This window comes from Coregonus clupeaformis, chromosome 34 (assembly GCF_020615455.1).
Source record: "Coregonus clupeaformis isolate EN_2021a chromosome 34, ASM2061545v1, whole genome shotgun sequence".
NCBI lineage: Eukaryota > Metazoa > Chordata > Actinopteri > Salmoniformes > Salmonidae > Coregonus > Coregonus clupeaformis.
The window spans coordinates 31,045,943-31,171,667 of record NC_059225.1 but is presented as its reverse complement, the minus strand read 5'-3'; the positions used below and the strand labels follow the sequence as shown (position 1 = coordinate 31,171,667).

Sequence of the window (125,725 nt, the reverse complement as noted above, 5' to 3'; positions counted from 1 at the left end):
AGGTGTGGCATGTCAAGAAGCTGATTAAACAGCATGATCATTACACAGGTGCACCTTGTTTTGTCACACAACACAAAGCCACAGATGTCTCAAGTTTTGAGGGAGCGTGCAATTGGCATGCTGACTGCAGGAATGTCCACAAGAGCTGTTGCCAGAGAATTGAATGTTAATTTCTCTACTATAAGCCACCTCCAACGTCATTTTAGAGAATTTGGCAGCATGTCCAGACTCTGTGTAACCACGCCATCCCAGGACCTCCACATCCAGCTTTTTCACCTGCAGGATTGTCTGAGACCAGTCAACCAGACAGCTGATGAAACTGAGGAGTATTTCTGTCTGTAATAAAGCCCTTTTGTGGGGAAAAACTCATTCTGATTGGCTGGGCCTGGCTCCCCAGTGGGTGGGACTATGCCCTCCCAGGCCAACCCATGGCTGCGTCCCTGCCCAGTCATGAAATATATAGAAATAGTTACATGTTGCGTTCATATTTTTATACACAAACAACATACCTAACACGGAACATGATCCCACAACCCACTAGTGCCAATAGGCTGCCTAAGTATGATCCCCAATCAGAGACAACGAGCGACAGCTGCCTCTGATTGGGAACCACACCGGCCAACATAGATCTAGACATACTAGATCTAAACATAGAAATACAACATAGAACATCACAACAAGGAATATACACACCCTGACTCAACATATAAGCGTCCCCTGAGTCAGGGCGTGACAGTACCCCCCCCCAAAGGTGCGAACTCCGACCGCACAACATACACATAACAGGGGCCGGGTGGGCATTCCGGCTCAGGGCGGGACGACCTCTCACTCTTCGCCTCCCTGTTGCGCCCCTGGTCTGGTCTAGACCTCGGCGCGTTGCTTCCCCTCTCCTTCCTCCCACTATACTCCAAGCCCTGTCTGGACCCTGGTGTGGGAGACCCCGAACCTGGAGAGGGGCTGACGTCTGGGTCTGGACTGGAGCCGCTGACCGGAGCTGGACCGGGCACCGGTGGAGCGGACTGCTCTGGCTCCGGAGTGGAGCCGCTGACCGGATCTGGACTGGACCCCGGTGGAGCGGACTGCTATGGCTCCGGAGTGGAGCAGCTGACCGGAACTGGATCAGGCACCGGTGGAGCGGACTGCTCTGGCTCCGGAGTGGAGCCGCTGACCGGAGCTGGACTGGCGACGCGCACCACTGGCTTGGTGCGACGCGCACCACTGGCTTGGTGCGAGGGGCAGGAACAGGTCGGGCCGGGCTGGCGACGCGCACCACTGGCTTGGTGCGAGGGGCAGGAACAGGCCGGACCGGGCTGGCGACGCGCACCACTGGCTTGGTGCGAGGGTCAGGAACAGGCCGGGCCGGGCTGGCGACGCGCACCACTAGCTTGGTGCGAGGGGCAGGAACAGGCCGGACCGGGCTGGCGACGCGCACCACTGGCTTGGTGCGAGGGCCGCGGGCAGGAACAGGCCGGGCCGGGCTGGCGACGCGCACCACTGGCTTTGGTGCGAGGGGCAGGAACAGGCCGGGCCGGGCTGGCGACGCGCACCACTGGCTTGGTGCGAGGGGCAGGAACAGGCCGGGCCGGGCTGGCGACGCGCACCACTGGCTTGGTGCGAGGGTCAGGAACAGGCCGGACCGGGTTGGCGACGCGCACCACTGGCTTGGTGCGAGTGGCAGGAACAGGCCGGGCCGGGCTGGCGACGCGCACCACTGGCTTGGTGCGAGAAGCAGGAACAGGCCGGGCCGGGCTGGCGACGCGCACCACTGGCTTGGCGCGAGGGGCAGGAACAGGCCGGGCCGGGCTGGCGACGCGCACCACTGGCTTGGCGCGAGGGGCAGGAACAGGCCGGGCCGGGCTGGCGACGCGCACTACTGGCTTGGCGCGAGGGTCAGGAACAGGCCGGGCCGGGCTGGCGACGCGCACCGCTGGCTTGGCGCGAGGGACAGGATCTAACTTGTGTATATGTGTTTACCTAAACTCTAGCGCTCGAAAACCCTTCTCTCTGTAGGGTTTTCGGTAGTTAGCTTCGCCCATGGCTGGCCGTGTGAACTACAATTCCGATGCTGTGTTTTAACGTCAGTAATCATCACTTTTTAAAGTTATTTTTTTTAACATATGGCCCTTATCTTTCATATCAGCGAGAAATAATCTTTCAAATAAAAGAGATATGCTTAATATAGCAGATTTGCACAGATCCATACACCGTGTGTGCCTCCAGTTGAGGAACTACACTTCCTCCCCAGTTACGCTTACACACAGATGTTCTAGATAGCTAATTAGCACAGGTGGTGCTGTCTATCTTCCGGTAAACAAGCGCTGTAAAATGGAGATATGGCAGTGTGGGAACACTAACCCTATAAAGGTGTATAGTAATTTAACCTTTCAATTTAAAAAAAATGATTTCTCTCTGATATGAAAGATATGTTCCTTGTGTTTCCAAAACCGTACCGCAAGCGATGTGTGTTAACTTTTAGAACAAGTGTTGGACCTCTTAACAAAAGTTCCCCGTGAAGAAGATACCTTCATCAACTCTTGTTCCTGGGTGTGAATATGATTGACTAGACATATCTTTTAAAACTTTCCTTCAAGCCTTGAACACAGAAATCGAGATCTGCATGCTTGTCCTGTGGTAAGTAAGAAACTCTGTGTCCAAAATGGCAACCTATTGGTATTTAGTATTTTATTAGGATCCCCATTAGCTGTTGCAAAAGCAGCAGCTACTCTTCCTGGGGTCCACACAAAACATGAAACATGACATAATACAGAACATTAATAGATAAGAACAGCTCAAGGACAGAACAACATAAAAAATTGTTTTAAAGGCACACGTAGCCTACATATCAATACATACACACAAACTATCTAAGTCAAATAGGGGAGAGACGTTGTGCCGTGAGGTGTTGCTTTATCTGTTTTTTGAAAACAGGTTTGCTGTTTATTTGAGCAATATGAGATGGAACGGAGTTCCATGCAATAATGGCTCTATATAATACTGTACGCTTTCTTGAATTTGTTCTGGATTTGGGGACTGTGAAAAGACCCCTGGTGGGATGTCTGGTGGGGTAAGTGTGTGCGTCAGAGCTGTGTGTAAGTTGACTATGCAAACAATTTGGGATTTTCAACACATGAATGTTTCTTATAAAAATAAGAAGTGATGCAGTCAGTCTCTCCTCAACTCTTAGCCAAGAGAGACTGGCATGCATAGTATTTATATCAGCCCAATGATTATAATGAAGAGCCAGCCCGGCCCGGCCTGTAAGCTGCAGCTTAACTAAGTCTTTCCTTGCAGCACTGGACCACACGACTAGACAATAATCAAGATTAGACAAAACTAGAGCCTGCAGAACTTGCTTTTTGGAGTGTGGTGTCAAAAAAGCAGAGCATCTATTTATTATGGACAGACCTCTCCCCATCTTTACAACCATTGAATCTATATGTTTTGACCATGATAGTTTACAATCTAAGGTAATACCAAGTAATTGAGTCTCCTCAACTTGTTCAACAGCCACACCATTCATTACCGGATTCAGCTGAGGTCTAGAATTTAGGGAATGATTTGTACCAAATACAATGCTCTTAGTTTTAGAGATTGTTTATTATTTTATTTTGAGCAGACACTCTTATCCAGAGCAACTTACAGTTAGTGAGTGCATACATTTTCATACTGGCCCCCATGGGAATCGAACCCACAACCCTGGCATTGCAAGTGCCATGCTCTACCAACTGAGCTACAGGGGACTATAAAACAAAGTTAAATTACATAAAAGAATGATAGTAAATAGCTTTGGAGCACCTTAAATGACATTTTGGGAAAAAAGGCAAACTCATCTTCACAAAATCGACTGATATTGCCAACTACTTTAATAATTTTTTCATTGGGCAAGATTAGCAAACACTGACACTACACATCCAAGTATATCTGACCAAATTATGAAAGACAAGCTTTGTAATTTTGAATTCCGTAAAGTGAGTGTGGAAGAGGTGAAACAATTATTGTTGTCTATCAACAATGACAAGCCACCGGGGTCTGACAACTTGGATGGAAAATTACTGAGGATAATAGCGGACGATATTGCCACTCCTATTTGCCATATCTTCAATTTAAGCCTACTAGAAAGTGTGTGCCCTCAGGCCTGGAGGGAAGAAAAAGTCGTTCCGCTACCTAAGAATAGTAAAGAAAAATACACCTTATGAAACAGCAGGGACTGTGAAGAAACACAAACATAGGCACAGACACATGCATACACACACACGATAACATGCGCACTATACACACACGTACACATGGATTTTGTATTGTAGATATGTGGTAGTGGTGGAGTAGGGGCCTGAGGGCAGACAGTGTGTTGTGAAATCTGTGAATGTATTGTAATGTTTTTAAAATTGTATAACTACCTTCATTTTGCTGGACCTCAGGAAGAGTAGCTGCTGCCTTGGAAGCAGCTAATGGGGATCCACAATAAATACAAATACAAAACCTATTCTACTGTTATCATCACACAAATATGAATCAACATTCAAATCAACATTTATTAAAAAGTGTAGTTTCACTTTGTCTCAATACATTTTACAACAAAAGGAGTCCTGACTCGCACACAGCACTGATTGTCTAGATCTACTAGTCATTGGAATACTATGAACATGTTTTTTTAAGAATGTATGCTAATAAAGCGTTGATTTACCACAGTTTGACGTGCTCTTCATTTACTTAGACAATAAAATGTGGATTGTTTTGTGAAGTACAGGGCTGGCAGTCTAGTCATGATCTGGGAAAGGGGTTCCAAATGTCACTTTTCTAGCACCGTTTTCTCCTACTATTCACGAATGCCTCATTCATTTGGAATTCACTATTTACAAATGCCTCAGGCAATTGGGAATTTAGTACTGATAGTGATTAAAGCTACCAACATGCATTTAAATTAATGTGAGCAGGCAAGGGATGGGGATCTTAGTGAGAACCACTCTGTAACACAGTAGTGAACTCATGTATGTCCATTGCCCTGATGCACAGTGGTGTTCTGTGCTACTTAATGAAAAACAAGCTGATTCCAATAGACCCAGGTGGGACTTGAACCCACAATCCCCAGCTCCGGAGGCTGATGCCTTATCCATTAGGCCACTGGGCCACTGATGCACTAGAGAAAAATATCCATAGATATTGTTGTTTTCAAAGGGAAGGGGCACCCACTGCTACTCTGTTCTCTGCCTCGGCCCTGCAACGAATATCAAGTGGTACATCAATGCATAATCCTTGTAAAAGCAGGTACACTCTCAGTACCTGTTCAGACTGATCTCATTTCCAACATTATTTTCATCCATCAAGCAAGCTAATTACACTACCCACTTTTTTGTCATTTAAAAAAACAATCTTTTATTTATCTTTTTTTTAGTAGTTCTAGACTAGTTGACCCCTACAGTTATTACATTGTGCCCATGAAACATAAGGTTCCTGGTCAAACTCAGACGGAAAATAATACCAACGCCAGCTCTAGGAGGGTGCAGGGTTGCTCACCCCACAATATAATGTTGCCCCAACAATTGATTATGTCTGAGTCATGTTAAACGATTAAAATTGCAGTAAGCAAGCTTTGAAACAATGAAAAATACATATCATCCTAGAACAGGCCCTGATTATTAAAGCTAGTCTCAAACGTAGTGTTCGCACATCCAATAACTTGCAGGTACTGGGTACAAATAATAAACTCACGAAATAAAGATTGATACCTGCACACTGATGCTGCAGTTTATCTATGCAGGTATTTATATTTATTTCTAAAGGATATTAATAATACTACATGGTGCTATGGTGTTCGAGCCATCTTTATATTTGTAATAGTTTTAATATGTCAATAAACTGTATGTTTGCCATTTTCCTGATTTAACCTACAGATATGACACACAAATGTGCACAACTGTAATCTCTCAGCTATTTTTGTGTATTTAGTCCGGGATTCAATTCGATCGCGCATTGTCGAAAACACACAATTTAAAGGTAAGTTCTGATTGAGCCAACATATGCAGCCATATCCTTAATTCACACCCTGCATGCACTATCCCAGCCACCATCCCAGGAGGACTTAGGCCCGGATTCGATCCAATCGGCCCTTTTAGGTTATTAACATTTTAAATGCGATTTTCTTGCATTTTGTAGACCATATTCACGGTAAATGGTGCAAATGTCAGCTCAAACCGAAATTACCTTTAAATGTCAAGTGTGCTATTACGCAGATCTACGGCTGATCGGATTGAATCCCGGCCTTAGCAGCATGACTTTCAAGCAAGGAGCAGTTTCTTTATGTTTTCAATCACACCAGACCATACACTCTAGTGCTGTTTCCATACCTTTTAATATCCTGTTCAATCTCACCCACCAGCACCCCCACTTAACAAACAACACCTACTTCAGTTAGCAGCAGATCATTGGTAATTGAACTGACTGCAGGAAAGCTGCCATTCTAGACTGGGGAAACCAGAGAAGATCAATGGTGGACCTCTGCCCACTCTCTGTGTAGGCCGCGATTTATGACCAGTCTCATTAACAAAAACACCAACGGTCAACACTGTTAATCATCCTGCAAGCAAGGTTTCCTCAGTCAATGAAGAAATTCCTGAATTGTACGGTGTCCATATTAGGACAGCCTGTCTCACACCGTAATAGTGGAATTCAACAACAGCTTTAGATTCCTTAGATGATTTCTTGGCGTGGACAAGATGAGTGTTAACCTGGATTTGTATGTCTCTCCTTCTCTGTCTCACTGCACATACAGACATGTAGATGGAGGGAGCCAATAGCATGTTCATGTTCACCTCATACTTGTTGAGATCACACTAATGGGCAAAGAGTCCCCCATGGGCTCTGGTCAAAAGTAGTGCACTATAAAGGGAATAGCGTATCATTTTCACTCTCCTTCCACAGCTGTAGCCTCTCTTATAGCGTTGTCAGACACACAGCATAGGTTAACGAGACTGCTATGTGACGTTCTGACTTCATTCATGTGCAATGAGTGTGTGGTAGAACTCGCCGACGCAAGATTTTGAGGATTTCACCAAACGTTGAGAAAGGCCTATGACGTCTTTAGCCCAGATTGGAAGAGGAGGAGGCCAGTGGCGTTGGATGATCAGGGATCAACCTCAACATCCATCTGATCTAATGTTTTAATGCCAAGCACACACATTTTAAGGGACACAACATAATCTATGGGGCACAACATGTGTTATCATATTATGTGCATATGTTCTTTTGAGTTGTTTGTGTGGTTGTTGTTTTTGGACATAGAAAAAAATATTCCGCTGCTCTTATTATCTGACATTTGTTTGTAAAATTGATGGCCTCATATTTTGGGAGCAAAAAAATATGAATTATTAGTAGCAGTTCAAATACATTTTGGACATGACTGCACAGTTGCTCGAACCTTGGGCAAAATCTGATAGTGGTTGAGCATCTGCTGGAAGCGTCTCATATTTGTCCTGTTGCAAATGAGAGCTCCTCGTCAGAAATCAATAACATGCAATATGCATCTTCAAGCATTAAGCCTCTATCTTGTCTCCGGCGCCAAATCCGAGCCACGATTACACATCCTCGGGTAGCAAATTGGTCATTATCACAGCCATCCTCTCTTGTTGGGTGAGCTCTTACTTACATCATAGCATCTGATCCCCTTCAACAGGGCAATAATGGCTGTCCTAATCTATGGAGGAGAACCAAACTGCTTTCCCCCCAAGTGAACAGTGCATCACCCATACTAAACAGGCCAATGAAGTACTACAATATCTAACAAGAGCTTTGAATTAAGAGCTTAGAATTATAGATAATGCCACTGTCTCAATTATGTGCTTATGAATTCTGACAGTTTTTTTTACAGTTTTTTTGGGGGACTGATTTATTCTTACAAACTGCACCAATAATATTTAATCAAGGAGTGACCAGGTGTGTCTCTTTTTTTTAAATATAATCTGTATTTAGACATATCCTCTCACTGGACCTAGTCATGGGCCTGAGGCCAAAACTACCATCACCTTTTTGACATTTCAGTTTTACTGTGAACATCTCCTCAACCGGACTGCCACCCGTGACTCATCTCTCTCACCTAGCTGTGCCTTTGTCACCACATTGTGTCATCATGTCACACTATGTTTGGACCTTTGCAAACTCATTGACACCACACTCAAGAGAATCTCACTTTATTGACCACTCACGTTTTGCATTCATCAATTTGTTAATGTGCAGTATGTGAATCATGCACATCACCAAAGAATGTAGGCCTATGATAGGCTATAACCATTTACCATGTTGCATTGAAGTAACTGTCCAGTGCTCCAGATTTCAGTTACCTATAATTAATTACAATATGAGGGAATATTATTAGACATACACAAGTTCATTCACTGAAAATGATACTCATTGATCAGTTTTCCACTATCTGGTTGGTGCTATGACAACAGTAGGACTTGTCAATACTAATCAAGATGATTGAGGCATACCCACCTCCACAGCTCTGGGCCACTGTCTTGTACTTGAAGTGAAGGTCTCCAACGCGGGCAGTCTACTAAGTTAATGTTGTCCACATGTCATTGACTACCTGATGGAGTGCACCGCGGCGTGCCATGGGTGAAGAAAATTCCAACCCAAAAGCCCCATTAAATTAAATGTGTATTCTTAAAGGAAAGAAGAGACAAGAAGGAGTGGATGGGGTGGAAGTGGTGGGCTGACTTTATCCACCGGAGTATCCTATGTGACGTTCTTGATTCATCATCTAACATGGGCAGTCCGGAATATATAAACTCGCGCTCACACCCTTCCCGCCAATGAAGAACCTGGCAGAAGGAAACCTTCCACCGACCCACCTCTACAAGCTACAAAAGTTTACGGTAAGTTGAAGCTAGTTGTGTGCCGTTCACAAACCGCTAGACTTTTATATATAAAAGGTGACCATATATTTAGGATTAGAACTTATTTATTTAGTTATTAGGTAACCTTGTTTCAGAGTAGATCATTCATTGGTAGGCCTATCTGTCTTTTCTAAGATTACGCAATCGTGCGCAATTACGCGCAAAATACGCTAATTGAAAGATAGGACCAGACTACATTGATACAAGTCTAAAGTCGGGTTCAACCATTTATCTTTACCTTTATGTCATTTTAAAACAAAACGGTCTACGTGCAGTGCCTTGCTGTCCATCTACAATGATTCCTGAGACTAGAGTGGTGTGCCCGGTGACCGTGAGAGAGTGCGTCCTGGGGAAGCGCTGGCTGACGGCTGCGCTCACGGTGCTGCTGCTGCTGTCCACGACGGTCACCTGCGTACACAGTACCACAGTGGAGCACGACTTTCACATCGTCCACAATGTCGACAACAGAAGTAAGTTGACACTTGTTTTATTATCGAATAAAGTGAATGATTTGTCTCCTATAGGCTTTTGATCTTGAAATGTGACTTTGGTGACAGCATGGATATTACACATGGATTGCACATTTTCTTTCATACAAAAATATAATTTTATGTTCATTAATATAAATAATATTTCAGATTTCAAACCTATTACAAATGGTTTATAAAGGGTTTGGTAAAATGTGTTAATAAACTAATACAATCATAATAAACAAATCATTTTGAATGGGTAACACACTACTGATAATGTGATTTGATTTACAATGATTCTAAAAAAATACATGTAATATCATAATATTATCTATAAGGTTTTTAACAGACTTATGGATTTAATTATTGATATGGTATTTATAAATGAAATAACCACAATGTAACTGTTTTATAAACCTTAAAGCCTTCATAGAATAATTTAATGTAAAGTGTTGCCTAAAAACTGCTCAGAAAAATCCAGTAAATGGACATCCACTTTCAGATTATTGTTCATAACCTAAATGGTATTGTTCATAGCAGGTTATTGTTCATACCAATAGCCTAACAAGAAAATGGTATTGTTCATAGCAGGTTATTGTTCATACCAATAGCCTAACAAGAAAATGGTATTGTTCATACCAGGTTATTGTTCATACCAATAGCCTAACAAGAAAATGGTATTGTTCATACCAGGTTATTGTTCAAACCAGGTTATTACCCTACCAAGAAATGGTATTGTCCGTACCTGGTTATTGATCATACCACCTTATTGTTTATACATGTTATTGTTCACACCATGTTATAGTTGGTCCTCTGTAGCTGAATTGGTAGAGCATGGCGCTTGTAATGCCAGGGTAGTGGGTTTGATCCCCGGGACCACCCATACGTAAAAATGTATGCACACATGACTGTAAGTCGCTTTGGATAAAAGTGTCTGCTAAATGGCATATCATATTATATAATTAATACCACGTTATTGTTCATACCAAAACATTGTGTCCTTTAGAACATTATTACTAGTTCTGGAACAGCAATATGAGGGGTTATTAGGTGTGACTATCAAATGTTACATACTGTTTATGCATAACGGTACAACTGTGTAGGCTACTTTGTGGACAGGCATTTGTGTGTGCTTGTAAGAGCATTTGAGTGTGTGTGTCTGTGTGTCTGTCTGTGATTGCGAGCACATGCTTATATGTGTGTATATATATATATATATATATATATATATATTCAAACCTTAACTTGATGCTTCCACTCATCCCGCGTCTTTGTCAGGTCCAGAGATAGATCCATTGTGGTACGTGGGGCGTGGGGTGAGGCCCATCGGGCGCTTTGGGAAGAGGCAGAGCAGAGGAGGGGGCAGCGGTGGGCTCAGACACCCTGGGTCTGTGGCAAACACTCTGGAGCTTCTCCTCAACACCATCAGGAACCAGGAGAGCCTCGGGAAGACGCTGGGAGGGGAGGACGCCGACTGGTTACCGTGACAACATGCCCACCTGGCCGCTCGCCACCCACCGTCTGTGTCTGTGAACGTGTCTTTTTTTATTTAGTCAAGGATTGTCCCTTTCTCTGTCTCTGTCTCCTTTTCTTTCTTCCTTCCTTCCTGTGTCTTTCTTCTTCTCAAGGTTTGCTCTCAAGCCTGTCTTACTCGAAGGGACCTCTAAACTGGCTGACCAAAAAAATCTGTTGTATTCTGTACATACAGAGAAATGCAATCTATATTGATGAATAAATGAAGATGTCTCTAACTATGTTTTTGGTAGATTGGTGATGTTACCAGTTATTGTTTAATGAAAAGCAGGAAGTATATCAAGAGAAATATAAAGATGCTCAAATTCCGATATGAATCTTTCTGTGAATTAGCGGGGGTTTCTTTTTTTTTACCATGAGGTATTTATATTGCTGATAAAGGGATTTTCTTTGTAACATAAGATAATACGTTATTAAGTTAGGAATGACAGGAAACTCCAGAGGTTATTCAGGTATGCAAACTTTTATTCATTTAGTATTACACTTTTTCTCATTCAGAGCAATTTGGCACAGAGAATCTATTTTTTGCTTCTTAATATTTTTCCCCAACACACGATATGGATTGCAACAAACGATTGCACATATGAGTGAATAGTCCATCAGAGCTGTGCGTAGTGAACTCCACTACAGTCATTCAGTCGTGATGGCAGCTAGGTTGCACAGTCTCTCACAGACAACACAGAAGGATCAAGTTTATGATTGGGCAATTATATCTTATAAGTCATATCCATTTTTTACATATATACATAAACAAATTCTGAGGTGAGATCAAATATTTTTTTTTACAATAGAAAAATACAGGACATTGATAATAATGAACCCCGTGGCTGTGCTTCTCATGAGAATTTTGTACATCTATTTAACATGCGTTTAGACACACACAACAACACACTTCCAGGAACAACGACAACATACAGGAACGATCTGCAAAACCTGCAAAATGTGATCATGGGATGAATAGATGGACTCACCAGTGGACAGTGTTCAAATAGAATCTAATTGAATCCAACAGAATCTAATTGAATCTAATTGAATCAAATAGAATCTAATTGAATCCAATAGAATCTAATTGAATCCAATAGAATCTAATTGAATCCAATACAAGTGCCAGCAGTCCATATGTATGGGAATAACCCATGTTATCAAAGAACAACTAGATGACACTTTATACTAGTTCTGGTCCAGGGCGTTATGTGCGGCTTGAAAAAGGCTCAGGCCGTACATAACACCACGGACCAGAGCAAACGTCATGCTATTTTACCTGTAATTACCGAGCAGTAGATAGGAACAGAATCCTACTAAGCCTTGTATTTCATATCCTCTATATTAATACTATCTGACTTACTCATTATAAAGAGCAGGGCCTGTATTTATAAGCACCTCAGAATAGAAGTGCTGATCTCTGATCAGTTTTTCGTTGTAGATCACAATGAATACAGTTACATGGACAGGGAAGACCTGATCCTTCAATGAGATGCTTGATAAAAACAGGCCTAGCCCTCAAGACTCTCACCCTGGTCTTTGGAGTAATGCCACACACTGCATCAACTGCTATTTAAAGCATCTCCCATTTTATCATGAATATGAATACCATTATCACCTTTAAAATCACACATTTCTAGACAATTAATGCAGCCATACATGTAAAGCACTTTGAAGGAGGAAACATGACACGCTTTCAGACATAACTGATGAGAACATCTTTCAGAGGGGGAGAATACAACCTACACCATTTTCCGCCCACTTTGTTCTAGGGAAAATAATAACAACCTTGAAAAGTCAAAAATTGAATTGCTTGTAATAACATCATGGTCTTCATGGCATTTTGTCATACAGCCCAGTAGACTTCATTATGCATAAATCTTTACAAGATATTTAACACAAATGTACAACTCATTACTGGAGCCATACAGCACAGGAGAGAAATCAGGATCTATGCCAAATAAAGGCCACAAAGCTGAAACAAATGAAACATAAAAATAACAACAACTAATGACTTAGAATGGTGACAATTTCATAGACAGGTGCTTTTGTTTGGTAAGAAACACGTGTTCATTTCGTCAATTCATGGATTCTTTGGGTTCATAAATGTTTTACAGATAGGTAGCCTATTTGTGTGATAAATGCTTCATTATTTGTAAATGCAATTCAATGTAAATGTTGCATTACATTACTAGCAATATAGCAAAACTTTCTCAAAATATGGTAACTTAGCACAAGAGTAATTAGGTAATCACAAAATCACCTCCTTCAAAAGGTTGAGGTGTGTTCACTTGTTATCTTAATGTCAATTCTTAAGGAACAGGAGAGGACACCAGATGTTTTTTCAAGTAACCCTCTTCTCTAAAATCTGAAAAACATCAGACCATATCTTAGTGAATGAGGATTGTTATTTTCTAGTTTCAAGGAAATTATTACTTCTGAGTCTTTACACAGAAATAATAATAAAATGACAACATTGAACAGGTTCTGCAGGTGCTCTGCAATTCATGACATTTCATCGATGAGCAAAATGAAAACAGTAGTAGTTGAGCCTCTTTAGGGACATGTACCACATAAGTTTTCACATCTTCATTGTACGTTAGTTCAAACACCTACAATACTCTTGCAAACAGTTAGAAAAAAGACTGACAGTGGTTTTTTCTTTTCTGTACTACAACGACTTTGAAGTTACGTTTTCTTTTGACAGTAGGACAGTGAGTTGTCTCGGTGAGGAGTGTTCGTATGCTGATTTTAAGGCAGAGACAGGCCGTCTATCAACCCACCAGGATGTGGCGTCGTGGTTACAATGAGTGAGGCCCAGGGGGGCGGATGGAGTAGGATGGGACAGGAGTTGGGTCAATCCTGGGCTGGGGAGGCAGGGTAAGGGGTCGTTTTTAGGGGGGTGACAGGATGGGGCCGTGCCTGGCTGAGGAGAGTGCTGGGTGGGGTGCACAGGGCAGGTGTTAGCCCCTGCGTAGCCCGAGGCGGACGCTGGATCAAGGCACTGGAGTTGAGAGGCCCCACGTGGGTCCACGGGTCCTGCGGGGCCCTTGAGGGACTTTTTGTGCTGTCTGTCTGTCACTACGGCTGAAGTGCTCTCACCTGCTGCTCAGACTCCTTATCTGGAAGAAGACCAGGATATACATATAAACATATAATTAAGCTATTGGGGTAGCTAAGGAGAGTTGTCAAAATGAGAAATGAAGCTATTACACAGTATAACGGTAACTGTAGTTTACATTGCATATACACTGAATGACAAAACAATAAGAACACCTTTCCGATATTGCGTTGCACTCCCCCCCCTTTTGCCCTCAGAACAGCCTCAATCCGTCGGCACCTGGACTCTACAAGGTGTCGAAAGCGATCCACAGGGATGCTGGCCCATGTTGACTCCAATGCTTCCCACAGTTGTGTCAAGTTGGCTGGATGTCCTTTGGGTGGTGGAACATTCTTGATAAACACAGGAAACTGTTGAGTGTGAAAAACACAGCAGCGTTGCAGTTCTTGACACAAACCAGTGCGCCTGGCACCTACTACCATACCCCATTCAAAGGCATTTAAATATTTTTTCTTGCCCATTCACCCTCTGAATGTCACACATACACAATCCATGTCTCAATTGACTCAAGGCTTGAAAATCCTTGAAAACCTGTCTCCTCCCCTTCATCTACACTGATTGAAGTGGATTTAACAAGTGACATCAATAAGGGATCATAGCTTTCACCTGGATTCACCTGGTCAGTCTATGTCATGGAAAGAGCAGGTGTCCTTAATGTTTTGTACACTCAGTGTATTTGGTCATATTTAATCAGAATTGGCCATACAATTCAGAAGTTCCCCAGACAGAGCAAGTAACAGTAAAACATGATTCCTTTACTGAAATAATAATTACAAAATGCTAATCTAATGACGATCCCTTTCTGAAATCAATGCTGTATGACAATATGAGAGTTCTTCTTTGATTTTGCCTCTGATGTGTTGTGCTTTTCTTTGAGACTAAAACTAAAAACAGAGTGAATCACTGATACGGTGATGGTGCCAAACATAAAGAAAACCCCCATTAATAATTAATTAACATGAAAAGGAGTGTGTCCCCATCGGTTGATGACGCAGCCGTCCGATTCGTCTCTTATTCTCTGTGCTCCTTCTCTCTTTCCTAATGGAACCTTTCTCTTTCTTCCTTTCTATGTCTTCCCTCTCTAGCTGGTGCCTTTAGTCTCCCATCCATTAAATCTCTTCCTTTAGATCCAAATGTGTGATGTTAGCCTTCTAAGTGTGAATACATGTTTTTTTTTCTTCTCCAATCCAACGTCCACACATGAAAAAGGGTGTGTTATTATGTGGAGCAGACAACATTGTGTTGCCACAGCGATGTGAGCCACGATCGATGTAAAACGCACATCAGCGCATTAAGAGGGTGTGTGTGTGTTTTACGACTGCTGAAAGGCAAAACTTGCTCCTTGAGACAGTGTGACATTTCACAGTCTGAAAGATTTGAGATTTTATGAAGTGACAACGTTTGGATCATTTTTCGCCCTGGTACTTTTTCAATCAACAAGGGGAGTCAACCCTATAAACTTAATTAAACAAAAGTAGAAAAGGGAAATGGAGGTGTCAATAGATTAAATAGAACAACAACAAAAAAAGTTTTCAAACCAGGTTTTCTTTCTGATCATTTCAACAAGTCCGTTACCTTTGACTGGAGGGGCAGGTAGCTTTCTCCTCTGTTGGCGTGATGTGTCGAGGGTTTGAGGCTACAGAGAAACAGCAGATGAGTGCGGTGAATACAGTGGCCATTAGGCTGTGTTTGTGTGTAATTATAGTACGGTGAAGAATACTACCTTAGGTTTTGGCGTGGGGAATTTGGAGAAACGATTGCAGGCGGTGACGTTCAGTCCAGCTGTTTTTAAAGATAATATCCTCACCTCGATGTCTGATATCTGGAGGGGGATGATGAAAAACGATTCAGAAAAAGGATATCAGACCTGAAGTAAAACTATATTTGCTGTACATGTAGAGCAAAGCTCAGGTTAACAGATCATTTTAATTAACTTTGCTCCTGAAGGACAATTTAGAAAACACCAGTGGAATACAATTACATATCCTACACATTCTCTCCAGTCTCCCCATTTAAGCCTGCATTCTAACAGGACCATCAGACATTGGTCGCGTTCCAGGCCGACCACATTGCAGTTGGGCATCAAATTGCTATATCATAACATGTGGTTGGTAGCCTAGGGTGGTCTAGCGGTCTAAGGCGCAGCCTCCGGGACACATGCCAACCTACTTCCCTTTGACACAAACGATCTTTCCCCACAGTCATCCTCTCTCTTTGCTCAATAAAGTCCGAAAATACCTTAAACATATATATAACAAAAGAAGATGTGGTTGGCTCATATGTCAAACACCTATACAGGCGTTGTGAAATCTGACATGCATCTGAAATGTAATCAGCATGGAACACAGCCATTGAAACAACTGGGCGTTTGGATATGAATGGACCCCCTACCTGGAGCTCAGACTGCTGCACCTGGGTCGCGGCAGTGGCCAGCTGGTCCTCCAGGAAGGCCAGCTCTCTGTCTGAGGTGCCACTGCTGATGCCCCGGGCCACCTCCTCCAGGTCCCCCAGTGCCCCCTCTAGGCCGTACACCACCCCCGCAGCCAGGTACACCTGCAGGGATAAGTCACATGTTACAGGAGAGCTCAATGTGCCCATCACATTAAATGAAATAATACAGGTGTTAGTCACTATATGGTCATGCTAGGATGGACAAAAGTGGCTCAGATAGTGACTTCAGATGCGCAAGTACACATTGGTTATTTATTCTCTTGATCTAGGGTTATGGTTGAGGTTATGGTAAGGATTCAGTTTAGGGTTTAGAAAGCGCTGCACTTTGGTCCTTTCTAGCATGACCAGATAGTGACAACCGCCAACATTCAGATGTATGTAGGCTGTGGGTCTCACGTTTTCCTCCATCTTGGTGAGTTTCTGCTCCAGCTTCCTGGTCTCTAAGCAGCTGGAGAAGGATTCAGACGCGCTCATGCACTCTGAGGGGGTGACGCTATCGCCCCCCGCCTCACCAATCAGCTCCTCGGTGGCGTTGAGCACCTTCAGGACCTCTGTGGTGATACTGCACAGAGATGCAGCCGAGTACTTCTGTTCAACACACACACACACGTCAAGACACACACACACACACACAGAGAGAGAGACACCACATACAAACACACACAGAGATACAAGTCAGGCACACATAGGCACAAAGATGATTAGTGAGTAAAAACATGGAACAGTGAAGAGAAGAGTCGTAGAAGGGTCCGAGTGAGGTGTTTACAGCATGGTCCTCAATGACAGACGGAGTCAGTCAATGACACACAGCGCTTATACACCTCCAATCAACACACACACATCATCACGACTCACGCTCGACCTGCAAGGAGCGATCAGGTGGAGGAAAACAGTGTGAGGCTTCAGGTAGAAGAGGAGGAGAGCTGTTGACCTTTTCTATTAGTAGATTCCATTATTGAATAGGTTTAAGTTATAGAGGTCATGTAAGGGTGACAGTGGACCTAACATACAGTGCATTCGGAAGGTATTCAGAGCCCTTGACTTATTCTAAAATGGATTAAACAACAAATGTTCCTCAATCTACACACAGTACCCCATAATGACAAAGCGAAAACAGGTTTTTAGACATTTTTGCAAATGTATTCAAAATAAAAAACAGAAATACCTTATTTACATAAGTATTCAGACCCTTTGCTATGAGACTTGAAATTAAGCTCAGGTGCATCCTGTTCCCATTGATCATCCTTGAGATGTTTCTACAACTTGATTGGAGTCCACCTGTGGTAAATTCAAGAACCCGATGGTCACTCTGACAGAGCTCCAGAGTTCCTCTGTAGAGATGGGAGAACCTTCCAGAAAGACAACCATCTCTGCACCACCAATCAGGCCTTTATGGTAGGTGTGTCCAGACAGAAGCCACTCCTCAGTAAAAGGCACATGACAGCCCACTTGGAGTTTGCCAAAAGGCATCTAAAGACTGAGACCATGAGAAACAAGATTCTCTGGTCTGATGAAACCAAGATTGAACTCTTTGGCCTGAATGCCAAGCGTCACGTCTGGAGGAAACCTGGCACCATCCCTACGGTGAAGTGTGGTGGTGGTAGCATCATGCTGTGGGGATGTTTTTCAGCGGCAGGGACTGGGAGACTAGTCAGGATTGAGGGAAAGATGAATGGAGAAAAGTACAGAGAGATGAAAACCTGCTCCAGAGCGCTCAGGACCTCAGACTGGGGCGAAAGTTCACCTTCCAACAGGACAACGAACCTAAGCACACAGCCAAGACAACGCAGGAGTGGCTTCGTCCTTGAGTGGCCCAGCCAGAGCCCAGACTTGAACCCGATTGAACATCTCTGGAGAGACCTGAAAATAGCTGTGCAGCGACGCCCCACATCCAACCTGACAGAGCTTGAGAGGATCTGCAGAGAAGAATGGGAGAAACTCCCCAAATACAGGTGTGCCAAGCTTGTAGCGTCATACCCAAGAAGACTTGAGGCTGTAATCGCTGCCAAAGGTGCTTCAACAGAGTACTGAGTAAAGGGTCTGAATACTTATGTAAATGTGTATTTTCCATTTTTTATTTTAATTTTAATTTCTAAAAACCTGTTTTTTCTTTGTCATTATGGGATATTGTGTGTAGATTGATGAAGGAAAAAAAGTATTTAATCAATTTTAGAATAAGGCTGTAACATAACAAAATGTGTAAAAAAGTCAAGGGGTTTAAATACTTTCCGAATGCACTGTATGGTAAATGAAAGTGCAGTCCCGGCTGGAACCTATACGACATAACAAACCACACTCCAACTGTAAAGTACAAACAAGAACAGTACATCTGAACAGATGAGAAGGAGAGAGGGGAGAGGGAGAAGGAGAGAGATAGATGTAATTCAATATTGAGTTAATCATTGGCTTGAAGCTTTGATCTGTGGGACTAATGAGTGCATTGATCCACCCGCTTTTGCTCTCTCTCTCTCTCTCTCTCTCTCTCTCTCTCTCTAAGACATGTTAGTTAGCTAGTGACCTGCGTGGGCTCTGAAAGGAAGTGTACAGTGTGGGTGTTAGGGGGTGTTAGTGGGTGGCACTCGAGTCTGAGATGAGACGAGATGAGAGACGGCTCCTTTTCAACACTCAGCGGTGACATAGAGAGCAAAGAGTTCCGGTACTGACTAAGTAGGTCGATGGAGAATGGGAGCCGGATTGAGAGTTTTGGCCATCACCTCCTTTACAAAGAGACATCATTATCACTCCCAACACATGCCTAATTTCCTACTGTGACATTTGTGTTTAGAAAGCGCATCCACACTAGTATTCCTGAGATACCATGCAGTGTGTGCTTGTGTAAAGGACATCAACGCTGCTTGCTTTGCGAGTACCACTTCCTTCCGATTCGGCCCATACCTGGCTCGAACTCGGGATCTCTGCCTCACAAACACAAGTGACCGCCCTCCCTCAAGCGTCTTAGCCGATTGAGCCACCTCAAAAGCTAGATAATGAGGCGACGCAAGCGGGACACTTACGGCTGAGGAGTACGTTTCACATATCACCATGTGCTACACTTGGGTGATATGAACATGCTGCAGATCTTTTCTTTTGATACTTAGTCATATCTCAAACAAGTGGAGAGCTATGCAAATTTACTTTACAGTGTCTTTAATATTCCAAAAGAGGGACGGCGACAGCATCTTCCACAAATGGCCGCAACAGCAACGTTTTCAATTCATGGTGCTCTTATTTATAAAAAAATTAATACATCACCTTTTAAAAAATAGAAACAAGAGCACCATGAATTGAAAACGTTGTTGTTGTGGTCATTATTTTGTGGGAGAAGATGTTGTCACTTTTCCTCTTTTGGAATAAAAAGGGACTTTACCCAGATTAGCACCCCATTCCAGAGAAGCCTTTTAGTAGTGTGTGGGTGTGTGGGATATCATGGTATATCAATCCATCCATATTTATACTTGAGTAAAAGTAACAAATGAAAGTAAATGTTATACATCAAATTCCTTATATTAAGCAAACCAGACGGCACGATTTTCTTGTTTTTGTACCTTTACGGACAGACAGGGGCACACTCCAAGACTTTACAAGACATTACAAACGCAGTATTTGTGTTTAGTGAGTCCGCCAGATCAGAGACAGTAGGGATGACAACGCGTGATATTGGTAGGTGCATGAATTGGACCATATTGCTGTCCTGCCTGAGCATTCGAAATGTAACGAGTACTTTTGGGTGTCAGGTAAAGTATTTTCTTTAGAAATGTAGTGGAGTAAAAGTAAAACTTGTCAAAAATATAAATAGTAAAGTACAGATACCAAAATAACTACTTATTAGTCCTTTCAAGTATTTCTACTAGTTTCACACCTTTTATGTAAGTCTGCCATTCATACCCCAGCCTCTGCCCTTTCCAAATGTCTAAAATGTATTGAAAAAGAATAAAAGAGAAAAGCACTATAAATGAAACAAGTATATTAGCTAATGCAATCGGCTTCATATGTCTGAATTGAATTCAGCACCATCAGCTTTTCACTCCCTCTTTCACTCCCTATCTATTCCTAAAATAGGACACATCTCGATAAGAACAAATCGGCATCACAAATGGTATCCTACACACTACATGCACTGGTCAAAAGTAGTGTACTATAGAAGGAATAGGGCGCTATTTGGGACACAAACAACTGAAGTAGAGCAGAGAGAGAGAGAGAGTGACTAATACCATTATGGTCCTTGACAAAACAAGCATGTCTCACTTGATCATGCCTTACTTGTGACAGAGTGTCTGAGAAAGCATTGTAAAAGGAGGAATCATCAGATAGATGCATGTGTGCCTGAGTGTGTGTTAGTGTGTGCGGTCTACAGTCATGGTCAAAAGTTTTGAGAATGACACAAGTATTGGTCTTCACAAAGTTTGCTGCTTCAGTGTTTTTAGATATTTTTGTCAGATGTTACTATGGTATACTGAAGTATAATTACAAGCATTCCATAAGTGTCAAAGGCTTTTATTGACAATTACATTAAGTTTATGCAAAGAGTCAATATTTGCAGTGTTGACCCTTCTTTTTCAAGACCTCTGCAATCCGCCCTGGCATGCTGTCAATTAACTTCTGGGCCACATCCTGACTGATGGCAGCCCATTCTTGGATAATCAATGCTTGGAGTTTGTCAGAATTTGTGGGGTTTTGTTTGTCCACCCGCCTCTTGAGGATTGACCACAAGTTCTCAATGGGATTAAGGTCTGGGGAGTTTCCTGGCCTTTGACCCAAAATGTCGATGTTTTGTTCCCCGAGCCACAAAGTTATCATTTTGCCTTATGGCAAGGTGCTCCATCATGCTGGAAAAGGCCTTGTTCGTCACCAAACTGTTCTTGGATGGTTGGGAGAAGTTGCTCTTGAAGGATGTGTTGGTACCATTCTTTATTCATGGCTGTGTTCTTAGGCAAAATTGTGAGTGAGCCCACTCCCTTGGCTGAGAAGCAACCCCACACATGAATGTTCTCAGGATACTTTACTGTTGGCATGACACAGGACTAATGGTAGCGCTCACCTTCTCTTCTCCGGACAAGCTTTTTTCCGGATGCCCCAAACAATCGGAAAGGGGATTCATCAGAGAAAATTACTTTACCCCAGTCCTCAGCAGACAATCCCTGTACCTTTTGCAGAATATCAGTCTGTCCCTGATGTTTTTCCTGGAGAGAAGTGGCTTCCTCGCTGCCCTTCTTGACACCAGGCCATCCTCCAAAAGTCTTCGCCTCACTGTGCGTGCAGATGCAATCACACCTGCCTGCTGCCATTCCTCTGCACTGGTGGTGCCCTGATTCCGCAGCTGAATCAACTTTAGGAGACGGTCCTGGTGCTTGCTGGACTTTCTTGGGCGCCTTGAAGCCTTCTTCACAACAATTGAACCTCTCTCCTTGAAGTTCTTGATGATCCGATAAATGGTTGATTTAGGTGCAATCTTACTAGCAGCAATATCCTTGCCCGTGAAGCCCTTTTTGTGCAAAGCAATGATGACGGCACGTGTTTCCTTGCAGGTAACCATGGTTAACAGAGGAAGAACAATGATTTCAAGCACCACCCTCCTTTTAAAGCTTCCAGTCTGTTATTCTAACTCAATCAGCATGACAGAGTGATCTCCAGCCTTGTGCTTGTCAACACTCTCACCTATGTTAACGAGATAATCACTGACATGATGTCAGCTGGTCCTTTTGTGGCAGGGCTGAGATGCAGTGGAAATGTTTTTTGGGGATTAAGTTCATTTTCATGGCAAAGAGGGACTTTGCAATTAATTGCAATTGATCTGATCACTCTTCATAACATTCTGGAGTATATGCAAATTGGCATCATAAAAACTGAGGCAGCAGACTTTGTGAAAATTAGTATTTGTCTCATTCTCAAAACTTTTGACCATGACTGTACGTCAATCACAGTAATTTCATAGTTTTGGTGTATCAAGTGAATGTTAAGGTTGGGACTTAGTCATGACTCATGTTGCATAGAAGGTCTATGTGTGTGTGTGTGTGTGTGTGTGTGTGTGTGTGTGTGTGTGTGTGTGTGTGTGTGTGTGTGTGGCCCATACGTGTGCCCGTGTGTGTGATGTCCTGACCGGGGCTGTTATAGAGACAGTAGATTTCACCTGCTGTAAGAGAGAGGAGAGCAACTATAGCCTCCGCTGTAGTTCCAACCCATTCTGTCCCTCCTGACAGACAAGACAGACACGCATGGACGGACAGACGGACGGACAGAGAGACAGACAGGAGAAAGGGAGAAAAGGAGAGAGGTGGGACATGGATGGCACAGCAAAATATGGATGAGAGAAGAGGTAAGAAGAGGTAAGCGAGCAGGGAGAAAGACGTTAGGGATGAGTAGAAGGTACAGGCAGAAGAGATGGGAGGGGAAATAAAGGAGTGAAATGAGGAGTACGATACAGAGACAGTTTAACAACAGATTGAAAGATAACTAAGGGTAGCCCCCTGCCGTGTTTAGGTGAGGACAAACAGGACATTGATGGTAGGCTAAAGCCATAGAGCCATAGATGTACTCGAGAGCTCGTCTCCTATCTTTACCCATGCTAAAACAGGCTCTGGGCCAAGTAACCCTATCCTGGTATCCATATCCCTAGATTTGGCCCTCTAGCCAACTCTATGGCTAAAGCGAAATATGAAACAATGAGTTCCTGTTCCGCCTCTCTTTGCTCACCTGTCCGTCACACAGCACCCCCTCCTGGACAGATGGGGAAATAGAAGGTGAGGTGGGCGTGGATCTGATCTTTTCTTTTTGGTCTTCCACTTGTTCCCCCTTTTTCTCGGTCTTTCTGTCCACCTCTTTTCTCTGTGGTCTCTTACTTTGCCTGTTCTTCTCCACTGTCTTCTCTTCTCTGTCATCTACTTTCTCTTCCAAACTATTTCCTCCTCTCTCCAACCTCCTCTCCTTCACTCTCTCCTCCTCTCTTAACGTCGGCCTTTCCGTTAGTCGCTCTCTCTTTTTCAGTTCCAGCCCTTTCACTGACTCGATTGTCTCTCTCTTCGTCCTATCCTGACTTTTACTGCTCGGTCTGTCTCTCGGTCTCTCACTCTGTCTCTGCCGATCTCGTTCTCTCTCATTCTGCCTCAACTTCTCTTTCAGTCTGTCACTTTCTCTGTCTCTCCCTCCAGGACTTTGGATTGGCTCGTCCTCGGACGAGCTCACTACTTCTTTGCTGTCGGCTCGTCCAACCAGCTGGCTCAGTTTGGAGCGGAGCTCCTGCTCCAGTGTGTCTCCAGAGCCGGGCCCAGTGCTGCTGGGGGACAGTGGGCCAGGGGCCATGGGGTTAAGGGGGTTGGGGGCCGCAGAGTTAGGGGCCATAGTGTCCTGGTCCTTGGGCTCGGGGGTCATGACCTCAGAGGAGGCTTTAGGGATGGGCACCACATCAGGGGCGGCCATCTCCTCACTCATGCCCCTCTTCAACAGGGCATTCAGCAGGAAACTGTTCTCCTAAGGATGGAGAGAGAAAGAGAGAGCGAGAGAGAAAGAGAGAGCGAGAGAGAGCGAGAGAAGAGAGAGAGGAGAGAGAGAGAGGAAAGAGAGAGAGAGAGAGAGAGAGAGAGAGAGAGAGAGAGAGAGTGAGAGAGAGAGGAGAGAGAGAAAAGAGAAAGAGCGAGAGAAAGAAAGAGAGAGCAATAGGGAGAGAGACCCTAATGTATTAATTAATTAATTAATTTCTTTCTTTATGAAAAATATTGGTCCTTTTCTGCCACATAGTGGTGAGGTAATGTTTCTCAGTCTTATGAGGGTTGACCAATGACTTTAAACCTTTTTCAGACATTTGTAACAACAAAAATGAGGTGGAGTAAAAATTATTATAAATCCAAAATCTCTGTATAGCTCAATTTACTACTGTAAATGAGAAATGAGAACGAGATTGGTGTAGCTGCTACACGCTCCTTATCTTTACATTTTAGTAATTTAGCACAGGGTTTCCCCCCCTGGGTGCACGTTTTGGTTTTTGCCCTAGCACTACACAGCTGATTCAAATAACCAACTCATCATCAAGCTTTGATTATTTGAATCAGCTGTGTAGTGCTAGCGCAAAAAAAATAAATGTGAACCCATGGGGGGATTTAGCAGAGACTGTCAGCCAGAGTGACTTACTGTCAAAGCGTTCAACTAAGGTAGGCAAGACAACCGCATATCACAGTCATGGCAAGTTAAACTTCCTGTCGTCCTCCCACCTGTACAGATTGTGCGTAGAGGGGCTGTGTGTGGGCCTGGTTCCCCGCCGGTTCCCTCTTGCTCTTCCTGCGTCTCCGCGACCTCCTGACCTGGTCGCTCTGCCTGCTGTCCTCCGCCTCGCTACTATCCCCCGTCAACTTGGGGTTAAAGTTCACATCCAGCGCCTCCGGGTGGAGCGGGTACGAAGGGAGGTTCTGGTGTTGATGATGGTGGTACTGAGCTTGCTGGGGATGAAGATGCGGGTCCGAGTTAGGGCCTTTTTTTCCCATCAAGTTCTGGAGGGGTTTGCGGGGGCGGGCGGAAGGTACCGAGGTGGACTCTGAGTCCGAGTTGAGGGTCTCAGTGTTGGTGTACTGGCCCGAGGAGGGCGAGGTGACCGAGAGCTGGACCGGGGTGTACGTCCACTCCGGGTCGTGTTGGGAGTCCGTGTAGTACGTCTCGTCTGAGAGTTTCCGTCGAAACTGGCGGAGCGCGGTCCCCCAGCCCCCCTCGTCATTCTCCTGATCGGATTCAGAGCCCATCTCGTCATAGGCTGAGACCACGCCAGACTCTTTCTCCAGGACGCTGAACACCAGCGACTTTCTCTTGGTCAGTAGGCTGGGACGGGAGTGCTGAGAGCTCTGCAGAGCGATCCAGTTACCGTCAGGGCTCTGCAAAACCGAGGACGCGCCTGTACATACATACATACATACATACAAGCACAGACAAACATATACAAAGCTTTACATAAGTGACAAAAACAGCATTCTTCCTGTGAGCGTAATGGTATGGAATTGTCCTGTTGCATGTAACATACTGTTTTTGACTGTACAAATAAGAGACGTGAAATTACTGACATCTTTGCATGTCATGTGTGACAGAATGGACATGTCTCTGGGTTGAGTGTAGAGTGTTATGCATCTGACTAAAAGGATGACTGCTATGGACGTGTCTCTGTCTCTAATGTGTGTGTGACTGTATGAGGGATCCATGTTTCAGTGTGTGTCGTACTGGAGTTGTCCAGGCGGTCCACACTCTTCCAGCTGGGCAGTGAGGAGGCCCTGGCAGTGTCCTTCTTCAGAGAGGTGTAGTCCTGTACCCCGCCCCCTTCCCCTGCCCCCGCCACCACTAGTGCCTCAGTGACCTTCGCTGGAGAGTCATCACTGGTCAGGGAGAATGCCGACTGCGACCTCTGTACACACACGCACCAACAACAAATACAAAAACATGTTAATGATAGGCTACACACTTTAAAAACTACAAGTGCTGAAAAGGTAACACAGAATTATACAGAATGCAGAATGTTGGGTCTACCAGCCAAGGCCAGCTTCAAATGCTAACTCTCACAGTGGCAGAATTTTGTTCAGGGCAGCAATTTTCCCATGCTTCAGTTCCAGCCAAACAAAACTTGAGGATTAGGTAGAAAAGATTAGCTTGTTTGGGTGGCTATGTGGATAACAGTGACTACGTGCTGTTATTCACCGATCCAACTGAACGTGAACTGGTTGTTTGGTTAAAATGTCAGAAGGTATTGAAACGAAATGGCAACTCAAGTTTGTGTTCTTCCGGTATCCTGGTACATTGTATGACTGACTTTCAGGATGCGTCCTAAATGGTACCCTATTTTACATAGTGCACTACTTTTGACCAGAGCCCTTTGGGGTTCCATTTGGGACGAACAGCCAGTCACATGGATGTGATTCATATAAAGAGTCAGCAGGGGGCATCAGAGAACTACAAATACGGACAAGAACAGCGGAGGAGGAACTAATATGAATAAAAAATCTCTGTTTACAGACACACACTCACTTTGAGCTCATTCATAGCGTATGTGTGTGTGTGTGTGTGTGTGCGCGTGACCGTATGTGTATATGTGTGCGCACCTGTGTGTGTGTCTGCGCACACTTTTGTGTGTGTGTGTGTGCAGAGCGTTGATAAAGGGAGCCCATCCCTCTGTGGCCCAGGGAGTGTGTGTAGAGGTTTCCCTGGTAAATTACTATACAGCTCACAGGTACAAACAGCAATCATGCGAAAACCAGCCAAAATAATGGAAACACTTGAGTAAATGAGGGATGCAAAGTATATTAAAAGCATGCGCTTCCACACAGGTGTGGTTCCTGAGTTAATTAAGCAATTAACATCCCATCATTCTTAGGGTCATGTCTAAAAATTATTTTGGCTACCATGGCTATGCCCCCATAGGATGACAATGCCCCCATCCACAGGGCACGAGTGGTCACTGAATGGTTTGATGAGCATGAAAATGACGTAAACCATATGCCATGGCCGTCTCAGTCACCAGATCTCAACCAGATCGCAACACAATTGAACTTATGGGAGATTCTGGAGCGGCGCCTGAGACAGCGTTTTCCAACACAATCAATAAAACACCAAATGATGGAATTTCTCATGGAAGAATGGTATCACATCTCTCCAATAGAGTTCCAGACACTTGTAGAATCTATGCCAAGGCGCATTGAAGCTGTTCTGGCTCGTGGTGGCCCAACACCACTTTATATTGGCGGTTCCCTTATTTTGGCAGCCAGACCTCAACCCTGTCTGTCCTCATATCTCATCACTAGGGACAGCAGTTTTTCCTGACCAGGCTCTAGCTAGAGACTATATTTAGGGCCCAGTATTTCCTGGGTCAGGTCAAATGGTCAGGAAAAAGTGTAGTGTATTGTAGTGTAGTATAGTGGAGCTTACTTTAGTGTAGTATAGTATATTATAGTGGAGCTTATTGTGGAGTAGTATAGCATAGTGTAGTGTAGTGCAGTGTAGTGTAGGGTAGTGTAGGGTAGTGTAGTGCAGGGTAGCGTTCCATAGTGTAGTGTAGTGTAGTGCAGTGTAGGGTAGGGTAGTGTAGTTCAGGGTAGCGTTTGGTAGTGTAGTGTAATGTAGCGCAGTGTAGTGTAGGGTAGTGCATTGCGGTGCAGTGTAGTGTAGGGTAGTGTAACGTAGTGTAGTGTAGGGTAGTGTAGTGCAGGGTAGTGTAGTGCAGGGTAGTCTAGTGCAGGGTAGCGTTCCGTAGTGTAGTGTAGTGTAGTGTAGGGTAGTGTAGGGTAGGATAGTGTAGTGCAGGGTAGCATTCGGTAGTGTAGTGTAACATAGTGTAGTGTAACGTAGTGTAGTGCAGGGTAGCGTTCCATAGTGTAGTGTAGTGTAGTGTAGTTCAGGGTAGCGTTTGGTAGTGTAGTGTAATGTAGCGCAGTGTAGTGTAGGGTAGTGCATTGTGGTGCAGTGTAGTGTAGGGTAGTGTAACATAGTGTAGGGTAGCGTTCCATGGTGTAGTGTAGTGTAGTGTAGTGTAGTGTAGTGTAGTGTAGTGTAGTGTAGTGTAGTGCAGGGTAGCGTTCCATAGTGTAGTGTAGTGTAGTGTAGTGTAGTGCAGGGTAGCGTAGTGTAGTGTAGTGTAGTGTAGGGTAGTGTAGGGTAGTGCAGGGTAGCGTTCCGTAGTGTAGTGTAGTGTAGTGTAGGGTAGTGTAGTGTAGTGTAGGGTAGGGTAGCGTTCCATAGTGTAGTGTAGTGTAGTGTAGGGTAGGGTAGGGTAGTGTAGTGTAGGGTAGTGTAGGGTAGCGTTCCATAGTGTAGTGTAGTGTAGTGTAGGGTAGCGTTCCATGGTGTAGTGTAGTGTAGTGCAGGGTAGCGTTCCATAGTGTAGTGTAGTGTAGGGTAGTGTAGTGCGAGGTAGCGTTCCATAGTGTAGTGTAGTGTAGTGCAGTGTAGGGTAGGGTAGTGTAGTTCAGGGTAGCGTTTGGTAGTGTAGTGTAATGTAGCGCAGTGTAGTGTAGGGTAGTGCATTGCGGTGCAGTGTAGTGTAGTGTAGGGTAGTGTAACGTAGTGTAGTGTAGGGTAGTGTAGTGCAGGGTAGTCTAGTGCAGGGTAGTCTAGTGCAGGGTAGCGTTCCATAGTGTAGTGTAGGGTAGTGTAGTGTAGTGTAGGGTAGTGTAGGGTAGTGTAGTGCAGGGTAGCATTCGGTAGTGTAGTGTAACATAGTGTAGTGTAACGTAGTGTAGTGCAGGGTAGCGTTCCATAGTGTAGTGTAGTGTAGTGTAGGGTAGTGTAGGGTAGGGTAGGATAGTGTAGTGCAGGGTAGCATTTGGTAGTGTAGTGTAACATAGTGTAGTGTAACGTAGTGTAGTGCAGGGTAGCGTTCCATAGTGTAGTGTAGTGTAATGTAGCGCAGTGTAGTGTAGGGTAGTGCATTGCGGTGCAGTGTAGTGTAGGGTAGTGTAACGTAGTGTAGGGTAGCGTTCCATGGTGTAGTGTAGTGTAGTGTAGTGTAGTGTAGTGTAGTGTAGTGCAGGGTAGCGTTCCATAGTGTAGTGTAGTGTAGTGTAGTGCAGGGTAGCGTTCCGTAGTGTAGTGTAGTGTAGTGTAGGGTAGTGTAGGGTAGTGCAGGGTAGCGTTCCGTAGTGTAGTGTAGTGTAGTGTAGTGTAGGGTAGTGTAGTGCAGGGTAGCGTTCCATAGTGTAGTGTAGTGTAGTGTAGTGTAGGGTAGTGTAGTGTAGTGTAGGGTAGTGTTCCATAGTGTAGTGTAGTGTAGTGTAGGGTAGCGTTCCATAGTGTAGTGTAGTGTAGGGTAGTGTAGTGTAGTGTAGGGTAGTGTAGGGTAGTGTAGTGCAGGGTAGCGTTCCATAGTGTAGTGTAGTGTAGTGTAGGGTAGTGTAGTGTAGGGTAGGGTAGCGTTCCATAGTGTAGTGTAGTGTAGTGTAGTGTAGTGTAGGGTAGGGTAGTGTAGGGTAGTGTAGGGTAGCGTTCCATAGTGTAGTGTAGTGTAGTGTAGGGTAGCGTTCCATAGTGTAGTGTAGTGTAGTGTAGTGTAGGGTAGCGTTCCGTAGTGTAGTGTAGTGTAGGGTAGCGTTCCATAGTGTAGTGTAGGGTAGTGTTCCGTAGTGTAGTGTAGGGTAGTGTAGTGCAGTGTAGGGTAGTGTAGTGCAGGGTAGCGTTCGGTAGTGTAGTGTAACATAGAGTAGTGTAACGTAGTGTAGTGCAGGGTAGCGTTCCATAGTGTAGTGTAGTGTAGTGTAGTCCAGGGTAGCGTTTGGTAGTGTAGTGTAATGTAGCGCAGTGTAGTGTAGGGTAGTGCATTGTGGTGCAGTGTAGTGTAGGGTAGTGTAACGTAGTGTAGTGCAGGGTAGCGTTCCATAGTGTAGTGTAGTGCAGCGTTCCGTAGTGTAGTGTAGTGTAGGGTAGTGTAGGGTAGTGTAGTGCAGGTTAGCGTTCGGTAGTGTAGTTTAGCGTAGGGTAGTGTAGTGCAGGGTAGCGTTCCATAGTGTAGTGTAGTGCAGGGTAGCGTTCCATAGTGTAGTGTAGTGCAGCGTTCCGTAGTGTAGTGTAGGGTAGGGTAGCATTCCGTAGTGTAGTGTAGGGTAGGGTAGCATTCCGTAGTGTAGGGTAGTGTAGTGCAGGGTAGCGTTCGGTAGTGTAGTGTAACGTACCGCAGTGTAGTGTAGTGTAGTGTAGTGTAGTGTAGTGCAGGGTAGCGTTCCATAGTGTAGTGTAGTGTAGGGTAGGGTAGTGTAGTGTAGGGTTGCGTTGTGTAGGGTAGTGTAGTGTAGTGTAGTGTAGTGCAGGGTAGCGTTCCGTAGTGTAGTTTAGTGTAGGGTAGTGTAGTGTAGGGTAGTGTTCCATAGTGTAGTGTAGTGCAGGGTAGTGCAGGGTAGCGTTCCGTAGTGTAGTGTAGTGTAGTGTAGGGTAGTGTAGGGTAGTGTAGTGCAGGGTAGCGTTCGGTAGTGTAGTGTAACGTACCGCAGTGTAGTGTGGTGTAGTGTAGTGCAGGGTAGCGTTCCATAGTGTAGTGTAGGGTAGTGTAGTGTAGGGTAGTGTAGTGTAGTGTAGGGTAGCGTTGTGTAGTGTAGGGTAGTGTAGTGTAGGGTTGCGTTGTGTAGTGTAGGGTAGTGTAGCTTATGTAGTGCAGCGTAGTATAGTGTACTGTAGAATACAGTAGTGTAGTGTAGTGCGGTTCAGTGTAGTACAGTGTAACATAGCTTAGTGTACTGTATTGTAGTGTAGTGCAGTGGTGCAGTGGCGCAGTGGTCTAAGGCACTGCATCGCAGTGCTAACTGTGCCACTAGAGATCCTGGTTCGAATCCAGGCTCTGTCGCAGCCGGCCGCGACCGGGAGACTCATGGGCGGCGCACAATTGGCCCAGGGTAGGGGAGGGAATGGCCGGCAGGGATGTAGCTCAGTTGATAGAGTATGGCATTTGCAATGCCAGGGTTGTGGGTTCGATTCCCACGGGGGGCCAGTATAAAAAATAAAATAAAATATGTATACACTAACTGTAAGTCGCTCTGGATAAGAGCGTCTGCTAAATGACTAAAATGTAAAATGTAAATGTAGTGTAATGTAGTGCTGGGTAGCGTAGTGTAGTGTAACGTAACGTTGTGAAGTGTAATGTAACGTAGAAAAGTGTGTAATGTAGTGTAGTGTGGTGCACGGTAGCGTAGTGTAGTGTAGTGTAGCGTTACGGAATGTAACGTAGCATAGCCTAGTGTAGTGTAGCGTTACGGAATGTAGCGTAGCATAGCGCAGCATAGCCTAGTGTAGTGAGGGCTTCCACCCAGACTGACCCAGAGGGAGTAGGAGCTCTTGAGGTGGGTCCGGTTGGCCTGGGCCAGGGTGCTGTGAGGGGGCAGGCTGGGGGAGGACAGCTCACTGCCCTGGGGCTGGCCCTGGCTCTGTGGCCACACAAAGTCATACTCCGTCTGCATCTCGGAATGCTTCCTCCTCTGGATGATCTGGGACAGAGAAGGAGAGGGGGGAGAGAAAGAGAAAGAGCGAGAGAGGGCAATGTTAATGTGATGTCACCAAAAACGTCACACCAAACTCCAAACATAAAACATACTTTTTGTACGATGGTTGTGGCGAGTTCCTCTATAAGCTCTTCTTTGTGGTCCCGTAGGTAGCGAGCCTCATTCTGCTTCTCCTGCAACACAGATACATCAAAGCCTGCTCAGAACTACTGTAAAACAAGCTTTTCTACAAGCACCAAAACCTCATCCCTAAACCAAACCCTCATCCCAATAGCTCCAAACCAAAAGAGAGAGAGAGAGAGAGAGAGAGAGAGAGAGAGAGAGAGAGAGAGAGAGAGAGAGAGAGAGAGAGAGAGAGAGAGAGAGAGAGAGAGAGAGACAGAGACAGAGACAGAGACAGAGACAGAGAGAGACAGACAGAGACAGAGACAGAGACAGAGAGAGAGAGAGACAGAGACAGAGACAGAGACAGAGACAGAGACAGAGACAGAGACAGAGACAGAGACAGAGACAGAGACAGAGACAGAGACAGAGACAGACAGAGACAGACAGACAGACAGACAGGGAGAGAGGGAGAGAGAGGAGAAAGAGAGAGAGAGATCGAGATAAAGAGAGAAGGAAGGAGTGTTGTCTCACCAAGCTGTCACTAAACTCCTCTGCCTTGGCGATGGCTTCCTCTATGGCCTCCTCAGCAACGCGCAGGGCAACAGTGAGGGTCTCTGCCATGCTGTGTCCTGCAAACACACACACATATACACACACACACACACGTTTACTTACAGCCCTCTCAGGAGCTGTCATTACATAAATGGCAGATTTAATTAGAGATACAGTATACTAGACAAAACATTACCATTGCAGAGCAAATGCAATTAGTGCTGTCTGACTGTGTGTGTGTGTGTGTGTGCGTACATGCGTGTGTATATATGTGAGAGCGTGTGTGTTTGGGGGTCTGTTTTAGATGGGCAGATAAATACACAGTGGTCTTGTCTATTTGCTGTGATGACTCAGGTCAGGGCTGTGGTGGAGTGCTGCTGTGATGACTCATGTCAGGGCTGTGGTGGAGTGCTGCTGTGATGACTCAGGTCAGGGCTGTGGTGGAGTGCTGCTGTGATGACTCAGGTCAGGGCTGTGGTGGAGTGCTGCTGTGATGACTCAGGCCAGGGCTGTGGTGGAGTGCTGCTGTGATGACTCAGGTCAGGGCTGTGGTGGAGTGCTACTGTGATTACTGTGATTCCCAAACACAAGAGGCCGACTGGGAGGATCACAGACCTCTGGAACAAGAGGACCACGCAGCAGTGTGTATGTGTGTACTGCTATAATGCTGTGTCATGCTGTGGCTATACGCAATAAGTTAGTCTGATGAAACAGATATAGCTAGTATGACCATTATTCATTGGTTGGGTTCTACATGAGGTTGTGTACCTTCACTCTGCCTGTAGAAGGTGGAGTCACTGCCACAGACGCTGCCATCGTTGTCATTGCTTCCGTCGTGAACACTGCTTTCTACAGGGGAGACAGAGACACAGAGTGAGAGAGATAGACAGAGACACAGAGTGAGAGAGATAGACAGAGACACAGAGTGAGAGAGATAGACAGAGACACAGAGTGAGAGAGATAGACAGAGACACAGAGTGAGAGAGATAGACAGAGACACAGAGTGAGAGAGAGACAGAGACACAGAGTGAGAGAGGTAGACAGAGACACAGAGTGAGAGAGGTAGACAGAGACACAGAGTGAGAGAGGTAGACAGAGACACAGAGTGAGAGAGATAGACAGACACAGAGTGAGAGAGATAGACAGAGACACAGAGTGAGAGAGATAGACAGAGACACAGAGTGAGAGAGATAGACAGAGACACAGAGTGAGAGAGATAGACAGAGACACAGAGTGAGAGAGATAGACAGAGACACAGAGTGAGAGAGATAGACAGACACAGAGTGAGAGAGATAGACAGAGACAGAGTGAGAGAGATAGACAGAGACACAGAGAAAAGAAGAAAAGAGAGAGAGAGAGAGAACAGCAACTCACTGCTTTCTCCGGGGGAGACAGACACATAGAGACACAGAGGAGAGTTTAAAGGTCAGAGGTCAGCTACGGTTGTGCTGGGAGGAACCTTGGTTCACACTGAGAAAACCTCACCTCAGCCTCATCAGCAGAGGAGAGCAATGTGGCACCTATGGCACTGCTCCAATTCATTTGAACACATCCCTGAACCCATTTTCTTTCAGCCGTGTGTATGTGTGTGTTTATGAACTGTGGGTGTGTTTGCCTGTGTAGCGTTGTCTCTTCATTAACCACACCCCATTGCAGAGGGCCATTTGTTGGCAGATATGTAACCCATAGGGCCATCTGTTTTCTCCAGGAGGTCTTTCATCGACTCTTTAGTTCCTCTCAAGGGAACAATCGACTTCCTTCAATTAGCAGCTAAGATCCACAGCTCTGGGACTAACATCGGTGTTACAGCTGAAATTATCTCCCTGCCACAGCCTGTGCCCCTGAAGTACTGGTCTGAACTGTGTGTGTGTGTGTGTGTGTGTGTGTGTGTGTGTGTGTGTGTGTGTGTGTGTGTGTGTGTGTGTGTGTGTGTGTGTAGATGCTGGAGCTGTGACGGCTTTAGCGGTGACACGAAGCATTCGAACCTAGCAGTGGGAATCGCGGCAGGCCACTAGGAATCCTCTGAGTGTCTGTATGCTGTGAGGCTGAAACTGCAGTGACATTTGGGGCTAGGCGAGCAGACAGACTTGCTTGTGTTGGCCTGTCTGTCTGTAGTGGGACTCTGCTTGGTCAGGCATAGGACAGGTTGTCTTGTGTTTTAACAGTTTTGGTCCCATCCCGGCTTAGAGGGAGTGGTCAGTCTTTCAGTTCTTCTTTGATCTGACAAGAACTCCCACCAATGTCATCTTCATTCAAATCACTGTCCTGTGTCCTCCCTACCTTCCTCTTCCTCTCCTGTTCCTCCTCCCTTTTCTGTCATCTTTCTACCATCCCACCATCTCTGGAGTTTGTTTTTCCATTTGATGGCTTGTTTTTCCCCCTCTGATAATAAGTGAGAATCGTGGCCCCACAACTCCACCACAGCGTATGGTTTAAGTCAGCTTCCAGACCACGTCTCGAATGCTTCAGGTCAGCTTCATTAAATGCCACTCCAAGGCCTCTCTCTCTCCTGTGCTCTGTTTTAGATGCAGGGTGTGTGTGTGTGTGTGTGTGTGCCTGCCCATTTTGACTTAAAGGAGAGAGAGAGCCAACAACAACATACAGTATATTACCCAGCACAAATAAAGCCTGAAATCATGTATGCAGTAGGACGGTGAGAGACACTGGCACTGCCGACGATAACCGAGTCCTAAAAAGGGAAATGAAGCAACAACAATGCCCTGTAAACGAACATGATCACAAGATGGAGGCCGTGTGGTATTTTGTTTACTGACACAGTAACGCTTTTCTGTTTCTTTCTTTTGTTTTCTCACTTTGTCTCCATGCTCACTTTCCCTCACCTTCCCTCTCTTTTTCCTCTCTCTATTTCCATGTCTCATTCTCTCTACATGCATTGTCATGACCCTCTCCTGAATCATTTCGACGCTCCCCCCCCACACCTCCACTGGGCGTGTCCTCCTCAAACCAGGAAGCTTATGTCATCTCAAGTCAGTTTATTATAGAGATAACTATATCCTCTGTGTTCCTCACTGTTCCTGTTTAATTTCTTCTCATTGACCACGGTCTCACCTTTTCCCCACTCACGGCTCGGGAGAGGAATCACTCGATATCACCATGACTACCCTGCCGACGGCAGCACCGGGCTGTGTGTGTGTCTCTGTGTGTGTGTGAGACACTCCTGTCAGTAAAGCTCCGCTTAAAGGTGAAGTTTCTCAAGCAGTAGGAGGAAGGGCAGTCCAGACAGCTAGCTTTCAATGTTATTAGAGCATCTGCCACCGTACCCACACAACGACTGGACCTTTATTTACACTACCACAGCTCACACACCAACAGTAAGAGAATGAGAGAGAAAGACAGACGAAGAGAGAGAGTTTCTGAATGAGAAATTCACAGACTGGGAGTACACCTGATTGCTCCATCTGCTGCATGTTGTAGTGAAATATACTGGCCACCAGGGGCACTGCAGATCATGATACAGTACAGCAGCAGCCATTAGGGGTTGAGATGAGAGGGGCATGGTGGACTTCTGTTCTGTTCTCCACCTATTAAATCTCTTCTGACACTGACAACGCCTCTGCAATAAGTTGTGTGGGTGGCACTGTGTGTGTGTGTGCAGGTGTGTGTGTAGGTGTGTGTGTGAGAGAGAGAGAGAGAGAGAGAGAGAGAGAGAGAGAGAGAGAGAGAGAGAGAGAGAGAGAGAGAGAGAGAGAGAGAGAGAGAGAGAGAGAGAGAGAGAGAGAGAGAGAGAGAGAGAGAGAGAGAGAAAAAGAGAGAGTGTGTGCGTGTGCGTTGGTTTGTGTGTGTCTTTAAACCACTTAAAACATCTGACGGATAGTTAGTGACAGATCAATATGTCTTTGACATCACAGAGTCAGGGCCACTTAAGGTCACATCATGACATCACCTCCGGCTTCTGTGGGACCGTACTCTATGCCATCCCGTAAACAAACACACACACACACACACAGACAAATACACACAAACACGCACGTACATATGCACAACGTACAGACACACAGAGACAAAGACGCATGGGCCACACACACACAAACATGCAGAGACAATCCATTCAAACATGCACACACAATCCATTCACAAAAACACACAGACAACTACTTGAGTCCTGAGAGTTGCCATAAACAGACATATCGCGATACACTCCTGGCTCCGCATGTCACCGATGTGACAGCGTTTGGCATTGCGTGGTTCGCCACAGACAGACAGACACACACGGATTTCAGGACAGGGCTGTGTGTGAGTCACTAATGTTCCAGCTGGAAGCAGGAAGCAGGAAAGAGACAACAAAGGTCACCAGTCACTGACTCAATGGGTTGGCTAGGGCTATACATACAGTAATGGTTGTGTGCCACGCTGTTGACTGCGCAGTCGGGCATCAGATTGCTACGTCATATTGTCGGGTTAGCTCATATGTTAAATGCCTATCCAGGTGTAGTGAGATCTGGCAGGCATCCGCAATGTAGTCAGCATGGAATGCGGCCATTCTGTTTGTTTGACCTCACATCCCACCGGACCACAATTAGTTGAGTCAACATTGTTTCTAGATCATTTCACCGTACCTTATCGAAACGATCATGTTCCATCAGTGTGGGAATCAGTCCTGGATGTTGGAGTCCCTAAGATGGCGCTGACGGAGAAGGGTGACATCTTACGATTTCCAACCCAACTTTGCTATTTAGTTACTTTAATCGTGTTTATCTTTACTTTTTTTGTACAGAAAGTTCATACTATTATCACATATGACCGCCAAGCACTTCTGAACATCAGATCGACAGTTACTAACCTCGATTTCGACTTTAAATACGACTTCAACTCCGACTCAGCTGTTCCACTGTTCATACCCTATTCCTTTGATCCAAGGGCCAAAACACTGCAGGTATAGACGCGGGAGACGAGGTGGAGTCCTGGTGAAATTGAGGTGGAGAGAACACCGAATGGCGCTCCCCTCCGTTCTATTGGCAAAGGTCCAGTCACTCGAGAATAAGATGGATGAGCTTCGTTCGAGTCTCCTATCAGAGAGACTTGAAAAGCTACAATACTGTGTCTTACTGAAACGTCGCTGGATGATGACACTATACACTTAGTACTCAGTGGATTCTCCATGCAGCGACAGGATCGGATGGCGGCTTCGGGGAAGTCGAATGGAGGTGGAATGTGTTTTTTCATAAATAACAACTGGTGTGCTGCTTCAGGTGTGAAGGAAATCTCGAGCTTTTGCCCAACTGATATAGAACACCTCATGGTAAGCTGCAGACCCTTTTATCTACCAAGAGAGTTCTCATCCGTTAATTATCACGGCTGTCTACATCCCTCCATAAGCCAACACCACTCTGGGACTCAAGGAACTGTATGGGGCCATAAACAAACAAGAAACCGCTCACCCAGAGGCAGTGTTTCTGGTGGGCGGAGACATTAACGAGGGGAGAATTAAAACCCTCCTACCTCACTTCTACCAACACGTCTCCTGCGCCACTAGGGGCGCAAAAATTCTAGAGCACATTTATTCTACCACCAGAAACGCATACAAGGCCCTCCCTCGTCCTCCCTTCAGAAAATCTGACCATGACTCCATTCTCCTGCTTCCTGTCTACAGACTAAAGCTCAAACAGGAAGTACCAGTGGCAGGACTTGCAGGCAATAACGGATTACAAAGGGAAACCCAGCCGTGAGTTTCCCAGCAATGCAGAAATCCCAAATGAGCTAAATGCTCGCTTCGAGGAATATAACACTGTGCCTTGCATGAACGCCCCTGTTTTTCCGGATGACTGTGTGATCTCGCTCTCCGTGGCCGATGTGAGCCAAACTTTTAAACAGGTTAACAATCACAAGGCCGCCGACGGAATACCAGGGCACATTCTCAAAGCATGCAGAGATCAGCTGGCAAGCGTATCACAGACATTTTCAATCTCTCCTTGTCCCAGTCTGTAATCCCAACACGTTTGAAGCTGACCACCACTGTCCCTGTTCCCAAGAGCTTCAAGGTAACCTGCCTAAATTACTATCTGTAATTATGAAGTGCTTTGAAAGCCTGGTCATGACACACATCAACACCATCCCAGACACCCTAGACCCACTCCAATTCGCATACCGCCCCAACAGATCCACCGATGACGCAATCGCAATTGCACTTCACACTGCCCTCTCCCACCTGGACAAGAGGGGAAACAACAATGTGAAAATGATGTTCATAGACTACAGCTCAGCGATCAACACCATAGTCCCCTCCAAGCTCATCACCAAGCTGGGGACCCTGGGACTGAACCCCTCACTCTGCAACTGGATCCTGGACTTCCTGAGGGGCCAGCCCCAGGTGGTAAGGGTAGGCAACAACACCTCTGCCACGCTGACCCTCAAGACGGGGTCCCCTTAGGATTGTGTGCTTAGTCCCCTCCTGTACTCCCTGTTCACCCACGACTGCGTGGCCACGCACGACTCCAACGCCATCATCAAGTTTGCCACGACGGTGGTAGGCCTGATCACCGATGGCGATGAGTCAGCTTACAGGGAGGAGGTCCGAGAGAAAAACCCCATCCACATCAATGATGGGGCGGTAGTGGAGCGGGTCGAGAGCTTTAAGTTCCTTGGCGTCCACATCACTAAGGAATTAACATGGTCCACACACACCCGCACAGTCGTGAAGAGGGCACGGCAGCGCCTCTTCTCCCTCAGGAGGCTGAAAAGATTTGGCATGGGCCCTCGGATCTTCAAAAAAGTTATACAGCTGCACCATTGAGAGCATATTAACTGGCTGCATCACCACTTGTTATGGAAAATGCACCGCCCTTGACTGCAAAGCCCTACAGAAGGTGGTTCGGACAGCCCAGTACATCACTGGGGCCGATCTCCCTGCCATCCAGGACCGCTATATTAGGCTGTGTCAGAGGAAGGCCCGAAAAATTGCCAAAGACTCCAGCCACCCAAACCATAGACTCCAGCCACACCAGTTGCCGCACCAGTTGTATTCGGCGCATGTGACAAATAAAATGTGATTTGAGTTGTAATGATTGGGGAACGTTATCTTGTGGTTCTGTGAATATTATCACGTTGTTCTACATAAACATTTACTGTGCGCCACTACCCCAGGAATGCTATCTTGCTTGTGCTGTAAAACGCTATCATGCATGCGGCACTGTTATCTTGCTGTTGTTGGAACCTTATAGTAGTTTGCGAGTGTGGGTGAATTAAAGCTAGATAGCATTAAGTAGAGTTTGTTATTTTCAATGTGTGGTGCTGGCTCTGTTTGACAATTCTCAGGCCACACTGAGGCTAGAGAGCAAAGACCTCTAGGACACACGTTTTCTCTCATTCTCTAAATCAGAAAGTGGGATTTTTAGAGGTGACAAGAGCTGGCTGTTTCTTAGGCTGTGTTTAGACAGGCAGTCCAATTCTGATCATTTTTTCACTAATTGGTCTTTTGACTAATCAGATAAGCTTTGAAGAAGATCGGATGCGAAAAGATACACAGCCAAAGTCAGAGCTGGGATGCATCCCAAATGTCACCATATTTCCTATATACTGTAGTGCACTATAGAACAAAGCCCCATACGGAATAGCCATTTGGGACTCGAGCAGGATAACATGATGTGCTCTCTTTGACAGTGTGTTGATTGCTTAGTGAACGTATTGCTTGAGTCAAATGTGTTCAATTTCCGAGAAAGCAATTCCGTAGCTGTCACATAGTATGTACAAACACGGCTCAAACGTTTTCACATCTTTTGATAAATAATGAAAAAATATACCTTGGTGAGAATTGGTAAACATAGATATTTTCAAATATAGCCTATTCTCCATAGATGGGCAGGTCTAAGATGAGTGTGTAAGTCTAGGGTGACAGGTCTAGGGTTGAGTGTGTAGAATAGTAGGGTATGTGGTTGGAGGGAGTCCCTGACATATTGCATGTGACTCCCTTCACCTCCTCTCCAATGCTTTGGGTTATACATGGCCCATTGTGTGGCTACTCCTCCAATCCTTTATCGATGTTTAAAACAAGCACACACGTATGCACGAACGGACGCACACACTCACACAGGCAAGCAGAAACAGAAGCGCGCACACACACACACATGTGCACGCACGCATGCACACACACACAAACACACACAGGTCATTGAGGCCACATCCATCAAAGAAGTCCAGCAGTAGTCTGCTTGTAGGTCACACAGGTACAGATCTCACCTTCACTGCATACGACAGACTTGAAAGGTACAAATACCTCACATTTAAGTTCCAGACATGTTGGAGTGAAGGTCACACATCATTCTCAAGGGGAAGTGATGCAGTTAAAGTGATAGTTCACCAAAATTACAAAACAACATATTGGTTTCGTTTCCTGTAAGCAGTTTATGGATAAGGTAAGACGGCAATCGATGCTTAGGTTTAGTTTACCTGGCCACTGTTTCCAAATGCTCACTTTTTCGCATTTTTATCCAAAAACCAGTAATCGAAGTCTTGTTCTGCTTACAGGGTACGGACACCAATATGTCATTTTGTAATTTGGGTGAACTATCCCTTTAAAATGGCAATGGAGTTAAAACCTAACCTTCATTCACCTGTGATTTTCAATTGGACGGAAAGTGATCTATTACTTTCAAATCCTATCTGCTCTTTTTCGAAGCGTTTGACTTTTCCTTTGTCAAAGGCTCCTCAACTCAAATATTTTTTTTTTCTGATGATTCGAGGTATAGTTCGTTATGTCAATAACATGTGCCTTCACAATGTGGCTTCACACAATGTGGGCTCAGATGAATACAAAATGTCATCATCCAGTATTTCTACAGCGCCATGGCCTTGACCCATTATGGGTACATCTTTACAATCTCTACCCTTTCAATCTAATATACGAGGAAGAGGAGGAGGAGGTGGAGGAGGGGGAGGGGAGCGCACTCAGAATGGTGAGGAGGACATTCTCAGGGACAACACACATGGCTGCACAAACACGCACGCACACACGTGTCAGCACGCACGCGTCAGTACGGTGGGATGCAGACTCTCAGGCAGTATAATCTGTTCAGCTCATCTGAAATGGGAGCCCAGCGGCAGCTAGCAGCTAATCCTATTTTCTGCCTGTGTGATGTAAGAGTGGCAGTGAGTGGAGAGGAGGACAGTAGAGGAGACGGGGAGAGTAGAGGAGAGGGGGAGAGGTGGAAGGGGAGGGGAGGGGATGGGATCAGAGGGGGACAGCTGGAAAGCAGATTGGCAGACAGTGGAGCTGATTGGACCAACAGCCACCAGTCAGGTAGACAAACAGTCACCAGTACTGGAGCTTTGACACTCCTAATGCTTCAAATAGTGATATAACTGCTATGACTAGCAGCTGTTTCAGTAGGCTGGCTAAGGAAATACAGTGGCCCTATAACTGCTATAAGTAGACCTTATGGCCATGTTGGACACTTTTGACAATACCAGCCTGTTCCACATCAGCATTGGAAGTCAGGGGGGTGTACCCTTCTGTTCAATCAACACATCCCTTTAAAGGGGCAATCTGGGATTTTTTTTACTTTTAAATTGATGATATAGAGAGCTATTAATTATCGAAGAATATCACTTTTAAAAGCCCCATCCCACCGCTGTTGATGTTTGAATTCCAGATTACCCCTTTAACCCACGGTAATATTCCCTAACTCTATACAATCCAAGCGGTCAGGCTGATGGAGGGAGAGGGAGACAACGGTCTCTGGATGCTGAGAGGATGAGGGCAGATAAAACGTGTCTCCACTGTTCCCACAGCAGGAACTAATCATTCAGAGACCAAAGTGGCCCGGGCCACTGAGGGGATTACGACCCAGCCAGCAGAGCAGCTGCCGCCCCATCACCACCACCCCACCCAGGCCTAGCAGCATGGCCACTCTGCTCTCTCCCATTAGGCTTACTGAGCAGCAGCCTTAACGCTAGCTGTCTGCTAATATTACACAAGGATTACCCCTCTCAAACCTCAGGGATTAGGACCGTCTACTGTATCCAGGAGGCTGCCCAGTGTTGGATGATGAGTGTGTTTGTGTATGAAAGAGAGATGACGTGTGTGGGGGAAGGGGGGTGGGGGAGTGAGTGTGTGTGTGTGGGGGGTTGGGGGGTACGAAAAATAGATAATGTGTGTGTGCGTACGAACGAGAGATAATGTGTGTGTATGTGTGTGTGACAGTGTGTGTTAGAGCAAAAGCGTGGGTGTGTATATCTAATGGCCATTGTTTCTGTTTTTCACCATGTGACTGAGTGTGGTTATCTCTACTGTATGTATGAGAGTGGAAATGTGACCTGAGACCTTTTGCCCCCTGTAGCTGACTTACTGACTGAGAGCCATTAATACGCATTAACCAACATAGCACACAAAATGGGCCAGGCAGTAGGTTAGAGAGGGGCCATATAGAAGTCCAGAGAGATAAATAAAAAAAGTATATATATTTTTTGATACATGGCAAAAAGAAGGACCAGGAAGCACTGCAAAATGTAGAATGAAGGTGCGCTTTGGTTACTTGGTCATTAAATTAAGCTGGACCAAGGTACTCTTCATATAATTAAAATGCTTTTTTTATGGTGGAATGTTCCATAGATATTTTAAACTCCAGAGATATGACACTGTTCTGTACAAGAAGACAGAGAGAGGGAGAGAGTTTGCTTTGGACTGATGCAGTCATGAAAGGCCACGAGGAGACTTTTACATGTACCTGGTAGATCAGAGATGCCTCCTCTCTCCACTATGTGATTCCTGTAGAGCGTCTTCAGAACCTTGGCACTGCCGAACCTCTTGAAGCGGCTCTTCACGTTGTTATAGTACCATTCTAGAGACTGGGTCCTCAATATCCTGGAGAAGAAAAAGAGAGAGAGAGAGAGAGAGAGAGAGAGAGAGAGAGAGAAGAGAGAGAGAGAGCGAAGAGAGAGAGAGAGAGAGAGCGAAGGGAGAGAGCGAGAGAGCGAAGGGAGCGAGAGAGCGAAGGGAGAGAGCGAGAGAGCGAAGGAGAGAGCGAGAGAGAGAGAGAGAAGAGAGCGAAGGGAGAGAGAGAGAGCGAAGGGAGAGAGAGAGAGAGTGAAGGGAGAGAGAGAGAGAGAGAGAGAGCGAAGGGAGAGAGAGAGAGCGAAGGGAGAGAGAGAGAGAGCGAAGGGAGAGAGAGAGCGAAGGGAGAGAGGGAGAGAGAGAGCGAAGGGAGAGAGAGAGAGAGAGAGCGAAGGGAGAGAGGGAGAGAGAGAGCGAAGGGAGAGAGGGAGAGAGAGAGCGAAGGGAGAGAGAGAGAGAGAGAGCGAAGGGAGAGAGAGAGAGAGAGAGAGAGAGAGAGAGTCAGAGGTGAAATTAAACATGGCACAGAGTAAAGAGGATGGAGAAAAAAACAAAGGAACCGAGGAAAACTTCTAATCACGGCAGAGTCTAACTTTGGCACAGCGTCAAGAAATCCATGTAAAAACTCTGTTTAATTTTATGTCTCTGTATTACTGTGGCAGAGCGAGAACTACCGCTTATCTCTTTCAGACAACGCTCTGGGAAACAAACTCTTTCCCTTGTGAACAGAGGTCAGTGAGAGAGAGCTGGCTTCTGTCCTGTTCCCCATCTATGGGCTGCATCACAAATGGCACCCTTTTTTCCAACTTAGTGCAATAAGGAAACCCATCAGAGTGGGCTGGTGGGAGGAGCTATAGGAGGACGTGCTCATTGTAATGGCTGGAATTACAGTAAATAAATGGAACGGTATCAATCACATCAAACATATGGAAACCGCATGTTTGACTTCGTTCCATTTATTCCATTCCAGCCATTACAATGAGCCCCTCCTCCTATAGCTCCTCCCACCAGCCTCCTCTGAAACCCATAGGGCTCTGGTCAAAAGTAGCGCATTATATAGGGTATAGGATGCCATTTGAGATGCAGCCCATGGTGTTATGCCACCACGACTGGCATTGTAATCACTGAGCCGTGTAAGTAGTCAAGCAGTCAACAGTCCCATTCACAGCCCCTCTCCAGCACTTTTATGCGAATACTTGCCTTGTTAATCCGATGATCCAATGCCATTGGAGAGTATTGTGTGTGTGTGTACAGTTAATTCAGAAAGTATTCAGACCCCTTGACTTTTTCCACATTTTGTTACGTTACAGCTTTATTCTAAAATGGATTAAATAGTTTTTTCAAAAATTCGAAAAACCTGTTTTTGTTTTGTCATTATGGGGTATTGTGTGTAGATTGATGAGGGGGGGAAAAACTATTTAATCCATTTTAGAATAAGGCTGTAACGTAACAAAATGTGGAAAAAGTAAAGGGGTCTGAATACTTTCCGAATGCACTATATGTGTTCTGTATTGACTGTGCGTGAATGTGTATTGTGTGTGTGTGTATTGTGTGTGTGTGTATTGTGTGTGTGTGTATTGTGTGTTTGTATGTTTGATTGGATGGCCCATCCTTTTCCCTATGGCTTGGTGTGGATCTGAAGGGTGCTAGCTGCTCATACCAGACCAGACTGCTGTGGTCTGTGTGTTATGTAACCAGTCATTTACGCTGGAGTGTGTTCTGGTTTACGAAACATGAGAAAAGCGCTCGCCTTGCGCCAATGTTGCATCGGATTGCGTGAATCTCTGCCAACTTCCGTGTTTAATCTCTCCCAAACCGCCGCCCGCCCTATTTCTTTCACACCACAGAAAAACCCTTGTCACATACTGTTCACGTAATGATGGACAAAACGTACTCACACGTGTGCGCACACACACACACTACATACACTGAGTGCCTAATCTGTTTTTTCATTCTATATCAGGTTTTTTTCTGCATAGAAAAGTATTGGGTGGGCTACCTATGTGTTTTTTCGTGTCGCCCATGGCCATGCCCTAGCCACACCCACCACCTAAGCACCATTTTGATCCAGAAAAAAAACTGTATATAGGTTATATATATACAGTGGGGAAAAAAAGTATTTAGTCAGCCACCAATTGTGCAAGTTCTCCCACTTAAAAAAGATGAGAGAGGCCTGTAATTTTCATCATAGGTACACGTCAACTATGACAGACAAAATGAGAAAAAATAATCCAGAAAATCACATTGTAGGATTTTTAATGAATTTATTTGCAAATTATGGTGGAAAATAAGTATTTGGTCAATAACAAAAGTTTCTCAATACTTTGTTATATACCCTTTGTTGGCAATGACACAGGTCAAACGTTTTCTGTAAGTCTTCACAAGGTTTTCACATACTGTTGCTGGTATTTTGGCCCATTCCTCCATGCAGATATCCTCTAGAGCAGTGATGTTTTGGGGCTGTCGCTGGGCAACACAGACTTTCAACTCCCTCCAAAGATTTTCTATGGGGTTGAGATCTGGAGACTGGCTAGGCCACTCCAGGACCTTGAAATGCTTCTTACGAAGCCACTCCTTCGTTGCCCAGGCGGTGTGTTTGGGATCATTGTCATACTGAAAGACCCAGCCACGTTTCATCTTCAATGCCCTTGCTGATGGAAGGAGGTTTTCACTTAAAATCTCACGATACATGGCCCCATTCATTCTTTCCTTTACACGGATCAGTCGTCCTGGTCCCTTTGCAGAAAAACAGCCCCAAAGCATGATGTTTCCACCCCCATGCTTCACAGTAGGTATGGTGTTCTTTGAATGCAACTCAGCATTCTTTGTCCTCCAAACACGACGAGTTGAGTTTTTACCAAAAAGTTATATTTTTGTTTCATCTGACCATATGACATTCTCCCAATCCTCTTCTGGATCATCCAAATGCACTCTAGCAAACTTCAGACGGGCCTGGACATGTACTGGCTTAAGCAGGGGGACACGTCTGGCACTGCAGCATTTGAGTCCCTGGCGGCGTAGTGTGTTACTGATGGTAGGCTTTGTTACTTTGGTCCCAGCTCTCTGCAGGTCATTCACTAGGTCCCCCGTGTGGTTCTGGGATTTTTGCTCACCGTTCTTGTGATCATTTTGACCCCACGGGGTGAGATCTTGCGTGGAGCCCCAGATCGTGGGAGATTATCAGTGGTCTTGTATGTCTTCCATTTCCTAATAATTGCTCCCACAGTTGATTTCTTCAAACCAAGCTGCTTACCTATTGCAGATTCAGTCTTCCCAGCCTGGTGCAGGTCTACAATTTTGTTTCTGGTGTCCTTTGACAGCTCTTTGGTCTTGGCCATAGTGGAGTTTGGAGTGTGACTGTTTGAGGTTGTGGACAGGTGTCTTTTATACTGATAACAAGTTCAAACAGGTGCCATTAATACAGGTAACGAGTGGAGGACAGAGGAGCCTCTTAAAGAAGAAGTTACAGGTCTGTGAGAGCCAGAAATCTTGCTTGTTTGTAGGTGACCAAATACTTATTTTCCACCATAATTTGCAAATAAATTCATAAAAAATCCTACAATGTGATTTTCTGGAGAAAAAAAATCTCAATTTGTCTGTAATAGTTGACGTGTACCTATGATGAAAATTACAGGCCTCTCTCATCTTTTTAAGTGGGAGAACTTGCACAATTGGTGGCTGACTAAATACTTTTTTTTCCCCACTGTATATATATATATATATATATATATATATATATATATATATATATATATATATATATATATATATATATATCCCTCACTGCCCTGATGGAAGTCAGAGTGTGTGTGTGTGTGTGTGACAGGTAGCAGTATGTGTGTCTCTCTATGCCAGCATGAGACAAACCAGATACATACAGTATATAGACACTGCTAATAGAGGATCCTGAGTGCCTCTGAAGGTCCTTTGTTTTGTAGACTTTCATCCCTCCCTCCATCCCTCTGTTCTCTGTGGTTTTATTACCCTCCTCTCCCTTTATCTGCTGGCCTGCCTAACGCGCGGGCCTCCTTAATTCACGCCTGGGGTCATCCAGGTTACAATAATGGCTGCCGGGAAAGAGCAGAGCGCCCAACTGAAAAGGCCCGGCTGGTTTTTATCTCTGGCTACTTGCTTCTCACTGCCGCCGCACAGCCAAACAGGAAATAAATGAACTCAGAATAGCAACTGAAGAGAAACAGGGGAGAAATACAAATGGTTTCTGTGTGATAAGGCTTAACGTGACACAGAGGGTGAACTGGGACCCAGAGGTATACACTGAGTGTACGAAACACTTGAGTACACAACACATGAAGGACATCTGCTTTTTCCATGACATAGACTGACCATGTGAAAGCTAAGATCCCTTATTGAGGTCACCTGTTAAATCCACTTCAATTAGTGTAGATGAAGGGGAGGAGACGGGTTGAAGAAGGATTTTTAAGCCTTGAGACAATTGAGACATACACTACATGACCAAAAGTATGTGGACATCTGATTGTCGAACATCTCATTCCAAAATCATGGGCATTAATATGGAGTTGGTCCCCATTTGCTGCTATAACAGCCTCCACTCTTCTGGGAAGGCTTTCCACTAGATGTTGGAACATTGCTGCAGGCACTTGCTTCCATTCAGCCACAAGAGCATTAATGAGGTTGGGCACTGATGTTGGGTACTGATGTTGGGAGATTAGGCCTGGCTAGCAGTTGGCGTTCCAATTCATCCCAAAGGTGTTCGATGGGGTTGAGGTCAGGGCATCTTTGCAGGCCAGTCAAGTTCTTCCACACCGATCTTGACAAACAATTTCTGTATGGACCTCACTTTGTGCATGGGGGCATTGTCTGGGCTCCCGAGTGGCGCAGCGGTCTAAGGCACTGCATCTCAGTGCTTGAGGCGTCACTACAGACCCCCTGGTTCGATTCCAGGCTGTATCACAACCGGCCGTGATTGGGAGTCCCATAGGGCAGCGCACAATTGGCCCAGCGTCATCCGGGTTTGGCCGGTGTAGGCCGTCATTGTAAATAAGAATTTGTTCTTAACTGACTTGCCTTGTTAAATAAAGGTAAAAAAAAATAAAAATAAAAAAAACAAACAAGCACAGAATCGTCTAGAATGTCATTGTATGCAGTAGCGTTAAGATTTCCCTTCACTGGAACTAAGAAGCCTAGCCCGAACCTTGAAAAACAGCCCCAGACCATTATTCCCCCTCCACCAAACTTTACAGTTGGCACTATGTATTGGGGCAGGTAGTGTTCTCCTGGCATCCGCCAAACCCAGATTCATCCGTCATAATGCCAGATGGTGAAGCGTGATTCATCACTCCAGAGAACGGGTTTCCACTGCTCCAGAGTCTAATGGCGGCGAGCTTTACACCACTCCAGCCGACGCTTGGCATTGCGCATGGTGATATAAGGCTTGTGTGCAGCTGCTCGTCCATGGAAATCCATTTCATGAAGCACCCGACAAGCGTTGCTTCCAGAGGCAGTTTGGAACTCGGTGAGTGTTGCAACCGAGGACAGACGATTTTTAAGTGCTACGTGCTTCAGCACTTGGCGGCCCCGTTCTGTGAGCTTGTGTGGCCCACCACTTCGCGGCTGAGCCGTGACGTTTCCACTTCACAATAACAGCACTTACAGTTGACCGGGGCAGCTCTAGCAGGGCAAACATTTGACAAACAGACTTGTTGGAAAGGGGGCATCCTATGACGGTGCCACGTTGAAAGTCACTGAGCTCTTCAGTAAGGCCATTCTACTGCCAATGTTTGTCTATGGAGATTGCATGGCTGTGTGCTCGATTTTATACACCTGTCAGCAACGGGTGTGGCTGAAATACCCAAATCCACTAATTTGAAGGGATGTCCACATAGTTTTGTATCCAATTATTTGGAAAGTATTCAGACCCCTTGACTTTTTCCACGTCTTGCTATGTTAAAGCCTTATTCTAAAATGGATTAAATCAAATGTTTTCCTCATCAATCGACACACAATACCCCATAATGACAAAGCGAAAACATGAATTTTAGAAATGTTTGCAAATGTATTACAAATAAAAAAACAGAAATACCTTATTTACATACTGTAAGTATTCAGACCCTTTGCTATGAGACTCGAAATTGAGCTCAGGTGCATCCTGTTTCCATTGCTCATCCCTGAGATGTTTCTACAACTTGATTGGAGTCCACCTGTGGTAAATTGATTGGACATGATTTGGAAAGGCACACACTTGTCTATATAAGGTTCAACAGTTGACAGTGCATGTCAGAGCAAAAACCAAGCCGAGGTCAAAGGAATTGTCCGTAGAGCTCCGAGACAGGATTGTGTCGAGGCACAGATCTGGGGAAGGGTACCAAAACATGTCTGCAGCATTAAAGGTCCCCAGGAACACAGTGGCCTCCATCATTCTTAAATGGAAGATGTTTGGAACCACCAAGGTTTTTCCTAGAGCTGGCCGCCTGACCAAACTGAGCAATCGGGGGAGAAGGGCCTTAGTCAGGGAGGTGAGGTGACCAAAAACCCGATGGTCACTCTGACAGAGCTCCAGAGTTCCTCTGTGGAGAATGGGAGAACCTTCCAGAAGGACAACCATGTCTGCAGCACTCCACCAATCAGGCCTTTATGGTAGAGTGGCCTGACGGAAGCCACTCCTCAGTAAAAGGCACATGACAGCCCGCTTGGAGTTTTCCAAAAGGCACCTAAAGGACTCTCAGACCATGAGAAACAAGATTCTCTGGTTTGATGAAACCAAGATTGAACTCTTTGGCCTGAATGCCAAGTGTCACATCTGGAGGAAACCTGGCACCATATCTACAGTGAAGCATGGTGGTGGCAGCATCATGCTGTGGTGATGTTTTTCAGCTGCAGGGACTGGGAGACTAGTCAGGATCAAGGGAAAGATGAACGGAGCAAAGTACAGAGAGATCCTTGATGAAAACCTGCTCCAGAGCACTCAGGACCTCAGACTGGGGCGAAAGTTCACCTTCCAACAGGACAACGACCCTAAGCACACAGCCAAGACAATGCAGGAGTTGCTTCGGGACAAGTCTCTGAATGTCCTTGAGTGGCCCAGCCAGAGCCCGGACTTGAACACAATCGAACATCTCTGGAGAGACCTGAAAATAGCTGTGCAGCGACACTCCCCATCCAAACTGCTAGAGCTTGAGAGGATATGCAGAGAAGAATGGGAGAAACTCCCCAAATACAGGTGTGCCAAGCTTGTAGCTTCATACCCAAGAAGACTAGAGGCTGTAATCGCTGCCAAAGGTGCTTCAACAAAGTACTGAGTAAAGGGTCTGAATACTTATGTAAATGTGATATTTCAGTTCTTTATTTTTAATACATTTGCAAAAATTTATAAAAACCTGTTTTCACTTTGTCATTATGGGATATTGCATGTAGATTGATGATGGGAAAAAACGATTGAATCCATTTTAGAATAAGGCTGTAATGTAACGAAATGTGGAAAAATTCAAGGGGTCTGAATACTTTCCGAATGCACTGTAAATAGTGTAGATTTTGTATGTGTGCCATTCAGAGAGTGAATGGGCAAGACAAAATATTTAATTGCCTTTGAATGGGGTATGGTAGTAGGTGCCAGGTGCACCGGTTTGTGTCAAGAAATGCAATGCTGCTGGGTTTTTCACGCTCAACAGTTTCCAGTGTGTATCAAGAATGGTCCACCACCCAAAGGAAATCCAGCCAACTTGACACAACTGTGTGAAGCATTGGAGTCAACATGGGCCAGCATCCATGTGGAACGCTTTCGACACCTTTTAGAGTCCATGCCCCGACGAATAGAGGCTGTTCTAACAGCAAAATGGGGTGCGGAGTGCAACTGAATATCAGGAAGGTGTTCCTAATGTTTGGTATACTCAGTGTAGAGTTTGCCAAGCCAAATCCCAAATCTCCAGGCGGCTACAACGTAAGGACATTTCACCTCGTTAGTGAAATATATGTGAATCAGTAATTGTTGCTTAAACAGGAGTTTGAGACCTCATTTGTCACGTCACTGTATGTGGTGACACTGGACTAGACGGCCAATGCTATCAGATCCAGGTGCATGCATATTTCAGTTCTGCATCAGTGGGCTCAACTAGCAGCAGAGCAGCCCTCCTCTCCCTGCGCCTTTAGACGAGTAGTGAAACAGATGGGGAGAGTGTACAGTTCAGGTTCTCCTCCTCCCCTACAGGCTATTCAAATGTTAAGACTATACACTAAACTAACCCTCTCAAATTAAGTTATATCATGTCAGTACACTAACCTCTTCAAATGAAGTCAGTACACAAACCTTGCCAAATGAAGCCAGTACACTAAACCTTCCCAAATGAAGTCAGTACACTAAACCTTCCCAAATGAAGTCAGTACACTAAACCTTCCCAAATGAAGTCAGTACACTAACCTCTTCAAATGAAGTCAGTACACTAAACCTCCCACATGAAGTCGGCTCTACTGTTTTCATGTATTTTAGGAGAGTGATTTATGAAACATGACATCCTGTCTCGTGGGTTTATCCGATATGAGGAAGAGTCATAAGTTAGAATTTCAGAGAGTGGAGTGGATAAGGGAAGGAGGTTTCGGTCGGCAGCCCCACTGCTGCAGCACAGTTACTCTGTGCGCATCCATATTCCGTAATGAGGTTAGGAGAATCCCGACGTTCCAGGCTCACATGAATAAGGGAGCGGGATTCCTCAGGAGTGTCTCTTCGTGCAACCCCCAGCCTTGGAGCTAGGGAGGGAACAAGCTTTCCTCCCCCTTCCTCGCTCTCTCCCCTCCGATCAATTTGCACATCTAAATGCGATCTATATAAAATATGGATGTGAAAGAAAAAAGTGTAGAAAAAAAGCCTCCGTGTTGCTCTGCCAAGCGTCCCCTGGCAAAGGGAACTATTACCATAATTGACTTTCTGAGACTTGTAATGAATTGGCGTGGTTTCTGTCGAGGGTGTGGAGCAGGGAGAGGGGAGGCGAGGGGCGTGGGTGGGTAAAAGCTGCGCTTCTTTAACATCAAAGATCAAATCTCTGCTCTAACAGAAGATCTCTCTATTTAATGAAACAAAATAAGATGTGGTGGTGAAATGAAGCAGTTCTGTGTTTTATGATTAGTGTAGGGGTTTTAAAGTTTGAGGAGGAGATCATCTCATGTTTTTTACATCTTAATGAGTCTGCTGTGAAATGTTTGAAGTGTTCGTGGGATCTGACCATTTCATTCCATGGAGACTTCACTGTAAGAATGTGTAAAGCGTCACGGAAGGTTCAAGTTATGTGTCAAATAATTTTTTTTTCCCTGTCTGCGGAAAAGCAAGAAAAAAAAAAGTTTAAAAAAGAGGAATTTCTGAAGTTCTCTCTATTTTTACAGAAAACGTCACAAGAAATGTTACACAGACAGCCAAACGTTTGGGTGGAAATGGAATTCAATAAAACCAATTCGATTTACAACCACAAGAACATACAATTGAACAGACATATTTTTACTATATTTTAATCATAACCAGACAGTTATAAGCACGGCACAACAGAAAAGGTCAAACGGTCACCATCAGACTATTTATAGTGTTTGTGTGTGTGTGTGTGTGTGTGTGTGTGTGTGTGTGTGTGTGTGTGTGTATGCGTGCGTCCGTACATCTGTATTAAGAGACACAGACAAGGGGTGAGTCCATCACTAACCACTGGTTATGAAGCAGTATGAGCCACTCCGTGTCTGAATGGAAACCACATAGACGCTGACAGACGATCGGTAGCTCAACCTCATCCCTAAGAAAGGAATGCATGCGAAGCCATCACAAGCAGTGGCATGGCCTATTTTAAGGGCCATCACATTTAGGGCAACCTTAGATCCAATCTAACTCAAATAAAGCATGGTGAAGAGGTGGATGAGAGCAGTCAGACTGGAACAGCACTGAGCCCCTCTAGCATGTGACCTATGTGTGTGTGTATGTATGTGTGTGAGTGTATGTGTGTCTGTATACATGGGCACGCATGCGCGCGAACACAACCCCCCCCCCCCCCGGCCAGTTTAGAGGGTACAGGGTGTTCTGTCTTCCTCATTTAACTCACTCGTGTCTTAAAAAGTCTAAATATAGGAGCAGCACATTCTCACTTCTGCTCAGGCACCGCTAGGCAATTCTCTCACCAAAACTCTCATCTTCTCTCCCTCCTTCCTTCCCTCTCTCCTCCCCCTCTCCCTCTCCCTAGACCCCCTAGCACTGCAAATGGCCATGGCAGCCACTGAGAGAGCCCAGGGGTGGCATCCCAAATGGCACCCTGTTCCCTATATAGTGCACTACTTTTCACCTGGGTCCACAGGGCTCTGGTCAAAAGGAGTGCAGTATGTAGGGAATAGGGTGCTATTTGGAATGCATCCCGGGACAGACTGTTCATATTGGGCCCAGTCTGAACTTTAGATGGAGGCAGGTAAAATGAAATGAGAGAGAGACGAGAAGAGGGAAATAGGAATGGGATGACGGAAGACAAAGTATCAATCACAGTTGGTCTGGGAGAGGCTGGACACTGTATGAGATTGTGAGAGCGGTGTCTGTATTTAGGGTGTGTGTATACACTTACATGCCTGTGTGTGTGCGTGCGTAGCTAGCATCCGACGAAGCAAGCGGCGCAGACCAGAGACAAAATTGTGAAAAGAAGATATATGGCAGTAATATTTTCAGTTGCCTCTTCTCATTCCTTCAGTATGTGGCCAACCGTAGTGTGTGGCTAATGCTAGCCGCGAGCTATGCTAGCCTTGTTTAGAGCTATGCCATCTAATGAGACGAGCACAGCAGAAGCTGAAGAGACAGGGGGGTGAGGGTGTAAACAAATGAATGGCCACTCCTAACACCTTATAGAAGTACTAGCAACGACCACGCTAATAATACAACAGCCTTGTCCTATTCCAATCATGTGGGGAGGTCCCTGGGTCGCTGGTTTGACTTGGTCCTGGTCCCTGGGCAAGAAAAGGTTGAAGACCCCTACATAACTGTCTCCAACCTTGCATTGTACCTGTAGTGCAATGTCACTCAGAGGAAGAAATATATTCTGCCCTACCAAGCAACAGAGCAGTACCTGCACATTTGGTCAAAAATGAGTTGACATTCTTTATACATTAAATACATGCTTTATCATGTGGACAAATGTCCTGCCTCCATTGTGTTGTGTTATGGAGAAAATGGAGGGGTCATGTTTGCAGTAACTGCAAAAAGCTACAGTGAAACCAAGGAAAAAGGCAGTAACTGGCATCACTCACGTCGGTTACTGCCTTTTACCTTGGTTTCACTGAGCTTTGGGCTGCAGTGTCTACTGTTTACCTTGGTATTATTTATTGTTCTTCGCTGATACAAGTATTAGACTATATAACACCGACAGCCATATATTAACACAAGTTTGTGTAAAAAAACGAATCGTCATGGAAACGTATTCCAGTGGGTGTCCCAAGCAAGAAGGCAGTAATTGTCGTCTAGGGTCAAAGGTCATCTCATAGTAAGACAACAGATAACCACATCTCCAATGATCTGCCTACAATTCATTTGGCTGGACAATAAAAAAAACGTTTCAGTTATTTTTCTCAGTTTCACTCTATGAGCAGTCTCTGCTCTTTTGCTTGGTAGGGCAGTGTTGTTGTGTTATAAAATGGCTATCCTCTTACTGAAACTAAAACACCTTAGCCGGAAAATGTAATACTGGCTGGAAATAAACGGATCTGAGATTACATCAACTGCCAGGCTGAAAAGGCAAGATTCAGGATCCTCAGGAGAGAGAACCGTGCCATGTGGAAATGATATATGTTAAATTATTTATGTTATATACGGTCTCTGGGAAATCTCATAAGGACAACCCAACCACAAGCCCAATGCTTTGATGCACCTTCTGTAGGACATACAGTGGGGGATAGTATATACTGGTACCTACCGTGTAGACACGTAATGTCACCTTCAGAAAGGGTAAAACAATCTACACATAGAAACTGTAGATACTGAAGGTGACATTTTAGCTCCAATTGTAATAGCCTGGTGAACACACGGAGCTAACATGACAGCCATGCCCTAAACATACTGGCACCATCGTCACTAGCTTAGAGAGAGAGGAGAGAGAGAGAGAGAGAGAGAGAGAGAGAGAGAGAGAGAGATAGAGAGAGAGAGAGAGAGAGAGAAGAATGGCCTCCATTCCAGAGATTGTCTATCTATTCTACAGAGAGAGGTCATGGGGACAATATCACACACCCCAGATGCATGGGGCATTTGTTCCTCTGTTTCTCCTTGGTCTCATATTCATAGAAGCCTCTTTTCACCACTGCCATAATTCCCAGTGTGTGTAATCCATGCGGACCGATGTGCAAATCGAGAGACAGAGACAGATAAAAGAGTTTTAGCTATCTTTCATCTCCGGGCTACAGTTCCTTCAAGTGATCTTCCTCTGCCCTCGCTCACTCTGCGGGTAACAAACCATTTCTATTCTCCCTTTGAAGGCAAGCCTTTGCCTGACAAGCCAGCCAGCCGGACGGCCGGCCTGTCGTGCCAAAAGTGGTTTCTTACCAGAAAGGGAACATCTAGGGGATTATGCGCATCCTGGATGTGAGGCAGCCTCAGAAATGAATCAAGTGAATCAGCCACCATCAGAGCATCCAAGGCTAAACTCTTTCAAACTCTGAGATATGGCTGGATCAATTGGCAGCACCACATCACCGTTTAGATTACCTTAAAGAGAGAGCAGGGGTGGTCAAATCAAACAGAGATTTAGGAAGTGGAGCGCTGCCTCCTGAAGCCCAAGGGTATGATGGGTAGCTGTCAGCGAACTTCCTGTGTGGCTTCCTGTGTTGCAGAGTGGAAATGTCCTTCTAAACAGCTGTGGGGTGTCAGGGATGCTATCTGTCCCAGTTAGAGTACACACCACTGATTTTAGATTCCTATACTGTTTTTGTAAAGGACAGTGGAATTCCACCATCCTAACGTATTTTCTCAAGATTTAGATAGACAATGTAGAAACAGATGGATAAGACAGGCCAGGAGGAGAGAAAGTCAGAAAAGATACTGCTGGTAGTGTAATGTATCAAATGGAAAATACTTTATTTCCAGATGTTTCATATGTTCCATGCACAGTGTATCTATGTACAGTGGGGGAAAAAAGTATTTAGTCAGCCACCAATTGTGCAAGTTCTCCCACTTAAAAAGATGAGAGAGGCCTGTAATTTTCATCATAGGTACACGTCAACTATGAAAGACAAATTGAGGGAAAAAAATCCAGATAATCACATTGTAGGATTTTTAATGAATTTATTTGCAAATTATGGTGGAAAATAAGTATTTGGTCACCTACAAACAAGCAAGATTTCTGGCTCTCACAGACCTGTAACTTCTTCTTTCAGAGGCTCCTCTGTCCTCCACTCGTTACCTGTATTAATGGCACCTGTTTGAACTTGTTATCAGTATAAAATACACCTGTCCACAACCTCAAACAGTCACACTCCAAACTTCACAATGGCCAAGACCAAAGAGCTGTCAAAGGACACCAAAAACAAAATTGTAGACCTGCACCAGGCTGGGAAGACTGAATCTGCAATAGGTAAGCAGCTTGGTTTGAAGAAATCAACTGTGGGAGCAATTATTAGGAAATGGAAGACATACAAGACCACTGATAATCTCCCTCAATCTGGGGCTCCACGCAAGATCTCACCCCGTGGGAATAAAAATGATCACAAGAACGGTGAGCAAAAATCCCAGAACCACACGGGGGGACCTAGTGAATGACCTGCAGAGAGCTGGGACCAAAGTAACAAAGCCAACCATCAGTAACACACTACGCCGCCAGGGACTCAAATCCTGCAGTGCGAGACGTGTCCCCCTGCTTAAGCCAGTACATGTCCAGGCCCGTCTGAAGTGCATTTGGATGATCCAGAAGAGGATTGGGAGAATGTCATATGGTCAGATGAAACCAAAATATAACTTTTTGGTAAAAACTCAACTCGTCATGTTTGGAGGACAAAGAATGCTGAGTTGCATCCAAAGAACACCATACCTACTGTGAAGCATGGGGTTGGAAACATCATGCTTTGGGGCTGTTTTTTCTGCAAAGGGACCAGGACTGACTGATCCGTGTAAAGGAAAGAATGAATGGGGCCATGTATCGTGAGATTTTGAGTGAAACCCTCCTTCCATCAGCAAGGGCATTGAAGATGAAACGTGGCTGGGTCTTTCAGCATGACAATGATCCCAAACACACCGCCCGGGCAACGAAGGAGTGGCTTCGTAAGAAGCATTTCAAGGTCCTGGAGTGGCCTAGCCAGTCTCCAGATCTCAACCCCATAGAAAATCTTTGGAGGGAGTTGAAAGTCTGTGTTGCCCAGTGACAGCCCCAAACATCACTGCTCTAGAGGAGATATGCATGGAGGAATGGGCCAAAATACCAGCAACAGTGTGTGAAAACCTTGTGAAGACTTACAGAAAACGTTTGACCTGTGTCATTGCCAACAAAGGGTATATAACAAAGTATTGAGAAACTTTTGTTATTGACCAAATACTTATTTTCCACCATAATTTGCAAATAAATTCATTAAAAATCCTACAATGTGATTTTCTGGATTTTTTTTTCTCATTCTGTCTGTCATAGTTGACGTGTACCTATGATGAAAATTACAGGCCTCTCTCATCTTTTTAAGTGGGAGAACTTGCGCAATTGGTGGCAGACTAAATACTTTTTTTCCCCACTGTAATCTCTCAACAAAAAGGATTATCATTGTGTTCATGTTACATGGTCAGTGTAGGATATATAACAGTGTAAATCTAAGATATTGTAATGTGGTTCATGTCCACACACACACACACACACACACACACACACACACACACACACACACACACACACACACACAGAAAAGCACTCAGCTGTGCTTTAAACAATCCTTCTTAACAAAGCAGCATTTTCCAGCTTCAGTCGTATTGAGCTGCTCCACCAACACACATTGAACGGCCTTGCCCTGCAGAGACGAGTGTCCAGGCTTAGAAAACTTTAATACTCCCTCAATGGACTAGCTCACAGGCACCAGTGTGTGTGTGTGTGAGCGTGGATTACTCATAAAAGCATTTCTATAATAGGAATGAATAGAGATGTAATGGATGTGTTTGTCTTTTCCCATCAGAATAATTCCTCGACGCTTGTCACCCTAAGCCAACATTCTCCAATCATTTGAGTGCATTTTACATGAGGCAGCATTGCCAAAAACAGGTCCATAAACACAGGCATTTCACTGCAGCCCGGCCAATTAAGAAACCAACGAATGGCCACTTCTCCCAAACAAGCCCCTAGCCTCCCGAGCCCCTAGGGTTCAGTTTCCTTCAAGTTATACACACAACGCAAGCCAAAAACACTACGGGGACAATTTCTCCCTCTCTGTGGTTCCTTGCCTCTCTTTCCACTCACTCTCTCTCTGTAACTCTCTCTCTCTCTCTGTAACTCTCTCTCTCTCTGTAACTCTCTCTCTCTCTGTAACTCTCTCTCTCTCTCTCTCTGTAACTCTCTCTCTCTCTCTCTGTAACTCTCTCTCTCTCTCTCTCTCTGTAACTCTCTCTCTCTCTCTCTCTCGTAACTCTCTCTCTCTCTCTGTAACTCTCTCTCTCTCTCTCTGTAACTCTCTCTCTCTCTCTCTCTGTAACTCTCTCTCTCTGTAACTCTCTCTCTCTGTAACTCTCTCTGTAACTCTCTCTCTCTCTCTAACTCTCTCTCTCTCTCTCTCTCTCTCTGTAACTCTCTCTCTCTCTCTCTCTCTCTCTCTCTCTCTCTCTCTCTCTCTCTCTCTCTCTCTCTGTAACTCTCTCTCTCTCTCTCTGTAACTCTCTCTCTCTGTAACTCTCTCACTCTCTCTCTGTAACTCTCTCTCTCTCTCTCTGTAACTCTCTCTCTGTAACTCTCTCTCTCTCTCTGTAACTCTGTCCTCCTCCCTCTGCATGATTCCAAACTATCTCCCTTGGCAGTGGAATAACAGGTCCATAAACACAGGCATTTCACTGCAGCCCGGCCAATTAAGAAACCAACGAATGGCCACTTCTCCCAAACAAGCCCCTAGCCTCCCGAGCCCCTAGGGTTCAGTTTCCTTCAAGTTATACACACAACGCAAGCCAAAAACACTACGGGGACAATTTCTCCCTCTCTGTGGTTCCTTGCCTCTCTTTCCACTCACTCTCTCTCTGTAACTCTCTCTCTCTCTCTCTCTGTAACTCTCTCTCTCTCTGTAACTCTCTCTCTCTCTGTAACTCTCTCTCTCTCTGTAACTCTCTCTCTCTCTCTCTGTAACTCTCTCTCTCTCTCTCTGTAACTCTCTCTCTCTCTCTGTCTCTCTCTCTCTCTCTGTAACTCTCTCTCTCTCTCTCTCTCTCTCTCTCTCTCTGTACTCTCTCTCTCTGTAACTCTCTCTCTCTCTCTCTCTGTAACTCTCTCTCTCTGTAACTCTCTCTCTCTCTCTCGTAACTCTCTCTCTCTCTCTCTCTCTCTCTCTCTCTGTAACTCACTCTCTCTCTCTCTCTCTCTCTCTCTCTCTCTCTCTCTCTCTCTCGTAACTCTCTCTCTCTCTCTCTGTAACTCTCTCTCTCTGTAACTCTCTCACTCTCTCTCTGTAACTCTCTCTCTCTCTCTCTGTAACTCTCTCTCTCTCTCTCTCTCTCTCTCTCTCTGTAACTCTCTCTCTCTCTCTCTCTCTCTCTGTAACTCTGTCCTCCTCCCTCTGCATGATTCCAAACTATCTCCCTTGGCAGTGGAACAAATCTGGGTGATTATTAACTCCATATTCTTTGGAAAATAGAATAGCAATAAAAAGGCACTGGCAACTGACCACAAAATTGAGGTCTCCGGAGTTCTGTATAATATAGCTGCAGTATATGAATAGGGAATTATCTGCAGTATATGAATGAGGAAAGTATATTAATTTATACAACATGGACAGTGAATTCCGGCTCCGATGTTCTCTATGGGTATGTCCCAAATGGCACCTTATTCGCTACGGGCCCTGGTCAAAAGTAGTGCACTAAATAGGGAATAGGGTGTCATTTGGGACGCAGTCTGTGTCAGATAGAAATACAGTGGACTCTATTTCCTGTCTGCATCTAACGCGTCAATAAGACAGCAGTCAGTCACAGAGACCTAACTCATCAGTCTGTCTGCTTGGCCCATGTCCTGAGCTGTCCTGACAAGCTAGACATGCAGCAAATGGCAAGCACGCCGCAAGTGTGTGTGTGTGTGTGTGTGTGTGTGTGTGCGCGCGCATGTGTGTGTGATTGCCCATCTATGCCCGCAGGGGTTGAGTCTGTTCTGGCATGGCCTGTATGCTCAGAGACACATCTCCGTGTTTGCATCCCAAATAGCACCCTATTCCCTATATAGTCCACTACATTTGACCAGAACCCATAGTGTACTATGTAGGGGGTGCAAGCCTATCTGCCAGTCCATAGCCAAGCCTGGTTCATTCACTCCTCACTCAGCTCAGTCAATAAACAGACTGGGAGAGAGACGAGGAGGGATCAATGACTGCACGAGACAAGCTGTAGATATCCACTCTCTCTCGCAGTGTTCCATACATGGTTGAATCACCAGTAGTACAATAGGAAGTCCCGGTTGACATTACACATGCATCCTCCACTTCCTCTCTCTGCAAACACACAGGCCTTCTGAGAGAGAATTCATGTCTCAATAGACATCCCATGCATGTACGTGTATGTAGATGTTTCGTACACTCCCTCTCGTCACTGACGACAAAGGATGAGCTCTCTCTCTCTCTCTCCCAGTCTCTCTCTATCGCTCCCTCTCTCTCCCGCTTTCTCCCTCACTTGAGTCCATGTGGCTGGCTGTGCATTCTGTCCCATCTCATAGAGGGCCACAGGAGAGACAGCATCCATGCACACAAACAGAGAATTCGCCCACTCAAATGATCTCTATAATAGGATAGGAAGATTGGCTGGTGTCACGGATTCTGCCGAGGCTGCCCCTCCTCCTTGCTCGGGCAGGCTTCGGCGTTCGTCGTCACCGGAATACTAGCTGCTGCCGATCTATCTTCTATGTTTCTATGTTGCACCCGTTGTCTATTGTTACACACCTGTTGCCCATTATGTGATCACTCCTTCCCTATTTAACCCAGTGGCTCCCAATGTGTTTTGTGCATGGTTGTTTTTCGTTTCGTGTGTCGTTTGGTGAGCGGGTTAGTTCCTCCCTGTGTGGAAGTATTCTGTATTGTTATCTTTACTTATTTCAGTAAAGTACGTTTCTGAGAGCTCTGTGTCCTGCGCCTGACTTCGATCCACCGCATTACACTGACACTCGTGACAGAACCACGCACCATTTATGCAGTCAGCAGGTACAGCCAGTCAGTCCGAATCGATGGAGGAACGATTTCAACGACAGGAGAGTATCATCCAGGCTCTCGGCACCGCCATGGAGAGGGTGATGAATACTATGGACCGTTGGGAGAGAGGTGGCCTTCCTACACCTCCTCCAACCACTCTACCACCCATACCACAGTCCACCCCTTCGCCACCTGGGCCCAGTGGGATTCGGCTCTCGCTCCCGAGGGCATATGACGGTACACCAGCCGGGTGTCAGGGTTTCCTTCTCCAGGTAGAGCTCTACCTGGCAACCATTCACCCGGCACCCTCGGGATACGAGAGCGTGTCCGCCCTCATCTCCTGTCTGTCGGGGAAGGCGCTCGAGTGGGCCAACGCTGAGTGGGGAGGAATTGACGCTACATCGGTCCGCTACGAGGATTTCACCCGCCGCTTCCGGGCGGTATTCGATCATCCACCGGAGGGGAGAGCGGCGGGCGAGCGTCTGTTCCACCTAAGACAGGAGAGGAGGAGCACCCAGGATTTTGCGCTGGAGTTCAGGACTTTGGCAGCCAGTGCAGGATGGAATGAGAGGGCACTGATCGACCACTATCGTTGCAGCCTAAGGGAGGACGTTCGGAGGGAACTGGCCTGCAGGGATACCAATCTCAACCTGGACCAACTGGTGGAGATGTCCATCAGGCTGGATAACCTGTTGGAGACCCGCAGACGTTCTGATCAGGGCCCATTCATTCCATCCCCCAGCACCTCCGACTCTACCCCCATGGAGCTCGGAGGTGCTGCGCTTAGGGAGACCAGGAGAGGGGATGTCCCCTGCACAAACTGTGGCCGCAGAGGACACACTGCGGGTCGGTGCTGGGGAGGGTACCCAGGGAGTCGAGGCAGTAAGCAGAGCACTGGTCGACCATCTCAGGTGAGTAAGCACCCGACTCACCCAGAGCTCCCTGTTGGTCAGTTGTGTATAGAGGTTGTTTTTCCTGAGTTTTCTCCTCATTCCCAGCATAAGGCGCTAGTAGATTCAGGCGCAGCTGGGAATTTTATTGATCGTCAATATTCACATAGTTTAGGGATTCCTACTGTCCGTGTTGATGTGCCCTTCTCTGTCCACGCATTAGATAGTCGGCCGCTAGGGTCAGGCCTAATCAGGGAGGTTACCGCACCACTCTTTATGAGGACGCAGGGGGGTCATGAGGAGAGGATTAGTCTCTATCTGATTGATTATCCTGCGTATCCTGTGGTGTTGGGACTTCCCTGGTTAGCCACTCATGACCCCACTATTTCCTGGCAACAGAGGGCTCACCGTCGCTGGACCAGACAGGACTGGCAAAAAGTGCTCTTCACTGACGAGTCGCGGTTTTGTCTCACCAGGGGTGATGGTCGGATTTGCGTTTATCGTGGAAGGAATGAGCGTTACACCGAGGCCTGTACTCTGGAGCGGGATCGATTTTTGTTGTTATTCTGTCTCTCACTGTTCAAATAAACCTACCATTAAAATTATAGACTGATCATTTCTTTGTCAGTGGGCAAACGTACAAAATCAGCAGGGGATCAAATACTTTTTTCCCCTCACTGTATCACCAAAGTTACAATCCAAAAGGGCAGATGAATAGAAACTTCTGGATTATTCATGTAAATGTGGTAATATTGAGTAATAGTGGCCATAGGGGGAAGAGCTGTAAGATTATGTTCTGGTCGCTATTGGTGACCTTCTGAGCATGTGCAGTAGGCACCCATGGTGATTCCCTCCATCTCCAGGAATGTTAATGTGCTGTACCAAATGGCACCCTATTCCCTATGTAGTGCACTACTTTTGACAATAGCCCCTCTATGGGCCCTGGTCAAAAGTAGTGCACTATATAGGGAATAGGGTGCAATTTGAGATACATCCGAAATGTGATTAGATGGGACTGGAGAGCGCATAAACAACACAATGAATAGTAACTGCACTGCAGGTGGAAATTACATGCTAGAACGCACTTGTAGGCGTCAAGCCTTCTGTTAGACATTTACATTTACATTTTAGTCATTTAGCAGACGCTCTTATCCAGAGCGACTTACAGTTAGTGAGTGCATACATTTTCATACTGGCCCCCCGTGGGAAACGAACCCACAACCCTGGCGTTGCAAGTGCCATGCTCTACCAACTGAGCTAGCAATCCAATTGAATATTGTCCGATTTTATAGCGATTTGACATTACTAGTTGCGATTTATTTTATTTTTATAATTTCTTTATTCAGATCATAGTAGTAGATTGCAATGAGACAAACATTACTTGTGCATGGGTTTGGGTTGGGATACATTCCCTCCATTGAAAGATTAGAAACCTCATATACAGTAGCCTAATGTGAAAACCCACTCTAGCGGATTGCTTGCGGTCAAAGATCAACAGTAGTAATGCCTATCTGTGGGGCAGAGGGGATTGAAATAGAGCGAGGTGGGTGCTTTAATAGGGATGCAAGGGGAAGCCTCAAGTCGCTAACCACTAACTGACCCTGTGGATTACGATGAATAAACATGTGCAGCTGGGTGTGAAAAATGATTAAATCAATTTCACTTGCAAAAGAGGACGCCCGGAAAACTTCTGCTGCCTGCATACCATTAGAAAACAACACCGCAAACAACAGCGGGACAAAACTGGAGGGGAGCATGTGTGTGCTGAGTGTTAGCTCGCGCTAAACTAGCGTTAGCCTGGGAGGGTCTTTACACAGGGCTGAGGTGGAAACAACAACACTGCTGTGTTTTTGAGTCCCTTTGCAGTCAGGCAGTCTCCGGGGACAACTCTGTTTACCAACAGAGCTTCAACACTGACTGGGTGCCAGCACTGAGAACTAGGATACAGCTAGCAGCAGAGAACTGAACATTGTACAGTAGTAGTTGTTGTGAAACTGCAGCCAAGATGGCCAGTAAGTAGCCTAAGAACAGGTGAATGTGTGGTCATATCTCCCCAGACTAATATACAGGTGCAGCCATGCTATTTGACAGATATATTGCTCACTTCCATTTCCGTTTTGTGCCAGTGCCATTTCTCTGTGACCAAAAAGAACGAAATATAGTGCTTTCGGATAAGTTGACGTTTTAGGTAGTTGGAGTAAACAAAATTGGAAATTCCCTTGATGATTTTATGCTGTGAATTAAAACACCCCAAACTTGGGTTGAGTACCACAAATCCATAGCCTGTGAGGACAAGAGGAAAAATAACCTTAATTCAAAATGCATGGTTCCACAGCAAGGGACTCACTCCAGCTGCCACAGGGCTCCTACAGCTCACCTCTAAAGGCTAACACACACACACAGCTTTGAACATTCTCCATCAGCTTTGAACACTATCCATCAGATACAGCCACAGGGACTGCAGCCTCATTTGCAACAGCAGCCATAGGTTAGACACACATGCCCACATAATAACACACACACACACACACACACACACACACACACACACACACACACACACACACACACACACACACCAAGTAGAACAAGGTCTGGCCATTGCTTAGGGAGGAGCTGGTTGATCTATGCATTGCTTTCTGAAGCATTCAGTCAGGTGGTGATGGTGGGGTGGAGGGTGGGCGGTCAGGGCTGTGGACAGGAATCTTGGTTGGGTCTTGCTACACTGCTGATGAGAGCACCACATCAAACACCTCCTACCAGTCATCATTCCACAGCTTTCAGTTTCCTCCTAACAAAGCATCAGCTTTCAGGATGCCCGAGAGCAAACACACAGATTCCACTACACAGTACAATACCAAAACACCGATCATACACTGATCACCTCCAGCAAAGTGCCTCTGATTTCATCATCTAACTGGTGTAATGACATCAGATAACCTTAAACATATGATCTCTCACACATACACACACCTCCCGCTGAGGTGCTATATCATAATCAAACAAGGTGAGAAGAGAAGAGAAGAGAAGAGAAGAGAAGAGAAGAGAAGAGAAGAGAAGAGAAGAGAAGAGAAGAGAAGAGAAGAGAAGAGAAGAGAAGAGAAGAGAAGAGAAGAGAAGAGAAGAGAAGAGAAGAGAAGAGAAGAGAAGAGAAGAGAAGAGAAGAGAAGAGAAGAGAAGAGAAGAGAAGAGAAGAGAAGAGAAGAGAAGAGAAGAGAAGAGAAGAGAAGAGAAGAGAAGAGAAGAGAAGAGAAGAGAAGAGAAGAGAAGAGAAGAGAAGAGAAGAGAAGAGAAGAGAAGAGAAGAGAAGAGAAGAGGGCTTTAGAGCACTGCGCTGTCTCAGAGCCTCCGCTCTAGTTTAAAGCGGTGAGAAATGAGTCAAGATGAGACGCAGACCTGGAGCGGTGCAGAATCATTGATATGCATCAGGGTGAGAGAGAGAAGAGGAGAGATGAGAGTGAAAGAGAGGGGAGATAAAAAGAGATGGAGAGAATAAATAAACATAAATTAAAGTGTCTCAGAACTCACACACACACACAACAGGGACACAGGGATATTAACATATAGAGCTAATTGTTATGCATGCTTTACAGGAAGAAGAAGAAAAAAATCCATGAGTGTGTGCTGCATTTCTCTGACTCTCTCTCTCTGTGTGTCTGTGTGTCTGTCCTAATATGCATGCATACTGTATTTGTGTGAGATAGAGGTGTATCTCGAGTGTGGAAACCCACTGTTTGCCACAGAACTAGAATTTCTAGGTGTTTAGCCCAATTCAGTCAACTGAAAAAGGTCAAATTGCAAGATGACAAAAACGGGCACAAGATCTCTCTGTACGCTATAGGTCATTTTCAATAAAACGTCACAATATGTTCAATTTGGCTCCTGGGGGGCAAGGAGACCGCCAGCTCCGCTAAAACCTTTGACAGCTATGTCCCGTTTTCAAGGGATTGTTAAACAAATGTTATAATGACTTGGTTTTAATATCATGCCCTATTGAGCATAGTCAGAACTACACATGTCAAATTATTCCATGCAAAACAATTGCGCACATTTCACTCTATCATCAGAGTTATACAGCAAGTAACTGCATGCTTTTCATGATCAGTAAACATAAATTGATCATGTATTTTCAGATACGTGAAGGCACCTTATATCCATTTGGGATGTAGCTAGCTAGCTAAGCAAACAACATCATTTAGCTTGCTTCATCAGAGATGTTGCTTTTGGAAAGAGCTTGACATTGCCAAGTCCTCGTCCTGGTAAAGCTGTCAGTCGGACTACTGTCATCACCACTATAGATGGCAAGCAAATCAAACAATTTTTGGATATGGGCATCTAATTTATTCCCTGAAAAAGTTAGATTGTTAACTAGCTACATTGACGTGATCTGTTATTAGCTAACGTTAGCTAGCCAATTTGATGTGGTCCATCAATCAATGTAGCCTATCATGTCTGTCAGCAGCAACCATGATTAAACACTTAAAACGATGTTGAAAAGGGGACAATGTTAGCTAACTTCGCTAGGTAGGCCTACGTTAGTTGGAGAAAAATGTACATTAGGTCTACTTACCACTATGTTTAACCAACTGTACAAAGTTTCTACTGGTAGCTTGCAAAGTAAACATTATCAGCTAACAGTACCACGGCAAATGCACCCTTCTGCTGCTTGACAGGCAGAGCCCACAAAGGATGGGAAATTAACCTAAACCACCCTGTCACGATCGTTTATAGACGGGACGGACCAAGGCGCAGCGTGATATGCATACATGTTTATTAACGAATAAACACAACGGCAAAACAATAAACAAACGATACGTGAAGTCCAAGGCAGCGCAACACCTTAACACGGAACAAGATCCCACAACCCACTAGTGCCAATAGGCTGCCTAAGTATGGTCCCCAATCAGAGACAACGAGCGACAGCTGCATCTGACTGGGAACCACACCGGCCAACATAGAAATAGACATACTAGAATATCACCATAGAAATATACAACATAGAATATACACACCCTGACTCAACATATACACGTCCCCTGAGTCAGGGCGTGACAGTACCCCACCCCAAAGGTGCGGACTCCGACCGCGCCACATAAACATAACAGGGTAGGGGCCGGGTGGGCATTCCACCTCGGAGGCGGATCCGGCTCCGGGCGTGACCACCACTTACTCTCCACCTCCCTGTTGCGCCCCTGGTCTGGTCTGGACCTCGGCACGCTGCTTCCCCTCTCCTTCCTCCCACGAAGTACCAAGCCCTGTCTGGACCCTGGTGTGGGAGACCCCGAACCTGGAGAGGGGCTGACATCTGGCTCCGGAGTGGATCCGCTGACCGGAGCTGGACTGGACCCCGGTGGAGCGGATTGCTCTGGCTCCGGAGTGGAGCAGCTAACCGGAGCTGGACTGGACCCCGGTGGAGCGGATTGCTCTGGCTCCGGAGTGGAGCAGCTAACCGGAGCTGGATCAGGCACAGGTGGAGCGGACTGCTCTGGCTCCGGAGTGGAGCAGCTGACCGGTGCCGGACCAGGCACCGGTGGGACAGGCACGGGCCATGCCGGACTGGACACACGCACCACTGGCTTGGTGCGAGGAGCAGGAACAGGCCGGACCGGGCTGGCGACGCGCACCACTGACTTGGTGCGAGGGGCAGGAACAGGCCGGGCCGGGCTGGCGACGCACACCACTGGCTTGGTGCGAGGGACAGGAACAGGCCGGACCGGGCTGGCGACGCGCACCACTGTCTTGGTGCGAGGAGCAGGAACAGGACAGGACGGGCCGGACTGGCGACGCGCACCACTGGCTTGGTGCGAGGGGCAGGAACGGGTCGGCCCGTACTGGGAACACGCACCACTGGCTTCTGCTGCCTAACCAGCTCCTCTCGTCGTTCCTCTACACTTTCCTTCTCCCTTATAGCCTCCTGTAGCGCCTCCCTCTGACCGAATAACTCCTGTTACCTCTGAACCAATAGCCCCCGTAACATGGTGGCCTCCTCTCCTAACCTGCAGATCCGCCCTGTCGCGGCCTCCTGCTGCCTCGTCGTCCACACCGTGTGCCCCCCCCCCCTCTCTCCTCTCGGGTCTCCGTCGTCTGCACTGTTGGCGCCGTTTCTCCTCTCCTACCTGGGCATCCTCCTTCATCGCCTTCCGGTAACGGACGGCCTCCTCCTCCATGATTCTCCCCCAACCGAGGAGGACATCTACTAATGTAACCTCCTGTTGAATTCCCGGCGTTTGCTCCTGAACACGTTGCTTGGTCCTCGTTTGGTGGGATCTTCTGTCACGATCGTTTATAGACGGGACGGACCAAGGCGCAGCGTGATATGCATACATGTTTATTAACGAATAAACACAACGACAAAACAATAAACAAACGATACGTGAAGTCCAAGGCAGTGCAATACAACATACCTTAACACGGAACCTAAGATCCCACAACCCACTAGTGCCAATAGGCTGCCTAAGTATGGTCCCCAATCAGAGACAACGAGCGACAGCTGCCTCTGATTGGGAACCACACCGGCCAACATAGAAATAGACATACTAGAACATATCACCATAGAAATATACAACATAGAATATACACACCCTGACTCAACAAATACATGTCCCCTGAGTCAGGACGTGACACACCCATACTTGTCAGGTATAGTTCACTTTTATTTTATATCACTCAAATATCCAATTAATGGTGGCTAATATTGAGAGACATCGTGAGGCTGCCCTACGTATCTGAAATTACATGATCAATTGATGTTTAGTCTACTGATCATGAAAAGCATGCAGCTACTTGCTGTGATGATGGAGCTAAATGTGCACAATTGTTTTGCATGGAATAATCGGTAATGTGTAGTTCTGACTAAGCTCTTCAAGAGGTGATGATATTACAACCAAATAGCTATAACATTTATTTAACAATCCCTTGAAAACACAACGCAGTTGTCAATGGTTTTAGCGGAACTGGGGTTCTCCTTGCCCCCCAGCAGGCAAATCTAACGCACTGCACCTTATTGTGACGTTTTATTGAAATTGACCTATCAGCATGCACAAGTGCAGCAGGGAGTGTGAATACTAATTCTCCTATTCTAATATAACTGCTGCATTGTGGTGACGAGGGAAGGGATTTGTGCAATTATGGAAATGTTTGCATTGGAAGGAGATCAAATCCTGCCTTACCCTCCTCTGTCTCCCTCACTCCCTCTCCTTCTCTCCAACCCTCTCTCGCTTTCCTTCTTATCGTTACATCTCTCTCCCTACCCCCTCTCTCCCTCCAGCTCTCGCTTTCTCTCCCTAGCTCTCTCCTTCTTCAAAGGGGTCTCTCGGGGCGGGAGGAAGGGAGAGAGGGAGGGAGGGAGGGAATGTGTGGTGAATATGAACGCTGAGGTGTCAATATCTCATTTTGGGTTGGGCGCTGGAGAGCACACCGTGGCACAGGATCAGATGGAACCGCCTTGCCCTCAGGAAGAGTGGTGCACGAGCCAGGGCGGGAGAGAGGAAAAATACAAGGGAGTGCGAAAAAACGAGTGAGAGAGAGAGTGAGAGAGAGAGATATTTCTAACCCAGCAGCACCTCAGGATTCCCTCCCTGCTTGTTTTTTCTGAGAGGTATAAGAGAGAAAGAGAGAGAGTAGAGAGAACACAAATTAAAGAGAGAGAGAGAGAGAGAGAGAGAGAGCAATGAGATTACATGAGAGAGAGGAGTAATTGCACTTGAGTCTTTTATCAAATATCTCCCAGTGTAAAAACAAGAACAGCAGGAGATGGAGATCGGAGCCATTGGTCTGCCAATCACAGCCCGGATGCATCACCTGGAGACACACTTCAGCCGGCCGCTCAGCAGGCCAGCAGGATATGAGATACGGCACTCTGGGGTTGGAGAGAGACCGAAAGACTCTGATGCCAATATTACTACAGATCACATATAAAGCTAACTGCATAGCCAATACTATACGTGGGCTGGGAGCACATTTATGCAGTTTTTCCAAAAGGACTGGGTCCCATTCCAGTCTTTTTGAGGGGTGTAAGCACTAGTGTTATTCTGGTAAAATTGTGTTTCAACTAAGGACTTGTGACGAGCAGAATCAACAACCTCGGAATACTCTACACAGTTGCTTTGGAATGTAGAAATTGTAGGTCTAACTTGTTTTACTGTGAGGCAAAACAAGTTCAAATCCTTTCCCATTAACCCATAAAACAGCAAGGGCTTAGCACTAGACCTGGCATCCCATAAACTGATTTAAGAATCATGAGATTCCCAATCGCCTGTGTGTGAACAGGGAGGCCCAGCCGCAGCACAGACTGAATCATCTGAAAGAGCCCTTTCACGTGGAGAGCTCCAGTATGGCAGCCAGTTTCCTGAATCAAAATGCTGAATTGGTGAAACCGGAGGCACAACAGGAGCCACAATGGAGTTGGGGCCACAGCTGTGAGTGGCAGAGGCTTGACACTCTGGGTCTCACTTTGTCACACACACAGACACCAGGGGAGGCCTGCAGATTGACAGAGAAACCATGGCACCACTATATTAACCCACAACAATGAATCAGGCATCTCTGCAGGGTGACACAACCACACACAGCACAGACAGACACACACACTGGCATGGCACCTGCCAGAGCGGATGGATGCCTGTTTGGCTGGCAGCAGCAGTGGATTATCACCAGCTCCAGATGCACACCTGAGCCCCTACAGAGAGACTCTGATAGAACACATAGGGCCAACAGAGCAGCAGTCAAGAGAACTACAGGGAGAACAGAGAGCATGCACACGTACGTGCCTGACTCACACAGACACACACGCATGCACGCGCGCACACACACACACACATGGGAAGATTGCCTCTAGGCTAGAGCGTTCAACTGTAATTAGTTTCGTGGAAGCTCCTGCACGAATTCCATTGGTAAAAATTAACCAGGTCTGTGAATTAGTCTGTTTAAATTTCTGAATGCCGGGTTGTTAAATGTATCTTAATCAAGCACAAACAATTCCACTGTCTTCTCTGGTCCACAGGGAACCTAAACAAACTCCTAAATCACCACCTCTACAGAATACTACAGACCAGCCTGTGTGTGTGTGTATGTGAGTGTGAGTGTGTGAGTGTGTATGATTATCTGGCTGTTTGTAACCAACTCAACACCCAGGAGTTACGAGCAGCCGATGGCTACCATGTCAGATGGGAGGGACACAGGGAGAGTCTGTAAAGGACAGGAGCGGGGGAGAGACAGTGATAAAGAGAGAGGACGATATCAAGAGAAAGAGATGAGGAAAGTGAGAGATAGCGAGAGAGAGAGAGAGCAAGAGAAAGCTGAGGAAAAAGCTGAGGAAATAGAGAGCTAGAGCAAGCTGAGGAAATAGAGAGAGAGAGAGCGAGAGAAAGCTGAGGAAATAGAGAGAGAGAGAGAGAGAGCGAGAGAGAGAGAGAGAGAGAGAGAGAGAGAGAGAAAGAAGGAGATCATTACTGCTCTAAGTCAAGTGGACTGGGGCTGCAGGTATAGTGTTCAGCTCCACTCTGCATTTGGCCCAAACCGTTTCAATTGACTAAAAGCTTCCTGGGAAGAACATAGAGTGAGTCTCTGAACCTACCCCCAGCTCACAGCACAATGCCACATCTCCCTAAGCCTCTCTCCCTTCGATCTCAAGAGATAGAAATACTGCAACTGCTCAGGCCAGTGCAACACACACACTTGAATACACCCACACAAACATGCACGCATACACACACAGGTTATTAACAGTCTGTGAACTACTCCCCCCCCAACACAGCATTTAACACAGCTAAACTGCTACTCCGTGGCCTTTAAGATGGGTAATGGGGATGATACTGGGGATACTGGGGCTGCGGAGAAGAACATGATTACATTTGAGCGGAGAGAGTCTGCTCTCACCTAGCTAGACTGTCTGGTTGCGTCCCAAACTGCACCCTATTCTCTATTTAGTGCACTACTTTTGACAAGTAGTGCACTATTTATGGAATAGGGTGCAATTTAGGAAGTAGTCGGTCTGTCAACTTCCATTAGTCTCAGAGGATGTTCTTTTCCATTAGATTAAATCAATCACATTGGCTGCTATTTTGTTAATGTGTGTGCATATATTTGCATGCTATGGTAGTTCATATAGTGCATAATCTCTTCCATGCAGATACATTTACATGAAGACTTTAGGATGAGATTACACAATCCATATCTTAATGACAATACTCAGAAACGTCAGCCCCACACACTCCATTCAGTGCAGTCTAATCTATAGAGTGACGCAGAGTGGGTCCATCTAGTCAGATTGAGAGTGGGGAATGCAGTTGAAATGTATATTTGGATAGAATGGTGACTTCATCTCACAGATGGATGTGGGGAGAGCAGCACGCGGCAACTTCAGAGAAAAATAAAAAGAGGATTTCATATTAATTCGCTAGAGTGTCTGCTCTGCTGGAGAACAGGGAGGCAGTTTATGGCTTTGCATCACTCTCTGTCATTACATCTCTCTCTCTCTCTCTCTCTCTCTCTCTCTCTCTCTCTCTCTCTCTCTCTCTCTCTCTCTCTCTCTCTCTCTCTCTCTCTAGCTCTCTCTCTCTCTCTCTATTTCCTCAGCTCTCTCTCTCCTCAGCTTTCTCTCTCTCCTCAGCTTTCTCTCTCTATCAAAAAAAGCTTTCTCGCTCTCTCTATTTCCTCAGCTTTCTCTATTTCCTCAGCTCTCGCTCTCCCTCTCTCCCTCCCTAAGAGAGGTAGTAAATGTCTGTGACTCTAAGGAGGAAAAGGCTTTCCAGACAGTGAGGACATGTGTCTGTATTTCTCATTAGAAAGACAGAAACTTATCTGGCCAGTCAACCATCGTGTCTGTGTCTGTGTGTTCGTGTGTGCGTATGAACCGAGGGATGGACCGCACGGTTAATATGACCAGACTAGACACGGTCACGCTTGAGACGCTCAATGCACCTGCTCATTCAGGACTGGTAGGGGGTGAGTGTGTGTATACGTGTGCCTGCGTACATGTGTGTGAATACTAGTGTGTGTGAGTTCAGGGACTTACAGGCAGATAGTGTGACGGGCCTGTCACTACAGTGAAGACCCACAGGAGAAGAAGCTAGCATCAATCTGATTACCTTTCCACCCTCTTAGCAGACATACCTGCCTGACACAATCTATGTCTCAGTTACAGTACATCTCTACCTGGGTCGTATTTATTCGGCACCAAATGGAAGAAAACAGACTGAAACAGGGAGGAACTATCTGAACTTGTCCAATAAGAAACACTTGTTTCCGTTTTCCGTTGAAAAACGTTTTGCTACGGTGTGCACTAAGGAATACAACCCTGGTGAAGACAATTGCAGCCAAAATGAAGTCTGTGTATCATTCTGGTGCACATAGGAAGAGCATAAAAAGCAAAATCATAGTTTGGTGTAAATCAACCAGTACGTTTTTATAACCCAAACCATAGGCCTATTATGAATTGATGTAATCAGGTGAGAAATAGCTACGGTATAAATACTGCAATGTGGGTTTTCAAATTAAAAAGCCATAACATTTTGATAGACATAGATGTGGTCCTCTGTAGCTCAATTGGTAGAGCATGGTGCTTGTAACGCCAGGGTAGTGGGTTCGATCCCCGGGACCACCCATACCTAAAAAAAAAAATTTATGCACGCTTGACTGTAAGTCGCTTTGGATAAAAGCATCTGCTAAATGGCATATTATTATTATTATTATATTATTATTATTTTGAAGCCCTAAAACAGTTTGCGGAGCTCCATTTCATACACCCTTCTTCTTTCTGTGAGGCTGTGGTAGAGGCTGACGTCCAGAAGAAAGCCAGCCACACGGACAGGCTGTTTCACACATACAGTCTGTCCATCAACACCTACAGCAGTATACTACAGTACCGCGCCAGGAGAAATATGCGGCAGTCACATGCCAACCGCCACACCCAGATCTGATGGCCTGATATCAGGCAAGGTGATGAAATGGTAGTGGATTTTTATGGTAGTAGTTTGTTACAGTTGACTGTAGTATTTCAGTGGGATAATTCATGAGACAGTGGGGAAACGATGGACGCTCTGTCCTTGTTGAAATTAGGTGATATACCGAATGATAGCTACATCTACTGCTGGTGTGTGAGAAATATACAGGCTAATAGTAAGTACTATGACTGAAGAAAGAAAGCACATTGCGGCTTTGATCTTTTAAATTGCATGGCGGCAAAATCATTTAAGCTACACAAAGCAATTGGATTGAATGTAATCGGATCGATGTTGTGATTCTCGTGAGTGTTTAGTTTAAGAACACACATATGGGCCATGGTCAAAAGTAGTGCACTATATAGGGAATAGGGTGCCATTTGGGATGGAGACCGTCTTATGCGGTAATGAAAAGTGCTGTCTTGATATACAGTTAAAACTAGTTTTTCAACCACTCCACAAATGTCTTGTTAATAAACTATAGTTTTGGCAAGTCGGTTAGACCATCTATTTTGTGAATGACACAAGTAATTTTTCCAACAATTGTTTACAGACAGATTATTTCACTTAGAATTCACTGTATCACAATTCTAGTGGATCAGAAGTTTATATACACGTTGACTGTGCCTTTAAACAGCTTGGAAAATTCCAGAAAATGATGTCATAGACTAATTGACATCATTTGAGTCAATTGGAGGTGTACCCGTGGATGTATTTCAAGGCCTACCTTCAAACTCAGTGCCTCTTTGCTTGACATCATGGGAAAATCAAAAGAAATCAGCAAAGACCTCAGAAAAAATATTGTAGACCTCCACAAGTCTGGTTCATCCTTGAGAGCAATTTCCAAACGCCTGAAGGTACCACGTCATCTGTACAAACAATAGTACGCAAGTATAAACACCATGGGACCACACAGCCGTCATACCGCTCAAGAAGGAGACACGTTCTGTCTCCTAGATATGAACGTACTTTGGTGCGAAAAGTGCAAATCAATCCCAGAACAACAGCAAAGGACCTTGTGAAGATGCTGGAGGAAACAGGTACAAAAGTATCTATATCCACAGTAAAACGAGTCCTATATCGACATAACCTGAAAGGCCGCTCCAAAACCGCCATAAAAAAGCCAGACTACGGTTTGCAACTGCACATGGGGACAAAGATCGTACTTTTTGGAGAAATGTCCTCTGGTCTGATGAAACAAAACTGTTTGGTCATAATGACCATCGTTATGTTTGGAGGAAAAAGGGTGTGGCTTGCAAGTCGAAGAACAACATCCCAACCTTGAAGCACGAGGGTGGCAGCATCATGCTGTGGGTGTGCTTTGCTGCAGGAGGGACTGGTGCACTTCACAAAATAGATGGCATCATGAAAATTAAGTGGATATATTGACACAACATCTCAACACATCAGTCAGGAAGTTAAAGCTTGTTTGCAAATGGGTCTTCCAAATGGACAATGACCCCAAGCATACTTCCAAAGTTGTGGCAAAATGGCTTAAGGACAACAAAGTCGAGGTATTGGAGTGGCCATCACAAAGCCCTGACCTCAATCTTATAGAAAGTTTGTGGGCAGAACTGAAAAAGCATGTGCGAGCAAGGAGGCCAACAAACCTGACTCAGTTACAACAGCTCTGTCAGGAGGAATGGGCCAAAATGTACCCAACTTATTGTGGGAAGCTTGTGGAAGGCTACCCAAGTTAAACAATTTAAAGGCAATGCTACCAAATACTAATTGAGTGTATGTAAACTTCTGACCCACTGGGAATGTGATGAAAGAAATAAAAAGCTGAAAGAAATAATTATCTCTACTATTATTCTGACATTTCACATTCTTAAAATAAAAGTGGTGATCCTAACTGACCTAAGACAGGGAATTTTTACTAGGATTAAATGTCAGGAATTGTGAAAAACTGAGTTTAAATGTATTTGGCTAAGGTGTATGTAAACTTCCGACTTCATCTGTACATCCCATCATGATGGTTGTTGATATTATGATAGCATTTAGTATAATTTACATCAGTGACTCAGGCTGAACGGTAATGAGCGTGCGTATTAAAGAGCTGGGGGCATCAAAGCCTCTACTCATCTCACTAACATTAAGTTGGAGAGAGTTACAGCCCTTTGCCTTAGGGTAGTATCAGGGAGAGGAAAGATGAGGGAGAGAGAGAAGGGGGGTGGAGAGAGGGGGGGGTGAGGGAGGGAAAGAAAACAGGGGGTTGAATAGAGGAAGAGAGAGCGAGAGAGAGAGAGAGAAAGAGAGAACAACCAACTTCCATTCTGATCGATAAAACCCTTTCATCTCGTAAACCCAGTTTGGGGCTGCGTGTCTAATTCGATACAATGCAGCAAAAATAAGTCACACAAACACAGCGGAAGATAGAGAGAGAGAGAGAAAACACATCACGTTTTCCCCCTCGCATTGGCATGTTCAGCAATCACTCACCATCATCATACACACAAACACACACAGTGTCATATCACTGTCATAGATGGTACGATGTGGAGCACATTCGTTTTCCATGTCAGAGACTCAGGTGGTAGAGATAAAACTGACTGCACCCTCCTTCAGACATTTCTATACATCTAAAACCACTCAGAAGGCTGACACACTCAACACACAGTGTGATGCTGGGGCGGCAGTTAGCCTAGTGGTTAGCGCGCTGGGCCAGTAACCGAAAAGTTGCTCGTTCGAATCCCCGAGCCGGCAAGGTGGAAAAATCTGCCGTTCTGCCCTTGAGCAAGGCAGTTAACCCCCAACAACAACTGCTCCCCTGGCGCCGATGACGTGGACGTCGATTAAGGCAGCCCCCCGCACCTTCTGATTCAGAAGGGTTGGGTTAAATGCGGGAGAGAAATTTCAATTGAATGCTTTTAGTTGTGCAACTGACTAGATATCCCCTTTCACACACACACATGACATAACACATCCCGTCATATGAAGTCTACCCACCCTTAGGGGAAAACACACACAAACAGCTTTCCACACACCCATGAAAAGCAGTGTTCAGGTTTTCATCAAGCCCATAGCATAGAGTATAGCCCATATAACGCAACAGAGCACTCAGCTCAATTCATCATCCTCCCATGTAACGCAGCTCAATACGGTGAAGCCTTGTTAGTCTAGCTTCATGCAGGTGTCACGCAAGCATAGACACAGGAAGTCACTCCTCCGGACGTATACAACATGGAATACACTGACAACACCTGCAGCATCCAAAAAACACCTTTCTTCTTCTTTCTTCTCTCTCTCAACTCTCCTTTCCTCACAACCTACACCCTCCCTCTCCTCCCCTCTGTCCTTCCCCTCATTCCTGAGAGCCCTCTCCGACACCGGCATGACATGCTGTTCACTCCCCCGTCTTCCCTTTCTCCCTCCCTCCCTCTCCCTCCATCCTAACTAACTCTGGTCAGCGTTGACAGACAGTAGTAACAGCAACGGTAGTATAGTATCCTCCTCATTCACTCTTCCCTCCCTGCTCTCTCTCTCTCCCTCCATCCCTCTCTCCCCAGTCTCCAACCCATCTATCCGCCTCTCTCTCCCCCTCTACCTCCCTCTGCTCTCCCTCTCTCACGCCTCCGGTCTTTGCCCCTCTCTCTCTCTCCATCCATTCATTCATCCAGTGAGATAGACAGATTCCGACCGTAGTAAACTGACCTGGTCTTCTGGCAGGCGGTGCAGAGCCAGGCTTTCTCCCGCTTGCTGTAGGTGCGGCAGGTCTTGCAGACGTTGTACTGGCAGTCCAGACACGGGCGCTTGGGGTTGATCAGGAAGGTGAAGGGAGAGCAGCAGCGGATACAGCAGTGCTCGTTGAAGCGGTGCTGCTTGGAGAGGATGGAGCATCTGCTGCCTTCCTCCGCCAGCTCCTGCTTCATCTCACTGCCCGACGGAGAGAGACAGGGATGAGGGAGAGTGGGAGGGGGGAGAGAGAGGGAGGGAGGGAGTTAGCGAACTGAGAGGTGGAATGTGAGGCGGCGGAGAGAAGAAGCAGATGCGGAATAATTGGACGCTGTAACAAATGAACAATTAAATGGAGGATAATGAAGGAGGTGGGAGAGAGTGTTAACATGGCGCCTGACATTTCAATCGGAGAGCATGTCACTCCTTGTTTTTGGTTTTTTTAGGGGGTAGATCAGCTTTAATATTGCAGATAGATTGTAACTTCCATCAATGTAATTGTCTGCATCACTTCCAATCCCCCATATGTTTTTCTCTCTCGCATATATATATATATATATATATATATATATATATATATATATATATATATATATATATATATATTACTGCTCAAAAAATTTAAGGGAACACTAAAATAACACATCCTAGATCTGAATGAATGAAATAATCTTATTAAATACTTTTTGCTTTACATAGTTGAATGTGCTGACAACAAAATCACACAAAAATTATCAATGGAAATCAAATGTATCAACCCATGGAGGTCTGGATTTGGAGTCACCCTCAAAATTAAAGTGGAAAACCACACTACAGGCTGATCCAACTTTGATGTAATGTCCTTAAAACAAGTCAAAATGAGGCTCAGTAGTGTGTGTGGCCTCCACGTGCCTGTATGACCTCCCTACAACGCCTGGGCATGCTCCTGATGAGGTGGCGGATGGTCTCCTGAGGGATCTCCTCCCAGACCTGGACTAAAGCATCCGCCAACTCCTGGACAGTCTGTGGTGCAACGTGGCGTTGGTGGATGGAGCGAGACATGATGTCCCAGTTGTGCTCAATTGGATTCAGGTCTGGGGAAGGGGCGGGCCAGTCCATAGCATCAATGCCTTCCTCTTGCAGGAACTGCTGACATACTCCAGCCACATGAGGTCTAGCATTGTCTTGCATTAGAAGCAACCCAGGGCCAACCGCACCAGCATATGGTCTCACAAGGGGTCTGAGGATCTCATCTCGGTACCTAATGGCAGTCAGGCTACCTCTGGCGAGCACATGGAGGGCTGTGTGACCCCCCAAAGAAATGCCACCCCACACCATGACTGACCCACCGCCAAACCGGTCATGCTGGAGGATGTTGCAGGCAGCAGAACGTTCTCCATGGCGTCTCCAGACTCTGTCACGTCTGTCACATGTGCTCAGTGTGAACCTGCTTTCATCTGTGAAGAGCACAGGGCGCCAGTGGCGAATTTGCAAATCTTGGTGTTCTCTGGCAAATGCCAAACGTCCTGCACGGTGTTGGGCTGTAAGCACAACCCCCACCTGTGGACGTCGGGCCCTCATACCACCCTCATGGAGTCTGTTTCTGACCGTTTGAGCAGACACATGCACATTTGTGGCCTGCTGGAGGTCATTTTGCAGGGCTCTGGCAGTGCTCCTCCTGCTCCTCCTTGCACAAAGGCGGAGGTAGCAGTCCTGCTGCTGAGTTGTTGCCCTCCTACGGCCTCCTCCACGTCTCCTGATGTACTGGCCTGTCTCCTGGTAGCGCCTCCATGCTCTGGACACTACGCTGACAGACACAGCAAACCTTCTTGCCACAGCTCGCATTGATGTGCCATCCTGGATGAGCTGCACTACCTGAGCCACTTGTGTGGGTTGTAGACTCCGTCAGCATTCAAAAGTGACCAAAACATCAGCCAGGAAGCATAGGAACTGAGAAGTGGTCTGTGGTCACCACCTGCAAAACCAGTCCTTTATTGGGGGTGTCTTGCTAATTGCCTATAATTTCCACCTGTTGTCTATTCCATTTGCACAACAGCATGTGAAATGTATTGTCAATCAGTGTTGCTTCCTAAGTGGACAGTTTGATTTCACAGAAGTGTGATTGACTTGGAGTTGCATTGTGTTGTTTAAGTGTTCCCTTTATTTTTTTGAGCAGTGTATATATATACACACATACATACAGTGAGGGAAAAAAGTATTTGATCCCCTGCTGATTTTGTACGTTTGCCCACTGACAAAGAAATGATCAGTCTATAATGTGAATGGTAGGTTTATTTGAACAGTGAGAGACAGAATAACAACAACAAAATCCAGAAAAACGCATGTCAAAAATGTTATAAATTGATTTGCATTTTAATGAGGGAAATAAGTATTTGAACCCCTCTCAATCAGAAAGATTTCTGGCTCCCAGGTGTCTTTTATACAGGTAACGAGCTGAGATTAGGAGCACACTCTTAAAGGGAGTGCTCCTAATCTCAGCTTGTTACCTGTATAAAAGACACCTGTCCACAGAAGCAATCAATCAATCAGATTCTAAACTCTCCACCATGGCCAAGACCAAAGAGCTCTCCAAGGATGTCAGGGACAAGATTGTAGACCTACACAAGGCTGGAATGGGCTACAAGACCATCGCCAAGCAGCTTGGTGAGAAGGTGACAACAGTTGGTGCGATTATTCGCAAATGGAAGAAACACAAAATAACTGTGAATCTCCCTCGGCCTGGGGCTCCATGCAAGATCTCACCTCGTGGAGTTGCAATGATCATGAGAACAGTGAGGAATCAGCCCAGAACTACACGGGAGGATCTTGTCAATGATCTCAAGGCAGCTGGGACCATAGTCACCAAGAAAACAATTGGTAACACACTACGCCGTGAAGGACTGAAATCCTGCAGCGCCCCGCAAGGTCCCCCCTGCTCAAGAAAGCACATATACAGGCCCGTCTGAAGTTTGCCAATGAACATCTGAATGATTCAGAGGAGAACTGGGTGAAAGTGTTGTGGTCAGATGAGACCAAAATGGAGCTCTTTGGCATCAACTCAACTCGCCGTGTTTGGAGGAGGAGGAATGCTGCCTATGACCCCAAGAACACCATCCCCACCGTCAAACATGGAGGTGGAAACATTATGCTTTTGGGGTGTTTTTCTGCTAAGGGGACAGGACAACTTCACCGCATCAAATGGACGATGGACGGGCCATGTACCGCCAATTCTTGGGTGAGAACCTCCTTCCCTCAGCCAGGGCATTGAAAATGGGTAGTGGATGGGTATTCCAGCATGACAATGACCCAAAACACACGGCCAAGGCAACAAAGGAGTGGCTCAAGAAGAAGCACATTAAGGTCCTGGAGTGGCCTAGCCAGTCTCCAGACCTTAATCCCATAGAAAATCTGTGGAGGGAGCTGAAGGTTCGAGTTGCCAAACGTCAGCCTCGAAACCTTAATGACTTGGAGAAGATCTGCAAAGAGGAGTGGGACAAAATCCCTCCTGAGATGTGCGCAAACCTGGTGGCCAACTACAAGAAACGTCTGACCTCTGTGATTGCCAACAAGGGTTTTGCCACCAAGTACTAAGTCATGTTTTGCAAAGGGGTCAAATACTTATTTCCCTCATTAAAATGCAAATCAATTTATAACATTTTTTACATGTGTTTTTCAGGATTTTATTGTTGTTATTCTGTCTCTCACTGTTCAAATAAACCTACCATTCACATTATAGACTGATCATTTCTTTGTCTGTGGGCAAACGTACAAAATCAGCAGGGGATCAAATACTTTTTTCCCTCACTGTACATACATACATACATACACATACATACATACACACACATACATATCATTTTTTTAAAATATATTTCCCTTTATTACTTTCCAACCCCACCACCCCTTCCCTAATTGGAGTAAACTAGTGAACACTCCTTGTTTCAAAGCTGATGGGATACTGAGAATGCGGCATGCTACACACGTGTGTTTGGTGTGTGTGCATGAGTGTGTGTGTGTGTGTGCATGCCTCCTGTGTCTGAAAGTTTTAACTCTTAATCGAACAGGACATGTGTACAAAAATCTACAAGCTTAGCAGCTGCTTTCCTCCCTGTAGCATATTGTTCCTTACCAGAGGTATTCTCAAACTTGTTGCAATGCAGCTACCAACCAAACCCTCTAAATACCAGAATTTGCACTCAGCACTAGATATTATTTGTCTTTATGCCAGCATTGTTGAATGTATTATAATGTAGTAACAAAATAAAATGAATAACAAGGACGTATAAAAGGTAGATTTTCAGCTTGTCATGATTGAAGAGACCCTCTACCTCTAACTCCTGGGTCGTATTCACAAGAAACCAAACAGAAGAAAACGGACCAAAACGAGAGGGACTACCTAAACTTGTCCAACAAGAAACTCGGTTTGCTACGGTGTGCACTAATGAATACAACCCTGTTCTGTTCCCCCGACTATATTCCCTCTACTGGTGTCCCATCAGATGAACTCCTTTCCCTGTTAACTAGCGGTAATAGGAGACTCATTAGTGTTACCTCTCTTCTCCCTCTGCAACCCCTAATGACACAGAATATTAAGCTATAGGACTACCCCCATTGTAATAATGACGATGATTAAACAGTGCAATGTTAAACAGTTATAAAGCTGAAGGTCACTGGGGCGCTTTTAGCAAAACACACACGTACAGTCTTGGTCAAATGTTTTGGGAATGACAAGTATTGGTCTTCACAAAGTTTGCTGCTTCAGTGTTATGAGATATTTTTGTCAGATGTTACTATGGTATAGTGTATAAGTATAATTACAAGCATTCCATACGTGTCAAAGGCTTTTATTGACAATTACATTAAGTTTATGCAAAGAGTCAATATTTGCAGTGTTGATCCTTCTTTTTCAAGACCTCTGCAATCCGCCCTGGCATGCTGTCAATTAACTTCTGGGCCACATCCTGACTGATGGCAGCCCATTCTTGCATAATCAATACTTGGAGTTTGTCAGAATTCGTGGGTTTTTGGTTGTCCACCCGCCACTTGAGGATCGACCACAAGTTCTTAATGGGATTAAGGTCTGGGGAGTTTCCTGGCCATGGACCCAAAATGTCGATGTTTTGTTCCCCGAGCCACTTAGTTATCACTTTTGCCTTATGGCAAGGTGCTCCATCATGCTGGAAAAGGTATTGGCCAAACTGTTCTTGGATGGTTGGGAGAAGTTGCTCTCGGAGGATATGTTAGTACCATTCTTTATTCATGGCTGTGTTCTTAGGCAAAATATTGAGTGAGGCCACTCCCTTGGCTGAGAAGCAACCCCACACATGAATGGTCTCAGGATGCTTTACTGTTGGCATGACACAGGACTGATGGTAGCGCTCACCTTGTCTTCTCCGGACAAGGTGTTTTCCGGATGACCCAAACAATCGGAAAGGGGATATATCAGAGAAAATGACTTTACCCCAGTCCTCAGCAGTCCAATCCCTGTACCTTTTGCAGAATATCAGTCTGTCCCTGATGTTTTTCCTGGAGAGAAGTAACTTCTTTGCTGCCCTTCTTGACACCAGGCCATCCTCCAAAAGTCTTTGCCTCACTGTGCATGCAGATGCACTCACACCTGCCTGCTGCCATTCCTGAGCAAGCTCTGCACCGGTGGTGCCCCGATCCCGCAGCTGAATCAACTTTAGGAGACGGTCATGGTGCTTGCTGTACTTTCTTGGGCGCCCTGACGCCGCTTTCACAACGATTGAACCTCTCTCCTTTAAGTTCTTGATGATCCAATAAATGGTTGATTTAGGTGCAATCTTACTAGCAGCAATATCCTTGCCTGTGAAGCCCTTTCTGTGCAAAGCAATGATGACGGCACGTGTTTCCTTGCAGGTAACCATGGTTAACAGAGGAAGAACAATGATTTCAAGCACCACCCTCCTTTTAAAGCTTCCAGTCTGTTATTCTAACTCAATCAGCATGACAGAGTGATCTCCAACCGTGTCCTCGTTAACACTCTCACCTGTGTTAACGAGAGAATCACTGACATGATGGCAGCTGGTCCTATTGTGGCAGGGCTGAAATGCAGTGGAAACGTTTTTGGGGGATTAAGTTCATTTTCATGGCAAAGAGGGAATTTGCAATTAATTGCAATTCATCTGATCACTCTTCATGACATTCTGGAGTATATGCAAATTGCCATCATCAAAACTGAGGCAGCAGACTTTGTGAAAATTAATATTTGTGTCATTCTCAAAACGTTTTACCACGACTTTACACACTTATTGCCCCGCTCAGGCATTGGGTAAATAATGTTAATGATGAGTCTGTGGGCCAAACACACTGCAACTATAGCGGCTAGGGCTTTGGTCCAATAATAATGGTCCTGCTGTACACTAATGAGGCTGACGCACACAGGTTATTCCAGGTATACTTAGTTAATTACACAATTACCTTTCTGTAGGCAGGATGTGCATTGATTACTGTAGCTTTCTGTGTATCTGTGGTGGTAGCTTTCTGTGTATCTGCGGTGGTTGCAGTGTTGCAGTTTCATGACTTGGACTTGACCAACGGTGACTCGGACTCGGAATCGCCTTCTCCACCATTGGTGACTTGGACTCGCCTTCTCATGACTATGATAAGCAGAATATTAGCAGCACTGGGTGCGCAAAGCAGCGAGGGTTCTGTTCTTTAACAGTGGGTAGGACCAGCCACACCCGGCACACACAGCCTACATCAGCTGGTGAGCTGCAGGGGAGCAAGCGATGAGTGTGGGCAGACAGGCAGCCAGGCTCCACTCTGGCTCCGACTCCGCCTCCGATCATAGGCTACACATCGTGCAAGCGACTCTCTAGCTTCTCCGTAACGACCAGTAACCAGCCTACTACTTAGCGTTGCCTGGTTAAGACACACAAACTGCTTTACAACATTGAAAATAATACTAGTATTGAGTTTAATACTAAAACAACAGTCTAGTTATTTGTCTCTCTCTCCCCTTGTGTATAGAAAAGTAGGCTGTGTCTTTGAATTTGTAGTCTCGCTCCTCCCTCCCACTTTCCCCCCTGCATCTCATAGCCAGGTTCTGACAAGTCTCCCTTTAGTTTTCACTATGCAATATAAAACCTACAAAAATGTCAGTGGGTGATTTGATTAATTTATGTAATAAATAAGTACGGAAAAACAGGTATTGAGTAGAACTTGTGAGGTAGTGATGATTAGTAAATGAGTTGGAGATATACTGCCATCTGGCGGGGACTAGAAACAATTGAATAATAAGACAAACTATAAATTGACTCGTGACTAGACCATTGGTGACTCAGACTTGGACTCAGACTTCAGCAATAGAGACTCGTGACTCGACTCAGACTCGAGCACAGCGGACTTGGGACTCGACTCGTACTCTAGGCTTAATGACTAAACTACAACACTGGGTGGTTGGACTAGCAGCAAGCTCTCGCAGTCTCACTTCAGAATATCCGACGTTTGTCCATAAGGTTTGGGATAGGGTTAAAACAAAAACTACTTGGCGGTTAAGTTTAGGCATTAATTCCGAATGGTTAAGGTAAAGGTTAGGGTTTGGGATAGGGATAAAACAATGTTTGAACATGCAACCCTCGGAGCCAGCGCTTGCTGGTTACGCCCATCCGCCATCCCCAGCGCCCTAGCAACAAACCGCAAGCCCACTTGATGGTAATAGCGCTCACTGTTGCCCCTAGTGGCAGGTTTTGAAGTAATCTCCCAACGTCCTGGGTACCTAGCCAGATTCTTATGGGGCTAGTAGAAAGGTGAGAGACAGGGTGAGTTTAACTCATGGTTGGAGAGTAAATTATTCACACACCTCTCCTCTCCTCCAGAATTTATTGTGCTCAGGATAACTCTTAAACAGCTTCTATTGATCCTACATCTATGCACGCACACACACACACACACACAGACACACACACACACACACACAGACACAGACACAAAACTAACCCTCCCTCATCTTTTGATATCCATCCAGTTACTTTTATCTATCCACAGAGATCTATAATTGAATTAATTTGATTATTTCTCCCCAATGAAAAGCCACATAGTGCAACATGATCTTCTAAATCCAGATAGTATAGAGCACATAGTACTGCAGTGATGGTGAATGCAACCTGCGATGGGGGGGTCCAACCATGTGTGTGTGAGAGAGAGAGAGAGTGTGTGCGTGCGTGCATGCATGAGTGTGTGTGTGTGTTTGTGTGCCTGCGTTTGACCCAGGTAGCGGCTTTGACCCATTTTAGTGAGCCTCCCTATCGCTTAATGCCTAGCGCTGAGGGGCCAGATGGATGATCCTGTAGCTCTGGACCATAGCTCTGGACCATAGCTCTGGACCATAGCTCGGTAACAGTGCAGATAGGCCATTAGGCTAAATGAGCACGGTAATACACACATATACAACAAGGACAGAGAGCCCTGTAACTCCTGGTGTCCCATCAGATTAAAGGGATACTTTATCTGCTTCCCCGGAGTCAGATGAACTTGTGGAATATCAGTTTTATGTCTATGTGCCCAGTATGAAGGAAGTTAGAGGTAGTTTCGCGAGTGCACAGCTGGAAATGCAAACTAGTAGTCTATTCTAGGTTTAAAAAGGCTTCTAAAGTTTGTAATTTCCACTTAAACATTTCAGACTTGATTTGCCTTAACAAAAATGTATCAACTCCTACAAAAAAATGCCATTCATTATAATCCACATAATAATTCCCATTTCCTGTTGCTGCAGGATTGTTTTCCTAATGTAGTAAACTGGCTCAAATTAAGATCCTACATCTGAGATTTTTTAGCCGGACCTAGCCTTAGCCTCGAAAAGTGAGGTTAAAGACATGCTCTGAAACGAAGTATTTTTTTTAACTCCCGGTTTGGGCTGGATGTCAATGTGTAGTTCATACATGCATAATCTATGAGCAGAATTACTGTCTTACATCGATTAGCCACGAAATCCCTAGTTTGAAAGCAACTTTATCTGGAAGCTGTGCTGCGCCATTTTCCCTATATTTTCCTCCACCTGGGCCAGCCCCCTAGCAAGTCGAGTTTTAGCCAATGAGCTTCAGTCCCTCTCCATTTGAGTGACCGCAAAAAAATCCAAACACAGCAGAGTGAGAGAGGGAGAGAGAGCAATGACGTGGTGCACATATATGACATAGTACGCAATCTTCGGGGACCACTTTTTGCTCGTGAGTACTACTTTCAGAACTACTGGCTAAAAATATATAAAAGTACCAGAGAATCTCTTTAATGTTAAGCCTAGTGGAATGACCATTCTTCATCAGACCTTTTCACACACAACAGAAACCAGGTGTAAAAGAAGGAAGGGTGCATTTTCAATGTATTGGAACAGGGCTGCAGAGTGTACAGTGTGCGTGAGGGACACACTCTAAGTGTAACCCATCCCAGGGCTAACAGTTAGCGTCTGGGAACCATTAATCCTGGTGGAATAACAGCAGGGAGCGACCAGCCGGCAGATATTTCATCATGGAGCACAGCCTGGGGATTTACAACCTCTCTCTCCAAATGGTTTATTCTACAGAGTATGGCTCAGCACCTTAAATAGACCAGCCCAGACACATGCACACACAGAGATCCTATAAATTCTATATGTAATTCTATGTTCACACATGCTTGGCCCACACATACACAAACACCCATATGCACACACGCACACTGATCGACCAAGTGAGCTGGGTCCCTTCCCACAGCTGCTTCTTTCCTCAGCACTAGAGATGGCTGGCTGATGGGCTTTCCACTGCAGAGAGATGAAAAGCCTGGGCTGCGTCCCAAATAGCACCCTATTCCCTTTATAGTGCACTATGTAGGGAAGGGGAGCCATATGGGACGCAGCCGTAATCAGTCTTCCTGTGATGTGACCGTGCCGCCCTCCCTACACTAACCCCAGGTTAACGTTATTAGAAGGCCATTCTGTGTACTTTCGCCCAACCTCCACCCACACATGCGCACGCACACAAACACACGCATGTCTGGGGTCACACTTCACCACAGGGGAATGTCCCCAACCTTTCATGAATAAAATACCAGCAAAAAAGGAGAGTTAAACATGTGTGTGTGTGCATGTGTGTACAGTGCATTCGGAAAGTATTCAGACCCCTTGACTTTTTCCATATTTTGTTACGTTACAGCCTTAATCTAAAATGTATACAATTATTTTTTCCCTCATCAATCTACACACAATGACAAAGTGAAAACAGGTTTTTAGATTTTTTTGCAAATGTATTACAAATAAATAAGTATTCAGACCCTTTTTTATTTAACCTTTATTTAACTAGGCAAGTCAGTTAAGAACAAATTCTTATTTACAATGACGGCCTACACCGGCCAAACCCGGACGACGCTGGGCCAATTGTGCGCCGCCCTATGGGACTCCCAATCACGGCCGGTTGCGATACAGCCTGGAATCGAACCAGGGGGTCTGTAGAGACACCTCAAGCACTGAGATGCAGTGCCTTAGACCGCTGCGCCACTCGGGAGCCCTTTGCTATGAGACTCAAAATTGAGCTCAGGTGCATCCTGTTTCCATTGATCATCCTTGAGATGTTCCTACAACTTGATTTGAGTCGACCTGCGGTCAATTCAATTGATTAGACATGATTTGGAAAGGCACACGCCTGTCTATATAAGGTCCTTGACAGTGCATATCAGAGCAAAACCCAAGCCATGAGGTTGAAGGAATTGTCCGTAGAACTCCGAGACCGGATTGTGTCGAGGCACAGATCTGGGGAAGGGTACCAAAAAATGTCTGCAGCATTGAAGGTCCCCAAGAACACAGTGGCCTCCATCATTCTTAAATGGAAGAAGTTTGGAGCCACCAAGATCCTTCCTAGAGCTGGCCGCCCAGCCAAACTGAGCAATCTGGGGAGAAGGGCCTTGGTCAGGGAGCTGACCAAGAACCTGATGGTCACTCTGACAGAGCTCCAGAGGTCCTCTGTGGAGATGGGAGAACCTCCAGAAGGACAACCATCTCAGCAGCACACCACCAATCAGCCTTTATGGTAGAGTGACCAGACAGAAGCCACTCCTCAGTAAAAGGCACGACAGCCCGCTTGGAGTTTGTCAAAATTCTCTGGTCTGATGAAACCAAGATTTAACTCTTTGGCCTGAATGCCAAGCGTCACGTCTGGAGGAAACCTGGCACCATCCCTACGTTGAAGCATGGTGGTGGCAGCATCATCATGCTGTGGGGATATTTTTCAGCGGCAGGGACTGGGATACTAGTCAGGTCAAGGGAAAGATGAACGGAGCGAAGTACAGAGAGATCCTTGATGAAAACGTGCTCCAGAGCGCTCAGGACCTCAGACTGGGGCAAAGGTTCACCTTCCAACAGGACAACGGCCCTAAGCACACAGCCAAGACAACGCAGGAGTGGCCCAGCCAGAGTGGCCCAGCCAGAGCCCGGACATGAACCTGATCGAACATCTCTGGAGAGACCTGAAAATATCTGTGCAGTGACACTCCCCAACCAACCTGACAGAGCTTGAGAGGGTCTGCAGAGAAGAATGGGAAAAACTCCCCAAATACAGGTGTGCCAAGCTTGTAACGTCATACATAAGAAGACTCAAGGCTGTAATTGATGCCAAAGTAAAGGGTCTGAATATTTATGTAAATGTAATATTGCAGTTTTATATTTTTTATAAATTTGCAAAATTTTGCAAAAATGTCAAAAAACCTGTTTTTGCTTTGTCATTATGGAGTATTGTGTGTAGATTGATGAGGAACATTTGTTGTTTAATCCATTTTAGAATAAGTCTGTAACGTAGCAAAATGTGGAAAAAGTCAAGGGGTATGAATACTTTCTGAAGGCACTGTGCATATACAGCACCTTAATGTGCCTGTGTGTGTACATGTATAAGACCTTATGAATAAACTATAGTGGGAGCCTTAACAAGCCCCTGTGTGATGTTTAAATGGGGACAGCTTTTTTCATTAGCTTGCCTTTACTATTTAGTAGGGCCGAGATGATATCGTGGCAAGGACACAAAACATGAAGTGGATTTAACCTCTTTAGGAAAGCAGCTCTAATGTTGGAATCAAACGGCATTATGCTGTCATCCAGCGTCACATGTATTTATTTAGAAACTATAGCACACAATATTTTACATACAGCAGGTTTTTAAAGGACCAAATAGTTTGATCTGCTTCCTATTTTCATTTTTGACATTGAAAAAATATTGCGATACTGGTATCGTCACAACCCTACTATTTAGTCAATAATTCATTCTCCCTGGAACTGTTTACTGCTGCCCTCTGTAGACTGACTGAGAATGGGGATGCGTTGCAAATGGCACCCTAATCCCTATATAGTGAAACAATGTATACGATAATGCTCCAGTCTGGCTTTAGACCACACCATAGTACTGAGACTGCACTTGTGAAGGTGGTAAATTACCTTTTAATGGCATCAGACCAAGGCTCTGCATCTGTTCTCGTGCTCCTAGACCTTAGTGCCACTTTTGACAACATTCATCACCACATTCTTTTGGAGAAATTGGAAACCCTAATTGCTCTACAGGGACAGGTTCTTGCCTGGTTTAGATCTTATCTGTCTGAAAAATATCAGTTTGTCTCTGTGGATGGTTTGTTTTGGTGTTCCTCAAAGTTCAATTTTAGGACCACTATTGTTTTCACTATATATTCTACCTCTTGGTGATGTCACCTTCACTGCTATGCGGGCGACACACAGCTATACATTTCGATAAAACATGGTGATTGTCCTACCCTGGAACCATGTGTTTCAGACATAAGGAAGTGGATGGTGGCAAATGTTTTACTTTTAATCTCGGACAAAACAGAGATGCTAGTTCTAGGTCCCAAGAAACAAAGATATCTGCTGTTTGATCTGACAATTAATCTTGATGGTTGTACAGTCGTCTCAAATAAAACTATGAAGGACCTCTGTGTTACTCTGGACCCTGATCTCTCTTTTGACGAACATATCAAGAATATTTCATGGGCAGCATTTTTCCATCTTCGTAACATTGCAAAAAACAAACTTTTTGTCCAAAAATGATGCAGAATAGCTAATCCATGCTTTTGTCACTTCTAGATTAGACTACGGCAACGTTCTACTCTCCGGCTACCGGATAAAGCACTAAATAAACTTCAGTTAGTGCTAAATGCGGCTGCTAGAATCTTGACTAGAACCAAAGAATTCGATCATATTACTCCAGTGCTAGCCTCTCTACACTGGTTTCCTGTTAAGGCTAGGGCTGATTTCAATGTTTTACTGATAACCTACAAATCATTACATTGACTTGCTCCTACCCATCTCTCCAATTTGGTCCTGCCGTACATTTTTATTTTTTATTTTTTATTTCACCTTTATTTAACCAGGTAAGCCAGTTGAGAACAGGTTCTCATTTACAACTGCGACCTGGCCAAGATAAAGCAAAGTAGTGCAATAAAAACAACACAGAGTTACATATGGGGTAAAAAAAAAAACATAAAGTCAGAAATACAACAGAAAATATATATACAGTGTGTGCAAATGTAGCAAGTTATGGAGGTAAGGCAATAAATAGGCTATAGTGCAGAATAATTACAATAGTATTAACACTGGAATGCTAGATGTGCAAGAGATTATGTGCAAATAGAGATACTGGGGTGCAAAAGAGCAAAATAAATAACAATATAGGGATGAGGTAGTTGGGTGGGCTAATTTCAGATGGGCTGTGTACAGGTGCAGTGATCGGTAAGGTGCTCTGACAACTGATGCTTAAAGTTATTGAGGGAGATAAGAGTCTCCAGCTTCAGAGATTTTTGCAATTCGTTCCAGTCATTGGCAGCAGAGAACTGGAAGGAATGGCGGCCAAAGGAGGTGTTGGCTTTGGGAATGACCAGTGAGATATACCTGCTGGAGCGCAGACTACGGGTGGGTGCTGCTATGGTGACCAATGAGCTAAGATAAGGCGGGGATTTGCCTAGCAGTGATTTATAGATGGCCTGGAGCCAGTGGGTTTGACGACGGACATGTAGTGAGGACCAGCCAACAAGAGCGTACAGGTCACAGTGGTGGGTAGTGTATGGGGCTTTGGAGACAAAACGGATGGCACTGTGATAGACTACATCCAATTTGCTGAGTAGAGTGTTGGAGGCTATTTTGTAAATGACATCGCCGAAGTCAAGGATCGGTAGGATAGTCAGTTTTACGAGGGCATGTTTGGCAGCATGAGTGAAGGAGGCAGCATGAGTGAAGGAGGCTTTGTTGCGAAATAGGAAGCCGATTCTAGATTTAACTTTGGATTGGAGATTCTTTATGTGAGTCTGGAAGTTGAGTTTACAGTCTAACCAGACACCTAGATATTTGTAGTTGTCCACATACTCTAGGTCAGACCCGTCGAGAGTGGTGATTCTAGTCGGGTGGGCGGGTGCTAGCAGCGTTCGATTGAAAAGCATGCATTTAGTTTTACTAGTGTTTAAGAGCAGTTGAAGGCTACTGAAGGATTGTTGTATGGCATTGAAGCTCGTTTGGAGGTTTGTTAACACAGTGTCCAATGAAGGGCCAGATGTATACAAAATGGTGTCGTCTGCGTAGAGGTGGATCTGAGAGTCACCAGCAGCAAGAGCGACATCATTGATATACACGGAGAAAAGTGTCGGCCCAAGAATTGAACCCTGTGGCACCCCCATAGAGACTGCCATAGGTCCAGACAACAGGCCCTCCGATTTGACACACTGAACTCTATCTGAGAAGTAGTTGGTGAACCAGGCGAGGCAGTCATTTGAGAAACCAAGGCTATTTAGTCTGCCAATAAGAATGCGGTGGTTGACAGAGTCGAAAGCCTTGGCCAGGTCGATGAAGACGGCTGCACAGTACTGTCTATTATCAATCGCGGTTATAATATCGTTTAGGACCTTGAGCGTGGCTGAAGTGCACCCGTGACCAGCTCAGAAACCGGATTGCATAGCGGAGAAGGTACGGTGGTATTCGAAATGGTCGATGATCTGTTTGTTAACTTGGCTTTCGAATACTTTCGAAAGGCAGGGGCAGGATGGATATAGGTCTGTAGCAGTTTGGATCTAGAGTGTCACCCCCTTTGAAGAGGGGGATGACCGCGGCAGCTTTCCAATCTCTGGGGATCTCAGACGTTATGAAAGAGAGGTTGAACAGACTAGTAATAGGGGTTGCGACAATTTGGGCTAGTTTTAGAAAGAAAGGGTCCAGATTGTCTAGCCCAGCTGATTTGTAGGGGTCCAGATTTTGCAGCGCTTTCAAAACATCAGCTGTCTGAATTTGTGTGAAGGAGAAGCGGGGGGGCATGGGCAAGTTGCAGCAGAGGGTGCAGAGTTGGTGGCCGGGTTAGTGGTAGCCAGATGGAAAGCATGGCCAGCTGTAGCAAAATGCTTGTTGAAATTCTCGATTATTGTAGATTTATCGGTGGCGATAGTGTTTCCTAGCCTCAGTGCAGTGGGCAGCTGGGAGGAAGTGCTCTTATTCTCCATGGACTTTACAGTGTCCCAAAACTTTTTGGAGTTAGTGCTACAGGATGCAAATTTCTGTTTGAAAAAAGTTAGCCTTTGCTTTCCTGACTGCTTGTGTATATTGGTTCCTAACTTCCCTGAAAAGTTGCATATCGTGGGGGCTATTTGATGCTAATGCTGTACGCCACAGGATGTTTTTGTGCTGGTCAAGGGCAGTCAAGTCTGAGGAGAACCAGGGGCTATATCGGTTCTTAGTTCTGTATTTTTTGAATGGGGCATGTTTATTTCAAGATTGAGAGGAAATTACTTTTAAGGAACAACCAGGCATCCTCTACTGACGGAATGAGATCTATATCCATCCAGGATACCTGGGCCAGGTCAATTAGGAAGGCCTCTCGCTAAAGTGTTTTAGGGAGCGTTTGACAGTGATGAGGGGTGGTCGTTTGACCGCGGACCCGTTACGGACGCAGGCAATAAGGCAGTGATCGCTGAGATCCTGGTTGAAGACAGCTGAGGTGTATTTAGAGGGTATGTTAGTCAGGATGATATCTATGAGGGTACCCATGTTTACGGATTTAGGGTTGTACCTGGTAGGTTCGTTGATAATTTGCGTGAGGTTGAGGGCATCTAGCTTGGATTGTAGGATGGCTGGGGTATTAAGCATATCCCAATTTAGGTCACCAAGCAGTACAAACTCTGAGGATAAATGGGGGGCAATCAATTCACATATGGAGTCCAGGGCACAGCTGGGGGCTGAGGGGGGTCTGTAGCAAGCGGCAACAGTGAGAGACTTATTTCTGGAAAGGTGGATTTTTAGAAGTAGAAGCTCAAACTGTTTGGGCACAGACCTGGATAGTATGATGGAGCTCTGCAGGCTATCTCTACAGTAGATTGCAACTCCACCCCCTTTGGCAGTTCTATCTAGACGGAAAATGTTATAGTTGGGGATGGAAATTTCAGAATTTTTGGTGGCCTTCCTGAGCCAGGATTCAGACACTGCTAGAACATCAGGGTTGGCAGAGTGTGCTAACGCAGTGAATAACTCAAACTTAGGAAGTCGACTTCTGATATTTATGTGCAAGAAACCAAGACTTTTGCGATTACAGAAGTCATCAAATGATAGCGCCTGGGGAGTAGGAGTGATACTGAGGGCTGCAGGGCCTGGGTTAGCCTCTACATCACCAGAGGAACAGAGGAGGACTAGAATAAGGATACGGCTAAAGGCTTTAAGAACTGGTCTTCTAGTGCGTTGGGTACATAGAATAAAGGGGGCAGATTTCCGGGTGTTATAGAAAAGATTCAGGGCATTATGTACAGACAAGGATATGGAAGGATATGAGTAAAGTGGAGGTAAACCTAAGCGTTGGGTAACAATGAAAGAGATAGTATCTCTAGAGGCATCAATTGAGTCGGTCTCTGAGTGTATGGGGGAGGGACAAAGGAGCTATCTAAGGCAGGTTTAGCTAGGCTGGGGGTCTACAGTGATATAGTACAATTAGAAATAACCGAAACAACAATAAACTAACCATGTTTGGGCTGAGGCTAAACATAAACAGGATGTAGTACCGTAAAAAGGAACAGTCCAGCAGATATCAGCTGTATAGCTGAGTTATCATAAGGTCCGGTGGTGAAGCACTTGTGAGTAAGAGGCCACGGATAGCATGTGCTAGCGGGCCAGGGCTAACAGATGGATGGAATCTTCGTGGTTAACGTCGTAACCACATCAGACGATTTCGTCGGCAGACCAGTCGTGTAGGATCGGCGGGCTTCGTGTCAACACTAGGTGGTCCCGTCTCGGTTGACAGAGAGGTAGATAGCCGGGAGATGGGCCTAGCTCAGGATGATTAGCCAGACCACAGCGTCCGTTTTGTTGTAGCCAGCTGGTAGCGATGAATCCGGAGTTAAAGGTCCAGTGATTCAGTGATTCCGGCGGAAAAACTGATATGATCTGGGTCGATAACGCGCTGTGCAGACTGGCCGAATATCCGGTGATCAATGTCCAATGATTAAAATTTAATCCCCCGGAAAAAAATCCAATGTTTTGGTGAAACACCGCTAGCTGTGGCTAATAGCAAGTAGCTAGTTAGCTGGCTAGCTAGTTTCAACTGGAGATTCTAGATTCTAGATAAAGGTAAGTCAAAAATAGAATCCGTTCCACATTGAGTGGGTTAGGGTTAGGGTTAGGGTTATTAATTCCCTGTTTTAGGTCAGTTAGGATCACCACTTTATGTTAAGAATGTGAAATGTCAGAATAATAGTAGAGAGAATGATTTATTTCAGCTTTTATTTATTTCATCACATTCCCAGTGGGTCAGAAGTTTACATACACTCAATTAGTATTTGGTAGCATTGCCTTTAAATTGTTTAGCTTGGGTCAAACATTTCGGGTAGCCTTCCACAAGCTTCCCACAATAAGTTGGGTGAATTTTGGCCCATTCCTCCTGACAGAGCTGGTGTAACTGAGTCAGGTTTGTAGGCCTCCTTGCTCGCACACGCTTTTTCAGTTCTGCCCACAAATTTTCTATAGGATGAGGTGAGGGTTTTGTGATGGCCACTCCAATACCTCGACTTTGTTGTCCTTAAGCCATTTTGCCACAACTTTGGAAGTATGCTTGGGGTCATTGTCCATTTGGAAGACCCATTTGAGACCAAGCTTTAACTTCCTGACTGATGTGTTGAGATATTGCTTCAATATATCCACATAATTTTCCTTCCTCATGATGCCATCTATTTTGTGAAGTGCACCAGTCCCTCCTGCAGCAAAGCACCCCCACAACATGATGCTGCCACCCCGTGCTTCACGGTTGGGATGGTGTTCTTCGGCTTGCAAGCATCCCCCCTTTTCCTCCAAACATAACAATGGTCATTATGGCCAAACAGTTCTATTTTTGTTTCATCAGACCAGAGGACATTTCTCCAAAAAGTACGATCTTTGTCCCCTTGTGCAGTTGTAAACCGTAGTCTGGCTTTTTTATGGCGGTTTTGGAGCAGTGGCTTCTTCCTTGCTGAGTGGCCTTTCAGGTTATGTCGATATAGGACTCGTTTTTTCTGTGGATATAGATACTTTTTTACCTGTTTCCTCCAGCATTTTCACAAGGTCCTTTACTGTTGTTCTGGGATTGATTTGCACTTTTCGCACCAAAGCCTGTTCATCTCTAGGAGACAGAATGCGTCTCCTTCCTGAGCGGTATGACGTTTGCATGGTCCCATGGTGTTTATACTTGCGCACTATTGTTTGTACAGATGAACGTGGTACCTTCATGTGTTTGGAAATTGCTCCAACGATGAACCAGACTTGTGGAGGTCTACAATTCTTTTTCTAAGGCCTTGGCTGATTTCTTTTGATTTTCCCATGATGTCAAACAAAGAGGCACTGAGTTTGAAGGTAGGCCTTGAAATATATCCACAGGTACACCTCCAATTGACTCAAATTATGTCCATTAGCCTATCAGAAGCTTCTAAAGCCATGACATCATTTTCTGGAATTTTCCAAGCTGTTTAAAGGCACAGTCAACTTAGTGTATGTAAACTTCTGACCCACTGGAATTGTGATACAGTGAATTATAAGTGAAATAATCTGTCTGTAAACAATTGTTGGAAGAATTACTTGTGTCATGCACAAAGTAGATGTCCTAACAGACTTGCCAAAACTATAGTTTGTTAACAAGAAATTTGTGGAGTGGTTGAAAAACAAGTTTTAATGACTCCAACCTAAGTGTATGTAAACTTCCGACTTCAACTGTACCTACATGTACGCTACGATCACAAGATGCAGGCCTCATTATTGTCCCTAGAATTTCTAAGTAAACAGCTGGAGGCAGGGCTTTCTCCTATAGAGCTCAATTTTTTTTGGAATGGTCTGCCTATCCATGTGAGAGACGAAGACTAATCTCTTCAGTAACTCCTATGATTGAGTATAGTATGGCCCAGGGGTGCGAAGGCTCCCCTCCCCTCTGACCCTACTACGGGGGCTGAGTCACTGGCTTACTAGTGCTCTTCCATGCCGTCCCTAGGAGGGGTGCGTCACGTCGTGCCAGGCTTTTTTTACCAAACTCGACTTGAGTGAGTTGAGTCACTGATGTGATCTTACTGTCCGGTTTTGCGCCCCCTTGGGCTTGTGCAATGGAGGAGATCTTTGTGGGCTATACTCAGTCTTGTCTCAGGGTAGTAATTGGTGGTCTGTTGATATCCCTCTAGTGGTGTGGGGGCTAGGCTTTGGCAAAGTGGGTGGGGTTATATCCTGCCTGGTTGGCCCTGTCCGAGGGTATCGTCGGACAGGGCCACAGTGTCCCCCGACCCCTGCTGTCTCAGAGTCCAGTATCTATGTTGCAATAGTCTATGTGCCGGGGGGCTAGGGTCAGGCTGTCCTGTCAGATGAAATTCACCTGTCTTATCTGGTGTCCTGTGTGAACTTAAGTATGCTCCCTCTAATTCCCCCATCTCTCTCTCTCTCGGCTCTTTTGGAGGACCTGAGCCCCAGGACCATGCCTCAGGACTACCTGGCCTGGCTCCCCAGTTCACCTGGTTGTGCTGCTGATCCAGCTTCTGCTGCTTTGCCTGTGGCTATGGAACCCTGACCTGTTCACCAGATGTGCTACCCAGACCTGCTGTTTTCAACCCTCTCTCTCCCTCTCTCTCTCCCTCCCTCTCTACCGCACCTGCTGTCTCAACCTCTGAATGCTCGGCTATGAAAAGCCAACTGACATTTACTCCTGAGGTGCTGACCTGTTGCACCCTCTACAACCATTGTGGTTACTAACCCTGCTGGTCATCTATGAACGTTTGAACATCTTGAAGAACGATTTGGCCTTAATGGCCATGTACTCTTATAATCTCCACCCAGCACAGCCAGAAGAGGACTGGCCAACCCTCAGAGCCTGGTTCCTCTCTAGGTTTCTTCCTAGGTTCCTGCCTTAATAGGGAGTTTTTCCTAGCCACTGTGCTTCTACATCTGCATTGCTTGCTGTTTGGGGGTTTAGGCTGGGTTTCTGTATAAGCACTTTGTGACATTTGCTGATTTAAAAAGGGCTTTATAAATACATTTGATTTGAAACACTTTTGACCAGGTCCCATAGCGCTATGTATGGAATAGGGTGCCATTTGGGACACAGCTGGGACTTCAGGCAGCAGCAGTGTTAGGGCCAGATTTACATGGTACATGAAAAACTCCTGGTCCATATACTTTTGGTACAGAGATGGAGCAGAGAACCCATGGATGACATGTTCTAGCTTACCAACATCTCTTTTACCTTCTTCTGAGCAGAAAAATTACTTCAAGAAGACAAGTACACAGAGGCATAAAAAACAGACAAAGGCATTATTGTGTGTGTGTTTGTGTGTGTGTTTGTATTGTGTGTTTGTGTGTGTGTGCGACTGACTGACGATAAGTAATGTGCTGCTGCTTGTGTTCGTTTGATTTCTGTTTTTGGAGAGCTGTGGCAGAGCAGACCTGGGACTTGGCTTGTGTGAGTGTGTGGATGACTGCTGCTGCAGCTGAGAGAGCGAAAAAGAGAGAGACGTGTGTGTGTGTATATATATATATGTGTGTTTGTGTGGTGTGTGTGTATTCAGAGAGAAAGAGAGAGAGAAAGAGTGAGAGATAGAGAACAAACGAACACAGCACAGACAATTACCACCTGAGCAAACCTTCTCTCTGCGACAAGCAGATGCAACTAGGCTGTCATAAATTCCATTTTAAATATGCTAACTTAAATCAGTATTCCACTGTATATATGCACTGTTAGTCTCTTGCACTCGAGGCAAATACAGTACCATTATCATCTCCATCATCAATCAATACTGCAGGGATCATCAACTAGATTCAGCCGCGGGCAAATCTTTTCTTGAGTGGATGGTCAGGGTGCCGGAACATAATGACAAATAATTTTTAGACTGCAAATTGACCGCAAGAAGCCCAAACAGATATAATAATTTCAAACAGACGATCACATACAGTATATCTCTCTATTATGCGTGGGAATACTTTGGAACAGATTTCCAAAATTCAAACCACTTGGAGCTGATTTGCCGGTGTTTTTACAGTCTTTTATGTTTTGATCTCTCACACTACTTCCTGCTCTTTGAAACTGGTCCAGGGCCAGTTGTATGAATTGGCTGATAATGGATCGGAATATGAGTGAGGTAGAGATAACTGATCCTAAATCAGTTATCATGAAAATCAGTTATCTTCATAAATCAGTTATCCACAACATAACCTTCACTCCAAATCAAAACTCCAAACCTACAACCTGATTTGGGACAAAATTATCAAATCAAATCAAAAGTTATGTCACATGCGCCGAATACATTTGCAATGCAAATAGTCTGGGTAGCCATTGGATAGAACAGCAGCCTCTGGTAAGACAAGGGGTGGCGGTCTATGTATATTTGTAAAAACAGCTGGTGCACGATATCTAAGGAAGTCTTGACGTTTTGCTTGCCTGAGGTAGAGTATCTCATGACCTGGAAGGATTCCTACTACCAAAGATTCTTATTTCCAAGGTCTATACAGCAAATGTTCTGGCAAACCAACGACCAGCAAAAGAAGCACAAGAAACCTGAAAACACCATCCAACCTGGAACTGAGTGAGTAATGTTTAGTCTGAAGCTCCTTTTAAAGCCAAGGCGCCGGAGGGGATGGCAGCCGTTTTATGGACTCTTAACCAACCGTGCTATTTTGTGTGTTTTTTCGCATTGTTTGTAACTTCTTTTGTACATAATGTTGCTGCTACCATCTCTTATGATCGAAAAGAGCTTCTGGACATCAGAACAGCGATTACTCACCTTGAACTGGACAAATACTTTTTCTTTAATGAGTCAGACGAGAGGGATTTGCTCCAGACACCCGAAAGGGCCCTCATCCCCATCATTCGCAGTAGAAAGAAAAGGAGATATTGCGGAAGGAGATCAGGGTGCTTGGTAAGGAGCCGGCGACGAGTGGCTAATCTGCCTTTGCCATCAATACTATTGGCCAATTTACAATCGCTTGATAATAAAGTGGACGAACTACAGAAACGAATATCCTACCAAAGGGACATTTCCAACATTTCCTCATCTCCCACCCCTTCTAATGCGACTAGGCCCGGTGCTCCTCCCTCTTTTTCCCCTGCCCCACTACAAAGTTTCTCCCTGCAGGCGGTCACTGAGTCCGAGGTGCTAAAGGAGCTCCTTAAACTTGACCCCCAAAAAACATCTGGGTCAGATGGTTTAGACTCTTTCTTCTTTAAGGTTGCAGCCCCTATCATCGCCAAGCCTATCTCTGACCTTTTGAACCTGTCTCTCCTCTCTGGGGAGGTTCCCATTGCTTGGAAGGCAGCCACGGTGCGTCCTTTATTTAAAGGGTGCGATCAAGCTGATCCTAACTGTTACAGGCTAATTTCTATTTTGCCCTGTTTATCAAAAGTGTTAGAAAAACTTGTCAATAATCAACTGACTGGCTTTCTTGATGTCTATAGTTTTCTCTCTGGTATGCAATCTGGTTTCCGCTAAGGTTATGGATGTGTCACTGCAACCTTAAAGGTCCTAAATTATGTCAACATTGCCCTAGATTCAAAGCAATGTTGTGCTGCTATTTTTATTGACTTGGCCAAAGCTTTTGATACGGTAGACCATTCCATTCTTGTGGGCCGGTTAAGGAGTATTGGTGTCTCTGAGGGGTCTTTGGCCTGGTTTTCTAACTATCTCTCTCAAAGAGTGCAGTGTATAAAGTCAGAACATCTGCCGTCTCAGCCACTGCCTGTCACCAAGGGAGTACCCCAAGGCTAAATCCTAGGCCCCACACTCTTCTCAATTTACATCAACAAACTGGTCCTGGAGCTGTCATGTGACAAGATGGCGTATTGAACACACAGCGGTGCGAATCACCTCAAGATAAAAACGGAATATTCAATATCAGTAAGTTAGACTAAATATTAGCATTTATATACTCGTTGGTAATAACATTCAATCTGGATAATAACACAAAACAAATCATAAGGCTAGAGAAATGTAACAACAAATATTGCAACAACAAGCAACACTCAAACATGATGAAGGATAAACGAGGAGAATCAATCTCCAAGAGAAATCGCGACTCCTCAACGGATACAGATGATTTATGCTTTTCACCACTGGGACTGGTAAGTGTGGAAAGTGATTTATTGGTCGATAAATGACAAACTGGGCATACTAGAGTTGGTCAGTAAGGATGTAAAAGAGTTGAAGGCGAGTCTTGAAATGAGTGACGAAAAAGCTGCGATAATGGAGAAAGAAAAAAAAAAGCTAAAAAGGACAGTCACAAAGATAGAAACGGACGTTAAGGAACATAAAAAGGAGAACAACTTTCTGAGAGAAGCCTTACTAGAGATACAGACTAGATCGATGAGAGAAAATCTAGTACTTACGGGTATCCAAGAAAAAGAAGGAGAGGTTACCGAAAAAACTGTGAAAGACTTCTTACAGCGCTTCAAATCCCACTCGATGCTGTCGATAAAATCCAACTCGAACGTGTACACCGTTTCGGACAAAGAGGACAGAGATATGAGCGTCCATTCGTTGCCAAATTTGCTTTCTTTAAGGATAAAGTAACGGTTTAAAGCCTAGGTAAAAGACTTGCTGGCACGGAAATAGTCATGAATGATCAGTTCCCGAGGGAGATTGCAGAACGGTGCAAAGTTCTGTACCCAATCTTCAAGGAAAATAGATTGAAAGGGAAGTGTGTTGCTCTCATTGTCGATAAACGGTATGTTGACAACCAAATGTTCCGCGACACAAAGACTACTCCATGGCTATTCCGAAAGTTCTAATAGAGGAGTCGAATAATGGAACACCCAATACTAGCGATGGTAGGGATTGTAATAATAAAGCACATTTATAGTATTTTAGAAAGGTGTGCGTTTTTGTGTTTGGAAAAGTGTGGCGTTAAGTGAGTGAGAAAGGAAATGGTTGCATATCCCAGAACCAACATGTGTCTGTGAGCAGGGGTTGTGAGAGAGAGTTTTCAATTTTGTGCAGATGAGGGATATACATTTTAAAATAAAGTAAATATCTCATCTATTTTTTTATTGTCCTATCATGATGGAACGGTCCCCAACCTTATATCCTAGACACCCACCTGAGCGACCCATACACCAAAGAGAAGTCCCCATCTGTATTATGGCCCTGCTGTAAGTTGCCTATATGCAGCCAAAACAGAAAGATAAATGCGGTCAGAGACCCACTAAAGCAGCACCACCCCCTCAAGATTCTGAGCCTGCCTGGCAGAGTTGGTCCTACAAAGCCAGTGCCCCCTGATGGGAGAGCATAATATACAAGGAAATTCTCAAAGCTGCTAATGAGAACCTTGACGACCTTGTACCTAGCTGGTGGGGATTCCGGTGGGGTACCCCCACCCAGGTAGTGGCAGTGCTGGCAACACTGGCTGCAGTAACCCATGGGGAGGGGGTCACACTCGGACAATCAGAGAGGTGGTATATTATTGTGGCCCTGGTGGCACAAAATAATCAAAGGCCTGACTGCACGGAGATGCTTGGGAAGAATGGTTACAACGGGGTACCAGAGTGTTGGTGTCTCAGGGGAAGAGGGTGGATCTGATCTCCATCACCTAGGACTTGACATAGGTTAATCAAATCTCACATTTTTGTCAATTTTGGCTCAATATTGCATGCTTTCTTAAACAGCTGTAACTGTATATGCATTCGTAAATCAGGTCCTTTCTTGAGTTGGGCTCTGGGATGTCACAACCGTTGAGCATCTGAGCTTATGGCTGATTGTGGAGGAAAGGGGTTGAGTGTGTTAGAGTATGTGTGTGTGTGTGTGTGTGTGTGTATATATATCCCACATCTGTTGCAAGGGGGTAAGGATGTTAGGGAGAATATAGGATGAACCACAATAATTGTTTGCTAAAATAATAATTGCTTGACAAAAATGTAATGTAATACAATGGCAATCCGGGTTATAGGTAACAATCCTTCGCATGAACTGCCAACATTATTACGCATATTAATTGATAATGATGTCAGGGACAAGATTGTAGACCTACACAAGGCTGGAATGGGCTACAAGACCATTGCCAAGCAGCTTGGTGAGAAGGTGACAACAGTTGGTGTGATTATTCGCAAATGGAAGAAACACAAAATAACTGTCAATCTCTCTCGGCCTGGGGCTCCATGCAAGATCTCACCTTGTGGAGTTGCAATGATCATGAGAACGGTGAGGAATCAGCCCAGAAATACACGGGAGGATCTTGTCAATGATCTCAAGGCAGCTAGGACCATAGTCACCAAGAAAACAATTGGTAACTCTCCGTGAAGGACTGAAATCCTGTAGCGCCCGCAAGGTCCCCCCGCTCAAGAAAGCACATATACATGCCCGTCTGAAGTTTGCCAATGAACATCTGAATGATTCAGAGGAGAACTGGGTGAAAGTGTTGTGGTCAGATCGAGACCAAAATTGAGCTCTTTGGCAACAACTCAACTCGCCATGTTTGGAGGAGGAGGAATGCTGCCTATGACCCCAAGAACACCATCCCCACCGTCAAACATGGAGGTGGAAACATTATGCTTTGGGGGTGCAAAGAGGAGTGGGTCAAAATCCCTCCTGAGATGTGTACAAACCTGGTGGCCAACTAAAATAAATGTCTGACCTCTGTGATTGCCAACAAGGGTTTTGCCATCAAGTACTATGTCATGTTTTGAAAATCAATTCATAACATTTTTGACATGCGTTTTTCAGAATTGTATTGTTGTTATTCAGTCTCTCACTGTTCAAGTAAATCTACCATTAAAATTAAAGACTGATCATTTCTTTGTCAGTGGACAAATGTACAAAATCAGCAGGGGATCAAATACTTTTTTCCCTCACTGTATATTCACCCCCTTTGCTATGAAGCCCCTAAATAAGATCTGGTGCAACCAATTACCTTCAGAAGTCACATAATTACTTAAATAAAGTCCACCTGTGTGCAATCTAAGTGTCACATGATCTCAGTATATATACACCTGTTCTGAAAGGCCCCAGAGTCTGCAACACCACTAAGCAAGGGGCACCACCAAGCAAGCGGCACCATGAAAACCAAGGAGCTCTCCAAACAGGTCAGGGACAAAGTTGTAGAGAAGTACAGATCAGGGTTGGGTTATAAAAAAAATATCAGAAACTTTGAACATTCCACGGAGCACCATTAAATCCATTATTAAAAAATGGAAAGAATATGGCACCACAACAAACCTGCCAAGAGAGGGCCGCCCACCAAAACTCACGGACCAGGCCAGGAGGGCGTTAATCAGAGAGGCAACAAAGAGACCAAAGATAACCCTGAAGGAGCTGCAAAGCTCCACAGCGGAGATTGAAGTATCTGTCCACAGGACCACTTTAAGCCGTACACTCCACAGAGTTGGGCTTTACGGAAGAGTGGCCAGAAAAAAGCCATTGCTTAAAGAAAAAAATAAGCAAACAATCCTCAAACATATGGAAGAAGGTACTCTGGCCAGATGAATCTAAAATTGACCTTTTTGGCCATCAAGGAAAACGCTATGTCTGGTGCAAACCCAACACCTCTTATCACCCCGAGAACACCATAGGCAGGAACTGGGAAACTGGGAAACTAGTCAGAATTGAAGTAATGATGGATGGTGCTAAATACAGGGAAATTCTTGAGGGAAACCTGTTTCAGTCTTTCAGAGATTTGAGACCTTCCAGCAGGACAATGACCCTAAGCATACTGTTTCACCCCAAAAAATATTTGGCATCTTCAAAGTGGTAGGCATGTTGTGTAAATCAAATGATACAAACCCCCAAAAAATCAATTTTAATTCCAGGTTGTAAGGCAGCAAAATAGGAAAAATGCCAAGGGGGGTGAATACTTTTGCAAGCCACTGTAATGCATTTAAAATCATCGAGGATGACACAAAAGAGTTTGAAAATGTATTTCCATTGTGGTCCTCTTAAATAAATGGCTAAAATGTTATACAAACATAACATAGTAGGCCTAGCCTTCTAGGCATACTTGGGTTACAGATATAATAATTAATAAAAAAAATTATCTGTATAGCGCTTTTCAAAGAATCTCAAAGTGCATTAAAAGTAAAACAGATAAAAAAATTTAAATGATGGAAAGGCATTGTAGGTTCAGTGGAGAGGGCATCGATGGGACAGCCAAGTAGAAACAAAGAGAGTCTGAAAAAACAGGCCCAGAGCTCTTCAACAGCGCACCACACCTGCTTCTCCTGCAACTCAGAGTCAAGACCACACGATATAGTGATCAAACCTTAGTGTAGCCAAATCCCCCCAAAATACATAAAAAATGCAACAAAAAACTTAAAAATAATACATATATGTACAATATATACAGAGTTCTCTGCCTAGGTTACCTTATGGCGCCATGGCAACGATGGAACTCTACCAATTATTCGTGGCTAGCTGGCTAGCCAGTTAGCCCTATTGACTTACTATGGGCTTCGATCTACGTACACTACAGTGGGTATTGTAGGCAGGTAAACATGTTAAATTAAAAAAGTATGTTATTTTTTACGTATGAAGATAAAATATTGTGAATGGGCAACATTTCAACATTTTCAATGGGCAACATTTCATTTATCTCGCTTCAGCTAAAATAATGGCTGCCATTGACTTCAAGTAATGTTTCGTAATTTTTTACATGGATGCGTCATATTTCTGTGCATACTTTCCATTGAAGCAAAATAGGGGGCAAAATAGTGACGACTGTCACCAGGTTTACAAAGTAACTGATTAGCTAAGCTTCACACATGTCTAGCATCAACCAAGCCATTTCTAAGGTTGGCTTGCACCGCTCAGTTTAAGGCCAGAGCTAGAAGACACTTATTGCTAATCATCCTCTTGGTCATTAGCTAGCCATTTTGCAAAGGTGTTTTTAAACCGCACTTAGTCTTTTGCATATCAGTCGGTATGCATAACAGTCACTTCTCTCTCTCTCACACTCTCCCTCTCTCTCCCCCTCCTTCTCTCTCCCCCCTTCCCTCTCTCTCTCTCTCTCTAGGTAAGTGTAGCAGCCAGTGGCAGGGGGAGTTGGTGCTGGGCTGATTGACCTTGAGATGAACCGTGAAGTGTTTAAAGCTCCAGAGCCTCCTTCTCACCACCTTTTCCTCCACACCTCCTATCCACTAAGATCTCTCTCTGGGTGGACGACTAGTGCTGACCTCAGCAACCACCCAGCAGTAGGAGCCTACTACTGTTACAGTAGAGAAATTGGCTGATTTGAAAGATTGAAGAAGAACAAAAACCTCTGGGGATATTCTTATGGAGAAAAGAGTGAGAGATAGAGAGAGAGAGAGAGAGAGAGGTCTCTATTGAGAGATAAAGCACAGTTCCCCTCCCTGTTTGGATGCACCCTATTCCCTATATAGCGGACTACTTTTGACCATAGTCCTATGGGTTTCCCTATGGGCCCTGATCAAAAGTAGTGCACTATATAGGGAATAGGGTGCCATTTGAGACACAGACTATGTCACTGTCCCATGACTGATGGAACCTGTCCTAGGGGGAAGGGAACAAGTCACAGCACGTGTCATTACCCAATTTCACGTTTTGTTGTCACGTGCACGAGTACAGTGAAATGCCTTTCTTGCAAGCTCTTTTCCCAACAATCCAATAATCAATATATAGTACTATAAAATAAAGTAAAGTAAGACAAAAACTCACGAGAAATAGAAATAAGAAGAACATCAGAACGTAAGTAAGCTATATCCAGGGTCAGTTCCAACATTTACAATGTGCAGGGATGCTGGAGTGATAGAGGTAGATACTGTATAGGGGTAAGGTGACTAGGAATCAGGAGTAGCAGCAGCATATATAATGATTGTATGTGAGTGTGTGTAGAGTCAGTATGAATGTGTGTATGAGCAAATTAAGTGTGTGTGTGTGTGTGTGTGTGTGTGTGTGTGTGTGTGTGTGTGTGTGTGTGTAGAGTCCTGTGAGTGTGCATAGAGTCAGTGCAAAAATAAAAATACAATAAAAAGGTCAATGCAGATGGCTTGGGTGGCTGGAGTCTTTAACAATTTTCCGGCCTTCCTTTCACACCACCTGATATAGAGGTCCTGGATGGCAGGGAGCTCGGCCCCAGTGATGTACTGGGCTGTCCGCACCACCCTCTGTAGCGCCATGCGATTGAGGGAGGTGCAGTTGCCATACCAAGTAGTGAGGCAACCAGTCAAGATGCTCTCAATGGTGCAGCTGTAGAACTTTTGGAGGAATTGAGGGCCCATGCCAAATCTTTTCAAATTCCCAAGGGGGAAGAGGCGCTGTCCCGCCTTCTTCACGACTGTGTGCGCGAGTGTGTGGACCATTTTAAGTCCTTAGTGATTTGGGCACTGAGGAACTTGAAGCTCTCGACCCGCTCCAATGCAGGTAGCGTTAGAGTACTTGGGAAAAGGAATGATGGTGGTCAGCTTGAGGCATGTGGGGATTACAGACTGGGACAAGGAGAGGTTGAAAATGACTGAATATACCTGCCAGCTGTTCTGCGCATGCTCTGAGAATGCGCCCTGGAATACCGTCCAGCCCCGTGGCCTTGCGAGTGTTGACCTAAAAACCTTACTCACGTCGGCCTCGGAGAACAAGATCACCCAGTCCTCTGTGTCAGCGGGGGCCCTCTTGCACGGCTCTGTTGTTTTTGTCGAAGCGTGCATTAAAATGCATTGAATTCGTCTGGTAGAGAGGCATCGTTGGGAAGATCACGGCTGGGTCTTCCTTTGTAATCCGTAATGGACTGTAGCCCCTGACACATGTGGTGGCCGTCGAAGACTGTGTAGTAGGTTTCCACCTTGTTCTTATATTGTCCTTTTGCTTGTTTGATGGCTCTGCAGAGGTCGTAGCAGGACTTCTTGTATTTGTTTGTGTCCTCAGCTGTAGCCTCGGTGTGTGGTAGCCCTGTCCTTTAGCTTAGCGCCAACCTCAGTGTTAATCCAAGGCTTTTGATTGGGGAAGCAGTGAACCTTCACTGTGGGGACAACGTCAGCGATGCATTTCCTAATGAAGCTGGTGACTGAGGTGGTGGTTAGGTCGTCGATGCTATCGGCGTAGTCCCAGAACATATTCCAGTCAGCGCTGGCAAAGCAGTACTGTAGCATAGCCTCCAATTCGGAGGACCATTTCTTAATGGAGCGCGTCATGGGTACTTCCTATTTGAGCTTCTGCTTGTAGAAGCAGGAGAATAGAGTCATGATCTGATTTGCCGAAGGGGGGGAGAGGGATGGCCTTGTGGGTGGAGTAACAGTGGTATAAGACTTTATCGCCCCTAGTGGTGAAGGAGACATGTTGATGGAAGTTGGGCATCACATGTCTTAATGATGTGGAATTAAAATCACCGGCAACAAGAAAAGCAGCCTCGGGTGCATGTGTTTTTGCTTGTTTATAGCCTGGTACAGTTCGTTAAGTGCCAGCATCTTGTCCTGAGGTGGAATGTGTACAACAGTCACAATAACAGCTGAAAACTCTCTTGGGAGGTAAAAGGGTTGGCATTTGACCATCAGGTATTCCAGGTCTGCTCGGTGAATGGAGAATCCAAAGAGTTGGATAGCCATGGGGGGGGTACCTTGTCTGAAAGCCATGTTTCTGAAAAGCAGAGAATATTGCAGTTACAAGAGTCCCGTTGATAGCAAATCCACTAGCGGAGGTCATCCATCTTATTATCAAGTGATTGGCCAATAGAATGGAGGGAAGAGGTGGGTGGTTTTCCCTTCGCCTTAATCTCGCCAGGACTCCCCTCTCCTGCCTCTTTTTCGCAGGCGTTTCTTCTTGGATAGCCTGAAAATTGGGTCTGAATTACACAAAGAGCCCAGGGCAGATGAGTCGAAGTTGAAGCCGGAATTTAGGTTAGCAACTGCCGATCTGATGTTCAAAAGTTATTGTCGATCATAAGAAATGATAGCGGATACATTTAGTACAATAAAAGTAAAGATAAACGACAAAAGAATCACAAAATAGCAAACTTTGGTCGGAGCTCAAGCTGACTAACACTGGGAGAGGAATCGAGAGAAATGGAGATGAGTGGGATGGAATGGGGAAATGGAGGGATGGAGGGAGGGACTAGAGCAGGGTTTCCCAAACTCTGAAATGTACACATGTTCAGCATGTAACATTTTATTTTTCACATGTGAAATCATGTGGTTGGGAACACTGTGTGTGTTTATTGATACAGTAATTGTTCAATCAACATGTCCTCACCTGGGATTTAACCTCACAACCTCATTAGGGTCCACTGGTCAGGAGCACTGCAGAGAGTGGGATCGTAGAGAAGCGTACCAAGGAGAGATGACGCTTCATCAATTACTGTAGTAGGCTGCACCACTGCTGTCATGCGCTCACACACATGCTAGTAAAGGAAAACGCACTCATGTACGCAGGCAGGCAGGCAGGCAGGCAGGCATGTACACACCCACGTCATTCACACACAGTACGACCTATGGTGCAATAACAGTGGAAGACGATGGGTGAGAAGCTGGTTTGTACTAGTCAAGCCTGATTGCACAGTCATCACATATTCAAGTTTTTTGCTTATCCCAAAAGTCTAAATGAGGCTCATAACTTATCACTGATTTGGGAATCTAGGAAATAGTGGCTATTATCTACGTTTATCTCACTTTGTGTAACATTGTGATATGATATATCACTGTCCCAATCTCTGTCCATCACTACAAAACTCCAGTCTATGTCTGCATCCCAAATGTCACCCTTTTCCCTATACAGTGCACTACTTTTGACCAGGACCCATGGTATGCCTGGGGTGTGGTGTGACTGTGATTGTGTGACGCATGTCCTGACAGCCCCCACACACACACACCCATCCCTGAAGAGCGGATAAAGTACTTTAATCTCATCTTTCGCTATTAACATATTTCCACTTCTTACATAGTCAGATCATTGTCAGTTCAACCAGCCCACAGTATAGAGACACACAGAGAGAACAGGTCATGTGTAGTGTTTACTGTATTGATTTGGCACTTCAACTGTATTATCATAAAACCATGTCTGTCAGCTGTGAGAAAGTGCATTAGCCCAGTCTGTCTGGTTGCATCCCAAATGGCAGCATATTCCCTATTTAGGAATTCTCCAGTCAAAAGTAGTGAACTAAATAGGGGATAGGGTGCCATTTGGGACACGTCCTGTCTGTGTGCATATTTATAACACCCACACAGCCCACCAGCCAGACAGGGTCAAACCAGTGGGTGTTTTTGTTGTGTCTGCTAGCTTAGTCCAATATGCCTCGGAGCGCTACGCTAGTAGCATTCTGCTAATGCTCAAATCAAACCATATTGCTTGGCTGTTACGAATGGGCCGCACATCTCAGCCTCTAAAATCTATAACTCGTAATCTTTAAAACTCAATAGCATATTTTTCACTCCTCAGACCTTGATCCAAAATTGCTTCTTGTGGGCGAGAGAAGTCCTTCTCCCTCCCCCTCCAGGCGCTCAGTAATCAAACGTGCTCAAGGGCTGTGCATCCGTCCATCAGTCTTGTTGTCTTAAAAGGGCTGTGCTGCTCGCTCAGGCCTGAGTGCTGGCAGAGCGCTACATGAGGCTGGGCCTAATTGATCATTTTAGGTGGGTTGGGAGGGGTGAGAGGGGGGTCGTCTATTGTTAGCGACTGTCAGAAATAAGGGTCACCCTCAGAGACCCAAAACAGGGCTTTATGAGGGGTGCATACTGATGCACAGACACACACACGGACGGATGCACACATACACACATCGGCAGCCCATCCCCTTACAGATCTGTCACTGATTCTAGAGAACCTGACAGTCAGGCAGCTATGTTCACCAGGCTATACTCCATTGTTTCAGTGAGTCAAGTCTATAACAACAATATCAAAGCCAGACAGTTTTCCTCCTCTCGGTCTCTCTCCTTTGACGACATGTTCCACACACAGCTCTAGGAGGTTAGTAGATGACAGTCAGTCAGTGTGTCTGTGTCTGTGGAGCGCAGCGTCCCATAGTAGCTCTGTCATGTGGACCGTAATTGGGATCAGGACACCCTGGACAGGAAGTGAACCCAGTTCCCATTAAGTCACAGCGCCACCGCCACAGCCAATCCCTGGCTCACTAATTGAATTGGTATCTCCCAAAAAGAACTCTCTCTCGCTCCCTCTCTCATATTTTCCTGCGTACAGCACTCGTCATCACAGGGGAATAATGGTGAGCAATGTAGCTCGTCGATCTGTGTCTTTGTTGCCTTTGTTGCAGTATGAAAAAAAAACGTATGCACTCACTAACTGTAAGTCGCTCTGGATAAGAGCGTCTGCTAAATGACTAAAATGTAAAATAGCCCCTATCCCTAGTGGCTCCCTCAGACCCCTGCATGTAGGCATACTACTGTAACTCACTGGCTCTGTCCCAAATGGCATCCTATTCCCTACATAGTGCACTACATTTGGTCAAAGGTAGTGTACTATATAGGCAACAGAGTGCCATTTGGGACATGGAAACTGTACATCTTAAAGACGCAACAACCACCAAATGACTTATATTTACATCACCGCGGCAACAAAATATACAGTATCTACCCACAATTACAGTAAATATCAAAAACGCTTGCTTTGAAATGAGTGACTAAAGTCACGTATTACTCTGGTGAGCTCGGTTGAAGTGGAGCGGGGAGCGGGATATTCTGAGTCACAGGTTGTGCCGCAACTGTTGTGCGCTTTAGATTAATCATCTGGTGGGGTCAGACTAGCAGTGCCAGCATTTCTACCGTGCGCCCCGCCATCGGGAGCGATCGCCATCATTCCTCTGTGTCCGCCCCGACAACAGATTGACTCCATCCATATGCTGCAAACAATGCATTTCTCCAGGGCCCGCGTACCGGGCCATTCAGGAGCCCATACGTTAATAGCTGTGAATGTCTCCATCTCTCTGTCCCACCCCTCTCTCATTTCCCCCTTCTCTCCCTCTCACTGGACTTCTATCGATGGGTGACGCTTAGGCTGAATGTTTGGCATATTTGGTTTGCTTTCCTCTCCATGTGAAAAGAGAGCAAATCACAGGCTTCCACTGAAGCAGCAGCGCCATGTGACAAGAATCACTTATCTAACCCGGCCTGAGTAACAGAGGAAGGGAGGGTTAAAAAGAGATGGTCAGGGTAGTCAAAAAGCCATCTCGTTTGGCAGTTGGTTTATGAGGCAGGCCATTACATTGGCATTATGAAAGTCTGGAAAAAGATGACAGTCAAATTCATATTTACATACAAATACTGTATGTGTGTGTGTGTGTCGCTTACATTTGTGTGTGAAAAGGGGGATTAAGTAGAAGAGTTGAGAGACGATATAATGATTGTCAAAAGTCAAGAAAAAAAAAGGGGGTCATCTTCCCACGGTTTAAAAACTATAATTAAAACAAAACACTTCAATAGGTCCCTGTGGACATTTAAGTAGAATGTTCCATGTCATCATATTGCATTATGTTAAAGAGTTGGAAAAAAATGTCTCAGGAGATATTAGTTGACTACAGCAAACCCTACATTTTTAAACACTTTGTGAGTCGCCTCCTGTAATATGACTTTCCATTCAGCCACCCAATACAGGTCAAGGAGACCAGTGGAGTCGACTCATTATCCAATCAGGCACTACGATAACTCAATTTAACGAGGCAACACAAACCTGACCACCGCTCTGTCATTGACTTATACACCCCTGCCAGTCATCCATCTTCAGCCATTGTTAACCAGACTTTCTAGTAGAATCTATAATAGATAGGGCACTGTGTTTTGGACTATCATGTCACGTTACCTAGACTTTTACCTTTATTTTAAGCCTTTTCCAGAAATGAGAATTACACCAAAAAATGAAAGCAATTGTCTGAGGATGGTGCTGGACCATCTGACATAAATAGAAAAGGTGTTTAATTAAAAAGCTTGAAATAAAAGGTCATGTGACATGATTGTCCAAAACACAGGGCCCTATTGTGCGTGAAATGGCATTTACTGCAGAGTGGATACATAGTGTGTGTGTGCCCTTATCAGCTTGTTTGTGAGAACCTGACAATAGTGGTGCAGCCTACTACAGTGATTGATGAAGTGTCATCTCTCCTTGGTTCTGCCTGAGATTTCACTCTCTCCTCTACCACACACACACACACACAAACACACGTTTTCATTCACAGAATAATGATTCCCACAGTGACACACTCACAACTCACAGATCTAAAATAAGTGCAGTGTCTCGGTAAGACTCTGTCGTAGTGGCTCACACACCCCCTGGATCAAAAGCAGACAGGCGATCTCTGCAGCACGCGATCTGGCATCCTTCTGGGAGCAGCATACGACACTATAATGGGCCTCAGCAAGTTCTACAAACCCCTTCACAGAGACAGTAATGACAACAACATCAGTTTCAATATCAACTCCTCTGATGAGGATATAAATGTATCGGATATATTAAAGGGGCAATCTGGGATTCAAACAACAGCAAAGCGGTCACCCAATCCCAGATTGGTCCTTTAATATTGTAGCATTCAGTGATGTAAGTGGGGGCCACGTTAAAGAAATGCGAAGAGGGTTTGTAGGGGCGTGAACACTTACCAGCCGTGCACATCTTAAAATGTCATATTAGTTATTCAAAACACAACATAGGACAAATAAAAAATACAGTGAATGAATTAAACCTATCAATGATGCAGAGTGGGGACCAAAGAAACATGAATGAAAAATAACAAAACCAAACAAAAGACAGAAGCAACTTCAAACATTCTTTTATTTTTTTACCCAGAGATTAATTTGCATTCATTCATAGTAGAGCTGCGGTATTATGATGACAGGGAATCTTTTAAACTTCATTACAACCCCACTCTCTGGGGAAACACTGTGGAAAACAACAGAGCAGTGTGTGTGTGTGTGTGTGTGTGTGTGTGTGTGTGTGTGTGTGTGTGGTTTCACAGAACAGTCAAAAACAAAGAGCAGCAAGGTTTTTTATCTTTGTCTCTCTTTATGACTTAGCTTAGTTAAGAAACACTTCTGTTGTGTGTCGCATTTTAATTATTCCCCAAGGAAACGAAAAGAAGACCGCTCCACAGCAACAGTAGTGGGATATTCTCCCCTGATACTCTAGTCTACTCCTTAGTGTGATGCCAATTCTGTCTCAACACAACTGTAGCTTATACCTATTACAGAAGATGTGGTATGTTACCTGTTGGTTACAGGGTCTGTGAAAATACAGGAATCATGACTAGGTCTCAAGGTGGGATTTAAAATACCATGTGTTTTACCCCCTACCCTTTTCAGATCTACAAAACAGCTGGTATAAAAAAAGCTGCCATTGTAAAATAGTGGGATTGTCGTCTGTATATTACAGTAGAATATGATCAGCTATGTTTTTTACTGCTTCCAGTGTGCATCTCTATGGTTGTGTTTACTCAGGCAGTCCAATTCAGATTAGTTTTTCACTAATTGGTCTTTTGACCAATCACATCAGCTCTGAAAAAGATCTGATTTGAAACGATCTGATGTGATTGGTCAAAAGACCAATTAGTGGGGAAAAAATATCAGAATAGGGCTGCCTGTGTAAACGCATAAAAGCTGGTATAAAGCTGGTTGAAAGTATGTGTCCACATAGACAGTGGGCTGAGAGTGTGTCCACAATAGAGAGACGGTTGAGGGTGTGTCCACTTCTATGTAGAGAACAGGTTGACACTGTGTGTCCACATAGAGATTTGGTTGAGCGTGTGTCCACCTCACTATCATACTGTACATTGAGTTGATCATATGTGTCGATATAGAGAGCGGGTTTAATGTGTGTGTCCACTGCATAGAACAGGCTAGGAGTGTATGTCTCTGTCCACCTCTACAGTGGGTTGGTTATATGGGTGTGTCTGGCTCCAACGCTGTACCTGTCTATGACTTAAGGTTCCCCTGCAAAGGCTCTAATCTAACCCAGGGATAAACACAGCAATACACCCTGTATCTGACCTGGGTCTTCAGTAGCCCTTACAGTGCACTATAGGGAATAGGGGTCAAAAGTAGTGCACTCCATAGGGAATATGGTGCCATTTCGGATGCAGCCAGAGAGGCTGTGGAGGGGTGACATGAGGTTACTCTGTGACAAGCATCTGCAGCGACAGGTGATCTAATGACATCCCTGTCTGTCACCGCGGGCAACACACTGTTAACTGACAGGAGATGACAGGCAGAGTAACAGAGGGAACACAGACACAGGCAGACAGAGGATCACTGAGGGAGACAGTGAATGAGAGAGGGGGATGGGGAGAGGGGGGAAGAGAAAGAGAAGAGTGAAAGAAAGGGTGAGGACAAAGAAAGAAAAAAGACAGAAGGGCAGAGAGAGAAAGAAAGGACAGAGTGAAAGAACAGAGGGAGGAGAGAGGGAGAGTAAGTTCAATGAGAGAGAGAGCGAGAGAGAGAGAGCGAGAGAGCGCGAGAGAGAGAGAGAGAGAGAGAGAGAGAGAGAGAGAGAGAGAGAGAGAGAGAGAGAGAGAGAGAGAGAGAGAGAGAGAGTGCAGACGAGAGAAAGAGAGGGGGGGGGCACAAGTGCCAACGAGAGAGAGAAAGTTCAATGAGAGAGAGAGAGAGAGAAAGAGAGACTGTTTATATTAACAGGAAGCAGTAGAGGAAGTGTGGATGTACTGTGTGGCTGTATGGATGAGTCAAAGCTCAGTGCAGATTGATTACTACAGATCACTAGGGCATCTACTGCCAGCAGGGAGACTGGGCTTACAAGCTCCTACAGCTCAGCACAGAATCCCAATAAGGAACATGGTCGATTCCATGCCCGCATGGCATGCTTAGACCTATACATTTGTAACACAAACCATTTATCAGAGAATCATGCTGAAAGTGGACATTTTAGGCCCTTTTCAGACCTACACTATCCAGGTCTGTGCCCAAACAGTTTGAGCTTCTACTTCTAAAAATCCGCCTTTCCAGAAATAAGTCTCTCACTGTTGCCGCTTGCTACAGACCCCCCTCAGCCCCCAGCTGTGCCCTGGACACCATATGTGAATTGATTGCCCCCCATTTATCCTCAGAGTTCGTACTGCTTGGTGACCTAAATTGGGATATGCTTAACACCCCGGCCATCCTACAATCCAAACCAGATGCCCTCAATCTCACACAAATTATCAACGAACCTACCAGGTACAACCCTAAATCCGTAAACATGGGTACCCTCATAGATATCATCCTGACTAACTTACCCTCTAAATACACCTCCGCTGTCTTCAACCAGGATCTCAGCGATCACTGCCTTATTGCCTGCGTCCGTAACGGGTCCGCAGTCAAACGACCCACCCCTCATCACTGTCAAACGCTCCCTAAAACACTTTAGCGAGCAGGCCTTCCTAATTGACCTGGCCCAGGTATCCTGGATGGATATAGATCTCATTCCGTCAGTAGAGGATGCCTGGTTGTTCTTTAAAAGTAATTTCCTCTCAATCTTAAATAAACATGCCCCATTCAAAAATACAGAACTAAGAACAGATATAGCCCCTGGTTCTCCTCAGACTTGACTGCCCTTGACCAGCACAAAAACATCCTTTGGGGGACCTGCATTAGCATCAAATAGCCCCACGATATGCAACTTTTCAGGGAAGTTAGGAACCAATATACACAAGCAGTTAGGAAAGCAAAGGCTAACTTTTTCAAACAGAAATGTGCATCATGTAGCACTAACTCCAAAAAGTTTTGGGACACTGTAAAGTCCATGGAGAATAAGAGCACCTCCTCCCAGCTGCCCACTGCCCTGAGGCTAGGAAACACTATCACCACTGATGAATCTACAATAATTGAGAATTTCAACAAGCATTTTGCTACGGCTGGCCATGCTTTCCACCTGGCTACCACAACCCCGGCCACCAGCTCTGTACCCTCCGCTGCAACTGCCCATGCCCCACCCCCGCTTCTCCTTCACACAAATTCAGACAGCTGATGTTCTGAAAGAGCTGCAAAATCTGGACCCCTACAAATCATCTGGGCTAGACAATCTGGACCCTTTCTTTCTAAAACTAGCTGCCGAAATTGTCGCAACCCCTATTACTAGCATGTTCAACCTCTCTTTCGTAATGTCTGAGATCCCTGCCGCGGTCATCCCCCTCTTCAAAGGGGGTGACACTCTAGATCCAAACTGTTACAGACCTATATCCATCCTGCCCTGCCTTTCGAATGTATTTGAAAGCCAAGTTAACAAACAGATCACCAACCATTTCGAATCCCACCGTACCTTCTCCGCTATGCAATCCGGTTTCCGAGCTGGTCATGGGTGCACCTCAGCCACGCTCAAGGTCCTAAACGATATTATAACCGCGATCGATAATAGACAGTACTGTGCAGCCATCTTCATCGACCTGGCCAAGGCTTTCGACTCTGTCAACCACCGCATTCTTATTAGCAGACTAAATAGCCTTGGTTTCTCAAATGACTGCCTCGCCTGGTTCACCAACTACTTCTCAGATAGAGTTAAATGTGTCAAATCGGAGGGCCTGTTGTCTGGACCTAAGGCAGTCTCTATGGGGGTGCCACAGGGTTCAATTCTTGGGCCGACTCTTTTCTCTGTGTATATCAATGATGTCGCTCTTGCTGCTGGTGACTCTCAGATCCACCTCTACGCAGATGACACCATTTTGTATACATCTGGCCCTTCATTGGACACTGTGTTAGCAAACCTCCAAACGAGCTTCAATGCCATACAACACTCCTTCAATAGCCTCCAACTGCTCTTAAACACTAGTAAAACTAAATGCATGCTCTTCAATTGAACGCTGCTGGCACCCGCCCACCCGACTAGAATCACTACTCTCGACGGGTCTGACCTAGAGTATGTGGACAACTACAAATACCTAGGTGTCTGGTTAGACTGTAAACTCTCCTTCCAGACTCACATTAAGAATCTCCAATCCAAAGTTAAATCTAGAATCGGCTTCCTATTTCGCAACAAAGCCTCCTTCACTCATGCTGCCAAACATGCCCTCGTAAAACTGACTATTCTACCGATCATTGACTTCAGCGATGTCATTTACAAAATAGCCTTCAACACTCTACTCAGCAAATTGGATGTAGTCTATCACAGTGCCATCCGTTTTGTCACCAAAGCCCCATATACTACCCACCACTGTGACCTGTACGCTCTTGTTGGCTGGTCCTCACTACATATTCGTCGCCAAACCCACTGGCTCCAGGCCATCTATAAATCACTGCTAGGCAAATCCCCGCCTTATCTTAGCTCATTGGTCACCATAGCAATACCCACCCGTAGTCTGCGCTCCAGCAGGTATATCTCACTGGTCATCATCAAAGCCAACACCTCCTTTGGCCGCCATTCCTTCCAGTTCTCTGCTGCCAATGACTGGAACGAATTGCAAAAATCTCTCCAGTGTTAATACTAATTGTAATTATTTTGCACTATGGCCTATTTATTGCCTTACCTCCATAACTTGCTACATTTGCACACACTGTATATATATTTTCTGTTGTATTTTTTAAATAAATAAAATAAAATAAAACACAGTGTACAAAACATTAGGAACACGTGCTCTTTCCATGACAGACTGACCTGGTGAATCCAGGTAAAAGCTATGATCCCTTATTGATGTGACCTGTTAAACAGATTCCTGTGTGTATCAAGAATGGTCCACCATCCAAGGAACATCCATCCAACTTGACACAACTTTGGAAAGTATTGGAGTCAACATGGGCCAGCATCCCTGTGGAACGCTTTCGACACTGAAGGCAAAAGGGGGTGCAATTCAATATTAAGAAGGTGTTCCTAATGTTTTGTACACAGTGTATACATGCTTCCTGTAAAACACAATGATCTGTAAACAATACATGATATAGACAACACCTTGCTGTCATTACTCTGAAATACAATTTTACCCATGAATATCTCAAAAGTATCCTTTTTGATTTAGCTTATTTTTACATTTACATTTTACATTTTAGTCATTTAGGAGACGCTCTTATCCAGAGTGACTTACAGGTAGTGCAAATATATATATATATTTTCATACTGGCCCCCTGTGGGAATCGAACCCACAACCCTGGCGTTGCAAGCGCCATGCTCTACCAACTGAGCTACACGGGACATATTGTTTGCAACAATATACGCTTCAAACACATTAAATTCCCAGTGGGCTCTCTGCTACTTTTAAAGTTATGATGAATTTTATGAGCACCACCAACACAGTAAATGGGAAAAAGGATTCAAAGGGAACTCCCTCTGCTGGTGATTTGCTGAATCCACAATCCTACAGGAGGGCTATGATTGGTTAATGACCTATAACATCAATTTCTATGTACAAAATGGATAATTTCTTCATAAGTAGCAGAAAGCCCACAAATTTGATGTGTTCGAAGAGTATATTGTTCCAAACAATATTAGGACCCCATAAAATCTGCATTGCCGTAAACGCGGACAGAATCATGGAATCCAGACATTAAAACGGAATTCAACAATATTCAAAAATGTTTTGAACTTAGTAGGAAATCAACTAAATGTATTGAAGTTATTCGAAAATGCATTAATTTGCACATATGAATCATAAGACATTAACAAAATGCATCAGTGATCTGTATTTTCCTGCATCAGGAATACCCCTGACTATGTGTGTTGTGTGCGGTGCGTGCGTAGCCTATGTCTAGTAAACTCTGCCCAGAGTGGGTGAAAGCGCGCTTTGGTGATGAAATATCCCTTCCTTATGTAATCAAAACAAATGTTACTAAGACAAATATGATTCTTCATGTTCTGAATCGTTCATTGGGGTCTTTCTCTAACAAGTCGGATTTCGTAACCTAATATATCCGAAATTATAAACTGGGTGGTTCGAGCCCTGAATGCTGATTGGCTGACAGCCGTGGTATTTCAGACCGTATACAACGGGTATGACAAAATATTCATTTTTACTGCTCAAATTACGTTGGTAACCAGTTTATAATAGTAGTAAGGCACCTCGGGGGTTTGTGATACTGTATATGGCCAATATACCACGACTAAGGGCTGTGTCCAGGCACTCCATGTTGCATCATTTAAGTCATTTAGCAGACGCTCTTATCCAGAGCGACTTACAGTTAGTTTACAGTTACATTATTATAGAATTTTTTTATTATTTTATTTTTTTAAACGCCATGCTCTACCAACTTAGCTACATCCCTGCCGGCCATTCCCTCCCCTACCCTGGACGACGCTGGGCCAATTGTGCGCCGCCCCATGGGTCTCCCGGTCGCGGCCAGCTACGACAGAGCCTGGATTCGAACCAGGATCTCTAGTGGCACAGCTAGCACTGCAATGCAGTGCCTTAGACCACTGTGCCACTCGGGAGCCGCATAACAACAGCCCTTAGCCGTGGTATATTGGCCATGCACCACACCCCCTCGGGCCTTATTGCTTAAAATAAGCACCGGGCTCTGTTGACAGAGCAGCGTCGCTTCTCACAGCAACTTTTGAGGATTTTACATGTTGTGGTGGTCTTCTGAAAAGTTATTTCTACAGATCGCAAAAAGCTAAATGAACATGACACGAGCTGAATTAAATATAAAAGGCTCTGTTGACATTTCAAAGAGATACGCTTGTTTTTCTGCTAAATCTTCAACAAAATTACAGGAATTTCACATTGAGAAATCTTTGAATACATTTCAGGAGTTTCGCAATAATATGAAAAGCGTATACTAAAATATGAAAATACTACAAGTCTCAAAATCGATATCTATCTTACCTCCATATAGTTTTATGTCCTCCGGATTTGAGAAGAAAGATGACGAGTTCAATGGTGAGCCTGTCAATTTGCCTTAATTCTCGCACAGCATCCAGCCTAGCTGACGCAATGCTATTTTCCAGATTTTTAACCACATTTTTTCTCTGCCTCCATTGATTTAGTCACCCTAATCTTGGCCATCCTACAAGGGTAAAAACTCCAATAACTTCTGAACGGATTATGATAGAGACATGAGGTTTGGACGCTTGGTTTTCATAGAGGAGTATCTACACAATTAACACAATTATTTCACCCATTGCTAATCAAACAACAGTCTCCAGCTGGTTCACACTTGCATTAAAAGGGCAACTACACCCAACATTTATTTTTTTTCAGACCTCAAAAGTGGTCTCCTGATGTGGTTTTAGGGCTGGGCGCTATACCGTATTTTACTATATACCAGTATTGACGCACGGACTGGTTTGGGTTTTTGCTTTCGCTTCTATAATGGTATTTGAATGTTTGGTTTGTTAAGTGTAATATGCTGTGTGAAACATCCATTTTTATAGTTTACTTCGCTACTTGAGTCATCCCTCTCCGTGCTCTCTCGCTCTCCATGCCACTTTCCACACAGACCTAGCCCCGCCCCCTGTCACTCAAGGAGAGCATTTGTTGTTGCTTGACCATGAGACAATTGCGTTCAGTATGCATAGTCAATGCAGCACATGCACCAATGTTGACAATGATGTTGTTTCCACTCTGCTTCTTAATATAAATTCAATAGCATTTTATAATTACACTATTAGTTTGTGTTTCTTACATCTGCAAACAGCCAGTTGGTATTTTCTTAGCAAGTTTTAGCTAAATCGTGTTAGCCTCTAATGCTAATCACTAGTTAGCTGGCTAGCTAGCTAATAAATGTACTGAGTCAGAGTAAACGTAGCTAGCTATACAGCCAGATAGCAGTGATAGTGTAGACCTAAATCAGCATGTTGTTAGTGCAACAGTTTCCTCTAAATCAAAGAGGAATAGGCGAAGCATGAATATGTTGGCTACATGAAGAAACATTGAATGTAGCCAAAGATTATAGGGTCCCCTAGGAAAAACTGACCAACACTTTGGTTCCTATCCTGTCACAATAACTCCTCCCTGGCATTTTCATTCATTGTAATGTCAAACAACACTGTATTCAAAGTGCCCACTGTTCACTAGAATAATCATTATTGGTTAAATTGAATTGCAATTTGGTTAAAAATAAGGCCTAGATTTTTTTGCCCATCTCGTGCAGCCCTATGTGGCAGTGTGGAAATGATCTCAAATGAGTGCAAGAAATGCAGAAATTTATAAAAATGCAGGAAATTATTTTTGGTTGAAGTTGAATTGAACAGTATAAAACAAATCAGAATGTAGAAAGACCCATTGACTTAGAATGTATGTGTTGCCACCCTAGGGTCACGCACTACTCATAAAGCAAATGTAGAACTTGTATTATTCCAAAACATAAAATACTGTCAAACCATGATTTTTTTATATACTGTGATATGATATTTTGGCCATATCGCCCAGCCCTATGTGGATTAAGCATTGTTGTAGACTTAAAACATCAAATTGTGTTGTTTTTATATGAAAAGGTGTGATTTTGAGAGTGAAAAACAGAAACCCGGCAAAACTAAGTAGAGAAAAACAAAATTTGGGGAAAAACTAAAAGGAATCAGGCAAAAGAATGTAACATATATTATACAATATGTCAAAAAAATAAGCTACATCAAAAAGGGTACTTTTGAGATATTATTACAAATGTGAAAATTGTATTTCAGAATATAGACATGCTACATATTTAAGAGCACACTATAAGTATAATGGCATGAAGATGTTGTACCTTCACTGATCATAGGGTCTTAGAGGACACATGTATAGGTCTGAAAAGGGCCTACAATGGCCACTTACATCATGATTTTCCCCCAAAAAAACTGTGATACAAATTTAAAAAAACAAACATTTTAAGCATACTTCCTCCAAATGAAGTTTTTATGTCAGAATTACCAGAACAATCTGAGATACCAAAAACATTTTTGATATGGAATGGCACAATATTACACTGCAACTTTCTCCTTTTTGTAGCCTTTCCCTCATTTTTATGTCAGGATACCTACCCATACACAGTTGAAGTCGGAGGTTTACATACACTTAGGTTGGAGTCATTCAAACTCGTTTTTCAACCCCTCCACAAATTTCTTGTTAACAAACTATCGTTTTGGCAATTCGGTTTGGACATCCACTTTGTGCATGACACAAGTAATTTGTCCAACAATTGTTTACAGACAGATTATTTCATTTATAATTCACTGTATTACAATTCCAGTGGGTCAGAAGTTTGCATACACTAAGTTGACTGTGCCTTTAAACAGCTTGGAAAATTCCAGAAAATGATGTCATGGTTTCAGAAGCTTCTGATAGGCTAATGGACATAATTTGAGTCAATTGGAGGTGTACCTGTGGATGTATTTTAAGGCCTACCTTCAAACTCAGTGCCTCTTTGCTTGACATCATGGGGAAATCAAAATAAATCAGCCAAGACCTCAGAAAAAAGAGTACACCTCCACAAGTCTAGTTCATCCTTGGGAGCAATTTCCAAACCCCTGAAGGTACCATGTTCATCTGTACAAACAATAGTATGGAAGTATAAACACCATGGGACCCCGCTGCCGTCATACCGCTCAGGAAGGAGACGCGTGTCTGTCTCCCTAGAGAACGCATCTTGCGAAAAAGTGCAAATCAATCCCAGAACAAAAGCAAAGGACCTTGTGAAGATCCTGGAAGAAACCGGTACAAAAGTATCTATATCCACAGTAAAACGAGTCCTATATCGACATAACCTGAAAGGCCGCTCAGCAAGGAAGAAGCCACTGCTCCAAAACCGCCATAAAAAAGCCAGACAACTGCACATGACAAAGATCATACTTTTTGGAGAAATGTCCTCTGGTCTGATGAAACAAAAATAGAACTGTTTGGTCATAATGACCATCGTTATGTTTGGAGGAAAAAGGGGGCTACTTGCAAGCCGAAGAACACCATCCCAACCGTGAAGCACGGGGGTGGCAGCATCATGCTGTGGGGGTGCTTTGCTGCAGGAGGGACTGGTGCACTTCACAAAATAGATGGCATCATGAAGAATGAAAATTATGTGGATATATTTAAGCAACATCTCAATACATCAGTCAGGAAGTTAAAGCTTGGTCGCAAATGGGTCTTCCAAATGAACAATGACCCCAAGCATTCTTCCAAAGTTGTGGCAAAATGGCTTAAGGACAACAAAGTCTAGGTATTGGAGTGGCCATCACAAAGCCCTGACCTCAATCCTATAGAAAATGTGTGGGCAGAACTGAAAAAGCGTTTGCGAGCAAGGAGGCCTATAAACCTGACTCAGTAACACACAGCTCTGTCAGGAGGAATGGGCCAAAATTCACCCAACTTATTGTGGGAAGCTTGTGGAAGGCTACCCGAAACGTTTGACCCAAGTTAAAAAATGTTAAGGCAATGCTACCAAATACTAACTGAGTGTATGTAAACTTCTGACCCACTGGGAATGTGATGAAAGAAATAAAAAGCTGAAAGAAATAATTCTCTCTACTATTATTCTGACATTTCACATTCTTAAAATAAATTGGTGATCCTAACTGACCTAAGACAGGGAAATCTTACTAGGATTAAATGTCAGGAATTGTGAAAAACTAAGTTTAAATGTATTTGGCTAAAGTGTATGTATACTTCCGACTTCAACTGTATGTAAGAATATTTCCTTGTATAAGCCAGATATTCTCATTTCACCACCATATGCAAAGTGTCCTTGGATCCATCCCAAATGGTAGCCTATTCCATATAAACTGCACTACTTTTGACCATGGGGCGCATAGGGGTCTGGTCAAAAGTAGTGCACTATATAGGGAATGGAGTGCCACAAGGAGACATTAAGGTTGGTTCCACAGATGATGCTCTGTGTATCATGTGTATCAGGTTAAATAGCAGAGTAGCATGTTGAGTGACTGAGGGATTAGTACTGAAGAACTCCGTCTTAATTTCAATCCCTCCATAAACATGGTAAACACAGATGCCTGGAAGAGATTGTGTCCACCCTAAATGGCATCATTTTCCCTATATAGTGCACTACTTTTGACCAGGACCCATAGGGCTCTGGTCAAAAGTAGTGCACTATAGGGAATAGGATGCCATTTGGGACACAGTCATTATGTCCAACATCTCTTGTACAGTATGTGGAGAAACAAGCCCGTCTATTTCTATCTACATATTTCTATGAATATAGATACTGATGTCAAAGTCATAATCCATGATAAATTGCTACAATTATTTATTTCTATATGTCAAACTAATGAGGATTATGAGGGGGAAATAGATGGATCCATATGTCATAATCTGTAATATCAAAGCCATAAAGAGAAATGGGGCCGACATGGATCTGTGACCTGCTGTACATACTGTACGTGTTTGCCATGCTGATGGATGTTAATACTAAATCACATGCAGACGACCCTACCTCATTAACAGGTGCCGGAGCTGGAGCTCATGTCTCCATGGCAACAGCCCACTGAGTGTGCATGGTGGGTCGACGCGGGGAGGGGTCGACGCCGGTTCCGGTAATTAATGAGTGTTGGTTTTGAACTCACAACATTGTACCATGGGCTGTACTCTAAATCACCTGTGTCCAACACACACGTGTACACGCGCACACACACACCCTCTACCGTCACACACCTTCTGTAAAGCCTTCAAAACTCACCCCATGGTGCCCTGACTGGGTCGTACCCCTTTGTAAACCTCCGCTACACCCTGTCGCTCCACAGCTCCAGTCCTCACACCCCACCTGGCTGACTGACTACACTGCGACGGCAACACTCACTCCCTCTCCACCCATCACTGATCTCCACACACTGTGCTACAGAACCCTGAAAGGGTATACAGGGCTGGGCCAGAGGGATACAGTATCAGGAATGAGAAATAGGTGCAGGTGGATTT

The 125,725-nt window shown here is 45.0% G+C and overlaps 1 protein-coding gene and 1 non-coding gene across 2 annotated transcripts; both read right to left on the bottom strand.

Annotated features, from left to right (window-relative positions):
- Positions 1 to 5,055: 5,055 nt before the first annotated feature.
- Positions 5,056 to 5,128, bottom strand: trnar-ccg. The gene has a single exon. It is a non-coding gene; the product is annotated as a tRNA-Arg (tRNA).
- Positions 5,129 to 11,347: 6,219 nt separating this feature from the next.
- On the bottom strand, positions 11,348 to 77,858 carry LOC121550007 (rab effector MyRIP). The gene is made up of 14 exons (XM_045210548.1): positions 77,617 to 77,858; positions 42,724 to 42,860; positions 32,813 to 32,893; positions 32,024 to 32,121; positions 31,480 to 31,560; positions 31,205 to 31,372; positions 25,641 to 25,821; positions 24,650 to 25,320; positions 23,139 to 23,912; positions 16,845 to 17,036; positions 16,389 to 16,550; positions 15,721 to 15,819; positions 15,573 to 15,633; positions 11,348 to 13,998 (listed from the first exon to the last, which is right to left on the bottom strand). Exons 1-14 carry the CDS (start codon positions 77,832 to 77,834, stop codon positions 13,958 to 13,960), a joined length of 2,964 nt encoding a protein of 987 aa, XP_045066483.1. The 5' UTR covers positions 77,835 to 77,858; the 3' UTR covers positions 11,348 to 13,957.
- Between the last annotated feature and the right edge of the window lie 47,867 nt (positions 77,859 to 125,725).

Coding starts and splice junctions, on each gene's coding strand:
- LOC121550007 (XM_045210548.1), bottom strand. CDS start 77,834: ATGAAGCAGGAGCTGGCGGAGGAAGGCAGCAGATGCTCCATCCTCTCC. Junction 42,861..77,616: donor ACCGCCTGCCAGAAGACCAG/GTCAGTTTACTA, acceptor TTTCTTCTCCAG/GATATTGAGGACCCAGTCTC. Junction 13,999..15,572: donor ACCTGCCCCTCCAGTCAAAG/GTAACGGACTTG, acceptor GTCTTCTTCCAG/ATAAGGAGTCTGAGCAGCAG.